We start from the raw sequence: 126,583 nt of genomic DNA on the forward strand, positions 1-126,583 counted from the left end.
GGGCAGCATGTGCATGACGCGAAGCCCCCCTGGGACTCTGAATGAGCTGCACCAGTGCAGGAAAGCGATGCAGAAATGCTGCAGTGTGCCTCTGGCAGCAGGCTCGTGCCCGCACAGCCTGTACGAAACAGCTACGTGCTCTGGTCACGGGAGTCAGCAGTTCCACGCACCAAGCAGGGATTGACTGAAGGTCCCGAGCACGAGCCTCGCAGCATCCCAGGCAGAGGGCAGTCCCTGGGCCAGACAGGCCAGAGCAACACTGCTGAGAAAAGGGAGCTGCAGGCACGGGAAGTGCAGAGCAGAAAGGAGAAACATGCCTGACAAAACGGGAAGAACGCCCCAGCACCCCTCCCCCCCTGCACCTTCCCTGGAGACCAAGACTGAGACTTGATCAACCACAGCGGAAGTCTCTGCTTGCTGTTTTCATACCTTTCACTGCCAGCTGTAGGCACCTGCACCTGCTGCTCTTCCCTCCATCGGCCGTAGTTCCCGTCTAAAAATACGAGCTCTTCTTGAGCTGTTTCAGAGCTAATTTTATTTTATTTTGCTCACGTTTTTCTTTTAGCAGTCTCTTTGGTACACCATGAACACCGTGATGGTCAATGATCATACAGCCTGCGGCCCTGGCCTGGCGCTGCCTGGCAGAGGGGGACATTGCCTGCCTCAGGAAATCCCACGCTGCCTCTGGGAACACCACTGCTGCCCTGCTTCATCTCTAGCGAGAGCAGCCCTGACAGTGCAGCTTTGCTCAGGGTCAGGAGACCCCCGGGCTAGCTCGGCTTGGACCCGCAGTGGCAGGAATTAGCTGAAGTAATGCACGTTGCATTTGTCTTTGCACTGCAGTTGGAAAGACCCTGGTAGATTCCTGTTCTCATTCGCCCTCCTCTGCTTGGGGCGGCACAGGGGCCCAGAGCACCTCTTCCTGGTTCACGCGTGAGGGTGTCGGTCATAGTCCCGAGTCCTCCCCCTCCCAATACGATACTGCAGTCACTCCATTGTCTGCCTTCTTCTGCAGCGGCAGCAGCAGAGCCTGCGTCCTGTGGCCCTGGCCCAGTCCGCAAGGGACAGCTCTGCACCTTCTGCCTTGTCCCCTGGGTCTGCACAGGAGGAGCAAAATCCAGGGAAGCCTCTAAACTGCCCTTGCCATCCCTGTTGTTTTCCTGTCCCTGGGGGCGTCCTACACCGGGAGTTAGTGCCACCCACCGAACCCATGTTAGCAGCACCAACCAGGACACGGGCAGGAGCCCGTGCCAGCCCTGCCACCTGGCAGCCACTGAACCTGCAGCTTGGCAGAGACCTCCTCAAGGGGAAGGGCAGTGCTCCTCTCAGAGTGCCCGCTGTCACGGTGCCAGCTGCAGGCCAGCGGCTACTGTTTTGGCTCTGGGCGTGACCCCCACCCTGCAGGGTTTGCAGCTCTCCAGGGGCAAGGGGAGGGTGTGTTGGAAGCCCTGGAGGAGACAGGCCTGTCAGCAGAGGGTGGGCTCAGCCTCCAGGCACAAGGGCAGAGGGAGCACGGTTAGTTATGCAAGCGCAGGGCAGAGGGAGCCCTTCCGGCCTGGGCAGCGGCTGCGCTGCACTCCGTGACCCCGCTGCGGTGCAGTTGCTAGCGTCACCTTGCACTGGGAGCAGAGGCGCAGCAGGCAAGCGCCGCTATCAGCCACCATCTCATCTCTGATAAGGCAACAGGTAGGGTTTAAACCGTCAGCCGGTGACCTCAGGCTCAGGGAGTGTGCACAGCACTGTGCCTGAGAGGTCTCGTGCATCTCCAGGCGTGCTGGGCGAGAGGGTGTGGGCGGTACGGGCGAGCCTGTTAGATGCAGCAGAAAATGAGCAGGGACCAAAAACAGGAGCTGAGGCAGGGCAGGTTGGATCGCAGCTGCAGCAGCTGCAGAGAGCATAGGCCACTGGGGCTGCAGGAGCTTCCCTGGGCCGTGAGGGCCCCCATCGCAGCCGTTCCCAGCCCCGCGAAGCTGTGGGGGACGGGCTTTGGCAGAAGCAGGGGAGGGAAGAAGCAGCATCTCTGCCTGTTCCTGCCTCCTGGCACACCTGTGCTTGCCTGTTCGTTGCTCCCTCCCCTGCTTGTCTCTCTCTCTCTCACTGGTGTAAACGGGAGTGGCCTGTGCTCCTTCTGCTGCTCGTTCCTAGCCTGGGGTGGGAGCCATGATTCGCTGCCGTGAAGCGAGTGTGAGGTTACTCGCACCTGGCTTGCACACTGCCGGTACGCCAGGGAAGGGGACGGTGCAGCAGTTTCTGTTTCTCACCTCTGCTGTTTGTGTGAAGGGCTGGGGAGCAGAGCTGCACCAAAGCACAGGCTGGTTTGTGGGCTCGCTTACTGGCTCGTGCACGCCCTCTGCTCGAGCTTGGGGCTGCAAAGGTTTCTCCAGCACAGGAGAAAGAAGCCCTTGCCCTTGTGTGGTGCCTTGTGGGGACTGCACAGAGGTTCAGGACCGTTCCTCGCAACCATTTATGCATGGGGAAGCTGAGGCTTTAATACTAGACAAGCCTCTTTGTCTGACTGCTGCACTAAACCAGTCCTAGGCAACATCTGGACTAGGAAGAGACCCTCTGACCCTGTAGCCTGGTCATAAGGCATGATGGGAGAGTGAGACATCTCTTCATGCTCATGGTCTTTGGTTTTTATTCCAGGTTGGCTCCACTGGGTGGAGATGTCTGTTGCTCCTTTGCTGTTAAAGGGCTCATAGCTGGGAACCGCAGGAGGTTTCAGCTTGCTACTTGGATGGACGTTAGCAGGGGAAGGTGCAGTTCTGCTCCAAGGGTGGACAGTGGATGCATCTGGGCTGATCCTGCCTCAGGAAGGGGTTGGACTGCATGTGACCTCTGGGGGTCCCTGCCAGCCCATCTCACCTGTGAGTCTATGACTGGGACTCTAGGACCCTTCCTTTCCCGAGGATTCGCCCAGTGGGATGAGCCCTTAGTACATGTGAGCTCCTGCCTCAGGAAGGGAGACCGGTTCACCGGTTGCTGTAGCTCTCCCATGCGTGCCAGGCATACCCTCTGCGGGAGGGACTGACCTGCTCCTGCCCTCGCACATGCCTGGCAGTCCTCGTGCCACGGAGACGTGCTGTCCCTGCATCATTGCGGCTGAGCCTCGCTTACAGCACGGAGGGCTGTGGAGTCGCGGTGCTAGGGGCCGTCCCCACCAAATGAACGTGCTCTGTGGCACTGCTGCTCCCTGCGCTGCCTGTCTGTGTCTGCCGTGGGCTCTGTGCTAACTACTGGACCTGGGTCAGTAAGATGCAAGGCAGCAAACGCAATCTCACCTGGCTTTCTGCTACTTGGGTAATTTACAGTGACAACGCAGTTTGGAGTACGGCGGGGCAGGGGAAGAGTCGGCACCGGCTGGTGCGAAGGTTTGGGGGCGGGGGGAGCCTGTGATGCAAAGCTTCCCCACCTGGTGCTATGCCTTGAGCCCTGCTTGCTCCCCAGCCAGCCCGGCACTGGGCACGCTGTGCCCATCTCTTTGTTCTGTGGAGGAGTGAACCCAGTTTTGCCCCAGCTAAACTCCAGGCTTGTGGTGCTGCTGCCCAGGCTTTCCACTCGGGGCCAGGTAGGGCTGGGCACAGCAAGTGTCTGCTGAAGGGAAATACCAGGGGAAATGAAACCTGCTCACTCTGGTCAAAAGTCTTCCCGGGATTGTAACCAAAACAGAAATGGCTGTCTTGGTTTTCACAGTTCTGGCTTCTTCTCTTGCCTCTCCTTTCCCCATTTTAAGGAAGAAGGGAATGGAAGGTGAGAGGAAAACCAGACTGACATGGGGTTTTTTTTGAACAGACATGAAAACTAGTGTTTCCCTGAAAAAGCCACTTTTCTTTTAAAACAGAAAGAAGACGAATTTCCGAAATGCTCTACTTAAAAGCAAGGCTGGTACCAAGTCACCTGGGAGGTTCACTGCACAGCACTGTTGTCTGTTAAGTGAGCCCCTCTCCCCTGCGCGTCCAAGACCTGCGGCAGGGCAGGGCAGCCGCACCCCTGCGGACGCAGGACCGGTATTCGAGGCACACGTCCTCCCCAGTTAGTCCCCAGTTGAAGGACTGCTACAGGCCTGTCCTGGGCAGGCTCAGCCCTCTGCGCATGGGAAGGGCCGAATGGAGACAGGCAGGGAGCGCACTGTCCCACTGCTGTAGGAATAGGTCTTTGGTGTGTGGCCAGGCATTCTGGTGCCTTGCCTGGCTGCTTCCGTGACAGTCTGGGGGCTGATTCCCCCAGCCCGGCAGCTTGTGCAGTCCCTGACACCACTACAAAGTCAGAAGAGGGGTTTGCATCCACTCCGGGCTGCTGTAAATGGCTGCACAAGGACAACAGACGCAGGCTTGGCTTTGTTGGCAGTGCAGCAGAGTTCCCGCCCCATGGCACATGAGGGAGAAAGGGTCATTCCTGGCCCCTAGAACGGGAACCACGGGGCCAGCACCCCTTCCAAGAGACCGGCTGCGCCCGCACCCCTGCCCTCAGTGCGTAACCGCATGGCCCTGCTTACAATGCCGCTTCCCACGAATTGGCAGACTGAGCGGTGTTGCGCCTCCTTCCCCGCACAGCCAGCTCTACTGGGTGCTTCAGGCTCTGATTGTGGTGGGTAAACATTTCATCTTGAGACCAACCCAGTGGAAGTGAGGGAAGGGGTGGAGAAGGTTTAAATCCAAGGTCCTTAGCTTCCTGTGCAAGTAGGGCCATGCTGGCTTGGCGATCTACTGCCACCACCCCCATCCTCAGCCCACAGGCCACCTCGTCTCCATTCCAAGCCTGGCTTACCACGTCCGCGCTGTCCATAGAGTAGACAGAGGACCCCATGGTCTCGAAGGCAGTGCGTCTCCTCTCTAGCAGGTTGACAGCCGCTCTGAAAGACCTTTTTTGGGGTGGGGTTAATAATTTAAGGAAGGAGGAGGACCCAGTCCTTACCAACAAAGAGCCTCGCACTGCAGTTTTGCATTGCAAATTAGTACGAAGCACAGAATGACCTATTTGAGCTACAGATTAGTATCTTGTCTTTTCTTTACATAATCTTTAAAGTATAGTTTTGAATAATCAAAGGTTTCTGTAATCTGGTAGCTTTGCTCTGCTACAAAGTATTTCCCTGCACAATGCAAATATCAAAAAGGCTTTTAGCAAGTCAAGATGGAACCCGGAGAGCTCGGGAATGCCTGACGCCAAGGAAGAGTCCAGCCAGAGACTTCAGTGGCATTGGTGATGTGCAAGGCGTTAAGATGTGCACTCGGGGTGAACAAGTGTGCCTTGGTCCCAGAGGTGGGGTTGAGTCATTGCCCTCTGACTCAACATCATTTCAGCTACTTTAACTTTGACTGGCCATTAGCAAACTCCTCAGCTGCCTACTCTTTCTCCCTCTGTTTCTGCTCACTGTCCTGCAAGGTGTCATGCAAGGGTTTTCACTGGAGGACTATTGGCCAAGTGACTGGTGTCACAAAGGGGCTAAGTAATGAAATATGTTGTGGATGTGTCTACAACACTAGCAAAAGAGAGCAATGTGCTGTGTTGTTAGGAGGCCTGCTGCTGATAGTCCGACAGCGTGCAGTCCTTCAGTGGAAGGGCAGTGTCTTTGCAGTTTGCTTGGCAATGCTATAGCTGCAGTGGGAGAGGGTGGGCAGCTCTGGGTTAGAGCCTGAGTGCTAGGACAGAGCAGGGCAGTGCCCTGGCCTGCTGGCTCCCTCTTCCTTCCAAGAAAAAGAAAGAAATCCAGGAAGCGCAGAGAAAAAGTTTGGTCAAGCATAGTCCCCCTCTGCCCCCCAAGTCACAGCAGTGCAGCTGCACTGGACTGTTGTGCTGCAGAGGATGCTTGCGGGGAAGTCATAGCAAGACACTGGGAGCCCCTGTCTAAGCCAGGTGTCCTGTGAGCCTTGCCTATGAGAGGACCTGTTGATGGGAAGCAGGAAGCGGTGCTCAGACACACCCACTCCCCCACCCCAGGGTGGTGCCTCCAGCTCCAGGCTTGTGGCCAGTATTACACAAGTGCCACACAGCTCTGCCTCTTCCTGCCTGCAACAAATGCCTTCACCCAAGACTCTGGCCTCCAGGAATCGGGAAGTAAGGCTGAGCATGCAGGGGAGATGGGGAGGGCAGCCCTTGGGAGGTCTGCCACCATGGGGTGCAGAAGAGTGTCCCTAAGTGCTGGAAGAGCTGGGAGCTAAAGGGACACGTCTTAGCTAACTGTGCACTGGAGGCTGGGCTGTAGAGGCTCTGTGAGGATGCAAGCATGGAGGAAGAAGAGCCCCGGTTGGAGAAGCCAGGTATACCGTGCATTGCAGCTCCAATGATTTAGGCTTTATTCTCAGCTCTGTGCACGGCCTTCTGCAGGTTCCTCTGTCCTCCCTATGCCTCTCTTTCCCCCCTGAGCAAACCAGCGATCATGGTTTTGATAACCTTGATAAAGCACTTGGAAGTCTGCAGTCAAACAGCCATCTCAAAGCCTGTGGTGTTAATTGGAAATGGAGGGCTGAGCACTGGGAACCTGGGGCTGGAAATCTCCCAGAAATGAGAGCTGCGGGGCAGCCTCCCCAGAGGCAGAGCAGAGGCCCCGTCCCAGAGGCACCAAGTAAGCGTTTGTGGCTGTCCTGTGGGCTCAGAGGACAGGATGAGACAGAGCCTACCACACCACCCTCTCTACACTTGTCATGCTTAGGTGGCGGGCTGCTCAGCTACGAATTGTTTAGACCCAGACAGACCCAGACCCCTTGCTGCAACCAGTCTTCTGCAGACGCAGGCGGTGCCTGGCTTCTCCACACAGCCCAGCTGTCAGAACGGTGCTGGGAGGAGATGGCCAGCCAGGAGAGAAGCATGACCTGCAGCCTGACTCCACAAAAAATCCCAGCCTCTTTGGCAGCCAAAAATCCAGACGTGGCACCCAGCTCCACAGGAAACAGAAGTGGCGGGAGTGCACATTGGAGGGAACTGAGGAGCGAGGCATCCTTTCCTGCAAGGCCCTGGCAGGACGGCTCGCTGTGATCACGCCCGAATGTCACCAGGCCCGACGGAGCGAGAGGGCGTTCTGCGCACAGCAGTGAGGGGCAAAGGGGCTGTCACCAGTCCCAAGACCGAGCGCATGCTGCTTGCTGGTCAGCAAAACATGCTCTGCAACCTGCGGGGGAGAGTTCAGGTCGGGTGAGCGATTTGCTGCTGCCAGAGTCCAGGCTCAGTCCAAACCTTCCTTCTGGAAGAGCATGGTGGGGATCTCGGCTGCTTGAACAGGAGCTTTGTCACCCTGGCCAGCTCCCTCTCTCTGGCCTCAGCAAAGGACAGCTATTTATTGAAAGAAAGATGGTATATAAGGTTGGGGCGAGGAGGGGAAGGACAAGGATGCTACCCAACTTTATGTTTAACTCAGCACTGGTATTTCCCCACAAGGTATGAGTTAAAAAGCAGCAAAGCCATTATAGGAGATCTAGTCCTGAAAAACAATGTTGGGTCAAGCAATAATAAATGTATTTGGTTGTATTTTAAATGCAAGAATAAACAAAAGTAGGTCTTTAAGATTAAGATACTCCATTTTTAAAGGGAAAACATTGAGAACTAAGATGAAATAAGACAGTGGTTTTCAACCTTTTTTCATTTGCGGACCCCTAAAAACATTTGAATGGAGGTGCACACTCCTTTGAATTGTAGGGGTGGGTATTCACGTACTTTTGACCATACTCATCTTTTGCAGACCCCCGGGGTTGAAAACCACTGAACAAAGAGAACGAATGAGTGGAATTAGATGGACTAAAGAGCTCAAGGACTTGAATGCAGAAGCGTGGAATTTCTTTACAAGGCAGGTGCAAAAAGTATGGACCTCTTATCCCAGTGGGGAGAAAACCTGGCTCCAGTCCAGCCTCCCAGAAGAGGTATTAGGCACCAAGAGAGAAGCTATAAAGAATGGAAAAAGGGCTGATTGACAAGAAAGCTGTGTCTTAGCTATCAGGAAATGTAAGGATAAAAATAAGAATTGCCAAAAGTCAAGCTGAGTTAGACCTTGCAAAGGAAAGAAATAAAACCACAAAGCAAAAAAAATTTCAGCAAGGAAAAAAATGGAGCTGAAGAAAAGCAAGAGTAGAGCTGCTATGTACAGAGGTTTAGGCAAGTTAAAGATAATCCAAAAATGACATGTACTTGTCTCAGTTTTCATTTAAGCATGTTGCTGTTAGAAATGTTGCTGTTAGTCTAATAGAAATGAAGACATGGAAAGGGAAACTGCCACATTACGGGTGGGAAAGAAAATCAAGGCGCTAAAAGTGCTCGAGTGATGGGGACTAATAATCTCCATCTCTGAATTCTGAAAGAACTAGCCCCTGACATCCCAGGTGTGTCAGCGAGGATGCTACCGAAAGACCTCTGTCAGCAAGGAAGTTAATGTCTCAAGTCTGGGATAGTACTGTGTGACTGGAGAACGACAGATTTAGTACCGGCATTTAGGAAGGGTGGGGGGCGGTGGGGGATAAGGGAAGGGAGGTATCAAGGTCTGACCTCCATAGGATGAAGCTTTCAAACAATGTTTGAGCAAAAGAATAGAAAACATAGATGTAAATGGAAAGTGAATACAATTGAACATAGGTTTGCCAGAGGTTGATTTTGGCAGGGGAGCCTAGTACTTTATTTTTTTGGTAACATAACCAAGGAAACCCAGGAGATCTAATCTATTTGGACCTTAGTAAAGTGTCCGATATGGTGTCACTTAGGAAACTCTTAGCTGAAGCAGAGGAAACAGGGATCTGTAGAAGGACTGTAAGGTAGATGAGGAACTGACTAAAGAGAAGACAACGGGTAGGTTTTGAAAGAGGAGGTCTGGGGCCGGAAGGCCGGTTACTAGTGGAGTTCTGTAAGGATAAGTCCTGGAATCAGTCCTATTTAAAATCCATTATGAGTGACTTCAGCAGAAAATAGTGAAAGTGTGCTAATGGATTTCACTGTCATCCCAAAGTTGCGAGGCAGCTTCAATACAAGTGAACAATATGGGTCAGATAGAAAGAAGTGGAGGAGCTTATGGACTGGAGCAATAGAAATGGGATGACATTTAATAGTAGAGTGCATGGTCATGCACTTAGAGACTAATAACAGGAATGTCTGCTAGAAGCAGGGGCTCATCAGTGGGAAAGGACAGCAGAGGAAAAAGATCTGGGTGTTTAGTTAATCATGGAATGACAGGCACCAATGTGAGACAGTTTGAAAAAGTCAGATGCTATCCTAGACTATCAGAGACCTGAGAAAGCGTACATTGGTACCTGGAAGCCTGTGTCCTTCCCAGCTAGACAGTTAGTTCAATAAAAGATATCACCCACAAAAATTCTTGCCTGGAGAATATATGAGACAAGATATTTGCAGTTGAGCTAGGGACGTACCAGTGTCATCATACAAGACGCACGCGAGACTTCCTTAGAATACCATGCACAATACTTGATCATCCGTTCACTGAAAGATTAATTAAAACTGCAATAGATGCGTAGAAGGGTCACAAGGATGGCCGTGAAACTGGGACTGAGGCCCTGCCAAGTGTGTGTCGGTAGGGGGGGTTCTCTCTGTCGGATACTTTGCTGGTACTATAAGTGGGACAGTGGGCTTGTGGTGTGCAAGACCCCAGGATAACAGGCTTTGTCCCATGGGAAAGCTGAAGCCTGAGTTTGTCTTATTGATCCTGGCACAACAAAAGCTGAGGGAATAGGATTTTGCCCTGTAAATAAGCTAGGGGGTAAACACGGGGAGGGAAAGCGATCTGAAACTCCAGGACAGCGTTGGCTCTGAAACAAACAGGCATGAACTGGCTGTGGATTATTCCAGTTTCTAACTGTTGCAGCACTGAGGTTCTGGAACAGCTTCCCGGTCAGGGCCGCAGGGCTGAAAAATACTGTTAAGGTGGGCACGATTGTTTCATGAAAGGGGTGTTGTGCCATTGCACCTGCAAGAGTAGGGACTGGACGCGTCCTGTCGGGGCTGCGCTCACGCACGTGTAATTCGGATTCTCCACGCTCCTCTTGAAGTGGGAGAGACTGAAACTCGGTGAGAGAACGTGACCTGCCTGGTCACACGGGGCCAGCCCTGCGCCTTCGCCTTCACCTTCTTCCGTCTTCTTTTTGTGCCCGAGTAGGGTGGCACATGGCACCGCAGACAGACCAGCCTCTCCCCAAGCAGGGGGGCCGGCGGCACCGCACCTTGGGAGGAGGGAAACGTTAGGGTGCGAGAGGGAGGGCGCGCAACTGCACGTCCCAAGGCAAGAAGGGCCGGCGGAGGCAGGGGCCGTGGCAGCCCCAGGCACGGGAGCCGCACGGGCCGACGCGGAGCGGAGCGGGTCTCCTGCCGCCGTTGAGCCCCCCGCTGGCAGGGCAGCGCGGCCGGGGCGGCTCCGGGAAGCGCCGGGCGCGGCCCCGCTCCCCACGCAGCCGGCGCCCGAGCGCGCGGCCGGGCCAGGCGCGTCCGCACCGCCCGGGACGGGGTTCCCGCTGCGCGGGCCTCGTGCGGGAAGCGGGCCCGGCCTGCGCCCCCGCCCGCCCGCGGGACGCACCGTGGGAACGGGCCGGGGAGCGGCAGCTGCACGTCCCCGGGGCCTTGGGAAGGCCCGGCCGGTTCCCCCGGGAGCTGCAGGCGCGTGGCGTGCGGAGCACCTGGGCGGGGGCAGCCCCGGGGCCTGTGCACCAAAACAAGAACTGAAAGCGGGAGCGAGACGCATGCAAAGCAGCGCCGGCCACGGCCGGGGGCAGCGGCCAGGCCCGCGCGCTGCCCTGCGCTCCCCGCGCGGCCCGGCCCGGGCCCTCGCTAGCGCCCGGGGACTCGGCGGCTCCCGCTGCCGGGGGGGCCAGGCCGACCCTGCCGGGCCGCGAGCGCCCCTAGCGGACACTGCGGGGCTCGGGCGAGGCGGGGCCGATGCACGTGGCAGCAGGCGGGCTCGCGGCGGCGTGACGTAGCGGCGGGGGCGTGTCGCCGCAGGCTGGCGTAGCGGGGCGGGGCCGGCGGCGTGACGTGACGCGACGTGACGCGCGGGGCGGGGCGGCGGCGCTGAGGGGCGGGGCGGCGGCGCCGGGAGGAAGGAGGAAGCCGCCATCTTGGAGCGTCGAGTCGCCATAACAAGGCACCGAGCGGCGGCGGCCGGAGGATTTTCTACCCGGGCGGGCGGGGCGCGGCCGGCGGCGGTGAGCGGGGCCGGGCGGGCGCGGCGGGCTGCGGCCTCCCCCGCGGGGGCCCGGGCCAGGCTGGGCCGCTCGGGCGCGGCGCTGCGCAAGGACCGGGGCCTGGGCCGGGCCCGGGTGGGGAAGGGGCGGGCGGGAGGCCCCGGCCCGTGTCCGGGCTGCCCGCGGGGACGGCGCCCGGCGGCGGCCCATTGTCTGCGGGCGCCCGGCGCTGCGCAGGCAGCTCCACGGGCGGCGCGGCCCGGCCCGGCCCGGCCCGGCCCGCCCCGCCGGGGGCGCCGAGGCCCGGCAGCGGGAGTGGAGCCGCCGCGCTCCTTTGTCTCCTCGGGATGCGGCGCGTGGGGAGGAGGACGCCGGGCCGGGCCGGGCCGGGCCGGGCCGGGGCTAGGGGAGAAGCGGCCGGGCAGCGCGTGGCGCCAGGGTGCGGCGGCTCGTGCCGCGGCGCGGCCTTTGTTCGCGTCCCTGGTCCGCCGGGCCCTGGTCTCGCGGGGGCGGGGGGCTGCGCGTCTCGCCGCGCTTCTCCCGTGACGGGGCGCGCAGGGCTGCCTGACCGCTCCGGCCCGGCCCGGCCCGGCCCACGCTGCTCCGCAGCTGCCTCCTGCATGGGCGCCCGGTCCCCGCGGGACTGCGCTTGTGTTTGCTTTGCACACGTGAAGTACCTGCAGCTGAAATGTGCAAGGAAGAAATTCTCGCCAGGGCTTAGTCCGCGTGTCTGGCAGAACCACAGTCACTTGCTTTAGTTCACTGCCCAGATCAGCTTTAGTCTGTGCTCTGGAAGACTAATTGGGGAAAATAGATATTTTTTTAAATTTGGAAAATTCGTTTGTGAAATGAGAGATGGCAGAAGATTCAGACAGAGATTTTGCCCTTTTAAGCATGGTTATATTTGAATCTTGTCGGTGGGTTTTTATCGCAGGAAGAAGGCACGTACCTGTCATAAACAGCGTGGGGCGCGCGTTGATCAACAGGTTCCTTCTGTTTACACTGGCTAACTAAAAAGTGCGGCAGTGCAGTGACACCGAACCTGTACAGCTACCCTTGCAGGTCTTGTTTTGAAAAGGTGGTAGCCCTTTAAACCCCTAACTTCATGCTGCAAATTGGGGTCCTTTCATCCCTGTTTATTTAATAAATTCATTTTTTTTCTACCTGCAGGGTGCAAATTGTGGGTGTGTGTTAAGCTACTGCGTTGACTAGCTTACTATCGTTACCTTCCCAATGCTATGCTCCTACGTTTTACATTTGTTTTCTATGTATCCTCTGAGGACACCATGTGTTTGTTCATTTACTGGCATTTTGAAGGTAACAGGAAACTAGTGATCTAAAACAAATGCATCTTATTTCTAATTTGAGGCAGGTACTAAGTTAACCATTAAAAATGTCTTCTAATTCTGAAGTAGAGTAGAGCCAGGAAGCTGGCATTGGATGGTTTGGTGTGAGCAAAGCAGTTTAAGCATGTCTAGTAGCTTATTTGTTTAAACCTAAGCCCTGACTTAACAGGTACCCGGGACATCTGTTTCAAATGATCAGTGCACTCTTCTCCCCCCATTAAGATATTAAATTAGTGATTCAAGCAATGGCGTGACTCCCCAGATCCTCCCAGAAGATAAATTTTGTGGTGGTGTTTTCCTGTCACAAATGATTATATGGTGTTAACCCTTTCTTTTGTTCTTCTTCAAAAGCAGCTTTATTGCAAGATGGGTAAAATAGTTGCATGACTTGAGCCTGTGTTGCAGGATGTCTGTCTGCAAAGCAGTTCACATGCAGTATCATGAAAGCAGTAGGATTGTTATTGTTCTTTTTGTTTTGTTTTTCTCTTTTTTTGTTAAGCAGAATTTCACTAGGTGCCAGTAGATGTTAGTTCTTTGTTCAGTTAGAAATAACAAGGGGAGCACTATTCATTGGTGGCACTTATTTTTCATTTGAAGTACTGTGTACTTGTTCTGGAAGTGCTGTCTCATACCAAAAGTGTGCAGTGTCCTGTCAAATATGGAAATGTGAGTTATTTACACCAAAAGATCTGTGTGTTAATTGTGTGTTTTTACTTCTTTTTCAGATTGAAGTGAGTGATTCAGATATAACTCAACTTTGTTAGAGGGCTTTTTTTAAAAAAGTTGATCCACAGTGCATCAGAGCAAGTTACTACTTACTGTTGAGTGACTTACAGGTGCTTGCCTGCATTGCAATAAAGGACTCATATATTGAGCAAGACTTATTTATCTCTTCGTTTTGGAGAGTCTTATAAACTGTTATTACAGTTTCTGTACTGACTTTCAAAGTTTTGAAGTCTAAAAAGACATCTTTAAAAACAAACATGAGCACGGCGAGAACAGAGAACCCTGTTATAATGGGTCTATCCAGTCAGAATGGGCAGCTGAGAGGCCCTGTAAAACCCAGTGGGGGCCCAGGAGGTGGGGGCACACAAACCCAGCAACAGATGAACCAGCTGAAAAATGCCAACACAATCAATAATGGCACTCAACAGCAAGCACAGAGTATGACCACCACTATTAAGTAAGTATTTACGTAAATGTATGTGGTGTTTTAAACAAGCTGCAGATATTGAGGAAAGTTGTTAGGTTTCTTGTGTTGAAGACTGTTTTTTTTATACTGCTATTAATTTATTATAATGTTGGCAATGTGAACTTTGATTTAAAAAAATGGCAGTATACTTTGTTTTCTAGGTTAGTGCTTTTCTCTGACAACTATCTTTTTAACTTACTGGAACCTCTTAATCATTTTATGTTTGGTTTTTTTTCCTTGAGAGCCTTGGCCTCAAGCAGCACCTTGTTTAAATACTAAGTGAGGCAGGGGGAAGATGGGTATCCATGCACTCCTAGGTCAAGGTACCATGCTGTTGCTGGCGGTTTCAAGGTGATGAAACTTAAAGCCATTTTGTTCTGATAGTTTTAGTCCCTCCCTTTTGTTTAATTTAGAACATTAATTTAACAGATGTTTTTCATTAGATGTTGCAATGTCATGGTTTTAACTGGAGGGAATCCCTCAGCTTTCCTGTGACCCAAACCTTTTTTTTTGTGGCTTTTATAAGGCATAAATTCATGTTGGTCTTCTCAGTTTAATATGGCCTTTTAAATTTAGGTCTGAATAAAACAAACATGGAACGACTGTAGCGTCTAACCTTCACCCCCGAATCAAGAATTTCTGAAACCACTTATGAATTTGGTTGTTGGAAATTGGAGAAGGGAAATGTTGTGAACACAATTTCTGGTTTTTGTTTGGTTTTTTTTTTTCATACGGGCTTGAAATTTACTTTTCCTCTCTCTACTGAAGGAATGAAAATTGTAGAAACTTGTTTTTAACATTTTGAAAATACTTGGAATGGCATTCAGCCATATGACAAAAATGAAGTCCATAAAAATGGCTGAGCTGTTAATTTTTGTTGACGCACTTATATTGTGTTTCAGAAAACTTGAGAAATGTGAGGTTCCGGCTGACTGGACACAGTGAGCTGGAAAGGGGAAGGAAACTTTTCCTTTGTGAAACATCATTGTATAGTTGAACTAATGAATTCTGTGTGTTTTGTCTTTCAAGACAGTACATGCAAGTACTTAGTACTATTGGAAGCAAGGTAAAGGATTATAGCTTGCTAACATTTTCTGATATACCAGTTCATACGATCTCCCTCATCCGTCCAGCAATGAGAATAGCTGTTAAAGAAACCTTTATATATACATATATATACACACACACACACAGGTATTTAAGGCAAAAACTGCTGGTAATGGTGCCAGAATTGACAATGGAGATTCTTGATTACTAAAATTACCTGAGATGTTTGGGTAATTTCTTTTTGACTTTTTTTTAATTATGGTCACTTTTTTGGTGCAGCTTCTGCAGTGCACCATGTAAGTGGATGCTGTTTAGAGAGAAGGTAAGTGTTTTGACTGAGACTTAAATCTACTAACTCAGAAATTTTAATCCTCATCTTGTCATGCTTCTCCTTGCCTTTGGTGAATTGTCTATTCTCTCTGAGCTTCAGTCATCCACAGGGAAAATGTTTGGTTTACAGGAGGCTTTAGGCTGCTTCTTTGAAGATAATACATGCTTTGTAAGTCACCTGTCACGATTATGGACAAAATAATTTAGTATCTTCGTTTATATCTGATGCTTTCTTACTGTAGACCTGGTGATGACTGGAAGAAGACTTTAAAACTCCCTCCAAAGGATCTGAGAATCAAAACTTCGGTAAGGGTGTCTTCTGATATTTACTGTTTGTGTAAGAAATGCTGCAGTGGCAGCTTGTATTATAACAATCACTTTCTGTTGTGTGGTTATTCCAAACTTGAAAAGTTAATAATATGCACTGTTGGTGGCAATTTGCAAATATTCCCTTTCTCTCAACTCTGATTTTTAGCTGGCATGTATTTTTTACATTTCTGTGGTATTGCAGAATAGAATCTGTTCTTGATCATTCCTGGAAAACTGAATAAACGATTTAAGTGCGTGTGCCAAGTAGAGTGCTTGGTCTCCAGTCATCTAATCCCTAATTAGGCATGGTATTGTACTGCACAGACTCTTATGTGAACTCTTATAGTGTAATTACGGGAAGTGGGTGAAGGGCAGAGGTTGACTAGAACCTAACAGGTAATTGGGCTGGTAAGGCACACCAGGTTTTCTGTCCAGCATACAAGGGAGTGATAAGGTTAGTGTAATGACATATGTTGCCTTTTGGATTCCCTACCCTGAATGACTACTTGCCTGTTGATGGGTGGTTTGCCTGGTGGTGGCCTTTCTCGTGTCTTCAGAGTAGGTCTTTACCTGATGCTTCCAGAATCACGGTGAAACACTTGAACTGCTCTGCCATTGTGTCCCTAGAGTGGGTGTTGACTTGTTACCAGGGATCCTGGTTTTTTCTCACTTTAAACTGACAACTGAGGATTCAAAAAAAAAAAAAAAGTAACCCCAAATCTACATTTTTCCATGATTAAAATGAAATGCTACTAATATATATCTATGTATGAGTGGTGTTTCATTTAAAACATGGAAAAATGTGCATTTGGGGTTACTTGTTTTCTTAACTGAAAATTGGGTATTTGTTTGGGGTTTTTTTTGTTTTTTAATCAGAGAAAACTAGGATTCCTGCTTATTACTAAATTAGGGGTTTCTTCCTCCTTGTCTCCATCCTGCGCTTGTTGTTTTTTTAGTTGCTCAGTCAAACCAGTTCATATTGATCTGCTTTTTTTGGTTACTCAGGACGTGACCTCCACAAAAGGAAATGAGTTTGAAGATTACTGTTTGAAACGGGAGTTACTTATGGGAATTTTTGAAATGGGCTGGGAAAAACCATCGCCTATCCAGGTTGGTACAGAGCAGATGATTTCTTGTCTCAGACTTCTAAGTATTGGGCATCTGCAGTGAATCAAAGACTTAAGTCTCTTTGAGTTCTGCTTATCTATATTTGACATGCAGTGCCTTTTTCTTGTATAGATATGAGGGTTTTAATCCCCTGTTCAGTAAATTATTTCAGATATGTAAATAATCCAATGACTTCTTCAGTGTTTTTGTGTGTGGGGAGAAGAGAAGAAACTGCTTAGTGTTGACCCGATCTTCTACTGGCAGTCACTGCAGATATATCTGCAGAGATTCTTCACAAATCATTTAATTTCAAATTTAGTTATATGCTTTATCAGAATCGTCTCGGAACTTCCGGGTCTGTCTGTCTGTCTGTCTGTCTGTCTGTCTGTCTGTCTGTCTGTCACACATGCCTCAATTACTTCCTAGAAAAATGGTTTAACAATATTTGAATATTGGAGTTCATGCAGCTGGTGTTTTTCAGCTTCTTAAGGGACAAACTTATCTGAGGCAATTTGAGCAGTAGCTTATGCTCATATCTTGTATGCAGTCTATCACTTCGTAAATGCTTGGCGCATTTGTGAGATTCTTTTTTTTTTTTTTTTTCTTTTTAATTGTTAAGTGTTCAGCCTTTGAGTCTCGTGTTGCCTCCATAGTTATTTTTCCTTTTCAAACATATCCCTTCTCTTTTCTGTGTGTTTTAATGTTAATCATGAACTTGAATGAATAATGCAAGTATTTTTTTCCCTTACCTTTTTCCTGCTGTAATGGGTGTCCAGAGTTTGGTAGAGATCTTTTATCTCCCTATGGGATTATGTAATTAGCACCTTTTATTGTCTCCTCCTTTGCTATATCTGATGCCTGAGTATTGAACAGGTTAGAATGTTCCTGTGCAGCAGCTGTTCCACGTGCTGTGCTTTATCAGCCAAGGCAAATGGGGTGTTGATTAATGGGATCCTGGGAACAGAGCTCTTTCCACGTGGTGGAAATGGTCTTGCTCGGTCAGCTTTGATATCCATTGTGATGAGGCTACCGGACTTATGCGTATAGCGTATTAAAGCTTAACTGTGTATTTGCAAGTTGGTGTGTCCCTGATGCATGGGAAGCATTAAATCCTGTTTAATTATAGTTGAGGTGGGGGTTTTCCCTTTTTTGTTTGCTATAGTATTGCATTGATTTCTGTCTCTTTTTGCTTTTTAGGAAGAGAGTATTCCCATTGCTTTGTCTGGTAGGGATATCTTGGCTAGAGCAAAAAATGGAACAGGCAAGAGCGGAGCCTACCTCATTCCCTTACTTGAACGGCTAGACTTAAAGAAGGATAATATACAAGGTTTGTTAAGATGGATTTGCATGCAGCTCCATTTGTACAGGAGTCTATACTTACTCATTGTCTGGCTGCCGCGCAGCAGTATAGATGGGATTGGAACATTTGAAAAACAGGTGTCAGTAGAGCTTGATAGCAAGTAGATTTTCACCTAAAATTGATTGAAGGGTCTCATGGCTATCCAGGGAGTATGGACATGTTTCAAATTAAAATTTATGAGGAGATGCATTCAGATGTTTCCAATAGCCAGTATTTTCTCATGAGTGTCTCATGATCCTTACCTATGTCCTAAGAAGCATGAGGCGATGGGCTGAGGATGTAGAAATGGTGACTGACTTGACTTCCAAGTACCACAGTGGAATACTAATTAACTTTCAGTGTTTTAAGTCATCTTTCCTTAATCTTTTTTAAAAGAAGAATATTGATGTAGTTTTCAAGAAAACTTATTAAAGATTTGTATAACATTCTTATAAACTCAGTGAAGTTTACCTTTTAAAAAATAAGGTGCAAATTTCAAGGGCTAGTCATATTGAATGCCTCCGTGCTTTTGTGGAAAGCGATATCTAAAAGATAAAATAGGTCCTTTAAAATTGTGTGCTGAGGACTTGCTTTTATTTTTCAGCAATGGTGATTGTTCCCACCAGAGAACTAGCTCTGCAGGTCAGTCAAATATGTATCCAGGTCAGCAAACACATGGGAGGTGCTAAAGTGATGGCAACAACAGGAGGAACCAATTTGCGTGATGACATAATGAGGCTTGATGATACAGGTTAGGCTGTTTTGGTCTAAAATGAAATTGCTGCTTATTAGCGGTGTAAGGCTAAAACTGCTGGCTTTCAAATATTCTCATGCTCCTAGTAGCTCTCCTCAGGCCGTTTTTGGATTCTGTTTGTCTGTTCAAATGTCTAAAACTTTACTTGTGCAACACTGGTTTAACTGACAATTGTTTTACTTGTATTGTTTGTTCAATCAAAATTCACTTAAGCAATTTGCTCTCTTAACTTACAGTGCATGTGGTGATAGCTACTCCTGGGAGAATTTTGGATCTCATCAAGAAAGGTGTAGCAAAAGTTGAACATGTCCAGATGATAGTACTGGATGAGGCAAGTAGTGCTCCGTTAAATACAATATCTTTCCATGGTGCTTAACAGTGAGTTAAAGTAATATCTCTTCAGGCATGTCTGTTAGGCATAAGTGTCCAGTAAATATTCTGCAGACACACCAAAGGGTACAAGTTAGTCACTTCTGGATGTTCGAGTGAAAGTACTCCTAGAGGAAATGAGTTCAGTATGTGCTTGGTTCTGCATTGGGGAAATTCACTGTTTAATTTGGGTTTAATGTAAAAGGAGATTTTTGGCATTATTTGAATGAATGACTTGTGAATGAAGATCCAGTAAAGAAAAGGCCTTCCCGTTTTACTTGAAACAATTTGGGGCTTAGTATAGTTGGATGCAGAAGAAACTGGTACAGACGGAGTTCCTGATTCATTCTGAGTAAAGAATGGGAAATCTCCACTTTTCATCTCTGTCTGGTATAGTTTATATTGAGTAAGTTTGAAAGCAGGGCAGGGTAAATAGCATTTCTTAGTGCCTTTGTAGTTTAGAAGTAAAGCCACCCATAGAACACTGTATTCAAAGCAAGATTTCTCCACCATAAGGTGGGGGAAATGCTAGATACATGTCCGTTTCTGACTTCAATACTATCGAACCAAACTTTGCTGCACTTGCTTATTTTTTTTTTTCCCTCTTGTTGCAGGCAGATAAGTTGCTGTCTCAAGATTTTGTTCAAATAATGGAAGACATTATTCTCACGCTACCTAAAAACAGGCAGATTTTGCTCTACTCAGCCACTTTCCCTCTTAGTGTACAGAAGTTCATGGTAAGTTGAGATGTTTGGAAATTTAATGCCCTGTTGACCCCTACTTGGGCTTGTAAGTCATGGATGGGTAGAGGTTTCCATTAAGTGCATAGGTAAACATGTGTCCCAATATTAAGAAGAGATTCCATTTGTGTTGCATGAATGATTATTATAAAAGCAACATTCTTTTTGTTCTCGTTAATGTTACTTTGGACACGGATTACTTGCACTGCTTTATGCTACACACAAAACATTGTACAGAGTTAATGCTAATGAGGGTGTCTAATTGAATTTCCAGAAAGTATTCCTGTTTGGCCTGAAGTCTTGGTTTATAGATAATGCTTCATAAAATTCTATAGCAGTGCTTCTCAGCTGTTTCAGACATGTGATGTTCTTCAGAATGTAAGAGCTCTTGGTTTCCATGTGTGTTTTGAGTACAGAAGAACAATACTGTAATTTGCTGTTGCAGAGAACTTGGAAAGTTCACAACAGATGAGAGTACTTTTTTTTTATTTTTTTTTTTTAAATACTATGGATTCCGGTTTGAAATCTCTGGGTTTTTGAATCATGTTTGCATGCTTAGTACTAAGATAGCAGGTACTCTGAATCATGCTTGAAAGCATCTCAAAGCACTCACATGGTGCTGTAGCACCCTGATAGAGCATCACTGTTCTATAGAGTCCATCATGTGTGCATGTGTGCGTGTGCACTAGCACAGGTGTTAGGCTACTTCCTCATTGTTAGGAGTACTTGATGCATCTCAAATGTCAGGATTGCTGATTAGATGACAGTTATTTTGATGAATTGGTTTCTTTTTATTGCCTTAATTTGAACTCTTTATTTCAGAATTCCCATTTGCAGAAACCCTATGAGATTAACCTGATGGAGGAGTTGACTCTGAAGGGAGTTACCCAGTACTATGCCTACGTAACTGAGCGTCAGAAAGTACACTGCCTCAATACATTATTTTCCAGGGTAAGCAGCAGTGCGTTTCGTCAGTACTGGAGCAAGAATCTGAACCACTTATTTCTTCTTGCTTCTTTTTACCTTGATGGGATCCTATGACCCCAGCTGACTTCCTGCCCTTTGGGCGGGGGGCTGGACTCGATGATCTTCCGAGGTCCCTTCCAGCCCTAATGTCTGTGAAATCTATGAAATTCTAAAAGCTAAATTTATAGCTTATGGTGGTAAAGCTGTATTTTTTCTGACAAACGGATCTTAATCATCTAGAAATGAACAGTGGCGTTTCCTACCAGTTTACTTTAACCTGCCGTAGCTTTTAAATGAAGACTACTAATTTTTCCTGAGCATGTATATTTTTTTGCCACTTTATGCTGCACAGTTCTCTATAGTGAGGTGTGTTTTTGCTGTTCTCCACAAAATGCTAGTGGGAGTGGCTTAGCTGAAATGCCAAACATGCATGCTTTGCCCTCTTTGAAAGGGATGCAGTCTGTCCAAACCTCAAAGTGCTGTAAGTAAAATGCATCTGTTCTTAACACACTTTTGTATTCAGCTCCAGATTAACCAGTCAATCATTTTCTGCAACTCTTCTCAACGGGTTGAACTGCTAGCCAAAAAGATCTCCCAGCTGGGTTATTCCTGCTTTTATATCCATGCAAAAATGAGGCAGGTGAGTGAATTTGCTGGTTCTTCCCAGACTTTCAGCTGGGAAGTGTCAGACTGTTGTCACTATTGTTGTGTCCTTTAGCAGAGGGGAAAGTAGTTTTAGAAATTCGTGTCCATGTTTTAAGTACAGGAACTCCAGTCTGGTTTAGGAATACCAAACTAAACTATGATAGGTACATCTTTGGCAATTAGAACGTAGTGTGTGATTCTGTTGATATACAGACATGGAAATAATGATCAGTTCTACCTCTTTTTTAACCTCCAGCCTTTGAGTTTTTCTGCTGCCCATGTCAAGTCTCACTTCTATTTCATCACCCAGCAAATGCCATTTATAGTCTGGGAAAACACTCATAACAATATTATTGTGACATGTATGATTTTTAGTTTATACTTTGACAAATGGAAATAAGAAAAACTCAGAACTTCATGAAACATGCTGCTCACTATGCTGATGAGTAATCTCAGCACTTCTTGGCCTGTAAAAAAAATAAATAAATAAATAAAATAAAACATGATCCTGTTTTTTCTTCCAATATTTAAATTTCAGTAAACATTTAATCAGTTTTTGAAGCTCTGGATTGAATCACTGGCTGCTGCTTTAATTTTTACAGTATAATGCAAGGCATATTTTTTGCATGTTAAAGCTATAATTTATCTATTTTGGCTGGTTCTCTGACTGGTTTCGCAGTGTTGGCAAGATCGCGTTTGTGTTTGTTCAAAAATCAGAAATAAAATGCTGAGAATTTTGACAGAATTTTGCAAAGCATCAAAATAAGCAATACAACCACATCATCACATTGTAGTGAGAATTTAAGTTAGAGGAAAAACTTTGGGTTGTCATGAATCAGTTCGTCTCTAAGCTATACAGTGAATAGTTTTTATTCCAAAAAATAATTTTCTTAAAGACTAGTAGTCAATATATCTAGATAAGAAATGGTTGTGCCACTAACTTTCAGTTGGGAACATGTCATCCTAAAGACCTATGTAGTGAGACCAGATTTTGTCTTTTCTTTGATTCCTTGTATGTTATTTTAAAGCAAACCTGAAAAGCCAGACAGGTTCAGTCTTCCTTAACCATTGACACATTGGTACAGGAACTGACATTGTTAAATTGACAAAACCGGCTTGGATGAACTCTTCAGTTAGTTCAAGCATCTTGCATTTGCTTAGCTTAAGAGTCACTATTAAGCTGATTTAATGTTTATCCACAGAGACTGCTCACTTCTTAAATCTGTACAGTTAAATGCTGTTACCTGAAAGTTAAACCGTACAAAGAAAGACTCTGATAACTTGATTTTTATGAAAGAAAACGCAACAAATGCTTAGTAGTAAAAATTAATGTGTACATTTCCAGGTTTGCGTGTTTTGGTATTCCTACTTTTAGATAAGGAGTTTTGGCTTAAGTGGGGTTTAATTGTGAAATACACACAATAGCTTGGGGGAAAACCTGCTAATATATATATATATATATTTTCTTTATCAGGAGCATCGTAATCGTGTGTTCCACGATTTTCGAAATGGCTTATGCCGCAATCTTGTTTGCACTGGTGAGTGTTGCTTTGTTTTTGTTCATTTCTTTTTTTTTTTCCAATTTCTGAAGGTAACAACGGAAATTGGATCACTTAGCTTACAGTTAACCACAGCAGCCAGCCCAGATGCAGTTTGTCTACTTACATAATCAGTGAAGAAAATATTTGCCTTGGAGGACAGCATTTTCTTCTGTTCCCCCTTCCCCAACTTGCATGCATCATTAATGCAAGCTCTCAAAAAATTCTTGTAACAGCTTACATGATATTTCAGGGAGACAGGTTGAGACTGGCTGAATAAGGACAAATGGTGAATTTTTAAATACTCCTTTTCTGCACAAAATAACAGATGGACTGTTTAAGGTTTTCATGATGGGTGTGTGATTCTGAACTACATACCAATACGTTTGTTACACTAAGCCTTACTAATATTGTGTTGAAGTGATTTACGTAAGAATTTTTGCTATTCGTTTTGGATTTGACATAGGATAACACTTCTAGGAGCTGCTGACAAACATGCTTCTTTCTGCTGTCCTTTTTTGCCACTTCAGTTACATTTTGTAATGTCCTTAAATATGTTGAGTTCTCTGCAGTCTGTGGATGGTTTCACCATAAATTGTTTTTTAAAGGTTGTTAATTAATGGAGTGATCAAGTATCTTAGCAAAATTAACACACATTAATTAAAATAACTTCTAACTAGAGAGGTTGGTGGGTTTGATTTGTGGGGGTTGCACCTAGCAAACTATTGAAAATCAGACCCTTTTTTTTAAACTAAGTTTTTGTTTTTTGTTTTTTCTATAACTTTAATATTTTTGTGTATGAATCCCACAAGGTTCAGTCCTTGGACCAATGTTTTCGCAAGTGACTTGGATGAGGGCGTGGAAAGCACTCTGTCCAAATCTGCAGATGATACCAAATTTATGGAGTAAAGTTAACACACTAGAGGGTAGGGAATGAATCCAGGCAGATCTGGACAGGTTGGAAAAGTGGGCAGAACAGAATAGGATGCAGTTCAACAAGGATAAGTGCAAAGTCCTGCACCTAGGGAGAAGGAATCACCAGCACACTTGCAGGTTGTGGGAGGAGGACCTTCTCAGCAGCACAGCAGCAGAAAGGGATCTCGGAGTCATTGCTGACACCAAGATGAACTTGAGTCGCTGATGTGACGAAGCGATCGGTAAAGCTAACCACACTGTATCGTGCATTAGCAGGTGCATGACAAAGGTCCAGGGAGGTGATACTTCCCCTCTATGCAGCTTTGGTCAGGCTGCAGTTGGAGTACTGTCCAGTTTTGGGCACCACGCTTCCAGAGACCTCCTTGAGAGGGTTCAGAGGAGGGCCACTTGTATGGTTAGGGGCCTACAGGCAAAGCCCTGTGAGGAGAGCTTGAGGGCCCTGGATCTTTTCAGCCTCTTCCTTGGGGGATGGGGGACAGCAAGGAATAGGAGATGCTCTGGTTACCAGGGCACCCCTTGGAGTAACTAGGAACAGCGGTCACAAACTGATGGAGAGCAGATTCAGGTTAGACATCAGGAAAAACTTCTTTACGGTGAGGGGTTCCAGAATCTGGAATGGGCTTCCAAGAGAGGTGGTGGTCTCCTCTACCTCGGGGGGTCTTTAAGAGGAGGCCAGCGCTCTTTCCTGCCCACGGCAGGGGGTCGGACTTGATCTGCTACAGTCTCTTCCGACCCAAACATCTATGAATCTAGGAATATTGATGAAAGTTTAGTTGAAAACCTTAATACTCACTTGCTGGTGTATCAGGAGTAAGTTTATGTAAAATGTCCTTTCTTAAGTGGCAAATGATTAGATTAAGTAGTGTCATCTTTAATCTTTTGCTTTAAATAAGCATTTAGAGATAAGACCATGCAGTGTCAAATAACTGCATGCAGCCTTTTACTTTCGCTGTACAACTTCAGTGTTGACAATACTGTTTGCTGATCAGTGTTTTGGTTTAAGAATATTAACCTTTCAGCTCTTGAATGCAACAGAAGTAGAACAGAATGATTGAATAAGGTAAAAAAAAAAAAAAAAAAAAATTATTTAATCCTTCTGCCTCTATGGGTTAAACTACTTCATCTTTAAGGAAGAGTTGGGGCTTGAAACTGATACTTAGAATTGTCCAGATATAGGAAATGGCTGTGGTGTTGGTTTCTGTTCCTGATGGGGGACCTTCCAAAATGAGATGTAGAGAGTCAGTCTTCTGTTGGTTCTTAACAATGTTTTTCCACATCCAGAAGTAGTGAAAAGACTTGACCAAGCTAAGTTTACAATAGACCATGGTCACAGGAGACATTTGCCATCTAGTTTTTCAAGTACACAAACCATGTTAAAGGAGATCTTATGTTTCAGCTAATATGGAAATGTCTTTCAGATCTGTTTACCCGAGGTATTGATATCCAAGCTGTGAATGTGGTGATAAACTTTGATTTTCCAAAGCTGGCAGAGACTTATCTCCATCGTATTGGCAGATCAGGTAAGGGGAAGGGGTCACTGTTTAGGAATGGCATGTAAAGAAACACGATTAACTACTGTTGGAGTCATTTCTACCTTTTTTTTTTTTTTTTTTTTTGAGCTTTGTGAACCTCATCTGTAAACTGAAATTGCTAGAAATGAGTAGATTTTCATAAAGTAAAACATTGTTATGCAGCTCTTATTCAGTGGGCAGGGGGCAACAAAGTAGATATTCTGTTTTTTAAAGTATCGTGTTGGTGCATACAACAAAACCGGATTGAATGCCTGCGTTCCTGAAAGGTACCCAGAAACAGGGATTTGGCTTATTTGATTGAAATGTGCTCTTTTCTCTCAAAACCAGGGGCAATTTTCAGTAGCAGTTTTAGGAAAACTGTACTTGAATAGGTTGTCTCTGAGTGCATTTTAAGTTCGTGTGTGTGTCCAGATGTCTTGGCATGAATGAATTTGAGTCATTCTTAACCAAGACAACTCAAGACCCAATCTTTTCTAACTTAACGTTTAAGTTGCTAATTTTATTGGGGCTGGGGTGGGGGAAAGAGGGAAGAGTAGGAAAAATGTGGATTTTGCATTAGATGCCCATTGTAGTATAGTTTTAAACCAGTAGTGCTCAACCTCTTTTGCCTTGCGGGCCAGATGAATGATGCCCAGGTGCTCTCAAGGCTGGATCTGGCCAGTGGGAGGGGGTAAGGGAAGCCTGGCCCTGATCTAGCCATCCTGGGGAAAAGAGGTTTGGCCCAGCCTCAGTCTTGCTGTACGGGGTTTGGGAATTTGACAAAGTGGGAGAGGAGTGGGAATATTAATTGCTGCTGCTTCCATGCTGCCAAACTTTCTGACCTGCAGGGAGTCCCGTGGGCTGGATATCACAATTCTGTGGACCAGACCTGGCCCATGGGCCTGGGGTTGAACATCGCTGGTTTAAACTGATGATTGTATTCAGTCACTCAACTTAAATTTACTCTCGGCTGTACGTGGAGCAAGAGTCTGAAAGGAGACAGTTCCACTGGGTAGCCTTTATTGTTTTTGGATGTCTTGGAGTTTTTGTCTCTCTTTAAAGTAGTATAAAAATGCAACAATACCAGGGCGTGTGAAACTCAAAACTGCAAATGTACTTGAGGGTTTGGATTTACTAACTGGTGTAAAACTTCTGTTTATTATTGCTGTGTTTATGATCTGTAGTCCAGTCACTCGGCAGCCTGTGGGCTCTAGGAGTAAACCTTTCACTACTTCTTTCTGTGAAGGTCGCTTTGGTCACCTTGGCCTGGCCATCAATTTGATCACCTACGATGATCGCTTCAACCTGAAAAGTATTGAGGAGCAATTGGGGACTGAAATCAAGCCCATCCCAAGCAACATTGATAAGAGCCTGTATGTGGCAGAGTACCACAGTGAACCTGTAGAAGATGAGAAACCTTAACCACGTGCGTATATTACTTTTCGAGTACTGAATTGGGGTGAGTAAAAAGGATGGAAGCAGGCAGGAGTTCGCTGGGTCAGTTCTGCCTTTTGTACCTTAGTGCTCTTTCCCCTTCATTATTTTGTTGGATCTTCTTAACTCTGTATGGTGAGCTCTTGAGCCCTGGAGTAAGTAAGGGGAAAACTTAAGGGTGGCAGAGTTTGACCTAGTGGCATAACTTTGAACTTGGAAATCAGGAAGGTGCTATGATAAAATGGAAGAATGAGGTGCTTTTTGTTCAGTGGATCAGCTCATTAATAGGTAAGCACTGTGTATGTGGGAGTTAAAAACAGAAAGTGGCCTTTTCCCCATGCTTCTTGCTTGGCAGTTGCTGACTTGTGTGTTTTACAAGATAAGAATTTTCCATGGTCACAAGGAACACCTTGAATAAGGCAGTGATATAAACAGGGCTGTCTGTGGGATTTTGGACTCATTGCCATTTGTTTATGCAGGAGTCCAGAGGCTCCAATCAAGGTTAAGGCACCATAGTGTGTTGATCTCTGTACAGATCTTCAGTAAGATAAATGCCTAATGTGCATTAAGGCAGTATTGTGGATGAAATGGGAGAAAGGAGGGTGTAAAAAGCTGGGTTTTTTTTAAATTGGCTATTGGGTCTCATTACTGGTTCCTATCAACTTGTAAAGTAGCTCTTCCCACCTGTGTCACAGTTGGGTTTTTTTTGGGGGGGAGGGGGGTGTTTTGCTTTCTTTACTAACTTACAGGTGCTATGCAGAGGTGAGTCACGAGGAGAAGGCTGTGGCTTTGTGGATCAGTTCAGGGAGGTGTTTGCTTAGCCATTTCTGCATTTTTTTTTTTTTTTTTCTTTCCATTTATCCTTGAGGGAGAAAGTGAGAGGTGGACACTGGACATGGCTGCCCTCCTAAGCAGAGGTTGAGAGAGAGCCTTGTGCCAAGCGACTACCAAACAGCAGAGCTGAAGGGATAGCCTCACATGTGAGGACAACACTCCTTGCAGAGAGAGATCTTTATAGCTGTAGTTTTGATGGGTTTCTGAGGAAGTAATGCTTATTTCAGAGGCAAAAGCAGAGGAAGCTGTGGTAGTCCATGTAGGAGATGGACAACCTGACCTTAGTGTTTCAGCCGCATTATGAAAGAAGATTTGGGCACTATTTGAAGTGCCCAAAGCAAGGGAGAGGGAGGAGGCAAAGATACTCAGGGTAGTAATGTGTGACAGTTCTAGTGGCAATAAGAGAGAGGGGAGCATTTGAGGGAAGATTTCAGCTTGGGTTTGTAGCACCAGCTACAACCTAAGCACTTGAATGGTTCAAGTGAGCAGACTTCTGCTCCGAGGTGGATAAGATGCCCTCTCTGCTCTGTTCCAGGGGCATTTGATGAACCCCTGCTCCCCACGAATCAGAGCTAAGAGTGTGTGACTTGTCTGTAATCCACCTGCTGCCCACTTGGGGTCTCTCTTTTCAACAAAAGAAATATGGAGGGCTTTGGTCTCCTGCTTAGGCTGCAGCCTTTCCAGTAACAAGTGTTTTTGAGTAACACCACCCCCCGTTTAGAAATCTGATGTTCCTAGGTTACAACTTGGCAACATGCGCTTCCAAGGCCTGTGCGCTCTTGATTCCTTTCCCTTACTTGTGGTACTGTCCCCCTTTTTATGATGGAAAAGCAAGGATAGAATGCAGAATGAAAGTAGACCTTGTTTCTGGGAGCAAGCCCAAGAATATTTATTAGCAGAAGAATGTTATCAGGGTCTGAAATAACTTGTAACTTATTTATTCTTGAAAACGCTTAGGGGTGAAACTTTTATGTGAATTAAAAGATTTCATCACTTGCTTCCCCTCTGAAACTGAGGGGGGGAATCTGGTCAGAGGCCAAGCTCACATGTAGTCACTATCCAGCTGGCTGAGCTGTCCTTGAAGGACAGTCAGATGCATCATGATAGCTTTAACAAGATTTATTGTGTAAGAACTAATTTTAAAAAGGTTTTCAGAATGCCCCTATAGGGGTGAGTGCTAGAACTGTCATTTTGCTGTTGTGTGTAGTGTGACATTCAAATACCATATGGGAATGAGAGGACGGAGTGCTTTTAAAAATGAAAAATTAAAATCTGTTTTTGAAGCACAGTTAAATTAGCCAAATTTGGTTTTCTTTTCTTTTAAAGAGCAAGTTTGCCTTTCCATACATTAAGTTGCTGCCTGCATTTCCTGCATATCATCCAGCAAGAGTGGCAATTTCCTGTTATGTCTGTTAGTTTGGAGATGCATAGCTTTATTTAGCATTATGCATTAATTGTGATGTCCTTGACATCTTTTAACACAAACTCAGGTGCTCAAAGTAGCTAGATGTTTAAGGTTACTTTGTGAAAACTGGATTGATCAGAAGTACTGTTAGAATACTGAATCCCTTTATTTTCTTCTGTTTTGAATACAACTTGGAGAAACTAACTGTGGGTTCCTTGTTCTTTTAGGCTTTGATTACAGATGCCAGAAGCTGAAGCCCTTTGATCCGGATCTGTGACACATCATTTCTTTGGGGATATCCTTCTCTTCATGGGTTTTTCTTCACCTTTTCTTTTTGGGACTAAGAAGACTAAAGAGCTCAGCCTTTTTTTTCATTTTTTAAAAATTTGGCAGCAAGGAAAAAAGACAAAAGAAGGAATATCTTTTTTTTTTTGGTTTTTTTCCCCACTTGTTTGCACTGTGTGCTGATTGAACATTAGTTGCACTAACTGCTGGTTTTAATTTTTTTTTTTCCTTTGGGTGGGAGGGACAGCAAAGGAAGAAGAGAAACCCTGAAAAGAGAAGAATCTTGATGAACACAAGCTTGTCTATGATTTTCAAATTCTCCCAACAGCTGACTGAGTGCATTTCAACTTCTCCCTGGTTACTCATCTGTTTTTAAGCTAAAGAGCTTGTTACTTATTCGTGCAAAGTGCCTTATGCTATGAGACCATTCAGAATATCACCTTTCCGATGCAGCCCAAGGAATCAACAGCTATTTTTTTTGTTTCAGGTCAAAGTCCCCAACCCCTTCCCCTTCCTTTTCCCCACAGTACTAAAGGCAGGACTAGGAGGTGAAAGTTATTAGTAATGTTTTTGTTTAACTCTTTTGTTGTTGTTTTTTTTTTTACTTGGAGGAGTTGATATGCAACTGCAGTTCACCCATACTGTAAATACATGTATTTAAAAAAAAAACCAACTAAAAATCTGGGCTGATTAGGTGCAACATCATAGCTCCAGAAGGAAAGAGCAGCCTGTCATCTTTGCAGGAGCCATATGAAAAGCCCTTATGCTCTAGCAGAACACTAAAGACTGGTTTCTAAGTCTTCATTAGTAGTTACAGCACTTGATATGTAGACTTGTTTCAGAGCCATGGCCCTCTTTCCTCTGGTGCAATGTGTCCCATAGAAAATCGGATGTGTATACTTGTACAAACTTTGTAAATACGTTGTTTTTTTTCTGTCTTGGGTTCATATATAACTTTTTTCTTTTTTGATGAAGGTTGCTGGGGTTAAAGGAATTAGATTGATTATGAGAGCAGCTAAAAATGAGAGGGGCTCAGTTTTCTGCAACACTAAACATTGAAAAGTGCTCTGACTCTGAAGGGCAGACCTCTACAAGTTACCCCTGTGAGGGTGGGTTTGCTCTGGTGCTTGCAACACTGTCCTATACTGCTTTCTTGGAAGAGATTACTTCTGGGGTTGAAAAGCCTCAAAGTCTGTAGCTCAACCTGTTTGAGATGCTCTTCGATTTCCCCCTTAGAAACTTCAGGAACTTTACCAAGCTCTGAAGGGGGCAAAGACCTGTGTTCCACCATGGCACGAGGGAAATCCTGCAGGTATCAGTGTTGTTGAGCAATACGTATAAGGCATGGATTTAGGTTTAAAAGAAACTATAAAAGAAATACTTGCATAAACTGACAGTTCCGGAGCTCTATGGGATTGATTCACCTCCTACAGCATTGTGCATACTCTGCCCAAAACAACCTTACATAGACTCTCGAGCAGGTAAGGGCAAACCCCTTCTAACTTGTGAACGTCGAAGCTGCAGAAAGCTGCTTGACACTTTCTATGTTTTGGCACGAATTGCTGTCTGTCATTTTGCATTGTATATTGCTGGAAAATGCTTTATGGTTAAGTAGTGTTGCTTTAAATTGTGCCCCTCCCAACATGCTTGATGTTTGGCCTGATCTACAGGCAAAAGGAGTGAGACAAATCAAAACCAGTAAACTTTTTTTTTTTTTTATTCCCTTTTCTCTTGTTCAACAACAGTTTTGCTAGGAGGCACCTGGAAGAAGGTGGTCCCTTTTTGCTCAGTCACACATTGTGTATACAAATGCTGCACTCACACCATGCTTGCTTACCTGGATAATTAATCAACTTAATTTCTCCCCAGTTTGACTTTTTATAAAAAGTGAAATTGTTTGGAAAAATATAGCAAATTCTTGAGTATCAGAAATAGGCCCAGGTGCCTCCTGGCAACAGCTTTCTCAAGGTGGAAAGACTTTTTGTTTTTTTTGTTTCGTTTTGTTACTTTTTTCGTCTACAGTGACTCCATAATAGTAGCAAAAGCTGCACTAAAGTACAAACTCAAGAGCTTGGTCACAGGCACTCTGTGATCCACATAACTGCATCCAACTGGCAGGTACTAAATGTAAACAAGTAATTTTGGGGTGCTTTTTGGGGGTGGGGGGAGGGAATTTGTGGGTGGTAATGTTGACCAAAAGTAAAATCTTGCTCTTGTACTGCAGCCAGTTTGTTTGTTTTTTTGTTCTGTTTTTTTTTTTTCCAATGAGACAAAGAGGGATCATTTTAGTGCAACAAAGATGAAAATGTGTAAATAAGTTTTGTATCCTGTGACGGGGCATGCACATATAACAAGAAAAGGATAGCCATGCTGAGTCAAGTGCGTGCTCTGCTTGGGTTTGTGGCAGATCAGCCTGGTGCCATGCTTTGGTCCCTCTTGAAGCACAGAAATTTTTAAAATGAAAAGTATTACTTTAAACGTGGCCTCTGATTGAGGATTGGCACTTAGCTAGACTGTTGGGGGCACCATTCTAAAGTGGCTTCTTCTCAAGAAAAGAAGCGGTCTGATTCTGGTGCCAGTAGGCTATCTCTAGATGTATACGATCTTGCAAAAGGAAAGATGCTCCAACTGACTAGGTTAATCCTAGTCTTTTTTTTTTTTTTTTTTTCTTCCCCCCCTTAAGTAATATATAAAATTAGACTTCCTTGGATTTCTTCTGGCTTACTCTTACAGATTACATGACAGACTTCATGTTTATCCATTGAATTGGAACAAGTCTCTGCTTTTGGTAATAAGCCCAACATCATAACATTTGCTCTGGCAGTGGTGATGCTCTTAATGGGCTGTTGAGCATTTTGCATACCTTTTTATTAAAAAAAATTCCTTCTAGGAGCCTAAAAGGTTAATGTCCCCCTGCAAAACTAATACATTTATCTTCCAGTAGACATGGAGACATGCAGTTCTTAAGCCATTTGAAATATGACTAAAATATCTAGATGGGTTTTTCAACATACATTGTCCAGATGCACAGCGGTAGCTGGAGGGTTTTCCCCAAGGGGAGTGGGGTGGGTTGGTCTCAAATATTTTAATTTTCAGAATGAGATGGGAGCATCTTTCCTTCACCTTTTGCTTTGTGTCTATGTGGGTAAGAACTTGAAAGCTTGACACAGAAATTGCAAACATGTTTGTATCGAACCATCTCATTCTGTTTAACTTTGTTCTTTGTTTTAGTGTGGGGAGGGGGAGGGTGTCTGCACCAAGGATTTAGAAATGCTTCCCTTGCTTATATTCCATCAGTGATTGACACAGTGCAGGGATGAAGAGACCATCAATTTGCCTGTATTTTTAAAGTACACAGACTTTTTTTTGCCAGGAGTCCAGTTCCATTGGAATCATCTTTTGTTGGCCATGGACTTGCTAATATTGCTGGTGCCAAGGAGCTTATTGATTCATGGGAACAGAGTGAGCTGTGTCCTTGAATAGTGTTGCTGCCACTAACACTCTTGGTTTGGACCAATGTAACCAAATGGTTTGTACTGCCATGACCCTTTCAGTCCAATTGTAAACCAGATTTTCTCTGTACAATTAACATGTGGTCTCTGGAGTGAAGAGTGCATGTCAGACAGCTGAGGAAGGAGAGGTGGCAGGAGTTTGCCGAGCTTTGTTCCCTCCACTTCTTTCTTTTGTTTTTAGCCTGGAGTATTCTCCTACTGGAAGCATTGTTAAATTCTAGGGTAGACAAAACTGAGGGAGGGCTGGGTTGTGGGGTGGTGGGGAGGGATAGGTTTATTAAGATACAGGCTTCCTGTATTTTAACCATTAATTGTTGGGAAAGGGTGTTTGGAGAAATATAGGCAATATTCCCTTTATTGAAAGAAACTGGAACTTTTTCAAGCAAAAACAAAACAAAACACATTTTTTGTTTTGTAATTCAAATGAGGCTTTATAAACCATTAGTCCCTAGTTAAAGGGGCTATATTCCACTGATAACAAGTGAACATGGACTAGAATTTGGAAACATTCAGGGGAGGGAGGGGGAAAAATTGGCTTTCTGTTTAATTGGCAATTGGCAAACTGTCCAGTGCAGCTCAGTTTTTGTTGAGAAAGTTTATCTCTGTATGTACTTATATGTGATGGAAGGCTGTGACTATGTGAGAGTTTTCACTGAGTTCATAAGAGTATAAGAAAGATGAATGGTAAAATCCTGATTTTGTTAATAAAGCTCACTGGAACACCAGAATGGTGTGGATGTCTGTCTTCTAACAGGCTTTTTGTGGTACTGAGTAAAAGGTTGGTTCTTTCCTCCTCCTATTCAAGACTTGCGCATTTGCTGCAACCCTGAGCCATGTCAGTGCTTCAAAGTGGCCTAAGAAAGAAGCAGTAATTTTAAACACATGTCAAAAGGTCCTTACGAGCACAACAGTAACATTGCAGCTGCAGCAAACAACAGCAAACACCCTCTGGAAGAGAGGTTTTGTCTTGTTGGGAGGGCTACCCAGTGCTTGTGCTAACTTCAGCTGAAGCTGCTAGATGGTCTGTGCAGTCCATCTTGCGTGAGTTGTATTAGTGTTTCTTCATTTCAGATTTCAATTGGCCCGGAAGTTAACAATGCCTTGCATTATACAAACTTTTCAGTTATCCTCTGGAAAAAGAAATTAAACAGTGACACGTTAACTTACTACAGAAAGACAGTAGCGCAATCTTTGTCTGTTATAAAGAACTCTGAAAGGTCACAGCAGATAGAAATCCACAGCATTAAAAGCATTCTCTTTGAAATCTCTAGGTTTATCTTGTAAATCACGTTTGCACACCCAGGAGTCCTGACAATGTGGCACCCTTGATAGGGTCTCAAGGCACCCCAGAGTGCCATGATGGAGAAACACTGCCCTATGAAGATCTGGGTTTCTGGTCATCTGAAGTCAAAAGGAAAACGTGTGTTCTGTGTATTTTGTATGGAGTTTTGCTCTTACCAGGATTGCTCTGACCACTAGGCCTGAGATTGCTTAGGCTGTTATAATACATCAAAATTTAAGTACGTTAACTGCTGCTTGAGGGGAAAAAATTACAGATCACTGCCTGCAACACCTTTTCTCAACTGGAGGACAAGCATGATCTTCGCACAGTGCCTGCATATACTATATACTGCCCTGACGAATTGATGATCACGCTTGCGGACACCAGATGGATTTCAACCTGTAACTGGATAACAAACTAGCGAACTTTGCACCTCCTTTCAGCCCTGTGTGCTGTGTTTACCACGGTGACCACTATAGCAACAGAGTAGGGGGGTTGAGTAGCGTAACTTTACTAGCCAGTTTGTGGACTATATTAATAAATTTGCTCTTACAGGGATTTTAGTTGGGGATATTTATGCATTTCACGAAAATGATCAATCGGGGGCTGGCAATGCTTTTGGGCAGTGTCAAAAACACAACCTTGACCTGTAAGATGTTGGTGTGCTCTATGTGACACTGGTCAGGCTGCAGCTGGAGTACTGTGTCCAGTTCTGGGGTCCACACTTCAGGAGGGATTTGGCCAACCTGGAGAGGGTCCAGAGGAGGCCACTCACATGGTCAGGGGTCAGCAGGGCAGGCCCTACGAGGAGAGGCGACGGGACCTGAACCTGTTCATCCTCCACAAGAGAAGGCCGAGGGGGGATCTAGTGGCCATTTACGAACTAGTCAGAGGGGAGCAGCAGGCATTGGGGGAGTCCCTGTTCCCCCGAGCACTACCAGAAGTGACTAGAACTACCGGTCCCAAGCTGGCAGAGGGTAGATTCAGACTAGACATCAGGAGGTGATACTTCACAGTCAGAGCGGCTAGGACCTGGAACCAACTTCCAAGAGAAGTGGTGCTGGCTCCTACCCTGGGGGTCTTCAAAAGGAGGCTGGATGAACACCTTGCTGGGGTCATTTGACCCCAGTACTTTTTCCTGCCATGGCAGGGGGTTGGACTTGCTGATCTGCTCAGGTCCCTTCTGACCCGACCAACTATGAAACTATAGGTTGCATTGGGTCATGTAAAATAACTCCCCGAGTTAAAAAAATCGTAAAAATCAGTGCAGCGGATCTAAAGAAACATCTGCTATTGAAATGCAGTTACCCAACCCCAGACTTCTGTGGCAGTAACAGAAGAGAAGCAGTGTCTGTGTGTAGGGAAGTAGCATTAAGTATACAAGGTCTGTTCTGTCATTGAAATACACTAGTGCTGCAATGAGCTTAAAATCCAATTACAAATGAAGGAAGTTAGGGGAATGGAGAGGCATTGCTGGGAAATAACCAATACGGAGGGCATTTTAAAAGGATGGGTTCAGTGGGTGGGAAGCTTCAGCAATGGAGTCTGTATTGGCAGAATTAAAGCCTAGGGTGGGTGGTTGGGGAACACAAACTGCCGTGTAATGGGACTTGGCAGGACTGATGAAGATTTTCATAGGGTTCCTGGTGTACCTCCAGGCCAGGCTTTGGTGGGGAAACCTGTCTGCAGACCCTGGGCTCAGGTGAAGGAGAAAGTTGGTCTTCTGGGTTGGTGAGGTGGCTGCTTTCCCCTTCCTAAAGGCAGCACGCTCTAAACGAAGCTGCCTGTGGGATGAGCTCTTGCACCAGGTGGCTGCAGCTTGTCCACAGACACTGTGGGGAAGTGCAGGAGACGGGGGGAATGAGCGCTTCCTGCCGCCCTGCGCTGGGTGGAACTCGCAGGCTGCCCAGGCAGATTGTCTGGAGCTTATTGTGCGGCTCCTAAGGTCTGTGGCTGATCTTCGTGGGGGTACCTAGAGTCCACCAGGCTTCCCCTCCCATTTCCTCCCTGCTCTTCTCCTGGGGCAAGGTGCAGCATTGGTAAGGTGCCACACGCGGGCTGAAGCCTCTCCCTCAAGCTGTCCTGATTCTATAGTCCCTGATGTCTGAGGATGCCACTGTCCTGGCTGAGATCTCTCGTCTCGAGAAGAGGTGCTGTGCATGCACCCAGGGCTGGAACTGCTAATGAGGACTATGATTGGGCTGTCTGTGAGGATTAAAGCCACTGCCAACTTCCTTTGCTAGGAACCGTTGAAACTGCCACACCCCGTGAAGGCAGCAAAGCACTTGTACAGTGTGCGCGCCGGGTCTGACCCCGGGTCGCTTTCGTCGCTCTGCACGCGGGCTGTGGCCAGCAGCCCGGGCAGGCCGGATAGGAGAGGGCGGGCGCTGAGCTAGAATTAGGCACAGACACGTAACGGTTGATTTTAAGATTATTTTACTGACACCGAGATGGTCGCGGTGCAGGCTGAGAACTTGCTTGAGTTGCGGTTACAACAGAAAACACGAACACACGTGGAGGTTGCAAGGCTCCGCGCAGACAGAACACGAACATACGTGGAGGTTGCAAGGCTCCACGCAGACAAACTCCGCATGTCCAGGACAAGCGCGCATAAAACTCATCGTTACGTCTTATAGTAGGCTCCGTTCGAAGACGGGAAGAGGTGGGCGGTGGATCAGGCCACCAAACTCCTCTGAGCGACACGCAGGGTTTCTATTACCCTGCCGCGCACGCCCAGAGTCCCCACGAGATGGATGCGGAGTCCTCTTCGGCTTGGGCGGAAACTGCTCAAGCCTCTTATACGGCTAGCAGGCCAATCGCTAGCCGCCACGTGTGAATAATTTAGCACTAGCCAATTGCGGGGCACAAATTTGCATACAACGAGCGGGAACTCTGCACCGTGCATTTCTGTGTTGCAAAGGAAATGCACCCTGCAAAGACCGCTGCAAAGTGGCGGGAACACTCCTTTGCACGCGGGTTCTCTGTGCAGCAGAACTCCTCCGTGCAATGAAGCTGTATACCCACGGGGATAATTCTTAGTGCCGAAGCGCGCACAGAAAAAAATCAGACTTTTGGGTCATGACATCCCCCCTTGCTGAAGGCACAATAGAATTATACTTCAAACCTATCATCCGGGTTATTAACAGCTCTCTCAATGGTTCACGAAACTAAACAAGCAAAAACAAAATCAGTCAACAATAAAAGTTCGTCCTCAAGGGATCGAATCAAATAATAGCCGGCACACACACATACACATAAAATTACATTCATAACAAAAAACTGAACGATCATGACTTCGGTGGGCGTCATGGTGGAATCGCGCGTCAGGCCTTCGTTCCTCTCGGTGATGTTGTCCCTCTCGGGGCCTCTCTCCACCACGCACTCCGAATCCCAGATCTGTAAAAGAACTCTCTTAAAATGGTTATTCAATACTATCTATAAAATCACACAGGACCGCACGATAATGCACTCAATTAAACTTATCAGTACTATTAAATACAAATACATAAACACGATTTTATACTGGACAGCGCTCTTCTCTTTTCCGACTCAGCAACTCAACGAAATCGTCGATGAGTCATCATCGCCTTCTTCTAAATAGTGAAAACCTAACTCGTAGGCTAGCTGCCATTGTCCCGCGTCTCCTAAAATCCGAAGCTGTCTCTTATTAAGTCCAGAGCGCTGCAGGAGGAATCCAAACACGTATCTCTCCTCCTGTGTTCTCTGGCGTAATACTGGATGCTCGGATTCGCGGTGTTTCGTGTTCTGAGCCTCAGTCGGGCGTTGACACTCCCGATCATTGGATAGTCTTGGCTCCATTAGGACGCGCAGTCTTGACAACTGATGAAGGAGACTACTCACTGGATGATCGACCAGTGGGTTCAGCACAATTCGCAAAACCACGATGTTTCTTTGCCCGTAAACTTTAAGGCAACTATCTATGCTGTCGAGGGTCACTGGAACGGTTCCAGGGTCTCGCAGGTGACGATGAGGCCACGGTCGCATTCGCTGGAGCGGTGTTAGTCCCAGCGTGCATTCTCTTGGGTTCCAGGCGCAATACGAAACTCCGATGATCGCCAGTACAAGCTGTTCTGCACCGGTGTGCTCTGGTCGGCCGTCGTGCCATGCGTGGGCCTTCTGTTCGATCACTCCTGCCACAAGCGCTGGAATCGGAATAGGCCAATGGACGCTAAACGCCACCATGTCGATGTCGGTGACATGTCCTCTACTCCATGAAGCTTGTCTCACCAAGAAGCTTGCTTCTTCCTGGTCCAGGAGGTCGGACCCAAGCTCCACGACTAGACGTCCCAACCACACAGCCAGAGTTTCTTCGGATCAGATCCTGGATTCCCTACACAAATTCTGCAGTTCGGCTCTGGAACGAGCGTAATAGGTGGTAGCATGAACTGCACTCTGCGGAGCGATGACTGGGCTGCTCGATGCTGCAGGCTGATCAGTTTCTTCGCGAGTTGTCCTTGCTGTTGCTGTTGCTGTCGGAGCTGTGGTCATTGTTACAGTGGGAGTCGTTGCTGTCTCAGGCGGGAGGGGCGGATGCACTCCTCCGCTCGACTCCCCCTCCCTTCGGCGGAGGGGCATGGTCGGCGGAACCGACGCTGCGTCGCTGGGCGGAGTCACCGGCCGAACCCTCGCGGGCTCTCCCGAAGCTCCATCCCTCACTTCCGGCTCCTCCACGCGGTCTTCCCTCTGCTCGGCGCCATCTTGTCGGGGCTTCTCAAGATCCCTTTTCTCAGCCGCTTCTCCGACCGCTCGAACGGCCATATGCAGCTGGGTCTTTAAGCTTAAAGTTTCGCTCATTAAATCAGCCATAGTTTGAAAGGTTGCATTTAGTTTTCCCCCCTTGTCGCACCGTAGGACCACTCTCTCATTTACGGCGCGGTCCTCCGTCTCCGGGTCTTCGCAGAGCTCGGACGGGTGATCTCGACCCCTCAGTCTAGGCACCACCATACACAGGGGAAAACCAGCCGATTGGCATCGTCTCTCCCATCTCTCGGGCACACCGTGAGCAACGGACACACTCCCGGGTGGGGGTCGGGCTTACTGCGCTCGCTGGATCGACTTCGGCAAGGGTCACAGCATCAAGGGGCCTGTACAGGACCCGCTTATCGCCCATGATACACCTGAACGCCGTGGGGTGAAGATATACTTCTTTCCCTTCTAGGGCTCCGACTTCTGGAGTTGCCTCTTCTCCCCTTAACGAAAGGTGTCCACGGACACATCTCCGGCCCGTTCCGCCCGCCTGGTGGTACGCGAGGTGCGCCTCCAGTTCTGCGACACTTGCTACGCTGCGTCTCCCACTTCTCCAAGGGCAGTTCTCAACTAATTCTAACTCTAGCGAGCCCTCTCCCGATCCCATCGGCATGTGCCGCGGTGATCCTGATCCCATCCTCGTCACCATGTGCGCGCCGGGTCTGACCCCGGGTCGCTTTCGTCGCTCTGCACGCGGGCTGTGGCCAGCAGCCAGGGCAGGCCGGGTCGGAGAGGGCGGGCGCTGAGCTAGAATTAGGCACAGACACGTAACGGTTGATTTTAAGATTGTTTTACTTACACCGAGATGGTCGCGGTGCAGGCTGAGAACTTGCTTGAGTTGCGGTTACAACAGAAAACACGAACATACGTGGAGGTTGCAAGGCTCCACGCAGACAAACTCCGCATGTCCAGGACAAGCGCGCATAAAACTCATCGTTACGTCTTATAGTAGGCTCCGTTCGAAGACGGGAAGAGGTGGGCGGTGGATCAGGCCACCAAACTCCTCTGAGCGACACGCAGGGTTTCTATTACCCTGCCGCGCACGCCCAGAGTCCCCACGAGATGGATGCGGAGTCCTCTTTGGGTTGGGCAGAAACTGCTCAAGCCTCTTATACGGCTAGCAGGCCAATCGCTAGCCGCCACGTGGGAATAATTTAGCACTAGCCAATTGCGGGGCACGAATTTGCATACGACGAGCGGGAACTCTGCACCATGCATTTCTGTGTTGCAAAGGAAATGCACCCTGCAAAGACCGCTGCAAAGTGGCGGGAACACTTCCCTGCACGCGGGTTCTCTGCGCAGCAGAACTCCTCCGTGCAATGAAGCTGTATACCCACGGGGATAATTCGAGTGCTGAAGCACACACAAAAAAAATCAGACCTTTGGGTCATGACATACAGCACACAATTTATCTCAGACTTTGCTTCCTGGACTTTGTTCTGCTAGATTGTTAAAGCATTTCCCTGTGAACTCCATACCTCAGGAGCCAGTCACCATCTAGCACTCCTCCTGAGCAGTGTAGCTGGTGCTGCCAGGATGCTGGGGACAGTCTGGCGCTTCCTTGTGGGCATCTCCATTTCTGTACTAGGATGGCAGAGGCTGGGCTGTGGCCTCCCACCTCCCTGTGACAGGTAACTGTTGTGCAAGCAAGCTACTCCATGGGCACCAGTGGGTCTTCCGGTGACAGATCTCGGGGCCCAGGGCTGTCGGTTGTTTTTTGTCTGTAACATATCCTAGCATCTCCTGTACAAGTTGCAGCTGTTGGGGGCACATCACTGCCTGGTGCAAGGGGCTGGACCTGATGATCTTCTGAGGTCCCTTCCAGCCTTGCAATCTATGACTCTATGGAGCGTGAGGGGAGCAGCCAGTGAAGCCTGTGTGTAGTCCAGAAGTTTTCCTTCTCTCTGAGCCCACTCTCAGCTGCTACAGTCTCTAGAGCTATGCATGCCTAACCCCTCAGCCTTCCTCCCCAAGGTCCTACCCTGGCTCAGAGGATGTGCAACTGTCGGAGCTGGATGTGGTGAGAGCCTTTCCCTTGTATTTGGGCAGAAATCTCTGCAGGCATAGTTGGAGGACAAGGATCACCACCCCGAGCTTATTCATATGGGTGACGGGGGCTTCGTCATGACTTGCTACCAAGTGGTAGCTGCATGTTCCCCTGGGAATCATGAGATTTCTTCTGAGTTTGAGAGGAACTGAGGTGCCGCTTGGAATTCAGAGGGTATGTTTGCATTGCGTGGATGGAGAGGAGCTTCAGCAGAGCTGTGCTGTGGTTAGTCATTGACTCTCATGGGAACTGCTTGCCAGCAATTAAGTGGAGTCCTGTTGGTGATCCCTTGAAGAGAGAGTGCTTGGCTTTGCAGAGTCTATGGCAGCTTGTCTCCAAGAGCTACCATCTGTTCTCACTCTGTCTGTGCTCTGCTCCACCAGGTCTGTGTCCCTGGCAGACTTGCAGCTTCCTCTGCTGTTTGTTTTGGAGAAACGAATGGTAACTTCACAGCAGATGCAGGCATTGGCAGGGTGCCACCCTGGTGGACCTTGACCTTCTTTACTGACATTAATCGGGCTTCAGGCTGGCGCTGTTGTTTTTGTTGCAGGGCCGGGATGGTGTCCGATAGTGTAGCAGGGCTGGGCTGTGTGGGTCTTTCCTGTCAGAGCTGATGCTCAGCAGGTGCTCTCAGATGTGCTACGCAGTTGTGTGACGTGGCTGTAACATGCCATGGTCTCATGTGCACAGGAGACGGTCTCGATACATTCTGGTGTGCACATGGACCCTCGAGGACAGTCTGAACACAGCAGTTGAAGGACTATTTAAAGTCCTGCCATGGAAAAATCAGTGGGTTCTGGATCCGGGTTGATGCCCAGGCAGGTTGCGCTTTCTTATATCAGTGCACTTACACCCCAGTGCACGCATGCACTGACAGTGCAGCCCACCTGTTCCCCCTGCAGCATGCCTGGGCCCTGACCCAGACCATGCTTAAGGTCTGCAGGTCACTGTCCATGCTGATGAACTGTCTGTTGCAGTGCATATAGCAGGCTGTGTACAGAATGTGACCAGGAAGGTCTGAGTCTCACTTAGCCTGTTTTTCTGTCTTTTTGCAGCAAGATTTACTGCACTGGAGACCTCCTGAAGCAGGTTCAGCTGGCCAGGCTCTTCCCTGATGCAAAGCACTTTGTTGACATGCCCCTGCGGAAGCCAGCAGGTCAGCACAAGCGGCATGGCTCAGGCTGCAGAGCTGCGCTGCTTCCTTTGCTCCCAGACACACACCTGCAGTCTAATCGTTCCAGTCCTGGGCTGCAGTCGCTGCCAGCCTGGTCTGTGCCTGTCCCACAGTAGTCGTGGGCCACGAGTGGGAGTCTTGGCACTGTGCTGTGGCAGTGCAGTGGTGTGTACCGCACTGGGAGAATTGCCACAATACTTTGGTCCTGGCAGGGGTTGCTGCAGCCTCTTCTCTCTTCTCAGATGTGGTGCTGGCAGAATTTCAGCAGCTGATGGCCAAAGCGCAGAAGGGCATTGTGTCCAGGACGGAGCTGCAGCAGTTTGTGACTTTGTCCTTTGATGATCCAGGGAAGGAGTTTGAGCAATGGGAGCCTCAAGACTGGAAAAGCAGGTGTGCAGTGAACCCAGCCAGATCCCTCTTAGTGTGAGCCTGGCACGAGGAGTCCTGGGGAGTTCTTTCCTGCCGCATTCTCTTTGCCTTCCAGGCCCCAGATACTAAACAAGATTTCTGACCAGAAGCTCCGGGCATGGGCGTCGGAGCTGAACAGCAAGTGGAAATCCCTGGGGAGAAAGGTAGTTGGGGTGGAAAGCCCACTCCCACTGGGCAGACATGCCGCAGGCCAGCTGTAGGGTGCAAGGAGCGGTCGTGGGGCCTGGGAACCAGCCTGGCTTGTCTCTTTCTCAGATCAAGGTTGCTGTAGAAGCCCAGCCAGAGCTTTACTCCCTGATCTATGTGCCAAAGCCCCTGATGGTGCCTGGCGGCCGGTTCATAGAGTATTACTACTGGTGAGTCCCAGCTGGGCAGAGACTGCGTCTCACACTGTTCTCAGTTGCATCACTGCCAGCCCTCTGGTCTCGCCCTAATCAGGCTGAGCTGGTGAATATGTTGTGTGTGTCGTCCCCCACCCCGCCAATTCCCCCTGCACTGCAGGGGCTATTCGAGGCCTCCCTCTTGGGGCTGGGGCTGCTGTATGCAAGGCTGAGCTTTGTCTCCAAGCCCAGACCACCTGTGGAGGCTCACTCCCCTTGTGCTGCAGGGATTCTTACTGGGTCATCGAGGGGCTGCTGCTATGTGACATGCCTGCCACGGCCAAAGGGATGATTCAGAACTTCCTCTACCTGGTGGACCGGTGAGAGCTTGCAGAGTGGGGACACCAAGTGCCTGGCTGCCTTAGGCCATCACGTCTGTGGGGGCCACAGCTTCCCATCTAAGAGACACGAGGGAGTCGGCCCCTGCTCCAGCTGTGTCCCGTCCCTTCCGGCATAAGCTCTGAGGGGGTGGAAGACAAGGGAGGGATCTCTCCAGTCTGCTGGCTTTGGCCCTGTGCCAGCACCGGGGCTGGGGTGAAGCTGCCCCAGCGCGTGGTGGGTAGGGTGGTTTGCTGCAAGCCTGCCCTGCCGTGGAGCTGTGACATGGCTTGTCCCAATGGGCAGGTACGGGCACATCCCCAACGGAGGGCGGGTCTATTACCTGCGCCGGAGCCAGCCCCCCTTCCTCGCGCTGATGATGGACGCCTACCTTGCTCGCACCAATGACACGGCCTTTCTCAGGTGGGCATGAGGTCCTGCTGGGCACACTGGCCCGGTGTCCCTGGTGGCAGGGCAGGCTGGGGACCCTCCACATATGCCAGGCACCTGCCTCCTGGCCTCTTTCGTGTGCCAAGTCCTTGAGTGTGCTTCTCTGCCTTGCAGCACAAGTGGGTCCCAGGGGCTGCAGAAGACACGGGTCTGTTCCCTGGTAGCCTGAGGCAATGCAGCCTCCACGGCTGGTGGCCTGGGGAGCTCCGCTGTAAAAGGGAGTGTGGGGCTGCGACCAGTGCACAGATGGTGGGGGCAGGGTGGCTGTGCTGCTGGAGCCCAGCCTGGTTAGTCGGCTTGGCTGGCACTGGGGGGATGCTGACAGGCCTCCTCTGGCCCCCAGGGAGAACATCCACCTGCTAGAAGTGGAATACGAGTTCTGGCGGCGCAATCGCAGTGTGACCATCACCGTGGGGGGCACAGATCACACTCTTAACCGCTACAATGTCCAGGTTGGGGAGCCCAGGTAACAGCCTAGAGGCACTGCCCGAGCAAGCGATGGGCGAAGGAGCGAGACTCCTGGGTTCTAGATCAGCTCTGCCATGACTTGGCTGTGGCCTTGTACCCCAGGGCCCTATCCTCTCCCCTTGTTGCAGGGGCTGCTGCCAGCACTGGGCTTGGCAGACACCAAGTCTGTTCTAGGGCCCCTTCCCTGCCTCCTGAACGTTGGCGCGGGGGTTCAGCTCTGCTTTGCTCCTCAAAAGGCAGTGTCTGGCTGGGTACTCTTCCCCACCACCGGGCAACATAAGCCACTGCAGCAGAGTGCTGTGGCTGCAGCAAAGGCCTTGTGGTCACTTGTTACGCAGTGAGCCTTGCTTGAGATTCTGAGGGCTACTGATCAGGTGCTCCAGGAAGTCCCTCCAGCCCAGCCCAGCCGCATGGCTGCTTGGCAAGGTGCTGACCTGGAGAAGATGTGGAGGGGGACAGCGTCCCCGGACTTGTGTTGCTGTTGGTATCTGGCCTGGTTGCTGCCCTGCAATGCTGGCAGCTGGACCCCGTGGCTCCCTCAGTGGTAGTGATGCTGGCAGAATTTGCCCTGCTTCCTCAGCTCCGGGCTCCCTTGCGGGGTGTGGAGAGGCCTGGTCCTTGCTGGCACAGCATGCCTGGTGGTGGCCAAGGCTGCTGCTGCTTGGAGCAAAGGAACGGCAAACATCTTGATGGACCTGGTGTGTTCCCCCCCTCCCCCTCCTGTCCTCCTTTCCTTGCAGACCAGAGTCCTACAGTCAAGACTGGGAGCTGGCAGCTGGCTTGAGTGACGGTGAGGTCTCTGCATCACAGCATTGTCCCCAGCATCAGCAACCCGCCCTGCTCCTTGCTGGCTGCACCCCATGTGCAAGGAAGCAGAGCCACTGGTTGGGGCTGGGCACTGGGAATGGCCTCTGTGAAGGAATCGCTTTTTCTGCATAATAGGATGTGCTGCTGGCCCTGAATGTTCTGGCCATCAACAGCCCTGGGCTCGGCTGGGCGAGATGATGGCCATCACTGCCACTCGGGTGCTGCTTTGCTGGGTTCAGTGTGATTCCCCAGGCCCTTCTTCCACCTGCACTCCAGAGGGTTGCTTGGGTGGGGGACCCTGCCTCCACCTGGCTGCTGTCCTTCATACCCATCTGATGCACATGCCTTGGCACCTGTGTTCACCCTTGCAGGGCATGCCCTGGCTAGGCACCAGCCCTGCTGCCAGAGGGGTCCTAAAGTGATTTTTTGGTGCTTGCAGCTGCCAGGCAGGAGCTCTGGGCAGAGCTGAAGTCTGCAGCAGAATCAGGCTGGGACTTCTCTTCACGCTGGTTCCAAACCACCACGCACACTGGGACACTGGGGGACACGAAAGCCAGCACTGTGGTGCCGGTGGACCTGAACGCCGTGCTGTGCAAGACAGAGCGCCTGCTGGTAGACTTCCACAGGCGGCTGGGTAAGGCACTGCTCTGGGAGCAGGGCTACCCCTCCGCGGCAGGGACACCCCCACTCTTGGAGCATGAACTTGTCTCCTGCACCGTAACTGCTGCCCTTGCAGTTGGTGCCCATGGCAGCACAGCATATTGGCATCTCTCTGCACTAGCAGAAGGCATCCAGCTGCACTCTGCCCTGGGTAAAGCCCAGGTGTGGTCCCTTTGCTGCTCTGTTGAGCTGAAGGGGAAACAAGTGCTGTTGGGATGTGACCTGCTCCAGGCCCTGACTCTTCCTGGATAAGGGGCTGCAGCAGACAGGGTATGAACTCGGGCACATCCCTACTGCCTCTCCTGTGTCCCAGCTCGAAGCTTTATGCCTACAGCCCAAGTCTGCCAGGAGAGGGTAGTCCTGGGCTACAAGTTTGCCCTGTGCTCAGATCTGTGCCCCGCTGTTCTGGGCCTTCTCTCTGAGGATGTCCTGCCAGCCCATTGCAAAGCAGCGGCTGTTGTGGGTGCTGCCACAGGCTGCTAGGGCTCCACAAATAGCTGCGCTTGCTCTCGCCCCCCAAGGCAACAGCTCCAAGGCTGCTCAGTTCCAGGCTGCACTGGAGCGCCGGCTTCAGGCTGTGCAAGCTGTCCTGTGGGATGAGGCGGCTGGAACGTGGCTGGACTTCAACCTCCTGACAAAGCAGCTGAACCCAGCCTTCTACCCCTCCAACCTGGTGCCCTTGTGGGCCGAGTGCTTTGTGGATGAGGCTGTGGTGGGGAAAGTGTTGCGCTATCTGCAGGTGAGCCACACTCCAGAGCACGAGGACATGGCCTGTGCGCCAGCAGAAGGGGATCAGCCTCCACTGCTCTTGCATGTGGGGATGCCCCTTGTGTGGGCCAGCACCATGTACCTTCCTGCTAAGTAACTCGTGTGATGCTTGGGGAGCTGGGCGGCCGTGTCCTCAGCTGGGACGGGGGGCGCTCCTTGGGGAGGCTCAGCGCTGCTGCAGCCCTGCCTTGTGCTGGAGCTGGGTGCGCCCGTCTTCCACATGGGCAGGGGCCTCCCACCCTGTGGTGACGGGCCGTGTCCCCCCAGGCAGCTGGAGGTGGTGGCTGGGGCAAGCTTGCTGTGCTCAGTGCACTCGCTGCATTTACAGGGCAGCACAGCACTGTCCTACAAGAACGGGCTCCCGACATCTCTAGCCAAGACAGGGCAGCAGTGGGACATGCCCAACGCCTGGCCCCCACTGCAGCACATGGTGATTGCCGGTAAGAGAGTGACTTGTGGTGTGTGGACGGGTCTGCTGAACCTGGCAGCACGGTGCTGTGTTGTCTCACCCCTCTTCCTTGCACTGTGTGGCCCCAGTCACGTACCAGTGCTGCCGGCTCCACCCAGCCTCAGCCTCAGCGGGACCACGCAGGTGCCACTGGGCAGCAATCAGTGTGTGCCCGGTCCCAGCTGCATTGCCTGAGCATGCCGAGTCCCAGGCACCTGGTGGCAGCTGGCAAGGGAAGGGGAAGACCTCTCAGCCAAGTTTGCGGTACTGCTGCTCGGCTGGGGCAGACTCTGCCGCTTGCCTGGGTGCAGCTGGTTGGAAAAGCCTGCGAGCAAGGACCCCCCCTGGCCTTCGCCCCAGTCCTCCAGCTCTTGCCAGCGCCAAAGGCCACGGCCTGCGGCCCTGATCGGGCTGTGGCGGGGTGAGGGGCAAGCAGCGCAAGCCTGGCTGCAGCCCCAGCCGCTGGAGGGGCCCCGGGCCCGGGCCGGTCGCGGGCAGGGCTCGACTGCTCCTGCCCCTGCCGCAGGTTTGGCGAAGTCCAACTCCTCGAGCGCACGAGAAACGGCCTTTGCCCTGGCCCAGAACTGGACCCGGACCACCTTCAGCCTCTACCGCAAGTACCAGGCCATGTTCGAGAAGGTAAGGCGGCGGCCCCCCGCCCGGCGCGGCGCGGCGCTGGCGCTCAGCCCGACCCCGGCGGCGGGCCCGAGGGGCGGGGGGGGGTGCCGCTTTCCCTGGCGCCGGAGGGCCCGAGGGGCGGGCGTCTGGCTCTGCCCCGGGCCGACCTCCGCGTCCCCCCGCAGTACAGCCTGGACGGCGAGGGCAGGCCGGGCACCGGCGGCGAGTACCAGGTGCAGGTGAGTATGTGGGCTGCGCCGCCTCCGCGGGGGCCGCCGGGCCGGGCCGGGCGCCCCAGCACAGGAGCTCCGCCCGCCCGCCTGACGCCCCCGTCCCCGCAGGAGGGCTTCGGCTGGACCAACGGCGTCGCGCTGCAGCTGCTCGACCTGTTCGGGGACCGCCTGGAGGCGCCCGCCTCCGCCGCCGCGCCCCGCGCCGCGCCCCGGCTGGTGGCAGCCGCGCTGCTCGTGCTGGCGGCGGCGCGCGGGTAGACGACAATAAACGCGGTGCGCTACCTCTGTGTGTGCGTGTGTGCGCGCGCGCGCGCGGTCTATCGTGCGCCAGGGGGTCGAGGCGGGCGGGCGGGGGGGGGGGGGCGCTCCGCGCATGCGCGCTGCCGCGGGGAGAGGAGACGCGCACGCAAGCCCAGCCCAGGTGACGGGGAGGAACTGTGGCGGTCACGTGCCGGGAGGCGACCGCGGTCACGTGACTCCGCGGGCCGCCGCGCGCCAAGATGGCGGCTTACCTGCAGTGGCGGCGCTTCGTCTTTTTTGAGCGCGAGGCGGTGAAGGAGCCGCCCGGGCCCGACGGTGGCGGGAAGCCCCTGGCGCTGCCCCCGGGCCTCGCGGTCTGCGACTCGGGCCGCGGCAGCCTCGTCTTCGGCGATATCCTTGGTGGGGCTGGGCGGGCGGCCCCTGCTGGGAAAGCGCTCGCAGCGCTCGAGGGTCACCAGCTCCCGGCAGCAGCGGGCTCCGCGCGGCGGTCTCGGCCCGTGTCCCCGGGGCGCTTCATCCCGGCCTTAGGGGTGCGGTGCCCGGCCTGGCGCTGGGCTGTCAGGCAGGGGCTCGGGCTCGAGTGAGGCGCCGCTCCACTGTGCGCCCGGCCGCCGCTAGCCCTCGCCTCTGGGGCGTGTAGCAGCCAGTCTCCGGTTGCCCCCCGGGCATGCTGCGCCGCTGGCGAGAAATGGGGACAATGTCCGAGCTGCTGCCAGTCACGACAGCGCGAGGAAGGGCGCAGTTGGGTGAGGTGTGGTAGCACCCGGTTGTAATGGAAGCACCTTGACTAGCATCCACATATGGAAGGTCAGATCTGGTTCTTGTCACGTTCCCTTCAACTTAGCAGCTTCCAGGCTTATAAACTGCGAGTCACACACCTGTACCAGATGAAGCAGCACAGTATTTTGGCGTCTGTTGGTGAAGACGAAGAAGGTATTAATCCCTTGGTAAGTCAAATGACAGAGGGGAGGGGAGCTGCTATACCTGCCTTTCTTAGGAAGAGTTCCTGGAGCTTCCTTGTTTAAAAGACTGCATGGTAAATCCTGGGCCTGTTAGCCTGGGAGAAAAAAAGAGGTTTTAATCCAAACATATTGTAACGCTTTCTCCTCGTATCCCAACTCTGTCCACAGGTTAAAGTCTGGAACCTGGAGAAGCGAGATGGTGGGAATCCACTTTGCACAAGAATTTTTCCTGCAATACCAGGGAACAAACCCACAGTTGTATCCTGCTTAACTGTCCACGAGAATCTTAATTTCATGGCTATTGGTAAGTGAAAATCACCCCTCTCCTAAGGGTGCACAAACAGCTCCCAAATGTTTTGGGTTTTTTTACCTTCGTGTGGTAAATTAGTAGGAGTTAAATTATAACTGAAGGGGCTTTAGAGAAATTTGAGTTCTCTTCAGCTAAAACAGAAACGTGTTCAGGAAATCTGTTCAGGAAAAACGTTTTTCAGTTTTCCGTTGTAATAGTTCTCCTTGGCTGCTTTTAAATGTTCCCACGGAATATTTGCAGGGCAAATATGAGAGAACAAAAGAGATAAGGGCCTGGTGCTCTTCATGGGGAAATTCTTGGACTGAAGTCTTTGAGTTTCTATGCAAACACAGGAGAGTACTCATGAAAGAATGCATAGCACTAGGTCCTTTAATGGAAGCTGAATTAAGTGCAAAAACGTGAACACCTTAAATAGTATTAAAAACATATTAAATAGTCTTCCACTGTTTTTTCCAGCTCTGTCTGTTTCACTCACTTGCTTCAAGATGAGTTGAACTATATCTAATCCATTCTAATGGACATTTGTCTAACCGGTTCTTAGAAGCCTGTGATGATGGAGTGATCCTAACTTTTCTACGTAATCTTTTCCATTTCTTGCCTTTCTTATGTGTAGAAAGCAATTTCTAGTCTAAATATTTATTTCTTACTGCAGTGTGTGTTGGTGCTAGTCCCAGCTCAAGTGGGTGAGGAGATCACTTCATAATCTTCCTCTTGGCAGTGGCTTCTAACGTTTTTTGCTTTAAATTCAGACCCTTGGACTTCTAGCGAGGTGGTGTTAACAACACAACTTAAAATACTTATTTTAATCAGTAATTTTTGAGTAGGTGGTTTCTATTTATATTATATTGCTGTGTTCATCAGAACTTACATACTTTTGAGGGGTTTGATTTTAAACAATGGTTAAATAAAACTGGTTCTACTGAACTAGGCATCCATTCTAGCAAAGCAAAACAAAAGGGGAGTAAAGAAAGAAAAACAGTCCATAAAGGGAAGTGTATGCAGGGGTTCTGAGGGTCCTGGAAATGGCAACTGCGCTTTTTCCACACAGCAAGACTTTTTTTGAGAATCAGGAGACATCAATAAACAGATTCACTTGGGGTTTACACAGGGTAGGAGTGTGGTATTCAGTTAATTGAAATAAGATCCCAGGCTCACCCGTTTCTAATATCTAGCTGCGATGGGAACCAAGGAATATTCAGCTACCTGGAACTGCCTTATGTTCTCACTAGTGAATGTACTGAAAGTGCCATGAATACAAATAGTTGAGTCCAAGGGTGTCAAACATGTTGCCTCCGGGTTGGATCTGGCCCACAGAACCATTCCACATGGACCAGCGGTGGTCTGGGGGCAGGCCTGCTGCAGAATTCAGGGTCCCAGGACCCTGATGAACTTAAGGTGCCATCTGAATGTGGGTCTGTGTTGCTGCCTGGCACTGGGGCAGTGCTGTCACCTGCAGTTGCTCATGGCCTGTGGATCCAGTCCAGATCTGGCCCAGAGTGTTTGACACCTCTGGTTGGTCAATTTTCTTCAACAGGTTTTGCAGATGGGAGCGTAGTGCTTACAAAAGGGGACATCACACGGGATCGACACAGTAAGACCCAGATCTTGCATGAAGGCAGTTACCCAGTTACTGGCCTTGCCTTCAGACAGTCTGGCAAAACCACACATCTCTTTGTTGTAACCACTGAGAACATCCAGGTAAGGCGTGAGTTTGAGAAAACTGTAACGGGCGCCAGGGTGTGGCTCACTGGCTGCATTGGGTCCTGAGTCTGCATCTTGCCTGTGTCCCTACAGTGCTACACATTGTCTGTGAAGGATTATCCTCGTCTGGAGCTGGACACTCATGGTTGTGGCTTGCGCTGCTCTACCCTCAGTGACCCTTCTCAGGATCTCCAGTTCATTGTGGCAGGGAATGAATGTGTCTATCTGTACCAGCCAGATGAGCGGGGTCCCTGCTTTGCTTTTGAGGGGCAGAAGTTGATCGTTCACTGGTATCGGGGATACCTCATCATTGTTTCCAAGGACCCAAAGTGCTCTCCAAAGTAGGGCTCCTGGAGTAGACAAGTGCATTTAATGTATTCAGTGTAAAACTACTATTCCTTTTAACTCCCATTGTGCTTTGTTATGTTAGGTTGTCTACTTACATTATTGTGCAGTCTTGGTATTAGAACCTAATAAAGGCTCCTATGAATCCATCTGAACTTGCAGAAGCCATTGGAGGATGGTGGGGTAGCAGCATGCAGTAGCATCCAGATCCAGCAGGATTTGTTTGCTTCTTTCTATAACTGATACTGATTTTCCTAATAAAACATAGATTCATAGATTGTGTAGTTGGAGGGGACCCCGAAGGATCATCGTGTAGAATAAGAATTGAATACTTCCATAGTGGTGGAGTTGTTCAGAGCTTTGCCTAAAAGCTCCATTTATGAGTTAAACATCAAGAAGAATCTTGCATGCCTGCTGAGGACATCTCAGTTCTGGGTGTGTTAAGATGGTGCTATTGATAACTAGATGTCGAAATCCAGGAGACTGTACCTTACACTCTCTCTGTCTTCCTTCTGTTCTCCAGATCTGAGTTTGCTGGGAGTGATCCACAGAGTTCAGACAAGCAAATCTTGAACATCTATGACCTGTATAACAAATTCATCGCCTACAGCTCAATCTTTGATGATGTGGTTGATGTATTAGCTGAGTGGGGGTCTCTCTACGTGTTGACCAGAGATGGGAAAATCCATGCACTGCAAGAGAAGGATACACAAACCAAACTTGAGGCAGGCAACTCTGCATTGTTTGTTTTACAATTTTTAGTCTGTATTTTATCTCTGATTGTAAAGACTCATTAGATGAGGTATTGGGTTAACTTGTTATGTAGTACTAATCTACTGATAGCTTCTTTGTATAACTGAGGGGTTGCAGGCCTCTCTCAGTGCTGCTTACTGCCTGTAAAAGACTTTGACTAGTATTAAACAGAAACAGCTTGCTTTCTGAATACTACAGTGACATCTCTCTGCTGAGGAACATAGCAAATTAAATGTCACTGTCCAGAATGGAGATAGCATTCACCCTGTTCCATTTGAAAGGTTGAATGTACTTATGTGACTTTCAGATTCTGCAGATCTAATCTTTCACTTAAATATTGAAAAGTCCAGCTGCATGGGTTGTGAGAGAAGCCTTTTGAATCTGAATAGAGTATAAACCAATGCATCTTGTGAGTGTTCTGTGTACTGAGGGGAATGTATCATCCTAGTTATCTATTTTGGCCTGTCGGCTATAAGAAAATGAAATCTGGTTCCTGTCACTGAGTACATTTGTGACACCTTGGTCCATATAGCTGACCTCTTTAGTTTTTGAACGCTGAGCGGGGCTGAGGAATCAGCTTGAGGTTGAGTATGAAAGGAAAGCACAGCAGCTGTGGTGAAATGGAGCATACAAGTGATCTGATGAGGAGAGTGCCTTAATGAGACATGGTCTAGAAGTAGGTAGCCTGGTCAGGAGGTCATTTCCCTGCAATCTCATATGCCAGGTTTCTGTTTTGTGAAGTGTTGTTACCAGAACAGCGGTGGTTGACCCAAGTCTACCTCCTCTAGTCTATCCCTGCGAGACTCCTATTTTTCGTTCCCTGAGTACATCCTTCCCACCTTCGAGGCTCATCTTCTGTCTGTGTTTCTCTTGTTCTCGCTCTGTGTTTTGTGACTGAGAAGTCCAAGCTGCTTAAGTCTCAGGAGAAGATTTGTGGGGTGGCATTTTTTTCCTCTGTCTTTTGAGTTGAAGGCTGGTAAACAGTATATCTGCTTTGGGAGGAGGGAGGAAGCCACAGTTGTCCAAATCTTGTTCTTTCACGTTCCCCAGATGCTGTTCAAAAAAAACTTGTTTGAGATGGCGATTAACCTGGCCAAGAGTCACCATTTGGACAGTGATGGCTTATCAGAGATTTTCAGGCAGTATGGAGATCATCTGTACAACAAAGGGAACCATGATGGAGCTATTCAGCAGTATATCCGGTAGGCAGAGGCTATGCTGAGCAAAGGAAAGCAAATAGCGTATGCATGATCTGCAGGTATCTTTCGTTTGTCTAAACCCAGAGTCAGACTTAATGTAAGGAGTTCCTATGATGATGAGGGAGTTAATGTTGCAGAGTTCAACATTTACAGCATAAACACAGGAGAGGGGCCTAAGCATTACTCAGTGAAGATCTTTGCTATTCTGACTGCAACTGAATAGGAGTCAAGATGTTAAGGAACAGGATATAGACTTAAACCTGAACATGTTCTAATGCCACTGTATAAACAGATGTTTATCACTGTCTGGAATTCTGTATGCAGTAGTAGTAATCCCATCTCAAATAGGGCACGGCACAAATAGAGGAGGCTTACGGAAAGAGGACAGAAATGATCGAGGGCCAGGAAAACGTTTTCAATGAAGTGGGAGTGAGGAGATTTGGGACCACTTCCTTAGAAAGAAGAAAGCAAGAACCAATATGATAAAGGCGATTAATACCATGGAGTAGGTAGCTCAGAAGCTTCTGTTGTCCCAGACCATGAAAATGGAGAGAAGGAGAGGGCAGCATTTAGTGAAATAGAAAGGTAACAAAATCAAACCTGATAAAAGGATGTACTTTTGTTCACACAGTGTAATTGAGACTCCTTAACACGGGATGCCTTTAGATGTCAACAACTGAGTAAGATTCAAAGAAGTGGATGTCCATATGGATAGGAATTCAAGGAGGTGATGACTAATAAAAGCAATAAAATGTGGGAAGGTTTGAAAGCTCATGTTTTAGGAGTTAAACCTTTCCCTGATTCCTTGGGATTAGAAGTGCCTTGCAGGAGAGTCACATTATCCCAGTTCTGTATACAAATGTTGAAGGGATTCTTGTATCTTTTCTCTTGAGGTTTGAGTCTGGTTCCTGTTAGAGAGAGGGCATGACTAGACAGACCTTGAGTCTGGTTGGTTGTTAATATTTCCTTGGGAAATGCTTAGAAGTTGCTATCCTTGAAATATTTGCTTTAAATGTGACCTTTGTTTCCCCCATATATATCAGGGCTTATAAAATTGTATTAGGAACTTTTATGGTGGGGCCCAGAGTAACTTTCTGCATTTCATAAAGTGTCATTTTAGCTATGGACAGAATCTCCTGTCTGTTGTCTGCTCTACGTAAGAAAGCACTTTTGTCTCTGGATGCACAGGTGCTGGTTGAGTGCTGATCTTCCTGCTTGTGGGTTGATTCTCCTCTTGCTGGTTTACTTTGCCATACAAACCTTTCTCCTGTAATTTCTTCTTTCCTTTAAGCACCATTGGGAAACTAGAGCCATCTTACGTCATCCGGAAGTTCCTGGATGCACAGCGCATCCACAACCTGACAGCCTACTTGCAGACGCTCCATCTGCAGTCCTTGGCCAATGCAGACCACACCACATTGCTGCTGAACTGCTACACCAAGCTCAAAGACAGTTCCAAATTGGAAGAGTTCATCAAGGTAATGGGGAAAGGCAAAACATTTGTGCAAATTATGAGGTCACCATGGGGACTAGCAAAGGGGTAATAGTAACATAGACTGATTTGTACTGGTAGCTTTGCCTATGCAAGTATAGCAGAATAGCTCCCTTGACATTGTTATGTGCTTATCTCCAAGGGCCTAGCACCATTACATATTTACCAGACTTGCAGTTTTAAAGCTTTGTGTATGGGAGACTGCAATATTCCTACTGTGATTAATCCTTAAAAATCTTGGCAGAGTGTAGCTGGAACACAGGCCACGTATAGCTTCAATCTTCATCTTGCATGAAAGGTGTTAATGATTACTGGCAGGTTTATAGATTCGTAGATGTTACGGTCGGAAGGGACCTCAATAGATCATCGAGTCTGACCCCCTGCACGGGCAGGAAAGAGTGCTGGGTTCAGCTGACCCCAGCCAGATGCCCATCTAACCTCCTCTTGAAGACCCCCAGGGTTGGGGAGAGCACCACTTCCCTTGGGGAGCCCATTCCAGATTTTGCCACTCTAACTGTGAAGAAGTTCCTCCTAATGTCCAGTCTAAATCTGCTCTCTGCTAGTTTATGGCCATTATTTCGTGTGACCCCCGGGGGCGCCTTGGTGAATAAATACTCACCAATTCCCTTCTGTGCCCCCGTGATGAACTTATAGGCAGCCACAAGGTCGCCTCTCAGCCTTCTCTTGCAGAGGCTGAAGAGGTCCAGGTGCCCTAGTCTCTCCTCGTAGGGCTTGGCCTGCAAGCCATTAACCATATGAGTGGCCCTTCTCTGGACCCTCTCCAGGTTATCCACATCCCTCTTGAAGTGCAGCGCCCAAAACTGCATGCAGTATTCCAACTGCGGTCTGACCAGCGCCCGATAGAGGGGAAGTATCACCTCCTTGGTTCTGTTTGTCATGCATCTGCTGATGCATGATAAAGTGCAGTTAGCTTTTCTGATGACTTGGTCATACTGATGACTCATGTTCATCTTGTAGTCCACTAGGACTCCAAGATCCCTTTCTGCTTCTGTGCTACTGAGCAGGTCACTTCCTAGGCAGTAGGTGTGTTGGACAATTTTCCCTAGGTGCAGCACTTTGCATTTCTCCTTGTTAAATTGCATTCTATTTTTTTCTGCCCATTTGTCCAACCTGTCTAGGTATGCCTGTAGTTGTTCCCTGCCCTTTGGTGTGTCCACTTCACCCCACAGTTTTGTATCATCCACAGACTTGGACAGAGTACACTTCACTCCCTCGTCCAAGTCACTGATGAAGACATTGAAGAGTATCGGTCCAAGGACCGAGCCCTGTGGGACCCCACTGCCCACGTCCTTCCAGGTCGTTACCGATCCATCCACCACCGCTCTCTGGGTACGACCCTCTAGCCAGTTTGCCACCCACCGGACTGTGTAATCATCCAAGTCACAGCCTCTTAACTTGTTCACCAGTATGGGGTGGGATGCTGTATTGAAGGCCTTCCTGAAGTCTAAGTAAACAATGTCAACCCCTCCTCCTGTGTCCAGGTGTTTTGTAACCTGGTCATAAAAAGAGACTAGATCAGTTAGGCATCATCTACCTGCTGCGAACCCGTGCTGGTTTCCCTTCAGCATAATTTTTCTGCTGGGCTCTCGCATATATGAGCCTTAATAATCTTTTCAAAGACTTTGCCAAGGATGGAGGTGAGACTGACTGGCTTATAGTTGCCTGGGTCCTCCTTCCTCCCCTTCTTGAAAATAGGGACCACATTTGGCCCTTTTCCAGTCCTTTGGGACCTGGCCCGTGCGCCACGAGTGCTCAAATATTCTTGCCAGTGGCTGTGCAATGACATCAGCCAGTGCCTTCAGTACCCTCGGATGGAGCTCATCCGGTCCTTCCAAGTGACTGTGCAACATCTCAGGGTCAACGCTTGGTAGTCTAGCACCCTGCTGTTGCCTCTCTACAATCCCATTGTGAGGCTTGTCTTGCCCCTGGTTTAGAAGCACTGAGGCAAAGAACTCATTGAGGACTTTAGCCTTGTCCCCCCGTCTGTCACCAACTGCTTTTGCCCAGTCAGTAGTGGTCCTACCTATTCCGCCCTGGGCCTTCCTTTTGCTCCCTATATATCTGAAAAACAATTTTTTGTTATCCTTAACTTTGGATGCCATCCTCAGCTCCATGGTAGCTTTGGCCTTTCTACCTGCCTCCCTACAACTGCAAGCTGAGGAGGTATACTCCTCTTTAGTAATCTGTCCCTGTTTCCACTGCTTATATGTCTCCCTTTTTGCCCTTAGGCTGCTCTGGATTTCTCTGGTCAGCAAGTGTTCAGGCATGTAAACCAGTCTTTCTGTAGCAACAGTGTTGAGGTTCTTTGCTTGTCAGCCTGTCACACCCACTGCCCTGCATTTCTTCCTTATAGACTAGTGAGAGTGAAGTTCACTTTGATGTGGAGACAGCAATCAAGGTGCTCCGTCAAGCAGGTTACTACTCCCATGCTGTGTACCTGGCAGAAAAGCATGCGCACCATGAATGGTACCTCAAAATCCAGCTGGAGGATATCAAGGTGAGGGGATACCATGATCTGTTTCTTTCTGGGTCTTCTGTGTGGTATGAAACCCCTTCTCTTTTATAATGGATCCTCTTCCATTTGGTGTTGGTGTGTAAGGTACTCGGGGAACAGTTGTGGTGCCACTACACAGAGCTGCTGTGGTTGTGTACTGTTCAGATCTCTCTGATTCACATGAAAGAGTGTTAATAGAGAAGTTAGAGGTGCCTTTGGTGCTCCTTAAGAGAAGGGGGAGGATCTTGAGCAGCATGTGACCAAGGATTGAAATGGACATAACCTAAGGCAGCAGTTCTCAGACTCTTGAGTTGTCTCCCTGTATTTGTTGGCTGTATTGCTGTGCTCCCCCTATTATTCCATGTTATGGGTAATAGAAAATGAGTACTTGGTGAGTACAAATGCACTGTAAGAGAGAGGCTCATATGTTTTCTGTTTATCTCCCTTTATACAATATTTTACCTTCCCATTTCTTCCTCCCTATGTACCCTCTAGAAATGTTACTGCATAACATCAGAGGTGTGTATATCCTAGTGTGAGAAATACTGATGTAAAATCTAGTGTTAGCACCGTTGTATCCAGGATCAGTGTCACTCATCTAGATGCAATCCTCTGATCCCAGAGATGGGCAAAGCAATGATAGGCAAAGTTCTCATTTGGTTTAAAAGGTATTTATGGCATTTTTAAAGGAGCTTTTCAAGTGCTGCCTGTAGGGCAGATAGGTCTGACCTTTTTACTTGGAGGATGGAAGTGGCTCCTGGTTTGCCTGATCAGCTGCTTCTTGCAGAATTACCAGGAGGCCTTGCGTTACATTGGCAAGCTGCCCTATGACCAGGCAGAGAGCAATATGAAGCGGTATGGCAAAATCCTCATGCACCATGTCCCCAATGAGACCACAGAACTCTTGAAGATCCTGTGCACAGATTACCGGCCATCAGGAGACTGTGAAGGGCCTGGGATGCTGGAGGTGAAAAAGGTAGGGTACACTTGAGAGAAGCAACTCTTGTGTTGCTTTTTTCACTGATGATTTTTACACTTAAATGCGGTAGAAAATGTTGGGGCAGTGTGAGGTTTCTTGTCCTGGATAGAATACAGGTAGTATTGGAGGCTTAACCTGGGAGGGGGCAAGGGTGTGGTTATTTGTGGTATTGGACAGGACTGAGAATTCCCACCACGGTGACTTGAAAGGGGTTCCTAGGATTTGGCATGCAGTGGTTTGAATGTTCAGGGTCCGGATGTGTACTGCTTGTCAAGAAAGAGGCAGATCTCTGAGATTAGCTAAGATCACTCTGTAGAAGGTGGGAAGTGTATACTTGAGACTGGAGAGCATGTGAAAATTTCCTTCTGGCTTGCTTTAAGGCTAATTCTGAGGAGTTCATTCCAATATTTGCAAACAACTCTCGGGAGCTGAAGGCTTTTCTGGAGCACATGACAGAAGTGCAGTACGACTCTTCCCAAGGTGTCTATGACACGCTGCTGGAACTCCGGCTCCAGAACTGGGCACATGAACGGGATCCACAGGTCAGACCTCCTTTGTTCTTGCACCTAGAAAGTGCTTTCCAGCCCAGGCTCTCTGCTTGTATGTTGCTAGTCCGGGAGCTTTCTGTGCATTGTTAGCTTGGTTATGACCCCGGCTTGATACGCTAGACAGAAAAATGGCCAGGCCAGGCCAGTCCCTCCCATCTTTTATGCCCCATTGAAACAAAACTATTACTGCTTCATTCCTTTGGGGGTCTCGCTCATTGTAGCTTTTGGAAACTACAATCCCATGGGCAAGTGCCTTATCTCGCAGATCTCCACCCTCTCTGTCCTGTGCTGAAAGCTGTTTTTCCACAGGCAATTGCTGCAGTATCAAATCAAAGCAGAATTCCTCCTGTCCACTAGGGTAGGAGAGGAGCTTCTATGCCAGGGGCAGGCAAAACGCAGCCCGTGGGCCAGATGCGGCCCGCCAGGCCGTTCTATCCGGCCCGTGGGGCCCCTAAAATATTTAGAAAATTAATATTCATCTGCCCCTGGCTGCCTCTCATGTGGCCCTCGATGGCTTGCCAAAACTCAGTAAGCAGCCCACCGCCCAAAATAATTGCCCACCCCTGTTCTATGCCATGAGATGGTGGTGGGTAATTATTTTGGCTCGAAGACCACTTAGTGAGTTTTGACCTGTCGAGGGCCATGCACACACAATCTTTTAGAAGATGTCATTGTAACATATTATAGATAGAAAAGCAAATCTTATACTAAAAATCAAATGTATAGTATATCATTTAATTCAAAAAATATTTTTTCCTGATTTATGTGCATTTGAGCAGTGCATATAAAGGCAATTGCATAATAGCTCAAAAGAAAGTTTTATGCTTTTATATTGTGTATAGGGCGTGAGGTATGTGAGCTGCTGCCTGTACAATAGGTCCTAGGAGCTTGCTGGGGGTTGGGGAAGAAGGAAGGGCAGGGGTGCATGCAGCAGAACACGCCTGGCAGTGTGGTGCAGGTGCGAGCGTCCCCCCTTGCCTGCCCCAGCAACGCTCTGCATAGGGCTAAGCCCTGCCCAGGGCGGCCTCTGCTGGGTTCCTGCCCTTGTCTGGCCAGAGTGCACAGCTTTCTGGCAGTGTTACTCCTGGTGCAGTCCCAGCCCTCCAGCTACTACTCTGCTCCTCCCCTCCCCCTGCTCATCCTCTTCCTGCTGCCTGCTCCAGGTAGGGTTGGGGAGCTGCAGCCGAGTGGTTCCTGCCCCACTGTGCAGACCTCCAGCTCCCAGCTGCCTTCCACCCACCCTGCTGCCTGCAGGTGGCTGCTCATCACTCGGGGTGTTTGAGTGGGTGGAAGGCAGCTGGGAGCTGGAGCCCAGCACACTGGAGCAGGAGCTGCCCAGCTGCAACTTACCTCTCACTCTCCCCAGCCATGCAGCAGGGGTAGGAAGAAGAGGAGCCATGGGAGTTGAGGGGGAGCCAAGCAGTAGCCAGGCAGCTGCATCTGTGCTGGGAACAGCTGCGGGCTGGATCCAATTAACTGGCAGGCACCTGTCCACAGGACAGATCCAGTCAGTTGGGCCAGATTTGGCCTGTGGGCCTTAATGTGTCCGTTCCTGCCATAACAGCTGTTAGGGGTAGGTGTCTGGTCTCTGGGGCAAAATCTTTGTCTCGTGAGACTTAGTGTTGTGGTTGGTTTTGTGCCTAGATCAAAGAGAAACTTCACAGTGAAGCCATCACCTTACTGAAGAGCGGAAGGTTCAGAGATGTCTTTGATAAAGCCTTGGTCTTATGTCAGATGCACAACTTCAAGGATGGAGTCCTCTACCTCTATGAACAGGGCAAACTGTGAGTGCTACTTCCCATCCCCATCTCAACGCCCCCAGTGACTTGGCTACAGACCTTTCTGCTCTCCAAGGGTAAAGGTCCTCTGGGAGTTTCAAACGGGATCCTACCTCAGGTGACAGATTTACATGGATCCATACTGTTTTAGAAGGGCGGTGTTAAGTATAGTAGGAGGGGCTGGTTCTCTTTGGTTGGCATTAGTGCAGGAGGGATTATGTGGTTGCTACTATAGGGACACCAGGCTGTAGTACAAGGGAAAAGTGGATTGACTAACTAACTTACCTTTCCCTTCAGTTTTCAACAGATCATGCATTATCACATGCAGAATGAGCAGTACAGGAAGGTGATTGAGGTATGTGAGCTGTATGGAGACCAAGAGGCATGCCTCTGGGAACAGGCTCTCAGCTATTTTGCCCGGAAGGAGGAGAACTGCAAGGAATACATCACAGCAGTGCTGAAACACATAGAAAACAAGAACCTCATGCCTCCACTGCTTGGTAATGACCAAACCTACCACAAGAGAACAGGGATGGAGCATACTCCCTTTAGACTGAGGGCTTGAGCAGAAGTATACTAGCTGAGGACATAGTTGATCTCATACTCATGCAGCTAGAGACCATGCAAAGGCGTAGCTAGTTCCCTCGTATCCTGTACCGAAGGGTAAAAGAGTAGAGGGTAATAATATACTTCCTTGATTTAAAGACAGGAACTTTGAAATAAGTCTCACAACCCATCTGTGAGGTGACTGAGCCTTATTCCTGTCCTCCAGTGGGAAGTCAAAAGCACAGAAGTGAATTGTCCGAAGACCCAGAGTGAGTTGGCAAAGATGGAATAAAATCCAGATTTCCTTACTGCCAGGTCCCCTGCCCTAGTCACCCAGACGTGATCCCTGCCACCTCTTTATGGTTAGTATCTCCTACCAGATGTTCCAAAGCTTAACTTTTTTCATTACATCAAGAGGTTGGCAGTATAGTAAAACCATCACCCTGGCCTTTATGTGGCATTTTTGAGTAGAGCAGTGTCTTTTTTGCAAATCCCTGTCTGTTTTTGTACCCACTTGTTGGTTATCCTAGTTGTGCAGACTCTGGCTCACAACTCCACAGCCACGCTATCTGTGATTAAGGATTATCTGATCAACAAGCTGCAGAAGCAGTCTCGTCAGATTGAGCAGGATGAGCAGAGGATTCAGAAGTACCGTGAAGAAACCACAAAGATCCGCCAGGAGATTGAAGAGCTCAAAACAAGGTTGGACCTGAGGGTTTCTTGTCTTGTAATAGGATGTCTAGTTCTGCACATTTAAGAAAAAACATTTTCTGTCTTTTACTACCCTTTTGCTCCCATTGTCTCAGTCCCAAGATCTTCCAGAAGACAAAATGCAGCATCTGTACAGGTGCCCTGGAGCTGCCGTCTGTCCACTTCCTGTGTGGCCATTCCTTCCATCAGCACTGCTTTGAGAGCTACTCCGAGAGCGATTCTGAGTGTCCCACCTGCATGCCGGAAAACCGCAAAGTCATGGACATGATTCGAGCCCAAGAGCAGAAGAGAGACCTACACGATCAGTTTCAGCATCAGGTAGAGATGTCACCATCGCTGTCTTCCCTTTGTGCTTGCTAGGTTTTAAATAGCTGTGGGTTAATAGCACAGGAGTTCAGGCTTCTGCGTGTTGTCTGTGGCACCTGTTGGGAACAGAAGGCAAGCTGCTTTGCAAACAGGGTCATGTTGACTCCAGGTAATAGAGCACGGGGAGCTGAGTGATCTGTTTCTAAGATGACTTTTATCCACAAAGACTCCTTTTGTGGTCTCAAAATGGAAGTGGAGATAATCTTTCAAGTACCATACCTAGAGCAGCTGTTCAACAGTGCACAGGAACACTGCACAGTGGCTTAGGCTGTCAGATGGCGGTGTACTTCAGGGAGGAAAAGGATGTTGGTCACAGTGGAATTGGCTCAGAAAAGGATCTTTCCTCAGCCCGGGGTTGAAAAGAATGACTTTAGCATGCAGAGCTGGCATGTTCTAATGAACACATTGGAAAATTGTGGGTCAGGCAACATACACCCTTACAGGAGCCAAGCTGGTCAGGTTGAAAGCCCAGCATTCAGCTTGGTGCGTTTACCCATAGATTCTGTTCCTCTCCTAAAGTAACATGATAATGTGAACAGCCTTAAGGGGTGAATATCAGTTTTTACAAAACCTTAGTGTAGCTGGGCACTGACAGGAAGGTCCCAGGATGATAACAGCCCTGCTTTGCTTGTACGTGACCCAGCTGAGCTGTCTGTCTTCTGAATGCGGCAGGGCGGGTAGGAATGCTTTTGGATGCAGGATTCAGCCCCCTGTTAATCAGATGTCTTTGTTCCCAATAGCTTAAGTGCTCTAATGATGGCTTCTCCGTTGTTGCTGACTACTTCGGTCGTGGAGTTTTCAACAAGCTCACCCTCATCACAGACCTGCCGCCAGGCAAATCTGCTACGACTATTGATGCTGGTTTACAGAGGGAACTCCTCATCCATACGAAACGCAGCACCTAGAGTCTGCTCCCACGTCCGACACCACCCTGCTGGGTCCTTCTAGCGTGCCACGTGTATCTTGAAGGACTCGGCTGTTGCGTCTTGATTTCTTTAATTCCTTCAATGACTTGTGAACCTGCCAGGGAGGGAACTGACTGGAGATAACCTAAGAGGAAGACGGAAGCTACTGTGTTGTTAGAATATATAAAAAAATAAACCCCACTTCGGGCAAGGGTTTGAGCCCAGGTCAGGATGCATTAGCCTCAGCTTGCCTCACACCCTGCCCCTCTCGCGCCCACCCCAGTGCGTTGGTACAGGGTCGAGTCCTGCTGCAGGTGTCGGTGGGAGCAGGGGCAGTGGTGCTGCCAGAGCCCGGCTGCAGCACGGGCCACACCAGGAGGCTTCACCCAGAGGCGCTGGGGGTGGCTTTTGGCGCTTAGGTTGCAGCGGCTTTGTCCCCCTCTTGTCCCCATGGGAGCCCGGCCCGTTCCCGCGCGGCCTGTTTGCCTGGGCCGTGCCCGGCGCCGCCGCGCCAGGGGAAGCGCGGGGGCGGGGGGGGGGCCCTGTGTGCCTGCGCGGAGGTCGCAATCTGGGCCCAGCCCCCCAGCGCTGTGTCGGCGTCACGACCTGGAAGTGACGTACCGGAAGCGGGTGCTGAGGCGGCCGGGTGGGATGGTGGACGGCACTGGCTTCGGCTCCGGTCCGCGGGGCGCGCGGGAGCCGCCATGTCCGCCACGGTGAGTCTCGCCAGGGCCGCCGCGCCAGCTCCCGGGTCCCCGAGCTCCGCCCGGGGCAGCGCCGCCCGCGCCCTCTTCCCCCGAGTGCCCTGCGCGTCGCGGTCCTGTGACGTCACGCCGCGCGCGCCTGCGCCGGACCGAGCCGCCGAGACCCCCCGGGAGACCCGGGGGCCGCAGTCCCGCCCCGGTGTACGCGGGGTGGCCCCGCCGGGGCTTGGTGCGGCCCGCGGCGCCTCCCGGCAGCCGGACGGACCGGGCGCTTGCTTTACTGGTGGCGGCGCCATCGCGGCTCTGGGCGCCGGGCTGCAGCTCTCGCACGCTCGCAACTGCCGGATCAATTGTTTTGTGTCTTAAAGTTCAACAGCTTTAAAGCTGGGTTCAGACGGATTCCACTTCATTAGGAATCCCGGGGCGCTTGCCATTTCTGAGGTATTCGCGGTGCCTGCCTAGTCCTTTGAAACCAGAAGGTGGTTTCTCTGCAGAGATGAAGTTCACCTTTGCCTTTCCCACCTGGCAGTTCGTGGCGTTCTTGGGAAGAAGTTTCTGCTTCACAGTCGAACAGGAAGGATGTTGGTTTTGGGGAGGCGGCGCCAGTGAGGGTGGAGCTTGCCGTCCTAACAACCATAGGTGTCCCGGCAAGGAGTGCACAGGAGGGGATCAGGGTACCGAAGTATTTACGTACAGCGGTGCTGAGGAGTCAGTCTGCGCAGAGCAGGATCGATGCATTCGCTGACAGCAAAGTGTGTCAGTAAAGTTAATTTATAAATGTTGTGGAATACCACGTGCCGTGGAGGCAGACGTGTTCCTTTCGTATGAGTGAAGCGCCCCAAATCGTAAGAGAGAAAGGAGTTGGGGTGCGTAAGGATGCACGTGAACTTTCCTTCATAGATTTGATCAACTACATGCTACGTTTCTGGATGTGATGCTCGTATTTGACTTCGCTTCTCATGGTGTTACTAGCCTGGAAGATAACGTGCAGTTGTGTCCTTACTCAAATCAGCATCACACGCAGTTAACGTTGCCTTGGACTTTACTGAGCCAGCTATAAAAAGGAAAACTTTTGTGCATTTGGTAATCTGTTAACATAAAGCCCAATTCAGAATCCTAGGTTACGGTAGTAGTCAAAGGAGTTCATAAATGCTAGACATTGGAATGACATTAAAGCTTTTAAGATTCATTTTTGAGAACATTAGTTATTTTATTAATAATGACTATGATATTGCTATTGGGCAATGCTAACAATTTTCAGGTGGGTCGATACAACTACAGAGTTTTTCCAATTGATTTAGTGCAGTACTTTTTCCTCAGAGAATGCTGTGACGGTAGCTGCTCTGGCTTAATTCCCTTCCCCGAAGAGCTGGCAACCTCCACTGATCCCACCCCCTTTCTTGCTGTGATGGCCATTCCCTCCCAATCTCCTAATGCAACACATACTATAGCTGCCTCCCATTTCTTATCTCTGTGCCCAGGTTAGATTAGGAGGGTCTGAGTCACAAACAGAATGTCCCCTTCCTTTAGTGCATGTTCTGGCACACGTTGTGCTAAGCAGCAGGAGCAACAGCTTCCCTTTTCTTCTGATTTAAGTAGCATCTGCTTCTTATATAACTAAACAGACTTTGGAGTGAATTCCTTAGGCATGGAAAATTGTACATCAAGGAACAGCCAGGTAAAGAAGTGGATATTGCATTCCAGACTCGTGTTGTTCATGATAATTATAGTCAGTGTGTCTACTCTGAATTTTTTTTGGGGGGGGGGTCATTTCACAATCCAAGCTTAAAAATTTAACCATCTTTTCTTTCCTGAGTTTGTGCAGGATGGGGTCTTGAACAAGGGGACTAGCACTTCCCACTAGAAAAAAGTCCCAATTAAGTTGTCAGAAGTTTGGGAGTCTGCAGTGTTTGTCTTAATTAAAAGATAGTGTTGAAAACATGTCAAGCAGGACAGGTGAGAAGCTAAACGGGGGCTATAATTTTCTATTTATGCCAGGCGCGGAATGTATTGGTTTTAGCTGTTAATTCACTGTAACTTAAAGGTCTGATAGCTAAGATGTCAGCGAGTATGCAGAGAAAAATTAATCTTTGTACATTTTGAAGACAAACCTTTTTGTATAAGGATGAAATGTGTTTTCTTAATGAATGAGCCTTAATTATGGGATATCTATTTAAGAGGAACTGAATGTAAAGTTTATGATGCCCAGTCCTGCAAACTGGACTCACTGTGGAAGTCAGTATATGAACCAAAATGGGACTGCCAGTTTACACTAAAGTTGACAGTGTTTGCTGACTTATACTCTTGTCCTGAGTCTGCTGAATGACTGACTGCCTTCTGTGAAATGCTGGACACTTTTCAGCTCTAGCTGGAGATGATGCTTTTTGGAAGCTTATTCTTTAATAGATTTACATGTTAGATATTTTGTTCGGCTTAGGAAGAGGTGGCTGCCAGCCTGAGGGCAAACTTAATTGCTCTGGTAGGCAGAATGAGCTGTGAGGTGCCACAAACATTTGTAAAGAAAAACCTGGGGACCTATGAATTCAGGGACCCATTTTAATTTTACAAATAAATGTAATGCATTTTGCAGGACGGAAATGGCCTGAAAGACAGAATTATCCGAGTGGGCACCAGGAAGAGCCAGGTAAGTTTCTGTTGTTCTAACTTCTGTCCTGGCATGACGGTACTGTTGAGTCTCTTTTCAACAGGAAATATTGTGCTACTTAAAACCTTGCTGCTGTATTCCTTAAAGTAGAAAACGTCGGTGGCACATTTCAGTTTTAAAAAGCCTTTGTGCAGTACTTACGTAGGTGTATATCCAGGAAACAGTGCGTTTCAAGCATGCTGCATACAAGGCACAGTGCAGGACTTGGGGTCCCTCCAGTAGTGTTTGATGGGGGCTATTCAGAGAGATCTGTCACTTCTAAGGTGGTGTCTCAGTTTAAGTACAAACTTCATGCAACTAAGGGGCTGGATGGACATACTCATCAGAAGCGTTAAAAGGAGGGTGTGGGTGTGCCTCAGCTGGGAGGTTCAGACTCTTACCTGCATGATCTTGTAGTGATGCAGATCACCACAAGCGCTTTACCATGACGCTGAACAACTCAGGGTTACAGTTGTAGTGGCTTTGCTGTGCTCTTAGCACTACAGAGTCATGCGGATGTAACTGGGATACCCTAGCAGCTTACGTTGGTATCCTTTGATAGTGATACGGTCATTACCTCTGTCTGTGCCTTAGCAAATTATTTTTCAGAGATGCTGAGCCCTTCTGACACATAAATGCAGCTAGTGAAGTTCTAGGTCTGTGCTTAGGAACCCTAAAATAACGTGCAGTCTTACATGTTGTTCTTGATTTATTTGAGCCTCTGTTTTCTTCTTTGTCAATTTGGACAGTAATGTAAATCAGTAATTTGTGAAACCCCACACCCCAAGCATTAGTAAAGCATCTTTGGGTTCTTGAATTAAATGCAAAGCTGTTATTCGGAAATAAATGTAGTTGTTTGTGTTTATGCAGATTAATTTTTTTCCCCTGTAGTGTAACCCAAAGCACCCAAGTTCCCTCCTGAAAGCAGCCCTAGAATTCAGTAATTACGAGTTTGCTGAAGGATGAGCTCCTGGGGTTAGGACTGCATTCTGTCAGCAGTTAGTGCTTGCGGTCCCCTCGAGAGGAGAGGTAGGGGGAGATCCCCTTATGTCCGAGTTGTCGCACATGGTTGAGGCTGAGGATGAGAAGCTTGTCCCATGGTTGCCTGGCCTGGATCAGCTATTTGAATAAATGGAACCTTAGTCCCTTGGCTGTCAAGTGGCATGTTTGAGTGTCAGATTAGGGGAGAAATTTAAGTAATGGGCATCTGACTACCTTTCTGGTTTAGCTGAAACAAAAATTCTTTCTGTCTGTATTTTGCTGCAAGTGAGGATCAGGTATCTTTGATATGGAGGCAAACTTTATGCTGCTTGGACCCTCACAAGGGCCTGGTGGTGGCGGGTATAGTGAGATACAGTGAGTGTGTCTTGCTATCTTAACTGCAGCTGGTAGGAGCAGGTTTGCAAAGAGAGATAAATTTCCTTTGCGTTTTTGTTCTGAGATAACGTTGCTCACCCTGGCAGTTAGCAGTAGGAACATCTCTTTACTTTGAGGGAAGCTAGAGGATGAGGCACATTAGTTTTGGTGAAAGAAACATTGCTTTCTCTGATGGCAATGAGTCGCAGATCCCTGTGTCCCAGATTATTAAGAATTGCCAGTGATGAGACTTTGCACATCTCTGTGACTCACTTGGGAATCTGGCAGCATTTTACAAGAGGGGAAAGGTGGTCAGGCTTATTTCACATGTGGGAAAACTAAGGTGCAGAAAGCAAAGTAACTTGCCCACAGCCAAACTGTGAATTGGTAGCAGAGAGATTAGCATGCAGGAGGTCTGGCTCTTCTCTGTAGCTGTGACCTCTAGAATACGCTGCCTCCTTCCAGCTGAGGTTTGGTGGAAGGTTTCTTTAGGTTTTGCTTGGGTAGCATAGTTGCTGTGGACTGTTTAACGTGGGAGTATCAAACACAGGCTGGATCTAGCCCATGGAACCCTGCGTAGTTCATAATGCTGCCTCCATGTCTGATCAGACCCATGCAAGGCACATTACACACACATGGCACAGAGCTTATCTGCTGGATAGACTGGGCCCACAGACCCTCTCCCCTTCCCCTGCCAAGCATGTCTGGTCCCGTGGCTGTTCCATGGCACAAGATCGCTGCGTGTGGCTCGGATGTTGGAGTGGCCGGAATAGGCATTGCGTGTGGCATGGTCTGGCTGGAGCACTACCTGCACTGCATGCTGGACTGCGCTGCATGGGGCTGCACACTACACGTGACAGTCTCTCTAACCAGCCTGGGACCTGTGCTGTGTGTGTGCTTGCAGACACTGGGGCTGGGGGAGTTCGACACCTCTGGTTTAACTTGACCCTTCTGTCAGAATGCAAGGTGAAGGTCACCTCATCTGATCTGGTCTTTGCATTTTTTTTACTGCTTCTAACCTCTGGCCTGCTCTGTCTGTTGCACTCAGCTGTTGTTTTTCCCCATGTGCAAGAGTGAGCTTGGCTCGTGTCAAGCCCAAGCAGCTCCCATGTTTGGAAACAGCTTCTTTGTTTCATTAGATTATTTCTACAAGAAGTGGGAAATTCTGGCCCCTTCTCAGTTCCATAGCAGCACTAACGTTCTGCACTAGGCAAAGCACAGGAGGACTTAGGTTGTCAGTGAACTGGGAGTCAACAAGCTATTTTGTGTGCCTTTGTATAGCCTTGAGACCAGGGGTGCCCAGCCTGCAGGCTTTGTTCCCTAGCACTGTCCAAAATAGTCTGACTCGACTTTCAGTGTAAGCAAGAAAATCTCTGTGCTTCCCTAATGCCATTCACCCAAGCATGGCCCTGGGTAGATTCATCCTTACAGCTTGCCCAGTTGTAGGTAAGTATTTGTCTCTGTCTCTGCCTCACTTAGCATTGTACGTAGAGTTTTGCCTTCTGTTTAACTGCAGCTGGCTCGGATTCAGACTGACAGTGTGGTCGAGATGCTCTGCAAGCAATACCCTGGCCTTCACTTTGAGATAGGTAAGTGTTCAGGTGCTCCTCAGAGACAGGGAGTGGGTAGGGCGAATGGGGTATAAGCAGAATGACAGTTTCTGTATCTGATAAGGAACCGTTGTCGGTTCCTAGTTATGATCATGGAACTAGGCAGAGGCTGCTCATATGTGATGAGGAAGGAGCCTAGAATCTAGGAACTGCTCTGATGCTGACCATGCCTTGCAGACGGCATTGCTGTTACTCTTAGAGAATTCTGTGGGTCTGCTTGCATTCAGGCATGTGTCACCTAGGCACTGTCCTGTCTCGTACTGGTACGAAATGTTGTTCATCTGCAAATTCAAACCTGAGGAGCGGGCAGGAAGCGCTAGAGGCCAGTCCGTCACTGTTGAGCAGGTGCTAGCTTCCAACTGCTTGGGATCAGCAGCAAGGCCAGATAAGGGGCACAAAGCCATGCGCTTCATTAACAATGGAATTATCTCACTTCAGCCTCATCTGCTCAGATGTACCTATCAACATCTACCACGTCTGGTTTATTTTCCTTTTGTATCCTTGGGTATAAAGCACACGAGTGGGAGGCCTGATCTTTACTACTGCTCAGTGCACAATATTTCCAATACTTAACTTTGTTCATTCCCACTTGGATCCTGTTTTAATACCTGCACTAGAGTGGAAGAGTTTGGCACTCTCTGCTGAATGTTGTGCAGGGACTCCCAGAGACCAGGCCTGTGTGAATTTCCATACTTCTGCCCTTAACAAGAATTATGCACCTCTCTCTTTGAATAGTTGCCATGTCAACAACTGGAGATAAGATTCTGGACACGGCTCTTTCCAAGGTAAGTGGCCTCTTCCTCCTTTGTACCAAGAGTGACTGCATTTGATAAGGCTGTGGTGGGTCCCTAATGTGCTTTGTGTTCTTCCATCTCCATTTAGATCGGGGAGAAGAGTCTTTTTACCAAAGAGCTGGAAAATGCACTAGAAAGAAACGAGTAAGAGCCCAGCCCTTTTCTTGCTTCCCCCAGGCCTGGAAAAGGTCTGGGCAAATCATATGGCTTCTTTGCATTTCCTCTCTGCATCTGAAATCCAGACAAGCATGTGTATTCCTGTGGTCTCTTTATAATTCAAATAATTTTTAGAACATGTGGAAAGTGGGACAGGCCTGTGAAAGGTCCTGTCTCCTTCTGTGCTGTTGCCTCAGCTACCCTCAGCTGTGGGAGGAACTCATCCTGACAAATCCCCATCTCCTTCCCAGGCAGTAGGAGGATTTGTTGGGACAGTGATGTTCATGCTTTCCAAGCCAGCACTATTTTCTAAAGTATCTGTATCATGTACCCTGTGTATATTGCTGGTTGCCACACACACTTTGCATCTAGGACTTTCTACAGGAGTATGTGATTTGTTGTTAACAATAAGCAGTCCCTAAAACATCCCTTCTTGCTAATTTTATTCACTAACAACAGTGCAAAGGAATCTGAACAGGTGGTTGCATCCCTTCCTGCAGTGACCTATTTCTGTAGGAAAGTGAAGTTCAGATGCAGAATGTAGCTCAGGGAGACTTCTGCTTTTTACCTCTTATTCCAGATAAGCTGAGAGGGGTACATGCAGCTGGAGGAATATAATTGAAATTGGACTAAAATTCAAGATTCCCTTTTAGGTTGTTGGCATTGGTCCAGTCCAACTCCCATTAACGTTAGTGAAAAGCATCCCATAGAATTCAGGTGCCTACAGCTGACCCTTTCACTGGTTGCTCTTTTGGAGGTATGGCATTTTAGCATGGGATAACTGTCTATCAGATGTTAGTTCTTTAACTTTAGAGTGTGTAATTCCATTGAGATGAGGCATTAACAAATGAATAGGTGCCTTTGTAATGTGTTTGGGCTTCTCCAGCTCTCCTCCTGAATACACATTGCAAATATTTATGATGCAGCCTCTCCCTGGGGAAGATATCCCAATTTTACAGACAGGAAACCTGGGGTAGAGAGAGATGACCTGCCCCAGACTGAATACTGAATCAGTAGAAGAACTAGGCACAGTATCCAGGAGTCCTTTTATCATACTTTTCCTCTAAAACAAAGCCCTATGTGGAATTTAATGGGTCAGTCATCTGCAAGCATTTGCAGGTGTCCCGTGGCTCATTCTCCACCTCTGTGCTTTAACTTGTCTTCTTGGATGATTTTTAGAGTTGACCTGGTGGTTCACTCCTTGAAGGACCTGCCAACATCGCTTCCCCCTGGCTTTACTATTGGTGCCATCTGCAAGTAAGTGTGGGTTGAGATGCCTGAGTTCCTGTAGACTTCTTTATTCTCTGCCTTTAAATGTAAAGGGGCAAACTCCCAACAAAGAAGGCATTGGTGCTGTAAGAACTGTTCCTAGTGGGTCTGGCCGTTACCAGTAACACCGTCAAGGGGGTCAGTCAGGTTTGCTTCCTTCTGTTCCTTCCTCGATGCCCTGGCATTGTCAGATTACAGCCATCATGAGTCTCTGGAAGGAGAGTGGCTGCATTTATGGCTAACAGCCCTCTCTGAGAAACTGGGTGGTGCAAGCAGTTGGCAGTGCGATAGGAAACCTTTCACACTAAATCACCAGTTTGAATCTAGTTCATTCCAGTAGCCCCTGAAATTATTCTAGTAAGATGTCTCTGGCATGCTGTATAATGAGCGTACTGGATCTTGCTCCAGTCCTCACTGGATAGGTCCATTATTGTTTAATTCACCACCCTTCTTCTTGACGTGGGAATGGGTGCATTGAGAAGGGTGTGTCAGGACTCGGAGCTATTGAGAGCCAGTTATGCTGTCTAATCAAGGGGTCATAGCAGGCGGTGCGGAGTGGGGGCCATTTGCCTTTTGGTAGACTGCACACCGGATGAATGGAGAAGAAGCAGAGTTGCAGTCAGCATCTTTGTCATGTCTGCATTTGCAGGGATTTAAAATGGAGAAGGGAAAAAGTGCTTGTTGTTTCTGAAAATAATGAAACTTGGTGGAGACAAGTTCACCACAGAGTAGAACTGTCTCAGTTTTGTAGCCTCCTACTAAATAATGTCGTGTCTATACTGTTTTTTCTTTCCAGAAGGGAAAACCCACATGATGCTGTTGTGTTTCATCCTAAGAGCTGTGGGAAAACACTCAATGCCCTCCCTGACAAGAGGTAAGTGGAGGGAATGAATGAGTTCTCCAAATGAATTCCTGGCACTTTCTATTTTCAAAGTTCTGTGAGGGCTGGGACGAAAGGCACAAAGCACAGCCCAGGGGCCCACTACAGCTGTGATCTAGCTCAGGGTTGTCCAGCTGGTAGTCTGCGGGCCTCATGTAGCCCTTGAGGGTTTAATCTGCAGGCCCAGGTCTGGGTGTTGTGTTGTGTCTCTTCCCCCCCCCCCCCCCAATTGCTCTCCAGCTGCTGCCACCAGAATCTCCAGGCTTCCTCTCTAGCTTTTGCTGCCTGCTTCTACCTGCATGGTAAAATATAAAAAGTGAATATCCATAAATCAGTAAAGTATACCTGATCATGCAGGGGCCAGGCCAGGCTTGCTGGGAGTTTGCCCCTGTACTTATCATGCAGGGCCAGGATGGTTTTGTCACGAGTTTGATGCCTGATACCTTGCTGGGACCTGGGCAGAATGAGTGGCTGTTGGCACTAGGCTCCTGGGCTCTGCCCCTCCAACCCTCACTCTCAACACAACCCTAGTAGCATGGCCCTCAGCTCCTGCAGCGGAAATGGAAATATTTTTGTGTCAGTTTGAAAGCATCAGGTAAAATCAACTTTCATCCATGTTTATCAGTAAGAACTGAGTGCTGCCAAACCTAAGTATGATGCATGGATGCTGGCGCAGGGTTATGGGGGGGCTGTGTGCTATATGGCAAGCAGCTGGGGGAGGGGAGTGCAGCCCACAGTGTGGCTGGAGGAAGCCTGTGGCCCCTGGCCATTCAGAAGTTGGCCAACCCTGATCTAGCTCATTGCAGTTCAGAGGCTTGCAGCAGGGATCAGGTTGGCCCAGTGTTCTTGAGCCCCACACCACAACTGACTTCTCTATTAGTCTTTTGGGTTCTCCCCTTGGGTTCACCCATTGCAACCTTATAGTAGCAACAGTTACCAAGAGTTGATTTTTTTAAATCTGTGCTCCCTGGCTGACACTGAGATTAGCTAGTGCTGTTGTGTTATGGCCTGGTGGTCCAGGGAATATGCAGGGAGCAAGATTTGTTTTGAGGACAAGTTCCAGAAAAAAATATTTCCTTTTTAGCATCGTCTCTTTAGAAATTACAGGATTATTTTTTCTCTCAGACATTTTAGGTAACTGCTATCATGAAACAGTGAAATTCAATTCTAAAAAACTGTAACGAGGCAAGAATTTTTATGGTTGAGATCTGTTATTGAACCAGCTGCATGTTTGGGATAGATTTAGGAATGCTTTTAGGTATCAAGCTACTCTTCCTTGGGTAATTCTATCCCAACCATGCAGTTGGTCCAGTTAAGGATCTAAGAGAGTTCCTGGACCATTGTGGCTACATCACTTCAAGACTACCAAAAAAAAGGTGTAATGTTTTTTGTAACTATTAGTGTTAGGTAAGTGTAAATGTAAATGATATTTAAGACCAAACAGTTCTTTTCCTTAGTTTTCATCTCAAAATTCCAAGGTCAGCATATACAGTTACAAAATAAATAAAAATAAAGAAAGAAAACACACACAGCAAATGCAAAAGACAAAAGTTAGTTTTTTAAATGTAGGTATGCTAAGTAGGCAGCCGGACAGCTCTTCATGCATTTTGCTGTTTACTTTTGGAAATGCCTGGAATCACAGCAGATGGCCAGTAGGAGAAGCCTTTCTGTGCCGCTGGTTGGGTACTTCCTCAGCACAAAGTAACTTCTACAGCCTCACGTGGCTGTGTGGGAGGGAAAGGAGGCTGAAAGAGCTCAGGAGAGAGCAGCAGTTCAGGAAGTGCCAACTTCTAAATGGAATGTGTGTATCCTGACTCCTGCAGCACTGTGGGTTAAGGAGCCCTTGCAAACAGATGACACTATGATGCACTAACAAGATAGGTACTGCCTATACAAGGATATTCGTGACTGCTTCCTGGAATATTTGACAAGTTTTGATTGTAGTCAGATAATAGGTGATCAGTTGACAACATCTGCATTCTTAAGACAGCAGCTCACTGAGGATTCACAGGTCAGTGGTTCAGAGGTTGGCCGTCTAGCACAAGTTGGGTTGTTTGATTGCATCTCATATTAGTGAGGCCGTGTGTCAAAGCTCTCCCAAGTAATTTTTCCTTCTGCCGAGGAATATGAATGATAGGCAGGTTCCCAGATCCATCTGCCTGAATTTAAAGACCTGCAAAACCTGTGTCCTTGGAAGCTCTTATATTGTTTTTAGTTGGAAGTGAGTGAATGAGTCTAATACCATTTCACTGTGGTTCTTGTTTTATCTGTAGTGTCATTGGAACCAGTTCACTTCGGCGTGCAGCACAGCTCAAAAGGAGCTTTCCTCAGCTGGAATTCAGGGATATTGTATCCTTTTCTTATGGAGCGCTTTTTGATTCCACTATCCAGTGCAATCCAATATTCCACACTGCTCTCGTAAGCTATTAGGGGAAAGTTGTCTGGTCTCTCCTGGCTCATTCTACCAGTGTCTCTTTTACTGAGACTACAAGGAAGGGGCTCAATGGTGATCCAGCTTTTAAGAGGACAGATATCATATTAGGAGCTGGCTTCAAAAAATGAATGAAGTATTCATTTCACAGACCTTCAGAGTTTCTTGAAAAGCATACTGCAGCTTGCTGCTCTTTCTGAGCCTTTAGAGTGCCCGTTGTCTTCTTCCCCACATCTAGCCATAGGTTTCTGTTAACTGGTCAGGCCACAGCTAGAGTACTGCATCCAATTCTGGGTGCTGCAGTTTAAGAAGGATGTGAACAACCTTGAGAGGGTCCAGAGGAGGGCCACTTTTATGGTTAGAGGCCTGCAGGGAAGGCCTTATGAGGAAAGGCTGAGGGACCTGGACCTTTTCAGCCTCTGCAAGAGAAGGCTATGGGGGGATCCTGTGGCAGGACACAAATTTACCAGGGGAGGGGCGGCACGCAGGGACTAAGAGATGCTGTTTACCAGAGCACCCCTTGGAATCGCCAGAAATAATGGCCACAAACTGGTAGAGAGTAGATTTAGGTTGGACATCAGGAAGAACTTCACAGTTAGGGTTGCCAGAATCTGGAACGGGCTTCCAAGGGAGGTTCTGCTCTGCCCTACCTTTGGGGTCTTCAAGAGGAGACTGGACAAGCACCTGGCTGGTCACATGACCCCAGCACTTTTTCCTGCCACTGGCAGGAGGTCGGACTCAATGATCCATTGAGGTCCCTTCTGACCCTAGCATCTATGAAACTTGCTGCTGTCTTGGGTGTGGATGATCTTGGTGGGTTTCCCTGCTGCTACTTCTGTGGGAGTTTCTGCCTCTTCATGAGGTTCTCTGCTTAGCCCTGTGCCATGGGGGGAGGCGGGAGAGGGTTGATGTGCTCCTGCTGCCACGGGACTGGACGGGACATGAGTGCAGCTTGCTCCCTGCAGGGACAAGGGAGCAGTATGAAGGATAGACAGCTGTTTGTAGTGACTCCAGTAGCAGTCTCTGGTGGCCAGAGAGGAGAACTGCAAGCAAAGGCACTGCTTTGGAGGTAGCGCTCAGGCCTGTTTCTGTTCTTTCTTAACCCTTCCTACAGAGAGGGAATTTAAACACCCGCTTAAAAAAGCTGGATGAGAAGGAGGATTTCAGTGCTATAATCCTTGCTGCAGCTGGACTGAGGAGGATGGGCTGGGAGAATCGTATTGGTCAGGTAAGGAGAAGAGCAACAAGGGGTAGAGTCGCCTCCGGACCGGTAACTTTTTGTGCTTTGGACCTCTTCTCTGCCCCATTATGGATGAGCATGGAATCTGCTGGGTCCATTGCTAGATGATTGTGCGATTGGATTGCAGTCAAATGAGAATTCCATTCCTTCCTTCTTCCAAGCATGCACCCCACATTTAGTTTTTTATAGCGCAATGAAGACATACTTGCTTATCAGATATTCTTAGAATGCTTCACAGAGCCCTTTAGAAGTGTGTGTGTGTGTGTGTAACAATTACTGATGAGTATCCCATCTCAGTGAGTTAGATGCTGTTACGCCTACTGTGTAAATGGGGAGCCAGCATACTGCACTTGCATTTTGTTATGAAAAGCATTTCAGTCTCATCCTACACTCTGCTCTTTAGCTTTTTTTTTTTTAACTGAAAAAATACATCATCTTATAGTTACCATGTTAATTAGTCCTGGTGTTGATTTCCTCCAGATTCTAAACCCTGAGGATTGTCTGTATGCTGTTGGCCAGGTAGGTTGCGATTTCTTTGTCCTAAGCCTTGCTGCATATTAAAAACCAGCAGTGATTTGATACAATATTTGAGTAGTTGATTATTGTACAACAACCAAACACTTTAATTTAACATGGACGTCATTTCAAGAAAGCCTTTGACCTAGTTTCCTATGATGTCCTCATGGTTGAGTTGGGGAACTGTGGCCTGGATCATCTTATGGTCTGATGGCTAGGTAACTGACTATGGGGTCGGACCCAAAGATTACTAGGTGATGGGAGCAAATCAGTGTGGCGCAGGGTGACCAGTGGAGTCCCTCAGGGCTTGGTACTTGGGCTGGTACTCTTTAACATCTTCATTTAAAGATCTAGATTCAGGAGTCAGATGCGAACTGGCCAAGTTCGCAGAGGATACCAAATTATCGGGGAGGGCGGTCACACTGCAGGACAGACTGGGGATACAGGCTGATTTGGACATGCTGTTAAGGTGGGCCGACCAAAACCTGATGGCTTTCAATGTAGAGAAATGTCAGGTGCTGCACCTCGGTAGGAAGAACCTTCAACATACTTACAGGCTCAGCAGTGCTACGCTTGCTGGCACCATGACCGGAAGGGGCTTGGAGTCTTGACTGACCCCAAGATGAATATGAGCCACCAGTGCGATGCTGTGGCTGGCAAGCAAACCAAACTCTGGCGTGCGTCCACCGATGCATCTTGAGCAAAACCAGGGAAGTCATCCTCCCACTTGACTTGGCCTTGGTGAGACTGCAGCTGGAGTACTGTGTCCAGTATTGGGCCCCCCACTTCAGGAGGGATGTGAAGAAGCTTGAGAGTCTAGAAGAGAGCCAGTTGTATGATCCAAGGCCTGGAGGGAAGGCCGTACGAGGAGAGGCTGAGGGACTTGGGACCCTTCGGTCTGGAAACGAGAAGGCTCAGGAGGGACTTGGTGGCACTCTACAATTATATAAGAGGGGTACATCGGAACCCGGGAGAACAGCTGTTCACCAGAGCCCCCCAAGGGATAACAAGGCCTAATGGCCATAAACTGCAGGAAGGCCGATTTAGACTAGACATAAGAAAAAAGTTCTTTATGGTGCGAATGTCTACGGTCTGGAACAAACTCCCTGCAGTGGTAGTGTAAGCACCTACTCTGGACTCTTTCAAAAAACACGTGGATGTATTTCTTGCTGGGGTCACTTGATCCCAGCTGACTTCCTGCCTATGGCGGCAGGACTGGACTAAGTGATCTCCTGAGGTCCCTTCCAGCCCCTAAGGTCTATGAAACCTATAATTGTGTCTTCAGATTGCAAGAAGGTACTATGATACTTTTTACCACCTCAGACTGCTGGTTTATGTCCAAGTAGCATTTTGGAAGTACTCTGGTTCTTACTTAAAGCCTAACAAATTTGACCCCATGCCAAACCATTCTTCCTTTGAGGTGGTCCATTAGGGGTTTAGTAATATAGAGCATTATACATGTACTATGGGGAGGAGCTGGGGGGGCACTTTAATTGGAGTGGCTCTGAGAGCTGCTGTAATTAAAGCACCCAGGCTGTCGCAGGTTATCAGCATCCCCATGCTGAAAAATGGCTGTGGGGGCATTTTAACTAAAGCTCATTCAATTGTAATTACATTGTGTTGGAGCAGTGAGCTTTAGTTTAAGCGCCCCTGCCGCCGTTTTTTAGCACAGGGACGCTGATAGCACGAGACACTGGAGTCTGCTGGAGCGCAGCAATTACCGTGCTCCAGCAAGCTCTATTAATCGAGTCTGTTCCGCTGCACTGTATGTGTATAGGCGCCCATAGTCACTGTCCCTGGTTTGGAACGGTCATCCTACAACCACTTGCCTAGTAGGGGGCACTTGTTACTATGCCCTCACCTTCATTTATAAAAATAGTTCAAATTCAGTATTTTTACTGCAGATGTTTGGGGAATGTGGTGACTTCTCCAGCCTTTGTATAACTGTAATGGTGTGTAGCTGTGTATATAGCATTGGGGTTACCATTGTGGCGTAGGAGAAAATGGTGTCATTGTGCAGGCCACTTACTTTCAGCCAGTTGGCTAAGATCAGGCCTGATCTGTGCTTGTGGCCAGCTCCAGATCCTCTCTCTGGCAGTGAATTCAGTTTCTCTTTATTTCCTTATTAAAACGCTTGTTGCTAAACCACTGGATTTAATGTTTCATGAGTAATGCAGAAGAGAGATGCACAATGACAGAGGACAATGTTTTTTTCCTTCAGGGTGCCTTAGCAATAGAAGTTCGAGCCAAAGACCAAGAGATACTGGATATGGTATCTGCCCTGCATGATGGGGAGACAGTGCTGTGCTGCATTGCTGAGAGAGCCTTTATGAAACATCTGGTAGGTTTAATACCTGTTCTCATCCTCTGGAAAGCAGTAACTACTATTGTATTAGAACTGAACTGAAATAACTGTATTGGGAGCCTACTGGATTTCCTTGGCACAGCCTCCAAACAGATTATTGTCAAATATTTCTCAGTGGATATGTGCATGTATAGAGGTTCTGAGGGAAGGGTGACAGTTGGCTCGGGCTTCTCCAAGCCACTTCCTACTGGTGTGTAACCGATTGTTTGTTGCGTTTTATTTTAAGGAGGGGGGATGTAGCGTCCCTGTCGCAGTCAGCACCCTACTGAAAGACTCCCAGGTGAGAAGGACTTAATGTATGTAGATTTCTTCAGTGACACCGATCTGTTTTAGTCAGCGTTGTATACGACTGAGGAACATATCTACCTATTATAGCTATATGTATAGTAGGATTTCTAGTCCCAGAACACAGACCTGTTATCCTTTGGGAGGATGGGAATATAAGATTTCAAGTTATTGAGATGGCAAGCTAAAAACGAAGCATCTGAGGGCCCTGCTGGCCCTGCACATGGGGACTGAATGCCTGATCCAGCATACAAGGCCTGGAATTTTGGCAGCAGGGGTGTGGTGCCTGCCTCAAATTTCCAGGCTTGTGGGAAGTCCCGTAGGCCGGGGGTTGAGCATCCCTGGTGTAAGAGATGCAAGCTAGCAGAAACGATTTGCGCAGAAGCGTGTAGGGATTTCATACAAAACAGTTTCTCAGAACTAAGTTTCTTCCCATAATGTCCAAAGACTGGAGTCTGTGTTTTTGAAAAAGGATATACTTTGGTTTGTTAACAGTTGCTAATTACCTCTTCCTATGTTTCCCTCAGTTGTATTTGACAGGAGCTGTCTACAGCTTGGATGGTTCAGATAGCCTGAGAGAAACTATGCAGACCAGTGTTAATTACCCACAGCAGGTAAATAAATGCTGTTTGGTTTTAAGGCTCAAACCAAGTCAGAGGATAAAACAAAAGCAGCCCCTTTGTAGTTTTCCTGTTTGTCTTTTAGTCTCACCTTCAGGATACTGGGGTGGAGCTTTTGGAACATGGAAGCTGCACTCCCACTGTGCCCTGCTCTTCACTATTCATTGTCTTCCCTTTCTAGAATGAAGATGGACCCAATGATGATGTGCAGCACGTTGGTATCACAGCCAAGAACATTCCTCATCGTGCTCAAGAGGCTGCAGAGAAGCTAGGTACCGAACTAGCCAGCTTGCTGCTGAGCAAGGGAGCCAAGCACATCCTCAATGTGGCAAGGCAACTCAATGATGCCCGCTAAGCCCACCCATTAGTAGCGCTCATGGGCATGATTCCTGCAATCTTGTTGGGAGGTTTGATGGATAAATGAGGGACTAAGCCTCTGTGGCTCCTGAGTAATCACCCATTGAGTTGCAAAGTCGTAGGTCAGACTTCAAATAATAAACTAGTTCCTGTAGGGGTCCGGATTCCTGTTGATAAGACTTAATTGTATTAGTGTTTCTCCTACTCAGACTCTTTTTTGGGAAGTCTTATTTCAACAGCTTAATTTTGTCCTAGAAAATTTACCAAAAAGCTTGAAAACTGTCATTTTAAAATACAATAATAAATAACTGAACACAATCTTAAGTCAAGGACAGCACTGTTAAAAGGCTGAAAGGAGCTAGGGAAGGCTCCATGACCAGCTGAAGTTTGTGTGCATTCTCTTTGGGCCCAGTCTTGGAGCCGTTCAGTAATTGGCAAAAAAGCTCAAAGGGAAAGAAGTCTTCACCTTTAACATGAAGAATTCGTGTTGCTTTCACTCAGAGAATTTAATGAGTGAAACTTGAGAGATTTTGATTATTGACTTAACTGCAACAGGCACCAATTTAATTGTATTTGAAAACCATTTGGTAACCTGTTGCCAGATAGAATCAGTCAGTCAGGAACGGGGCACGTTTATGTTGAAGTTCAACATCAGGAAGTTAGCTTCTAAATTAAAAGTCAGTAGAAAGTTTAGACTTGAGAATACACACAAGTTGAACTTTACTAATCTTTCCAGATTTAGTTGCCAGTTCCTTCTATAAAGACCACAGATGGGACTGTACTTTCCACTGGTGAGTCTGCATCTGCTCCAGAACGCACCAGTGCCTTCTAGAAACATTTACATTGCATTGTACAGGAATCCTGCTCTGCAAGTGAAAGTTAATTGTTTACATCTGTGCAATATCCACTGAATGTAACAACCACTGAATAGCCTAAAAAAGTTCTAATTTATGTTCATTTAAGATGCCTTTCCTCAGAAGGAGGGTTGACATTTACACTGTTTCTAGCCAAGTGGTAGGTCCAAATAAACCCTTCACATGATGAATGCTTTCTGTCTGGAAACTGCTTGAGCTATGTGCAAATCAGAAAACAAACTACAAGGACAACTAAAGCATATACAAAATGGGAGTTTAATCAACCAGTAGGGCAAGCCTCTATATACAAAGAACACACTCTGTACTGTTTTCAGGTAACAGAAGAATATAAGAAGAAGCTTGGAATGGTGATAAGTGCTATACAAATTAAGGGAGAAGCTGAATGTGAGGCTTATCCTGGATTCTCTTTAGAGCAGAACAAGTTTGACTTCCTTGCCTAAATCCAATCAATAGAAACAGATAAGCCCAGGAAATCCTGTAAGATGATCCTTATTACACTGAAAACTGCTATATGAGTGGCTTTGTTTTTTTAGCAGGCTGCTTCTTCACTGTACGCTGTTAGAGAAGAGAATATCTGACATCTGCCACGTGCAGAGGTGAAGCCTGGAGTTTGGCTGCAGTCAGTCTAATGGGGGCTGTTCTGCCAATGGAGCCTGTAGCCATACCTAGAATTTGCTCCGGCTGGGGGACGCGGGAACAGTGAGGCTCCTGGGTACCGCATCTTTGTCATAGAGGACAAATGTTGCTCACTGCAGAAATTGAGCTAGGCTTAGAGATGTTTTCCAGCTGGCCACTCAAGACAAAGGCTCCTGGGGGGTGTGAGCTTTCTTCTTGGCAACATGAACAGACAAAGGAAAGCAAGTTGTGGGCGTTTTTCACGGCAGTCGCGGCCCCGACCCCGAGCCGACAGCACCCCGTGGTCCGGGCGCTCAGTGCTGGCCTGTGGCCGCGGGCAGAGCGATTCCTTTCCGCCCTCCCGCCGCCTGGGGCGGTCGCAAGCGGCTGCAGCGCGGCCCCGAAACCTGCTTTGAGCAAAGCTTTTGCGCCAAGCTCCGGCGACGTTACCACGCGTCGCGGCCCCGCCGAACCGCGCGTAACGGGGCAGGTCCCCCCGCGGATCCGCAGCTCTTTCTCCGGCCGGGTGGGTGGCCCTGAAAAGGGCCGTTGTGGGGGGTGAGGAGCGGGAGCGCTAGTACTCCTGCGACTGCTGGGCGCCGCTCTTCTTGCCGGCCTTGGCCGGGCCGCCGCCCGCCTTCTTGGGCAGCAGCACGGCCTGGATGTTGGGCAGCACGCCGCCCTGCGCGATGGTGACGCCGCCCAGCAGCTTGTTGAGCTCCTCGTCGTTGCGCACGGCCAGCTGCAGGTGCCGCGGGATGATGCGCGTCTTCTTGTTGTCGCGCGCCGCGTTGCCCGCCAGCTCCAGGATTTCTGCCGTCAGGTACTCCAGCACGGCCGCCAGGTAGACGGGCGCGCCGGCGCCCACGCGCTCCGCGTAGTGCCCGCGCCGCAGCAGGCGGTGCACGCGGCCCACGGGGAATTGCAGCCCCGCGCGCGACGAGCGCGACTTGGCTTTGGCGCGGGCCTTGCCGCCGCTCTTGCCGCGGCCGGACATGGCGCCTGCGGGCGTCACCGAGCCAGGCTCCGGCGCAGACTGGGTCCAGCTGCGCTGCGCGCTCCCTTGTAGACTCCGCTCCGCCGCCGCTCTCGCCCCATTGGCCGACGCGGCCGCCCGCGCTGCGATTGGCCGCGCAGAATGGGCGCGCTGGCTTATTGGGCACCGTTGAGATCCGGCCGGGCTCTCATTGGCTGCTTCTGTGAGCCAATGGCAAAGCAGGGCGCCAAATTCAAACCGCGAAGAGCGCACGGCCATTTCCGCTTTAGCGGCCGGCGCGGCAAGCCCCTCCTCTCCCCGCCCCGCGGCCGCCTCAGGGTGAGTGTCTGGCGCGGCCCCGCGCGGGGCGGCTCCCCCCGCGAGCCGGCTCGGAGCCCGCGGCGTTGGGGCCTGGTTTGGGTGCACGAAGCGCCGCCCCTGCTCCTTCGGGGCCCGGTGCCTGGCGCTCCCGCCCGCTCGAGCAGGCAGGGCTCCTTGCTGGAGCTGCGCTTCTCCAGCAGGAGGGCCCCCGAGCACCCCGGGTAGTTCTGCCCTCCCCTCCCCTCGGGGAACCGTTTCTCGCCAACGCTGTGCTCGTGCTTTGGGCAGGGCAGCGGACCCTGCCCGGCTCAGGAGCGGTTGATAGCCCGTGTCCTATAGCCCGCATTAGCTCGAGTATCCAGGAGCCTCGGCTGGCCCAGGGCTCAGCGGGCGCACGCTGTGGTGACACTGCCCAGCCCCCGGGAGACGCACGGCTTATGCACAACACGGGAAAGGAGGCCGTGAAAGCTGGGGGAAAAGTCCCCCGAGATTTATTTTCATTTTAAACGGACCGTGGTAGCCTGAGGCTATAATCACTCCTTATAATTCAGTTCAAGTCATAAGGACAGTACAACAGGGATGTTAACACTGGTGTCCTAAATAAAGTCCGATTGAGTGAGTCGGTTCCCGTACAGTTTTATTTCACTTCAGTTGTTCTAATGCTTTGTCATTTGAATGACATTATTTTCCCTGTATAAATAATAACTGTAAAGCACCGTCGTGCTGAAAAAAGTGCAATGTGAAAATGAATTATTTGAACGAAGGGAAAACCATTAGGACCAGGGGGTCTGATGGCTGCTAATGCACAAATAGGCGGAAGGTGTTTTTTGTTTTTATAATTGATGAGACATGTGAAAGTGTGGGTATTTTGGTGCTAGAGGTGCCATGGGTCATAGAGCAATGTAGGTTAGGGAAACTGCATGACCCTTCAGCAGGAAAAAATGTCAGCAACAATGAAAAGTGGGAGAACAGATGCTGCAATAGAAATGACCATTCTCTATAAGAGGGTGTCATAGCAATGTATAATTGATATCGTTTAATTGTGTTTCAACATTTTATCCCTGTGGCAGAGAGGAATGGGAAGCTATTCTGTAGTCAGATTACACGACCTGAATATCTTGTTTCTGAGTTGTAGATAGGCTGAAAAGTGGATTATTCCGTATCTGTGGCAGAAAGATGAAACTGGAGAGGACTGTCCGGTATGTAGAGTTCAGAAGAGATTGCAGGCATTGTTGCAGGTTTATCCTTTGCATATTTCAGGCAAAACAATGTATTTCACAAGATGAAAGGAACTATGGCTGATCCTCCTCTACCTCTACCCCATCATCTTGGCCAGAAGACTCAGATCATACTTATGTCTTTGCACATGCAGGTTAGTCCCACTCATTAGGAGGTCTAGGAAGTAATGATGCTTATATAACTTTAACAGCAGAATCTGTCAAATTCCTGCTGTTTCCAACCAAGGAGGAAACAAACAAACAAAAAAAATTAGATTTGTGTCCCAGAGTCTTTCCTAGCATCTGGAAGGCAGTCCTGAGATGTCCAGGGCCAACACAGGACCATTTCAGCCATCTGGATCAGAACCAGAGAAAATAAGGGACTGATTAAGAGGAGCTGGCACTTCCCTTTCTCCTGACATCTGTCAGACATCGTAGAATAAGCGCACTAGCTGGTATCTGATCAGAAATGCAATTGTGCTTCCCAGAACCTAGAAAGAAGAAAAAAAAATTGCAATGGTGAGTTGACTGCCACTTGGACAGTGCCTAGCCCTCTGGAAAGCATTTGGGACTTAAGCACGTGGTCTGCCTAAGCGAGACAACTTAATTAGAAATGGTGCTATTTGTATGTGTGTGGAGGGGGGCATGATGGGTGATGAGAGTTCCTTGCAGTGCTCTTTAGAGAGGATCTTTGTAATGGAGTCACAGAGGGGAGAGGATAGCCTGTGTGCATACATACAGAGTTGGAATAGGCAACAGAGATGCTTGTCAGGTCTTTACCATTTCATGCAGAGGTGGGGAGCAACCCAGGAAGTAGAGGAATGGAAAGGGAGACATGAGACATAAGACAAAGCTAGGGGGAATTCAAATGTCCCTTAAACCAGAATATTCTGCTTTGAATGTGCTATCTATTAGAATAGGGCAGTCCAACTTCTGGACCCTGGGGGCACCACAGATCCCTATGGGCTGCATGCAGCATGGGCAGCTCAGCTCCTCTCCCTCCAGCCGCACAGGCAGCCCAGGCCATTCTACACAGCTCTCTCTGCCCAGCCCCCGGGAGTGAAGGCAAGACACAAGCTGGAGGGGAAAGAGGGAGAGCTCAGAGATCCTGACCATAGCAGCAGGAGTGATTTGGGGGGTTGGGAGAGGATGGGGGACAGCAGGGGGAAGAGAAGCCTGCATGCAACCTGTGGGACATCAGTTGGACAGCCCTGTATTAGGGAGCAGGCTTTTCTATCCAAAAGACCATTTGCCTGACCTGGATGAGTAGCAGCAGGATGGTGAGTGTTTGCTCTGGGGTTGGTCCAATGAGCTTTATAACAAAGTTAATGATAGTCATGTTGTTGCATTCTGTGTATTCTCCATCTTCATCCACTCCCCGTCTTACATCTACAATGCGCAAGCTCTCTGATACCTGGGAAAGAAATTTAACCACCACTTAACTGGATGAAATAGATATTTGCTAGTTAGGGTCTGGTAGGGATGTGATAAAAATTTCTTCCATACATCCTAGTCAGTGATCTCTTCTACTGTTCCAGTCCTGGGGTTTGATTCAAGGGAACAGATCTAGGGACAGGTTTAAATCAGGCCTTATGCAGCTAAGCTTCATTTTGGAGGGATTCTAATAAATGTGAGCATCAAGCATTGGGGTCAGACTACAAGAGGCCTGTTTTGGTTTGGTTTTTTTTACTAAAGTTCTATGTTGTTCGGAGGAAATGACTCAGGCTAAACAAAGGTATTATCCTTCTTCAGATCACAGCGGCTGACTGACCTTCAGAATGCATGCTCCCAGGGTTGAGAGACTCTTGGTTTTAAATTTGAAGTAGCTCATTTCCAGTTTCCCTGTAGCAGGATTTAACCTGAAAGGAACAGCAAAATGCACTTCAATCATACCAAAAGAGACAACTGAATCCCTGCATAAAGCAGAGATAGGAGTGGTCTAAAAGGAGGTGGTGCCGAAAGTGGGAGTAATTCTATGAATGTGACAGTCCTGACAGTGCAGCAGCCCGAGCCCATCACATGGGGCAGAAATGGGAGAAACCTTTTTGTTACTACTTTACAGAAGCTTGTATGGATCAAAAAGCAAGGTAGAACATGCATGGTGTAGGTAGGGACTATCTATGCTGCAAAAACTGCCAGAAGACTGCATTAGAACAGCCTCTCAGCTAAGCAGCCACAGTTCAACCTCACCCATGTGGTTGGGAAAATAAAAATGTGAACTAGTTAGCAACTCGAGTTACAGCTCCAGCTTTGCAGGACTGTAAAATTATTTCTTAATGAGGCTAGAAAGAAACCCACATGCCATGACTCAACCGTATTAGGCGAGAGCTGTATTTAATTCAACTTGATAGGTAACCTAAGCTTTTTGATGGTATAAAATTGGAGTACAGTTCTGCTAGCGTTCATCAGGGCACTAGTTTGTACCCTCTGAGAATCAGGTAGCTATACATTGAGCAATTTGGGCTTTTATGCTAGGCATTCAGCTGGAGAGTTGTTTGCCAGACTGCTTTGACAGGGCAGCAACTTGTTCCTTGACATTCAACTTTTTGCCATACAAAAAGGTGTTTTCATTTTTTCAAAATTAAAGTGTGAACGTTGCAGAAAACAGCAACCATAAAATCACAAGATTTATTCAATTTATGGCTATGCTGTTCCCGACCACAAGGAAAGGTAGTAATTACCAAATAAAATTCTCCACAGCTCTGGTATCTTTCTCAATCCTAGTTGGTGAATAAGGGCTACATCTCCATTTTCACTCCCTCCCCCAACCACAGACTACATTATGTCCATTAATACCCTCCAAAGATTCCACCGAGACTATTCCACCTGCGTCAGCCCTAGCACCAAGCCAGAACCAAACTGCCTCACAGGTACTGTCACATTACTTCTTACTCTCAGTCACTTACATGCTTCTTACCTGGGCAGCCGATGTCGGGGGCAAGGAATGATGTGAAACAGCTGAGGTAGTGAATACAGGAAGTTGAGCACTTGTGGGAGGAAGAAGAGCAGCATTGTCTTGCTGAAGTGCCCAAGGATCCCTACCACAGCAAAGGTCATTCCAGCAAAATAGCAGAATGTGTCCCCCACAAAAACACGGGACGGGTACCTGCAAGCCACAAAGAAAGTGTGAGGATGGGGTGCAGCATGAGATAAAAATCAATGACAGACAAAGATGATGTTCCCAGTCACGTGGGGGATTTCAAATATGATATGTATATGTTAGACAGATTTTAGTAGGCAGGGGACTTGTTCTAATGAGAAACCTTTCTCCTGTTAAGAGTGCAAGGACAGATTGTCTATGATCGATGAAAGGCACAGGCTTGGGAGTCTGAAGTCTTCTTCTGAATTATGGGGCACTTGCTGGAGAGAGATTGGGACACAAAGGAGTTAAGCGATCTGCCCAAGGGCATACGAGGCATCAGTTGCAGGACACGATACCCTAAGTAGAACTCCTAACTCCCGTCCTATGCATTCATTAGAGACAGCTTCCTATTCATCATTGATCTCTCGTACACTCTGCTTACTCAGAATGGCATGAGAAATACCAATTTGAGTCTCAGACTACAGGGAATAGTCATGCTATAAATACCGTTATGTCTTTAAGCTTCCTCTGTTTGCTTCTTTATGATAGGAGCCTCAAAAAGACACTCCCATTCATCTTTAAGTCTAACAGGAACACCCAAACCTTTGCCAAGCCTGGCATGACTCTACAAGTTGTGGTTACAGGAGGAATAATTTTAATCTTTGTGACCTCTGTAAATGCTTTTAAGAGTTTCCCAATTCTACGTTAAACTCTTTATTTTGGCAAATATTTCTATGTCCATTTTTCCTGCTCACGCCTACCAAATATACTCCCATGAGAGTTTGCTAGGAGTACTGTTGTCATAAACTATTCTACTGACACTAACTGGATTAGTACCTGGCAAGTCAAGGAGCAAGATGACTGCAGCCCCAGCTGGACTGACTGTAGTCCAGTCTAAGAGTTTCCAGCTGTCTATTTGGCGGACCTATAGTGCTGCTGATGAAGTAATTATACGTACTAATGTAAAGAGTGTTTCTATTATTACCTTAGCATGGGAGATCATTACAAGCTCAGGCACATCTGTATACCGCTTTTAGCTGCCTCACAGAATGTGAACAGAACCTTGTTACTGTTGCAACTGCAGTTTCTCTGGGCAAATCTTACCATCTTGGTATCCTGTTCTAAGTCACTCTGCCACGAGCAGGAAATGCACATACATTGCAACTGCGATTATACAATAAATCTCTGCATTGCAATCCCAGAATATGCCTGTATTCAGCAAGGATCACCTTGAATATTGACTCTATTGCAGTGGTTTTCACAGTGTGTTCCTAGGAACTCTGGAGTTCTACGACAGGCCATTCCGGGTTCTGCAAAGAGCTTGTGATTAAGGGCTGAGAAGGCGAGAAGCCAGTGTGCCGACACTGGGACCAGGTTGCCTGGCTCCGTGTCAAGTCTTTAGGATAGGGGTAAGGGTTCCACAGCAGAAGGCGATATGAAAGGGTTCTGTGACGTAAAGGCGTTTGAAAACCATTGCTCTATTGCAGTGGTTCTCAACCTAATTAGATGCAAGGCATCTCCTGGAAAATGCCACTCATTTTTGAGTACAGAAAAATAAGAGCAATTCTGCTGCTGCAAAGAACCCAAAAACCCAAAGCAGGTCAGAATATTTTTGACACTGTGAATTCCTATTTTAAATTTCTGGGTTTACCTGTGAACCATGTTTGCATACCTAACCATGCTAACATTACATGGCCCCTGCAGCACCCTTGAAAGGATCTTAAGGCACCCTGGTTGAGAATTACTGCTCTGTTGCATAAAGTCATTCCAATCCAAAAGTAACCAAGACTGTCCTTTGCAGATCTCAGCTTTGTCCCAGAGGACATCTACATCTCCACAGTCTGTATCCACTGCTGGCAGCTGTGGGATTGGTTCTCAGAGCAACATCTGTCCTCCAAGCCAAAGGTGTAGGGGCAGGAATCTTTATGAAGCTCTTAAATACATGTTTCTTCCTTCCAGGCTCTTACCAGTTGTGATAAAGCAGCCCCAGAGTGGTGAAAAAAAAGGGAATCATGAAGTAGAGAGAAAAAATATGATCATCCTGATAATCTCCTGTGGAAAAGGGACAGAACAAATTAGTAATAATCAGGGATCCAGAGGAAGTCTTGGAATCAGTGCATGGATCTAACTACGTTAGGTTTGTATACATTGCCTGTCAATAGAATCCAAGGCCCCCTTTCCCTTCTTTTTAGTCTACCTTTACAATCCTACAGGTCTTCCAATACATCAACTTCTTCCATGTTTGGGGCAATTTCTTCCATGGGTTTTTGCGCCCCCAAAAGACACAAATCCTTTCCTTACCATTTAATTCAACGATGTTGAAAATGATGATGGAGGCAGCAATCACCAAAGACTGTCCCGCCTCAAGCCCATTAATTCCAGCAAGAATGTTGATGGCATTGGTGCAAAAGACTGCGAGCATGCCCATGTACACATAATACAGGATACCTGCAATCACAGACAGAACCAAGGAACTTCACATCCAAGTTTTAACAAGATGTACATTCAATGTAATGCCAAGCAAACATTTTACTTTTATCTTCTGTCTTGTGAGCTCAGCACATTTCACAATAGTTAAAGAAACATCTTCCTTACACACACATGCACACTTTTACATTTGTAGAAAGTGAAGCAGAGCAGAAATTCCAAGACTAGTCAAGGGCAGAGCTGAGAGTGGAATCAAAGTCTCCAGATAACTACTTTTGTGCTTTGAGCTATTTGCTGTTCTCACCTGAACATCATTAGCACGTGGAACTCATTGGACTTAGGGTCTCACCGTGTTAAGATGTTTGGAGTGTATCTGGACAAAGCAAACCAAATTCTAAATTACTGCATTAATTGGGGACCTATCAGTAAAGCTCTCCACTGCTGGAATCTACTGTCTCAGCCAATGGTTCTATCGGGACAATCCCTTGTGGAGGAAGGCGGCAACAGATTACAAGTTGCTAGCTGCCACCCTCACAACTTCCACGCTCAAAGATGATGGCTTCCGGTGCTCTATCACTCACCCAGGTCCAAGTGCAGACCCAGCAGTACCCGGAAGGGCTTTGGCACCACAATTGTCGTGTTCCCAAAGTTGGTGAAGTAAACCATTAGGAGAGGAAGGGAGGCCATGGTGGGAAGTAGCAGCTTGTGTCGCCAACGCAGGTTCAAAACGTCATCCGCGAAGCCCAGGAAAATCATACAGCAGATGGCAAGCAGGGAACCGATGAGCTCCACAAACTTGAGTGGAGAGAGGACAGCACAATGGTTATTACAGATACATCAGCCACCAACCCTCCTGCTCAGATGCCAAATGAAGATGTGTTTGTCTTTGACATGGGATACTTTTGAGGACCCAGCCAAACACAAGTGTGTGTTAACTATTCCCATCAGGGTGCTGAACCAAACAGGCTTTGTTGAGCACTGTGAAGAAAATCACTCACCTCATGGTAAGGAAATACCTTGCATTGCTCCTCTACAAAACAGCTCAGGAAGGGCACAGGAATGAAGCAGAAAAGGATGATCAAAAACACTGCTCCACTGATCACACCTTGGGATTCAGGGCTGAAATAGGCAAATGGGGTAAAAAAAACCATACATTGATTCTTACAGAGCACTAACTTCTTGAAAGCTAGCCTGGCATGCCAGCAGTGCTGTTACATTTTCACTGCTTCTCCACTACTGGATTCATCAGCAGTACTTGGCTAACTGCAATCATCTGGATGCAACACTTCTGACAGTTGGCAGCCACATTGTAAAACATCAACGCATCCTGCAACAGCTCAGAATGAAGGGCAGCCTCCAGCCAACAGGGCAGTTTCCTGTTCCACGGCATTTAGTATTTGCGGAACAGTCTCTCAGTGATTGGCATATAGGTTCTCCTGGTAAATCTGCCAATGTCCAGGTTGCTGCTTGTCCCAAACATCTAAAATGGTCAGGAGAACAAATAAGATTCCAGAAGCTTGTAATGGATTATAAATAGCTGACTAGAAATCCAGATTCCAGCTGTCTGAAACTCTGGCAACATTTAGAACCACAAGTGGTTGTGGTTCTAAGCCAGTTGACTAATGAGTAATCAAATGTGGCCGCAAAGGGTTTTGTTACAAAAGGACGTGCCTCTCCAAAGTTCAGTTCCCACTAAAAATGGGAACAATAATCGTTACCACAGATTATGGGGTGTTGGTTCTAGCCATGTTGGTCTAAGGACATAGGCAGACAAGGTTCTTTGGGTCAATGTGCTAATCTTTATTAGACCATCTAAACAGTTGGAAACGTTCTTTCCAAGCTTTCAGGCACAAATACATTTTCACTCCTCATCTGCAAAGATCATTCACACAAGATCATCTCTCCTCAAGACATGATTTAACCTTTAATTGAAAAGTAGCTTATGCTTACAAGTGAATGTCTTTGACTTCTGAATAAAAACCCATAAACTTGCTCTCTAGTTATGTGAGATTGACCTACATTTCAGCCCTTTATAGCCTTGACTTCATAATATTTTTATGCATTCAATAAAAATTCCGTTTTACTTTAGTATTTTGGATTTCTTCGGTTATTTGATTCTCCTGTGGGGCTTTGCAAGAACAACTGGGAATTTATCCAAGTATTTATCATGGGGGCTTGCTTTTCTAGGTAGGGTTAGGCGACAACCGGAGCAGGGCAGCACGGCTCACACCCGCGCCTGGGGGACAGCGACAGGAGGAGATGCCCTCGGCCCTGCCCCGCGGGCCTTGTTACTCACACGGGCTGCCTGGAGGTTTTGTTCAGGTCGAGGCCGAAGAGCTTGGCCGCGATGAAGTGGTCCTTGAAGGCGGGGATCAGCGTCACGGTGGCCGCCAGCCCCAGCAGCGAGCCGCACACGTTGATCAGCAGCGGGATCGCGGGCAGCCCCATCTCGGCCGCCCGAGGCTCCCGCGGGGCCGGGCTGTCGCCGCCGCCGCCGCGTCCCGTCCGGTCCCGTCCGCGCGCTTCCGGCGGGCGCTGCCGGGCGCCTCACCCGGCTCGGGCGGCCGCCATGCTTGGTGCTGGCCGGGAGGCGCGGCCCGCCGGCGGGGCTAGGCCGCCGCCACGCCCGTGCTCGGGGCCCGGCAGCGCACGTCGAGGCGGAGGCGGAGCTGCCCGGGGTCGGGCTGGCCGCTGGCGGCGAGGGCCGCGGCCGCGGGGACCCGGCGGCGCCCGGTGCCCGCAACAGCCATGGCCGGCCTGGCGTCACGGACACGTCACGACCGCCGTCCTGCGGACACGTCACGGCCGCCGGGTCGCGCGCACACGTGGCGTCACGGACACGTCACGACCGCCGTCCTGCGGACACGTCACGGCCGCCGGAGTCGCCCGCTGCTGAGGCAGCTGCGAGCGCTAGGCCCGCGCGCGTCGGGGCAGAAGGGCCCGCCCTGGCCCCGGCGTGGCAGAGGCTGCCGTGGCGGCGCCGTGCCCAGACCGGGAAGAGTCGGGCGGACTCCGTGGCGCGCCGAGGCATCGGCCGCACGGCAGGAGAGCGTGCGGGGCAGCTCCGGGCCCGCCTTTGGTCCGTGCCGTGGCCCCTAAGCGGGAGAAGCAGCGGGCTCCTGGGCCCCAGGATTGCGGCCGCGGTGCCGGCAGTCGGCCACGTTACACGCGTCAGGGGACGGAGGGGGCGGCAGCCGCGCGACCGAGCGGAGCCCAAGCGCGGCTGCTGAACCGCGCACTCGTGTCATGCCCAGATCCGGGCGCTCAGCTACACTAGGCCCCTTCGTGTTTGCTGCACATGGCGCCGGGTCACCCCCGGATGTCATTTCATCCGAGCCACGCAGCTCCCGCTGCAGATCAACGCCTCGGGGAAGCGGGTACTGCTGCGTTCCGCTGCACCGCCCGGTCGCTGGGACCTGGGCAGGACGCTCCGCTGCTCCTGCGGCCCCCGCTATCAAGTGGCCAAAGCTACTAACTTAGCCCGATACGGCACCTGGATTTGTGGACGAGACAAGTGATGTCAACGTTATCCTGAATGCTCATGCTCAATAAGGACAGTTATTATAGCTCTAATAAATGTAGTAGCTTAGCCTTCAAGACACTCGGCAGTCGAGTGATTTATTCCTTGAGGGAGAAAAGATGGCAATGACGTCTACTCAATTACGTCACATTTATGTTCCTAAAATGTGTTTCTGGAAGCAAGGAAGTGCCCCAGCAGCAGGTGACAGGGGAGTGTTTGGCAGAGGGCTGTGATGGTTGTTCTGATCTCAGTCCCGGTCCTGAGGTGGGAGTGAAGGACTGCCCTTCCCCAGGTCAGGCGGTCGCTCCGTCTCCCCTGGCAGAGGGTGGAGGTGACATCCGTGGATTCCACCATTTCAGGCCTAGGAAGCTCTGATTCCACACGCTCCCTCGCTAGTGGTGCCGCTCTCCCCCAAGATCTGTCCAGTCCATTTTTGGACCCTGGCTAAACTGCCAGCTTCCACGACATCTTGTGGCCATGAGTTCCGCATTTCACATGCTGCGTGGGAAAACTTCCTTTTGTTAGTTTTAAACTTAGTACCTTCTAGTTTCATGCTCTGACCCAGCCCCTGTAGTGTGCGAGGGAGCGAACACGTCCCTCTGCCCTGCTCTTCCCCGTTCAGTGTTGCGGGCCCTTATCACGTCTCCTCGAACCGGAGCTAACGTGGCCCTCCAGTCTGCCTGTGCGGAAGCCGCCGCCGCAGGCACTGATCATCCTGGTCGCCGCCCCGCGTCCCTCCGGGAGCGCGGAGACCAGGCCTGCGCACCGCGCCGGCTTCCTTGCGCTTCCAGCTTCCTTCCTAATCCTTCCTCGTGTTGTGCTGCCTTGTTGGATGGCTGTTGACCGGGTGTTTTTAGCGAAACGTCTGCTCAGCTGGTCTAATAAAGGATAGAACCGTGCCTACCTAGATACTTATGGTGGCGTTTCGTTTTAATCATGGGGAAGCGTGGATTTGCGGGATGTAATCAGAGATTTTGGATTTTTTTTACACGAGCGAATTTGTGCGTTTTAAAGAGAGAAAACCGGGCCTCCGGGAGGGAGGGAGGGAAGGAAGGAAGGAAGGACGGCCGGCCGGGCAGAGCGGAGCGGAACCCGGCCGGCTGTGACGAGACGAGAGGCCGGCCCGGGCCCTGAGCCGCGGTCCCGACGTGGCTGCCCCCCGGGCTGTGTCCCGGCGCGGAGCCACCTCCGCGACTCGGACCGGGCGGCGGCGGCGCCTTTAAGGCCGGAGCGGGCGGGGCAGTCACGTCACTGTTGCTGTCAGCCGCCCCCCCCACCCCGCGCTGCGCGCGCAGCCCGGCTCGCCCGGCCCGCTGCACAGAGCCGGCTGCTGGGCCGCGCGTGCGTCCGGCGGGGCCGGGCCGGGCCGGGTCGGGTCGGGCTGCCCGGCGATGCCCCGCGGCGCCCCGTGAGCCGCCATGGCGCTGGAGCTGGAGCTGGGCTGGGCGGCGCTGGTGCTGCTCTTCGCTGCCTCGCTGCTCACCGTGTCGGGCTGGCTGCTGCAGTGCGGCCGCGGCGCCTGGGCCGGGCGGGCCGCGCCGGGCGCCGCCGTGAGGGGCTGCCTGCGCCGCCTGCGGCTGGGGCTGGGGCTGCGGGCGGCCCCCGGGCACGACGCCGCCGGCGCCCGGGCGCTGCTGGCCGCGCTCTTCGCCTTCCGCGCCTTCCGCCACAGCTGGCAGCGCGCCTGGCTGCGCGCCCTCAACGAGCAGGCCTGCCGCCGCGGGGTAAGGCGCCGGGGGCGCGGGGCTCCTCGGGGCCCCCGGCCGCGCCCGCAGGGAGAGGGGCCGGCCGGGGCGGGCGGGAGACAGCGGGTGCGCTCAAAATAATGCGCCCTTCCACCCCCCCCCCCCGTGTTAAAGTGAGAGGAGGAAATGGGTCTGAAAGGTGTGCGTGCGCAGAGGGCTCGGGCTCGTGCTCGTGCTCGGCCACGACTGTGCCCAGCAGGAAAGCCCCAGGCTGTGGCTGGGCGGCACAAGTCCATCCTGATCACCAGGTTCTCCTGCCCTAGAGGCTCACGTGCGCTTTTACGGTGGGGTCCCTACGTAAAGCAGGTAACTTTCCAGCATGTTCCTGCAGTTAACAGCTTCACTCGAGGCAAGCCCCAGGTGATGAACGCACTGCGATGATGAGATGCCCAAAGCGGACCTTGCGGGAAGGCCTAGCACATCAGGCAGAGAGAGAAACACCAGTCTTGCAACCATGCCTTGTTTACACAGTGCTGTGCAATGCCGTTCCACTATCTGTAGGGAAACACTTCTCTAGCAGTGAACAAACTGTTGAATTGCAACACTTAGGAAGTGTGTGTGAAGAAGATGGTGAAATGAAAGGTAAACTGGAAAACATGCTTGGCATTTTAAATTTATATATAAAATATGCCAGAGCTACACAAAAGTGGCACCTGTTTTCCTGGAGGAAACATCATGGGGAGTAATTTAAATGACTATCCTACAGGCAGTTAAACTACAGAGAGGATTACTTTGGCACTTTTTACACTTTGGCCAAATGAGCTGAGGTTTAACAAGCTTGACAAGTAGAAGTAGGGCTGATCTTGCATTAAATAACCAAGTTGTGCGAATTGGCATTTGACTCTGGGTATCACTCATCCCAGCTACACAAGCGATCATCAAACTGTGGGCTGGGGGGGTTGTTGTTCAAGCCCCACCTTTTTCCTCCCCCACTGTCTCTCCTTTGCCACTGCTTTCCTCACGGGAGCAGTGGTGGGGAAGGGTGCAAATTTAAGACCACCTTCCAATAATTAAATTCTGGACGTGGAAGACTATAACCAATTTATAAATGTTTCCATGTCCATAATCTAATTATTGAGGGGCTGTCTTAAATATCAGGTCTTTCTGGATTCAGGTAAATACAGTAATTTGGAAGGTGTTTTACTTGTATGAGGAAGCTGGAATGGCAGACATGATAATGCTAAAGTGCCACTCCTGTCACTGGTTTTTCCCCCGGCACCCTAGTAACTGACCTTGGACCTGCACTTCTTCTCCTGTGCTATCATGCTTTATCCCAGCCCTTTAGCTGTTATACCTTCCATGGCCTCCTAACCATTGAAAGGGAAACTTGTACTTTCCTTGTGGGTGTAGGCCCACAGTGACTGTATAGCCAATTAGCTTGCCTCAGGCACTCCGACTCCTTCACATTTTGAACTCGGAGAGGGCAATCCATATTGGCAAGTAGAAGCGAAGCAGTGGCAGGGAAGATACTGTCGTCTTGGTCTTGAATGGACTTAAGAGTAGTTAGAGGGTGAAGACCTGTCCCTTGCACTGTGGGCAGGCTGACCCTGGCAAAAGTCTACACATGCCTCCAAATGCGAGGGTCTCGGCTGTGCAATGTGTGGCAATGGGGGATTGCCTTCGGACTTGCCCCCTAGCTTGGTCCTTCACTGTTTTGGCTAGGGGCAAGTGCGACTATGGGGCATCTGAACTCTAAGCTCTTTGGCCTTGGGGCTTGCGTAGATGAGGCCTGCCATGTATTTGGGAGTATATAAAGCCCAAGACTGTGTCTGAGAGTTAAGATACTTGCCAGTGGTAGTGTCACACAGATTTGAATGACTGAGTTCTGCTCAGTTGAAATTTAGAATTCCTTTTGGAACTGGTTTGGCCCTGAAAATGGGAGGGAGGGGGAGGGGAGGGGAAGGGGGGTGCGGAAGGAAAATCCAAAGCAGTTACTTGCAGTGGCTGGCTTGGGCCTCGAATTGCCTGTTCACTTTTCTTGTCTGGCTTATTTTAAGGTCAGATGCGTTTCTGGTTGTCCTTTGTATGAAACTCCCTAATCTCAGTGGCATTCAAGAGACAAGTGGGGAAAACAGCCCCTCAGTTGTAAACTGGAAAGATGGAAGCGCACCAACCTCATTAAGGAGTGCTTCTGCAAATGTAGCTGGATTCTTTTGTATGTTAAAAGTTGGGATTAAACCTGCTTTTGATTTGATGACAACGGTGTGCCTGTCAATCAAATAACTGCCATGTACAGTTTGAATTTTCAAGTAAGAGTGTTCATTACTTTATTCGGCTTTAGAAAGGAGAAATTGTCTTAAATTCGTTCGGTGTGTCATGAAGTTTTGGGGCCCCTCTACTGTGAGCTACAAACAGTAAGTTAAAAACTTACTATAGAGTGAGTTTTAGTTCTCTAAGGTGGCTTAATTAGTAGTTCACCAAAACTGGGGAAAAAAGCCTTATTGTCCAAGTGAATATTTATGTAATGTGTAGCTACTGAAAAGCAGGCTTGTGCTTAGGTGCCATTATTGTCTATGCTGTTGGAGTGATGGTTCAGGGAAAATGAGAGCAGCACAATTTGTGTACTTAGCTTTTATTGGATGAACTTCATAGTTGGGGGAACATGTCAGACAAACTTTGGGGCACAAAATTCCTCAGGTTAATTAATAAAGCCAGTCCAGTCAAAGATATCAAACTACCTGCATGTTTTGTTCTGTTGCCCATGGCAAGTGAAAATTCTCTTGTTTAAACAAGCAACAACAAACAAAATCACCATTGTCTTTTGGCACACCTTGGTAACATTTTCAATCTAAAATGAATAGCCGGCATCCTATACTGGCAATGATATTTTCGTAGTTAAGTGCAATTTGTACTGTGTGAAAGGAGGAGATCTTCACAGGTACTTTAAGGCTTGGTTATATGTAAAACTGAATAATAGGATCAGGTGCAAAACTTGAACAGTTTTATGGAGAAGATGGGCTTTCACCAAGCATTTGTTACTTTGACAAAAGTAGGGATATCCATGAAAAGTGTCTGTTCACCTGGAGTTGATCCTGTTCTCTAAAAGCAATTGCTGCTGTTGCTGAGTCTTGTTAGTGTCTTAATATTTATCATAACGTATGTGCACACAATGATTAATAGAGAAAACAGGGAGTCTTCCATTTGAAAAAGGAAAGTCACATCTTTTGTTGGAAGAATTTGACCAGCTCTCCCCTTTTTTGAATGCTTTAGGAGACTAGTCTAAGCTTGCCAGTTTTAACATAACATTGCAGTGTGCTTTCCATCCACACCTGGAACCTAGCTGAGCCAGGGGAAAGAGCTCTGGCCCCCACAGTGAAGTTATTCCCGCAAGGCCCTGGTGTGGCATCTCACAATGGCAGATGCAGTTAGAGGGAAGCTTGCATTATTGGTTGTGCCTTATCTGGTCTGAAGTTAAAATAGCTGATGATATGATTGTTAGAAAACAATTTTTGAATAACCTGGATGACCTACTCGTCTTCTACCTACTTTGTGCTGAGTTGTATAGAATCCCATGTAGCTCTTCTTGTCTGTAAGTCAGTTTTTCTCAGTAACTTACAGGTCACTGGAACGTCTTTCTGCTGTCTGCATTCTTTAAGATGAGTTCTGTGTTCTGATATTGCTGCAGGTTAGGTAGAACCCCCCCCCACTCAAATATCCATTAAACATAGCTGTATTTCTGGGTCCAAAAACCTTGACTCAGCCTCTTCCCTAGCTAAATAGATCTCTCCTATCATTATACTGGCTGGTCCTTACATTGCCCCACCCAGTAAACTGAGAACAAGAATGGGAGGGGCAGGCTAATGAAATTTCTAGCAGGTAGATTTAGATGCTGCTCTATATACGGCATATGTATAACTTGTAGAATTCTCTGTTGATTGTAATGTCTTGGTCACATTGCATGGCTGTGTGTAAACAGGGTGAGATTACTGATGATAGAAGTCAAAACCTTTATAGAGATACTGGTGAAGATAAACAAGAAATCATTTGCTTTAAGATGTCAGGTGATCAAGTCTCTCTCCCCTGCTGCTCGCCCAATGTAAAGCCCCATGCAGTTGGTCAGATTCATTACTGTCTCTCAGCTGAATTACATGGTCCCTTTTTACAGGTGCGTACTATTTCTTAAATAGTACTATTTCTGAATGCCAAAATGATTCTTAAAAGGGAGAGCTGGTCAAATTTGTGAAGCTTGCTACAAATGCAGATTTGGAGTATGCTGCTTTCTTCACTGTGTGTGTACGGTGGAGGAACTTGCAAAATACGGGCGTTACAAAAGGAAGAACTTGGAAAGGAGAGTTACGAGGAAGGTGGTGAAGTAGAATAATAAGGCATCCATGGTGCAGGGAATAGTGTAGAAAAAGACACGGTGGAGGGAACAGTAGATGGAGTAGTGTTGCTGATAGAGGTGCATAAGTCAATGTGCTTTATAGCAACAGCTTCATGAGCATTCTCTGGGATGCTTCCCAAAAGTAGCCTAGGGTGACTGGCAATGCTTCTTCCTTCATGTCCTTTGCAATGAGCTATTCAGCAGAATTCACAGACTTGCTGGAATCTGACAGGGCTGCACCAGGAGCACTTATGTTGTGGCCTTGAACTTGTGACCTCTGGGCTGTCAACCATGTGCCTTAGTGCCTATACCACCCCAGCCCACTGATAATGGTCACTAGTCTCAAATCTCTCCTCTCTGCTCCAGAAAAAAGAATATTAGATTCACTCCACCATCTGCTCCAAGCAAAAATATTAGCCCATGGCACAGCAGAAATCCATCTCTTTCCCTTCCGAGCATACATACTCATAGCTCAGCACCGGTTCCAACTATTGCTTTATACATCTGTTAACCAACAGTGCCTCGGTGCCATAAAGGGAAAGGAGAACATTTGTGATCAGTATCTTGCTTGAGGCAGTTATGTCCAACAGAAAGCCCTCTACTTTCATCTTTCCTCCCCCAAATAAGTTTTTGCAAATATAAATTTGCCGTGGCCTTAGATTTTACGGGTGGATTGGGCATGGGTAGTGTTGCATCAGTCTAAGACAGGCATCCTTATAAAAGCACAAAGCAAATGGCATTAACTCTCCTCTTGTTGACTCGGAGGTGGTTAATGTGCACTGGGCTTTAGAAACCTCCCTCCCTTGTCCGAGGATGTGGTGGAGGAAGCTTGGTTTGCTGCTCTCCACGTTGCACCTCTTGGGGGTAAACAAAGGATGAGGCTCCACAGCCTGTCAAAGAAAGGGAACTTTGTGATGGCTTTGGCAGACATAAGGGACTTCGTGATGTTGAGAAGCAGAAGCTGAGAGGCCTTCCTCCACATCCTGTTATGTGAGAGTGCATGTGGGAAGGGCTGTTTGGGTCTAATCTAGACTGCTGCTAGATTCAAATGATGGAACATCTTGCATGGTACCAAAAATGCTTGCCTGTGTTCCAAGGCAAAGCATATCTGCTGCTGATTGCCCTCCTAGCGGGAGCCATGGAGATCATGAGAGGGAAGGAAGCACATGTAGCTAAATCTGGCTCTGTGCTGCTCTGTCCAGTGGGACCTGGTGGGTAGAATCGGGACCTATGTATGGAGTTGGATAAGACCTGACACAGTGAATTTTTAAAGACCTGCTTAAATTTTCTTGCATAGGAAGGAAAAGTCCTCTAGTCCACTAGCGAAATCCAGACTGCAGAGCCTTGACATCCAGCCAGCGAGGCTTTCCCTGAGTTGGGATATTAGGCAGCAAGGACATTATTTCTCAAGCTGCATGCAGCTGGGTTGGGGCTGGGTCACGTTCCCTCCCTTGTAGGTCTAGGTTGGGGCTGGGCCATGCCCCTCGAGCTGACACAGCTGGATCAGAGCTGGGCTGCTCCCTGCCCCCCCTTCCCTCCTCACCAGAGGCTGGATCAGGCTGTGTTGTGCCCACGCCAGGCACCAGATTGGTCCCACTGGCAGGATCTGGCCCTCAGGGACGGGACGTGGGCCATCCAGCCTGTAGGGGTGCAGGGAGCAGTGGTAGGGTACAGAAGCTTTGCTGTTGTTCATCTGATGCCCCCTCTCCTTGTAGAACATGCTTGGCTGTCACTGGTTCTGTGTCTGTATGCCGATTCCTTTACAGTAGGGCTGTACAGCTTCTAAGTCCCTGGGGCTCATGTATTGCCCAGGCCATACCAGGAGAGCCATGGGCCACTGGGCCAAGTGGTATGTGGGCTCCCCTTCACTACATCTCCTGACGTGGTGCTTCACTGCGTGGGTTGCCTCCAAAGCACTGGGTTGCCTCCTCCCCTTCTTGCTGTCCCATGCAGGCATGATTCCCTTCTCCCACCTACCCTTCCTGTGTAGCCGCAGGTTTCCCCTCTCCTCGCCTTGCCTGGAGTCACCCTCTCTCTTGGCTTCCTGCAGTATGCCCTGATGCTCTTAGGATGGGGACCTTGGAGAATTTGGCTGCTGTTGTAGCTGGATTGATGGAGGGGAACAGTGCTGGGCTGAGAAATTATCCCCTCGTGGGCCACATGTGGCCCCATGGGCTGGCAGTTGGACAGTCCTGCCTTAGAGTTTAAGTCCTCATCCTGGAACTTGTTTCCAGTGTTTGCATGTGGGGGTAAAATTGAATTTCTAATAACCTTTCTTTTAGTGACAAACTTCCTTATTTCTAAACCCAAATCCTTGTCCACAATGAGAAGAGACTTAAGAGTTTCAGCAGCTCAAAAAAAAATCCTTTGAATTTCTGAGTGCCAAAATGGGAAGGAAGTGAGGAAGTAGCTGCATGCGACTAAACACTGATTAAAACCTTTAGAACATGATTGATTTTTTTTTTAATTTGCTGTTTTTAATCCAAGCGACTTGATGAGGTTCACTGTCTTTAAGGGGAGACTTTTGGATAACACTGTGCTGTCTCGGAGCCAGCATGGGATCAGAATACACGTGCCCCTAGGCTTCCATCTGGACTGCATCCCTCACGTGCTATGGGAAGTTGAGCAAATAATTTAATTTCTTCAATGTCTCTCTCCTTTTTGTTAATGAGGACATGGTAGCAGCTTATTACCTCATGGGTCTGCTGAGAAGCATCAAATATGTGGAAGATGTAAATGTATCAGCCGCCTCTAGCATGTTCCTGCTGCGTGTGTTCCACCCCCCCACACAGTGTAATATGGTGGCAGTGGGATAGAAGTCTGTTTGTGCTCCCCTTTCTTGCAGAATTTCAACTTTTTTCAGCAGTTGGCAAGATGAGAATCCAGTGTATATGACTGATACCCGTTGTGATATGTTAAGGTTGAGGGCATGGGAAGAGATTAATATGACAGCTGTTGTTCTGTAGTTCTTATACCTTTCCAGTTAAGATGGACACATGCAAGACTAAAATTCAAAAAAGTAAATGCCAGTTTTCCCCAAATTTGTTAATAAGCAACAGCCCAGGGCTGAGCAGTTTGCCCTATGCCTTGTCTTTGCCATCAGTAAATGTAGTTGTTGCAAAGAGCGGGTTTCGATGAGTCAGAATGTATTACTCAGCTATGTGTTGCTGTTTTTTCCTTTAATTGCATTAGGCCTGATGGCAGTTCCATCAGAGAGAAATTTTATAAGGAGCTTTTTACTCCCCCTGCAATCCATACCAACTTCAAACTTTAGTCTTGCATCTGATAGGCAAGAGTGATTGGAGTCTGAGCCTGTTCTCATTACAGATGATAGCCATATAGCAAGACCACCCCTCCTGTTCTCCTTTCTAGGCCCCAAGAGGACTCGGAGATTTCAGCTAGAGGCGAAAATCCTAATGTTCTTCTGGATAGTTATTTTTAGCTGCTTTTTTTTACTGCTATCAGAGTTTTTCCCTTTTAGCAGTGCCTGCTGAAGAACCATAATGTGTGTGTGTGTCTATGAAAAACTAGAATTTGACAGTGGAATTACTGCAGAAAGGGCAGTACAGTAGCTGTGTATATTTTATAAGTGCATTGAACGGTCGGGACACTAGAGGATCCATCTTGGCTATGTGGTGCTTGTTAAGTGGGTTTGATCAACAGTGAGGCATTCAGGCTAAGAAAACTGGCAGTAGGAGGAAAACGTCCCCACTGGTCCTTGTTTAGTTGCATAGCTTTCCTTCTCCTTTGATTTTAACTCTTAGTATTGATGTAACTTCAGTTTTCAAAGGCTGTTTACTAATCCTCCTCCAACGTTACTGCAAGGAAATAGTCTATTATTTTCAGCTTGTAGACTTGGAAATGGGCAAGAAGGAGTGACTTGCTAGCCATCAGTAACGGAGGCAGAATTATAGCTTAAGTGTTAGTGAATTCCTGTCTTGTGTTCATTCTATAAGGCTGTTCCTGTGCAAGCGATCAGTCTTGGTTTTTAGCACCACTGTCTGTACAACTTTTCTTCACTCTTAATGAATTTCACAAGTATAACTGAGGCCTGGATGTTCAGGCCAGGCTATGTGCACCTCTCTGTTTTGCAAAATGTGATGAGCATGAGAAGGTAGAAGACTAACCATACAGAATCAGACTTGCAATCCATCTACACTAGTATCTTGCTTTAGGTGCCAGCTAGCGTGAGATGCCTCCAAGAAAGATCTGGGGAACCCTTTGACAGGCAAACAGGGGAAGAGGGGGCTGGAATAAGCTGCTCTCTAAATATCTTGGTCTAGCCCATAACACCCAGAGATTTGTCTTTGGTCCTGACTGCTCTGTTCAACAGCTGCTTCTCATTTTGCTTCTGAATTTTGCGTGTCTGTTTTGGCTCTCTCTCTGTACTTGGGTTCCAGGACAAGAAGAAGAGAAGTTCATTATCTACATGTCTACAGTTTTCTGTTGTGGTTTGTGCTACCCTTCCCAGTGCTAAAGGCTGTCTGGCACTTGTCATGAGGAAGCTCTGTTTTTAGTTGTTGAAACTTTTATTATGCTCCCCCACCCTCCTTTGCCACTTCCTTCTCCACCTCAGGTGTGCAGGGCTGAGGGTGAGCTTGCGGCATACGGTGCAGTGGGGAATGGGGGGCACGGGTCTAAGGTGTGCCGTGTAGCAGTGGTGGAGGGGTTTGTGGGCCCACACAGCAGGTTGGGGGCGGGTTTTATGGGGTGTGCGGTCGGAGCCTGCCCTGGTGTGGCCCGCAGGGCATGCAGCCCCCAGCTGTTTGGAAGCTGGACAGCCTTGGCTTAGGCAACCCGTTCTCACTTCCATCTCCCTGCTCGGCAAAGCCTTAACTACCAGCCAGACTTCTGGGGAAAAAGGGGTTGCAGGTCTGGTTTCACTCTGCAGAGAGAAAAGAAGGTAGAAGCAAGAGAAGCATTTACAAAAGAAATGTGTTTTGTTCAGTGTCGAGTGCTGGCAATAAGAAATGCTCATCGTTAGATTAAAAAACTGGGGAATTGTATTTCAAAATGAAAGTTTGACTTGACATTTCTGGGCATCATAGCTCCACGAAGAAAAAACGACACCAGCAGTTTTCATCTGCCTTCAACACCGGCTGCTTCCTGCTGGGAATTCACAGCAGGCACAAGCAAAGAACAGAAGGGATGGTCTTGTGCATGCTTTTTGATGCACTTTGCCATGCGAGAGGCTCGGGGTGGGGGAGGTACATAGGAGCTCAAATATCACTGTCTGAAAGGTGTTAGGTTTGGTAATATCATAGCTGAGGCCAAGTTACTAGGACTTTGGATTTCCTTTAACCTGCTGTCACCAGATTTGTGCTCAGTTTTGGAATCCTTCAGGCTCCATTCAGATTACCACAGGCTGGTAATGCCATAAGCAGACCATGAAAGGTTTACCTTTCAGTGGTTTGGAATATCTCTGCTGCTCTGTTAGCTCTGTACTCGTATGCGAGTTCCCTAAAAGAGCTCTGGAGGCCTCTTGTTGGAATTACTGATCTGTTTGAAACCTGCTTTGCTCTTGCTTAGGAACTAACTGGAGTCTCTTGCCCTAGAGTTCAGTGCAAATCACATTTGAAGAGAGTTCTCATCTACCACCAACCGCAAATATAAGCCACGTGACCTGTGTAGACCAGTCGGACCACAGCATGGTAAGGCTCTGCATCTTCGATCTCGCTATGATCTCTTTCCGTTTACCTGCTAGTCTGCGTTACCAAGATTGCCTTGCACTATAGGACTGGCCCAGAGCTGCAGTCAGGCATGAGCTGTGAGGGGATCCACTTGGGACTGGAATAGCTATGGTGGTTCCTGCAGGTCATGACTGAGGCATGGCAGCAGAGCTGAGCTCTCTCTCAAGTTAGGAGTGAGAGGCAGTGATAGAGCCGAGTTGTAGAAGTCTACATGGGGCTTGCTCTTGGCACTAGTCGTTGCCCTGGATAGTACTGTTGGCTTTTTATGTCAGGATCCTACAATCAAAAGCAAAATGGATCTTGTGAGCTAATGTAGCCTTACTGAACCCTTGCTGTGGCTTAAGAAGCAAATTCGTGAGGTTGCTATGGTTCATGTGTTGGCCCAGTGTTTGTATGCCCACGACTTGTGCATTTGTTCATGGAGACGGCCTCCTTTCTTCTGTCTAGGTGTTGCACTGCCATCTGTCAGCTGATGCTGTGAAGTTCCCAGTTTCTGTTGCCCAGCAGTCCCCAGCAGCTGTTTCCATGGATACCTATCAAGTCACTTTGGATTTGCTGCAGGCTCAGGTAACCTATGCACTAAAAGTGGAATTTGATGTTTTCCACTTGCACTGATAAGCTGTTTAGCTCCTGATGATCCTTGTTCCTTAATAAATAATAAGAATTCATATCTCTTGACTTTTTTTTTTATCATTCCTTCCAGGGATCCACCTTTTAATACTAATAAGTTTTATTTTTAGAAACAATAACTTCAGTAGCTTTCCACCAGAGTATTTGCTTACTTCTGAGATAGGACAGGGTTTAGATTTCTTTTGAAGAAAGAACTGAGGCAAGAGATGCTTGGTCCTGGGCAAGGACCGTTATACCTGAAAGAGACCTGGGCCCCATCACAGGCATATGTCCTATAATCCCTTTCACAAATGGATCAAGTCCCCTCTTGAAACTACTAAAGTATCTGTCCCCCTCTTCCCTTTTACCTGTTCCAGTTGGAAGAGTATCCCAGAACCTTGCTGCTGTAAGGGTTAGAAATGTTCTCACTGTCAGCCTAAACTTACTTATGGCTAGTGGGTACCAACAGTGTCCTTCTGTTAAACTAGTTGTTTTCTTTCTTTGGCTATGCACACATTTTGATTTGGAGATGGCAGGGATAAATTGCAGACATACATTTGCTTCTACATGGTAGAAATAAAGTGACCGCCCGAGGATCAGGGGTGTTGGTTATAGCCGTGTTGGTCTAAGGACATAGGCAGACAAGTTTCTTTGGGTAAATGTGATTATCTTTTATTAGACCAAATAAATAGTTGGAAAATTTTACAACTATTTAATTGGTCTAATAAAAGATACCACACTTACCCAAAGAACCTTCTCACCCTGGGATCAGGAACTTGTGCTTGTCTTCTCATGAATGAGTCTGCATTCCCATGTTGCACGAAAGGTGCCCAACCTGCAAGTCAGTACTGAAAACGGTTAGAAGGTAATTTCTTTCTCCTTTACTGTTACATGCACCATTTCATTGTCATCAGTTGTAGAGGTAATTAAGAGCCAAATCCTGAAATCCAGCCCTGGTGACATCTTCCTGGGGAAAAAGAATCTCTCTCCAGGCCTGGGGAAGCCACTGGATCCTCACGGTGCACAGCAGAAGCTGAGAGAGGGAGAATGGCCTATAAATCTGTGTTGGAATTGACTGGTTGACTGGGCTGAACAGATGTCTGGATTAACAGTGAATGTAGTCTTCACTGTGTCACCCTCTGGACTGTCTGATGATCAGTTCTTAAGAACATAAGAAGTGCCAGGCTGGGTCAGACCAATAGTCCATCTAGCCCAGTTTCCTGTCTTTGACAGTTGCAGACGTGGATGCTATAGAGGCAGAGCATTGAACCGAGTATCTCTAGAGTGATCTCTCCCTTATTCAATACTCTCCCTGGCATCCACTATTTTTTGGGTTAAAGATACTAGAGGAAACATCTCCAACCCTTCTGTTCAAGGGGCTGAAGTGCCATAGTATAATGTTATGCTCTTGTTGGTCTCTGTACGCTATAGAAACGTGAGGAATCCTGGCTAGCTGCTGGAAACCTTTATACCACGTGGCAGGCTCTGTCGGCGGTAGATGCGAGTGCGAGTGTGTGCATTTGTAGGAGTTGTTGTTGTTGTGGGCTCTTACTTCTCTGGGCTATTATGGGTACCAAGGTGAAGCACAATAAGCAAACTGTATTGCATTGATACCAGTCATAGCTTTTTTTTTTTTTTTTTTGGTCTTGCTTTCTTAGTCCTACTGCAAAGCTTGGTTACGCTGGGTCCTGCTGGTAACTAAATCCCACTTCTGTCCATCTTCTTTGATTTGTATCCTGCCTTTCCCAACAAAGGCATAGGGTGGCTTACAAGAAGAAAACAATGAATTAACAACAGGGGAGTGACAAGAGGACCTAAGGAGCTTACCATGTCTCAGCCTGGTTTTGTTTGGCGAATGCCTGCCCAAATAGGAAGCTCTTCTGAGAGATGCTTGGGCTCAGGCTCCGGCAAGCCTCCAGGTGGAGGGTGTGCCAGAACCGAGAGGGGCAGTTGTAGAGAGTGCCCTTGCACACACTTGCACCAAACAGACTGGGTATATTGATGGCACTTGTAGGAAGTTGCTCTTGGCTAACTTAAGGGATTGCAGTGAGGTGTAAGGGAGACCCTGGGTAGTAGAGCCCAGATTATTTGGGGCCTGTTAGGTCAAAATCAGAACCTTAAATTGTGCCTGGAAAGCTACTGGGAGACCATGCAGACTCCGGAATTATATGCTTCTGGCAACCCACTCCTGTCAGAAGATGGGCCACCATGTCCTGCCATAGCTGCAGCTTCCAGACAGAGCAACACACCTAATATTAATTTTATGCGCTCCTAATTATCTCGTTTGGCCTGCTCCAGGTGGAGATCCGTTTGGAAGAGATACAAAATGAGGGCCTGGTGGTGTCATGGATGTTCCAAGACAGACCAGACTTGAACTTATCAGTTCTTCCACGATTTCAGTCTCGTGAAGTGAGTAAACTGAGGATGGGGTGGATTGAGATGGGAAGGTTGGGGTGGCTGGAACCCAATATCGGCTGTAACTTGGAGAAAGGAGTTGTGTATGTTTTTATGACCTTAAGCTAACAGTGGTGTATCTTCACTGAATCTGTAAATGGTAATGTAGGTAAGGTTTCAGTAGCTTCTGCTGTTTTACTGAGCTCTAAGCAAGGCAGTTGGATGATGAGACAAAAAAACTATAAGGTACTCCTCACTTAACGACCTACCTATTTAACGACCGCGCAGACTTATGACCAGATCTCCGAGCAGTCGGTACTCCGAGCAGGTAGGTCGTTAAGTGAGGAGTACCTGTATTGTGGAAACGGTGCGCCGCAGGTTCAGCACGGCGGGGCGGATGGCTCCCGTGCTCGTGGCCCGGGCGGGGCAGGGCGCACGGAGCGGCTTCCTCGCCGGGGCCGGGGCAGCTCCGCCGGCTCCCACCTGCCTGCAGGCGCGAGGGCGGCAGGGCGGAGGTCCCGGAGTGGCCCCGGGGCCGGGATGCATGCACGCCCGCCCGCTGGAAGGCGCTGGCCCGGAGCGCAAGGGCAGGGCGGGCTCTTGCTCCGCCGATGCCGTTAGGGCCTGCCCGCCCCAGCCCGGGGCCTCGCGGGGGCCAGGGCAGCAGCAGCGCCCGGCGCCCCGCTCCAGAGGAGGCAGCCCCCTCCCCGGCCGTGCCAGTGCACGCCGGAGCACTGGCACAGCCCAGCCCAGCCAGTACCCAGTGCCCCCGCGGAAGGCTTGACACCCCCAGCCCAGGTCACAGCAGCCGGGGGAGCGATGCCCCCGGCCCCACGCGACAACAGCCGGCAGGGCGCAGAGCAGCCCCGCGCGCGGGTCTGGAGGGTGGGTTTAAGGGCGGTGGTTAGTTCTGCCTGCCGGGGCCGAGCTTCCCTCCTGCTCCCTGGTGCCAGCTCCTTCCCTCTCCCAGCATCCTCTTCCCACCAGCCCTGGCTTCAGGGCTGGTGGGAAGAGGAACGGAACCCGGCCGTTAAGTGAGGAGTACCTGTATCTGTGTTACACAGGTACTCGCATAACTGCTTTCAGTGCTGGATCTGAGGTTGGGAGAGTTTTTGGACAAAAAGCTAACACAGGCAGCCCACCGTGTTAATAACTTAGTGAATGGAACTTGGGCACATTTTTGTCTCCACAGCTTGGTCCCTCCAATCTCACATGTCTTATTTGTGCCTTGTATCTGTGCTGAGAAGCCTGCTGTCCCCTGGCTTGTTCTTTCTGTGTTGCTGTAGGAATCTAGCTGTCTTCTACTACGTGAAGCAGGATAGTCATTGGTTGTCTTGCATGGCTGTGACAAGTCTTCTCCCATCACACTTTGGGGTGAATGCAGATCACCGGGGGAGCGGGGAGAAATGTTAGGACTTGCCTGTGACCCACTAGCTCTGAAGCCTCTGATGGGTTACCATATGCTGTATACATAGTCAGCGTTGCCAGGTGGCTTTCCTTTTCCAGGAGGGATAAAGGGAATGCAAAATAGACGATGGATTTTTCAGGGTTATGTGACCCTGTCTTAGATGAGCTGAGGTCACTTTGGCATAAGTTCAGGACTGCATACTTTGCTCTAATACAGAATGTTTCATTCTCCAAATCTTTCATTTGTTTCTTCTTGGTTTGCTGGACAAAAGAATGATGGGAAAGTGGATCTATCTACTATCAAGGATCTTATTGAGGACTCCATTCTCAGCACGCAGCCTGCCATGATGGTGAATCTGAAGGCATGTACTGTTGGTGGCAATATGGTAAGATTTTCCCAACTTTTAACCTGATGAGGCACTGGAATTCAATCCATGTGAGATGGCTGAGGTGGAGAGCAAGACTAGAATTGAACAGGATTAGATATACCTGTGTGAAATGCCTGTTGCCATATAACCAAGGGTGCAAATGCATGTGGCCTTCAATTCATGATGGCAGATGGACAGTCAAAGGTGTATCAGCACTGGATGTTGATCACTTCTTTTGGGTTTTTTGTTTTTGTTTCTTTTTAGGTGGGGGAAAATGTATGGGCTATGAGTCTTGTCTAGCCTTGCAATTCCTCTGTTCATCTCTGTGTGCTTGCAGATGTTAGTTAGACAGTTTGCACAGAAGTCCAATCCTATAGTGGTCAGATTCGGGAGAGTGCAAAGCAGACCCTAGAGATGCATAATATTTATTGTGCTGTTTGTGTGCATATCTCATTCCACTTCCTCTCCTGCAGCCAATGCTTGTTCTCTACTGTTTGCTTTTTTACTTCACTACAGACCTCTTAATCCAGAGGGGACTAACCTTTTTGGCAGGCATGCTACAAATTAGCCGAGCACCCTTCCAAAATGCCACTCTGATCCCCTTTCTCTTGCTGCTCTGCTTTCTGCTCCCTGCCCGTCTGCCATGTGCCACACAGAGACTGCTTGTGTCACAGGTTGGCCATCTCAGTCTTAAACAGTAATGCTCAGGTAGTCACTGGCCTGTAAACCCTTTCATACATTAATAGGCTTTGGATCATTTCAGCTTAATGAGCAGCTTTTCTGCATCACTCATGCCTGTTGTCATTAATGGTAACTTGGGGAGATGCTAGGATTCATGCCATACCTTTCAGTTGCGTTCTGCTGAGTTGAGTCCATTCTCCTTCCTCTTAATCAGTGTTGTCCTTTTCCTTTCTCCTCTCTGAGCTGCAGTGACTCCTTCCCCTGACCTGTTGTCTCAGAGGTGCAAGGAATGACAATAGGTTATGACGCTCCTTGTTCTTCCTCAGATGTCCAATGCTAAGCTGTCTCGGGAACCCTCCTCAAACATGGCAAGCCCAGTGATGCACAAGCTGCTACTCCGGAACCCACGAGCACTCAGCTTGGGCCATGAGGAGAAGCAAGGTGGGAACAGAGAAACCAGTTTACCTGCTGGGTATAAGTGTAGGGTTTCAGAGGATGGGGAGAGACTCCTCTTTGTCACTAGAGCTAGACACACATGCACGTTAATGCAAGACGTTGATGATTTGCTCTGTCAGGTTTAGTTATTTTCTTCCTTTGATCTGATCTCTCTATCCCATGCCAGGAAGTGGGGACTTTTGCTTTGTGGCAGAGCTAGACAGTCCTTTGCAGCAGAAATGGACAAAGCCTGTGAGAGCCAGCAGTGCCAGTGCAGGAGCAGAGGTGGAATGGAATGAGGAGCTTGCACTGTAAGGAAATGGTATTTTGTTCTTGGGTTCTTTAATTTTTTTTTCCTTAAAATGTGGGAGTGATGAAGACAAACCTGCTAGATCTCTAGAATTCACTAGACTGGCATGTTGCTAAGGGAAATAGCCAACAGGTAAACTCCACTATATTGAGACAGGTTTGTATTTTCTACGTGTCAGTCTGTCCCATCCATTCCTATGATTGACTCCAATGCAGCTGTTAAAATGCACCCCAGTTTTTGGATATGCAGAACTTCTCCATGTCTTCTTCTGCCCTAGTTTCCCTACAACTATGCATTTAGATCCTGACCTCCAAAAATTACTGTGTTGTACAAGCTCCACTCCCCTCTTCCTCCCACCATCTCCACCTCCCCACAGATTGACTGCAGCTCTGTAAGTCCACTGTACTGGGAGCTTGAGTCCCTCATCCCCTGTTCCCCTCTCCCATTTACAACCACCCTGAAATGGAATCTAGGACACGTGTGGCGATGATTTAGCAATAGGGTTGGCAGGAGGGGAGGAGAGGAATGTGGGAGAACTAGAAAGAAGCCTTTCAGCATGTGCCTAATCCAGTGCTTCTATCTTGGCAGGGATCTGGGGCCACAGAGCAAAGAGTTAAAGCTCCAGGTATTGAGGATCAGCAGTGGGGGTGAAAGTAAGTACGGGACCCACAGGGAAGAACCGTGGAGTTGAATAGGCTTTCCCAGTGTCACTAATGGCCCCCTGAAATTCTTATAAGGGTTACGGTCATGGAGTCCTCCTGGGAGGGCAGGGAGACCTGAGCTGCTCTGTTTTAGTTTGTGGATCTCGTACCTTACTGAAATGCTATGTGGGTTATAAACTCTGGAAAAGATACTTCACTGGGGTTTAGATGTAGTGAAAGCTCTGACAGTTTTCAGATGTGACCTCTGCCAGCTGGGTTGTGGGGCAGATGTTTTCCTTACTAATTTCTCTGATACCTGGAAGTTGCCCATGACATAGCATTCTGGTTGCAAATAAAGAAGACTGAAGAAGGGCCGTGTTCTGGAGGGAGGTGAGTGTGATGCAGTGCTGCCAGGCTTCTGCCCAGCTGCTCAAGGCTTCATTCCTGAGTGCAAGACCCGAGCCTGAGGGAACCTGCGGAACTTATCTCCAGAACTGGGGGTGCGCAGTTCATTCATGGCTCAAGCACACACAGAATGGTCCCATTGACTCCTCCAGTGATGGGAGACAGCCTGCTGCAGCTGTAGGGCTGTTCCTTGTTGGAGCAGGAAGTTGAATCCCCAGAGATTAAAAAGGAGGTTTTGGAGGCATCTGGCTTATGCTTGTTCTCCCTGTCACAGATCTGCTGCTTGGACATGCCATAGTCTTCCTTAACCTCCTTAGCAAGCAGCCTTCTGGGAAGCAGGCCTTTTCACTGACCCCAGGTGTGGGACATTCATTGGCACCTGCTGCTACCCTTACGTTGGAGGTAAGCTTATGGCTTAGGAAGGTCTGTGGAGTGCCTACCCTAGAAGAGTTGCAAGAGGTGAACCTCCTTGTAAGGAGGTGGAATTTGGGTTGTGGCATAGGAAGCTCTAGTGGCAGTAACAGCATTGCTAGAGGTGAAAATGTCTTAGTTTCTAGGGGGCACTGCTCTTTCCTGTGCTCCTGAGCCTCCTGTAAGAACCATATATTTGCTTAAATCCAATACAAGATTTTTGGTTTGTTTTCACCCCCCCCCCTTCCCGCCCCCCCCCCCCCCAAATCAATATTGTGGGGGGGTGGGTCTTAGATTTGAGTAAAAGTTAAGGGCAGACGGCTGCTCTGGCTCTGGTTCTGATTCTGACCCTGATCCAGGTTTGCTTTGGGCTTAGAGCCACAGTCACAGGTGCTGCCACTGCTGTGTATGCTTAGGTGCAGCTCTGGTGCTGCTCTGGCCTGGCAGTGAAGGCGGTGGCAACCCTAGCTCCAAATCTGTCTCAGGGCCAAGGCCTGGGCTGCAGCTGCTGCTCCCCACCTTGGTGTGGTCTAGAGTCCTGAATTGAGGGTAAACGATGTGGGGCAGACAGCAGGGGGGAATGAGGGGCTCAGGCATTATGAGGTGGGGAGGGCAGGTAGCAGGGGCACAGGCACATGACAGGGGAATGGGGTAGGTTGGGAGGCAGGGGGCAGGTATGGGGAGACAACCCTCCACTAATTAGATTCTATACATGGTAAATTATAACAACATTATTAATTTCCATGTGTAGAGTCTAATTACTTGAGGGGTGTGTGTGTGTGTGTTGGGGGGGGGGGGGGGGGGTTAAAGTCAAAGTTACCTTGGATTTGGGATTTGGATTTGGGTAAATATGGAGGAAAATATGTTCCTCCTAAAGGAGGAACAATGATCAGTGCTGGCTGCCTGGTCTTTGTGACTGGAGACCTCTGTCTTCCTGGCCTGATGGACACACTGGGCCGGTGTTGCCTCTTAAACAGTGATGCTAGGTAGGCCTTCAGCACTTGGGTCTAGGACCCCCCTGCTCACTCGGGGTAGATGTAGAAAGTGCAGGATTAGCAGAAGCTGCTTCTGTGACTAAGGTTGAGGAAGAAAATCATGCTGCTCCTGGGGATGGCCAGTAAAAAGTGTCACTCAGTATGCATCTTCATTACTACACCATGTCAAGCCCAACCTCTGAAGATCTCAGTAGGATTTTCTTTTGTTATTACTTATGAGGGGCCTGTGCATCCCAGCCAATGCCTTTGTACCTGGGCGGAGGTCAGAGGGTGGCTCACCATGACTCCTTTGTATCCTCTTCTCCTTGAAGTTTTTCTACCAAGAGTCCCCTGCATCCTTGAGTACCCAGCATACTGCATCACTCCGCACCAGCATCACCCCCACCAAGAAGATTGAGATGGATCGTACCATCATGCCTGATGGCACTATTGTGACCACTGTCACCACCATTCAGTCCAGGCCCAAAGTGGACGGCAAGCTGGGTAAGGTCTGATTAGTATGCAGCTCTTAGACACATTGCTGGTATCTGTAGTGAGAGAATAAAGCAGCTTTTAATTTCACCAGGCTTAGTCTTAGAGCATGTGGTTAGCTTCTGTAGCTGTCAAATGTAGCAGTCCTTGCATATGTGCTCGTCATATAGATAATGAGAAGGGTGCCTGCAGCCTGTGGTGTGGGAAAGGGATTATTGGCACTGGGCGATGCTGCTGTTCTGTTGTTGGCATCATGCTGTGACTGGGAAAGTACACTTGGCACCCAGGGCCTCTGCTTCTGCCAATTCTTGCTCTGCTACTGGCTTCCTGTATGACTCTGGGGAAATCAGTTTGTCTGTCTGCTTCCATTTCCTCATCTCTGAAGTAAGGCTGATGCTGAACTGTGGTGTTCCTCATGTCAGCGTTGTGCACTAAGTACTGTCATGTGCTGACTAGAACCAAATGCTTTCCATCTTGGCTTGGTAGCATTCCCTAGCTTCAGTTCCAGGTGGGAACACTGACACATATTGCACAGGACTGTGTAGGAGACCAGTGTGCAATGTGACCGGTGTCTGGGATGCTACATGACTTGCTCCATGTTTGATGGAGATCTAGAAGGTTCCCCACTTTTACGCACTGCTGGGTGGAAAGGCTTTGATGGGCCCAGTGCCAAAGACTTGCCTGTAATGGGCAAAGTTTGTGCTTCAAAGGCAGGCAACTTCAGGTAGGTCCTGTCCCTCCTACTGCTGACTTTGTGCATTTCTTTCTTGGGTCTAGATTCACCTTCAAGATCTCCATCCAAAGTCGAGGTGACGGAGAAGAAGACAACGGTGCTTTCAGAGAGCAGCTGTCCCAGCAACACCTCACCCAGCAGCAGCCGTATGTCCTTTGATACCTGAGACCTTCCTTAGTAGCAAGAAGCTCCACCTCCAGTAGCAAAATATAAGTCATTCTCTTGGCTGTTTTCTGTCCACTATCAGAGAAGGTCACTCAATTAACATGGTCCTTTGTAGAAGGCAGGGTAGATTTGCACGTTACAGACAAACCAAAGTGTGTGCATGTGTGTAAATACACGCACACAGAGCACAAGGCTTTAATGGGCTGAAGCTCACTTTATCTAATTTTGTGTGTACACATGCATATGTGTATGTTGTCTCTGTGTGGTTAGTTTATAGGGTGCTAATCTACTTGGCTAATTACTTGACTTGAAGCTAACATGGCTAACTGTCTCTCTGCTTACCATCCTTTGCTTCAAACAATACTTCAAGATACTGGGGGAGGGGCGGGGAGGAAGATGGTGAGGATGGAGTAGTTAACTTTGTTGTCAACTCCTAAGTTCCTTGTTGCCGATCTGGCATATCCTTAAGGTATCTCACCCTGGAGGGCTTCACAAATTCTGTATTGGTGAGTTGCTTCTGAGCCCTTGGCTAGAACATATTCCGTTAAGCAGGGCATGATGGAAATTAGTTGGGAGTTCAGGACCAGAATTGAAACTGACATCCATGTGCACCTGAAACTGCCTGAAATGAGATACTGTCCAAATAAAATGATCAAAATTGGAATCTTGCCAGGAAGTTAGCATTACAAACCTAATTTATAAATGTGGCAACATTATTAATGCTTGCAAGTGGCTTGAGACTGTGGCTTTAAATCTCCATTCACTTACTGACTTCTCCAAGACATTCTGCTTTTGGGTCAGTAGAGTTATTTCAGCAAAGAACTACACCCCACCCTTATCTGGATCCATGTTAAAAGAAGTTGTGGTCTGCAAGTGATTTGTCTGCTCAGGGATGCCTTTTTTGTGAATAGGGGAGAGTCATATGTCCAATGGCTTGGATCCTGTGGCAGAGACAGCGATCAGGCAGTTGACGGAAACAAACAACAAATCTGTCAAGAAAACCCCGACTAAACGCAGCACATTGATTATATCAGGAGTTTCCAAGGTAACTAGTAGTTTGGGAGCTCTGCTGAAAAACTGCCTGATGACTGTGTATAATGACATGTTCCGTCCCGCAGAGACCCTCAGGTCTAGGACACGTGTAAAGGAATCTCCTTAAGAGTCTGAAGTCTCCCCCAAAAGCATCCTAAGCCTCATAAGTTGCAAATGATTTTTGCTCTCAAGGGGCAGTTTAACCATTTGAGGCGCAACCTTCAGTCTTGTCCCAAAACAGACTTCTTGTCCTCCAGCTCAGAGACTCAGCAAGAAAACATCTGTGTTGTCTGAAAACAGGAAGGGGAAGAGGTAGCCACATGAGAGGAAAGTTGTAAATGTGACTTTAATAAATGGGTTCCTTGTTTGACCTTTAAATCCCCTTCAGGTACCAATTGCTCAGGATGAAATGGCACTTTCTCTTGGCTATGCTGCATCTATGGAGGCAACAGTGCATGGGGACTCTGTGGTGTCTGGCACTTCTGAGCAGATGCAGACCTCCGCTGAGCCATCCCAGTTGCTCGAAGCATCCTTCTCAGGACAAAGGTCCAGTCAGGAGCTGGATGAAACAACACGATCGGACATTTCTGAAAGACCGTCCGTGGAAGATGTTGAGTCTGAAACTGGCTCCACTGGAGCCCTTGAGACCAGGAGCTTAAAGGACCACAAAGGTGAGGACCAGTGTTGCTTGGAACATGAGCCAGTCAGCCTTACAGACCTGAGTCTAGGGTGATGGTCACGTCTCGTGGCTGAGTAAGTGTCCGCTTGTGCAGTGGGTGATAGTAACTTCATTCCTTATGTGTTTTGCTAATCTACAAGATGATGTGCTTTAGGGAACATGTTTGTGATTACTTCTGGAAGATATGTCAAAGCAGTCGCTTTCTAGCGAACAGCCAACCTGTGTTAGCAGCACAAATTGCAGGAATGGGACTTGGACTGGAGTGTTCTCTCAAGTAGGTGCGCAAATAAAAGGAGCAAGCAAGTTGCAGTGTCAAATACAAGGCAAATGTGAAGTCAGTTTTAAGACTTATTTTACCAAGTGTCCAATATCATAACTGCAAAAAGCAATGGGGCAGCTGATGGAGACCTTGCGACAGAGCTTTTGTGAATTAAAGAGTTGGGAGTTGGTGAAACTACTAATTGTGTGATGCAAGATAGTAATGTAGTTTGCCTAATGAAACAAAACATGTCTGTGTAGGTGAAATACTTACTGATGGAGAGATGCAATAGTCTATAAATGGCATGTTGGATTTTTTTGTTTTTGAGGTCTAGAGTCAGAATGAAGTCAGCCTCGTGCTGCCTGGAAACGCAAGTGCAGATATAAAAAAAATATAAGTTTATTGATAACATATATTTTATATATATAGCGGGGGGTTTGTTTTTTTGATTGTCCCAAGCCAAATCAATTCCAAATCCATGAGTCATTCAAGAACCATATGTGACCTTACTACCAGCAAACATCCTCCACCCCCACCTGGGGCTTCAGATGCTTCCAAATCATTTGGCAGGCATCCTATGTGCAGGACCAAGCTCAGAGGCTTGGGGTTCAGATGCCCCCAAGTTCTGCTCACCCTCAGCCATATGGCCACAGGAGTAAGCTAGAGAGGAGTCTCCCATTTTGATGAAGTGGGCCAAGATCTTCCCATGGGAAATGAACATAGGAGGTTAACTACATGTTACCTCCACGGGTACTACCCCGTGTCAGAAAAGCGGTTATCCTGAGCGACTAGAAAAAACGCCTTAGCGGTCGTGGTATTTCTGCTGCCAGGTAAGTATGGAAATGCAAGTGCATATCCCTGTGCTAGCTTCAAAACTGTAAGTGGTAGTGCTTCCAGTTACAGAGCTAGTTGGGAGTGGGGCGTTCATAGGGCGGTGTATTTAGGGTGGTTATTGGTCCTGTTTTATTCTGGACTATCCTGTTTTAAACCTTTTGTCTCCTCTTGGCTTCTGAATGAGGAATGGATGGCAAAAGTCCTGTTTTTCAGTTGGTGGCAATTATACATGTTAATATTATTTGCCCTCGCAATTCTGTGGGCTGTGCACAGCCAGGAGGAGCAGGGTCCTAGCCAGCCAGGGTGGCTCCACCTCTTGCTGCTGGTTGGCTAAGGTGGCAGCCCCACCCCTCATTGCTGATTGGCAGCGAGGCCTGCCTGTCACCAAAGAGATGTCCTTAATTCTGGGGATGCTAACTGTACTGCACAATATACCCTAAGGCAGGGGCTTTCAACCTGTTTTGGTTGAGGTACCCCCAGCGGCCAGCCCAGAAGCAGGGAGTCGCCTGGCCGGTGGACAAGTGGGTGGTGGGGGCAGGGGAGGGGTTCCTCATTGGCAGGTGGAGGGGGCGGGGGGGATCCACTGCAGCAAAACAAGACGCTGCGGTGGCAAAATCAGAAGTGCTGCCGGCGAAACTGGAAGTGCCCCCAGCTTCTCTGCTGCACTGCCACGTGCACCCTGGGGGCTTCCCAAGTACCAGTTGAGAACCCTGCCCTAAGTCGTCCTGAGGTCATAATTTGCTCAGGAGTATCATGACAGGCAGAAGAGCAATGGGATGAAACTAAAGAAGGGAACTTCAGCCGAGTGTTGGGAAAAGGATTTTTTGTAACGGAAAGGAAGGGGTCTTGTTTGTTCCCAGTGGGAGCAGATGTATGGCTCAGCATGACATGGTGGTCCGTGCCAAAGAGGGGGGTTTGTGGCCTTGACCAAGGAAGCAGAGATGGTGTGAAAAGCTAGGAAGGAAATGGGATATTAAATTATTGAGATCTAGCCAAACATCCCTGCCTCCCGTGCCATTCCTTGGTGGAAGGTACCAGTAGTACCATCCATAGAGTTCAGACTGGAAACGAAACGGTAGTACTTTCCTTAGCTCCATACATGAGCCAAGGTCTTACTTCCAGCAGATTGTGTGGCAGCTCAGAATATAAGTGTGTACTCAGCTGGGGTCTCTTAGGCTAAATGAGGTTCAAATAATTCATAAACAGGACTTGATTTAATGAATAAGCCATAGACATGCCAAAAGCCCCTGCCTGCAATCCTAAAGAAATCAGATTTCATTAACTGCCCCCCCCCCCCCCACAAACAAAAAAAGTACCCGTAATTGTGAAGGAAAATTTGAACATGTGATATAATAGTGACTGTAATGAAATCTGCCTCAGTCTGCAGATAACTTTCAGCAGACCCCAGTGTTTTACTTTGGTTTAACTTTTTTTGTAAGTGTCTGAGGTGACTCTGGGTTTTTGGAATAAAAGCCAAGGAAAAGAACTGTTCAGTCTTGCATATTATTCATGTCTATACTTATCTAACATTTGATAGTCATAAAAATTAATTGGAACTTTTTAGAATTTAATATTGCTGTTTTATGATGATAGTTAACTTTGTTTTACAATTGACGTAAGCACTTAAACTCTCTTCACTGTTCCAGTAAAGTAACGCTTAAAGTATATGACCATTTTCAGACCAGTCAGTTGACCGAGGTGGTTGTTTTCTTTGTTTGTTCGCTTGTTTTTTGACGGGTTAAATACCCAGCCTAAAACCTAGTGGAGTAGAAAGAATTGGGGAAGAAGGAGTTCCTTAGGGATGGTGAGGCCTTGCACTGTGGGAAGCTCTAGAATTCGGAGAGTATGTGCCTGGGTATGTTGTTAGGCTGTGACGCCAGGAAGGAAACATGGTCTGGTGGCTGGAGTTTGGGCTTGGAGTTGGCTTTATTCCCAGCTTTGCCATTGACTTGTGTGTTCCCTTTCTGCAGTCAGCTTTCTTCGAAGTGGTACCAAACTCATCTTCCGGAGGAAGAACAAACAGAAGGAAGCTGGTCTGAGCCAATCGCATGATGACCTCTCCAATGCCAGCACCAGCTCTGCTGCTAGGAAGAAAGCGGGGAGTTTTTCTCGCCGTCTCATTAAGCGTTTCTCTTTCAAGTCTAAATCAAAACCCAAAGCCAATGGCGGCACAACAGCAATGGGTGAGAACTGAGGGAAGTATGAGCCAGTCTGAAGGACTGCATGGGATCCTCTCTTTTGATCCATCTTTCCCACCCCTGGTGTGAGTGATCACAGTCCTTCCACCCTCCAGTGAAGAGAGACGTCCCCTGCCCTGGTGCTTTCTCTTGGTTGGGGAGAAGAGTGTTCTGAACCCAGAGTTAAGGCTGATGAGCTACCTGGGTTCTGTCTCCTCTGGACATCCGAAACCATCTTCCTCTTGCAGGAACACAGGGGCATGCTAAACAGTCTGACAGTTTGAGACGCTGTTGAAATAACTCCACATTCTTGTGGTGGCAACATGCCTCTGACTTCTTCAGACAGTTTGCTGTAAAGGGAAATACCCTGAAGATGACTGCTTTTGTGCTAAAAAATCAAGAACTAAGGGGGTTAACTATCTGCAGAAGAGACTCCTTTTCATAACTTTGAGGATAAAGAGGTTCAACTGTGGCTGATGATGAACCCTACACTTGCAATATTTATGACCTGACTGAGATGGGACAGTTCAGTGTCTCTGCTTGGTGGAAAGTTTCAAGGGGAGGAGTTAGACTTCCATAATCCAGTTGCACTCTTTGAACTGTGACTTTCGGAGAGAAGTTTGGGAAAATGTCTTTAACTGAAAGGGTTTCTAACAGAAGAGGGAAACTAACCATGAAAGAAACTGTCTGCAGGGTTCTTTGAAAAATCATGTCATAGCCACAGTAGTTGCTCTCCTGTTGCTGGGCTTACCTCAGGTCTGTGATATCATGGAATGCTGAATTGATCCATAGATGTGCACTAACATGGTGTCTGCTGCATTTGTGTGGACCAACAGGTGTTCGTTGTATGAGTGGGCTGTCTCTTACCTAGGAAGACGGTGGCTGGGAGGGGTGCCCCAAGGAAAGCGTTGTGTGGTTGTAAAGAATGCAGGAGCGTGGCCCTGTGCAGTTGCCATGTTCCCCAGGTTCTCTACAGCAAAGACCAGCAGCATGCTCAGAAGGGTGAGGTGTGAGGTAGATGGTTATTTTACCTCTAAATCTATTGCAGCAAGAAGAGTTGGGGCTTATTTCTTTTCTGTGAGAGCGAGTTATTTCCTGTTTTGTAACAAGGAACCTGATGTATTGGCTCTTTCTCCAGCAGTTGTGACTCTTGCTACTCTGCTGTATACAAGTTGAGGTAATGGTGCTGAGAGTCAGAAACCCCAAAACTGGGTAGTCATCTGGGGAAACTTTCTGGCATGAATGTCCAGGCCAAATCTAAACAGATCTTTAGGAGGCCAGGAGTGTCTTCTGGGATGAATGATTTGATTAGAAGCTTCTGTTCTTCTGCAGGATGTAGAAACAGGGAGACACCAAAGTAGGCTATGCTGGGGGTAGGATTACTAGAGGCATTGAGGAAGACCAGGTTGCCTGGGATTGGTCTAGAATTCCCCACCCCCACCCCATCATCTTTACAAGAGGGCAACTGACCTGGGATAGGAACTGCTCTGGAATGGGAACGCTGGAATCGGGCCTGTTCCTATGCCATTCAAAAGAGCAGTTACTGGGTTTTGTAAGAATTGCAGAGGAACTTCCACCATAGGAAAAAATCTTACAATAGAAATGGTCATCACAGCACATCAGAAGCAATACGTACGAACATACAACCAAGAATTTGAGGCCTTTGCTAATATTTCTGGACAACAGGAGTGTAACAGATATCCACAATTAATGGAGCTGTGACTGAAAGGGGATGAGTGGGGCACCTAGGGGAGAGATGTTCTTCCATATGGCCCCACTGACCCTAGCTGACATGGGACTATGCATGCATAGTAAATAACTGATCAAGCTGGCTGGGCAGTAGCTCCTTTCCTTCAGCCTTTGGTCCAGAGTTGTCAGTTCAATTTTACCACCTTTTTTGTTCTCCCTTCTGTTTTTTGCCAGGCCATTGCGCTTCGGCCTATTGTACTCTGATCCCTTCCCCATACGCTACAGGGCTGCAGCTCGTTCTTGTCTGTCACAGAACTAAGATTTCCTTGATGACAAATTTTGAAAGACTAACAACTAAGCGCAAGCCACCTCCATTGCAGGACATTTCACTGCCACAGCTTGTCCACTATGGCCTCAAAACTGTAAGGGGGTGCCTCTCCCCATGCCACTTCACACTTCTCTTTTAACACTCTCATTCCACCCTTCTCCCTGCCGACCTGGGAACAGGCTGTGGGGGTTTTGGATCAAACTTATATCGCGGTCTGTGCACCAATTCCAACAGAGGTTTGATAACAGACAGGCGAAACCTTCCTCTGGCCATTGAGGACAATTTCCCATGATAAAATAAGATATCTGAGAATAGGTTAGACACAAGAGTCTGACCTGCAAGGGCCTCAGAGAGGTGCAAACGAGCAACTGTCTAACTTGCAGCCAAAGTTTTCCACGAAACCAACAAGTGGCGGAGGGCGGTGACCGGCAGGCGGACGAAGTGGCTGGCTGCGGAGACGCCAGTGCCCCCGAGTGCCGCGAGACCCCCGGCCCCGGGCTCGTCTTCCGCCCGCCCGCCAAACTGTGGGTGGGCGGCGGGAGCAGGGGTCGAGCAAGGGGCTGGCAACGGCCGGAGCGGGACACCCAGGGGCGCCGGGGCTCTCCTGCCGCCGCGCCCACGATCTCCTTTTGTTCAAGGCGGTTTGCCGGCCCCGGAGCAGGTCCGTCCGTCCCCCCACCCCCCAGCGCGCAGAGCTCAGGCGGGAGCGGAGGCACCTGATCCGCAAGACGCGGGCTCCAGGCCACACGATCGGCGTTTCCTCGGCCTTTGAAGCCGGCTGCTCCGCGCAGGGTGAAGCGCAGGGAGGGCGTGGGCACGTCGGCGAACCCACCGCCGCTCGGTGCTGTCCTGTGGCGATAGATAGCTACCGTGTAGGAAAGGAATGGCCTCAGTGCCGCCCTCCTGTGGCGCGCGCCGCCTTGCAGCCAGGAGAGAAGGGCGGCGAAGTCGGGAAAGGGTCGGGCCCGGCGGCGTGTTCCGCTCGGGGTTTCGCGGCTGGGGATCCTGGCACGTCAAAAAATGGGCCCAGTGCCCCGGGCCGGAGCTTCGCACTGGGCACGGCAGCCAGGAAATTCAGCCGGAGAAATCCAACCAGGCCCGGTGCTGCCGTGCCGTGCCGTGCCGTGCCGTGCCGTGCCGCACAGCGGCATTGGAGCCGGGCGACAAGGGCCGAAACGGAGCAAGCAGGTCGGTGCCGCCGGGCCGTGGGTCTTCGAGCACGTTGCAGCCGGGCGGGAAAGGCGGAGAGCGCGGAGGAAAGAAGTCCTCGCTCGCTCGCTCGCTCGCTCGGGGCGTCCCCAGAGCAGTGAGCGCGGCCGGGACACACACACGAGTCACGGACATTCATTCCGGGCCGGGATCGGAGGCGCGCCTTTTCATTGGCCAACTTGAGACGTGAGGCGATTGGGTGGAGTGGCCGCATGGGCGGGGTTAGCGTCGCCCCGCCCTTCCTCGCTCTCATTGGCTCTTGCCAGGAAGGGGCGGGTCCAAGGCACCCCGCCCCCGTCGCAGTCTGATTGGCTGCCGGGCCACGGTGGGGGTGTGCAGGCTTCTGTGCGCCGATTGGCCCAAGTCGGATCCTCAGCGGCCCCGGTCGGCTCGTTGTGTCTCCTGTTCCGGACCCGCTGCGCCTGGAGCCCACGTCCCGGTGCAGCCCCGCACACCCGGGCGGGGCCGGAGAGCTGCGGCAGCATGTTCTGGCGACGTGCGGGTGGTGCGGGACGCCGCGTTCCCAGGGCGCGGGGCCTGTCGGGCTCTGGTCTGCGGTGGGGGTTGCAGCGTGAAGCTGTTTGATTGTCCCGGGGCCCCTTTTCTCTCCGCCTGCCGCCTGGGCAGCCTCCCTGTCACCTCCATGTGATTTTCTCGGCCTTGAAACCCCGCCTGCTCCGCGCAGGGAGGGCGGCACGGGGCCGGCTTCGTTCCGGGTCGCTTTCTCCGGGCTCCAAGCCCCGCTCCAGCCCCAGGCGGGCGGCGCCGAGCCGGCTGGGGTGCCCGCCCGGGTCTCCCCGCCGCAATGCCCGGCGCGGCCACAGGAGGGCGGCTCTGAGCAGGGAGTGGTCTCCTCCTGCGTATGAAGGCAAACCCGGCTCAGAGCCACCCTCCTGTGGCCGCACCGGGCATTGCGGAGGGGAGACCCCCCCCTCTTGTGTGTGTGTGTGGGGGGGCTGGGCTGTTCTTTCCGTCACGTGGGACCAGGCACGCGGGGTTACTGCCCTCCTTCTTGGGGGCAGGCACTCTGTTCCCTGCCCGAGTCCCTGGCACAGGCCTGCGCAGGGCGCGGGGACCGGCGGGGAGCAGCGGGGAGGGCGCGGGGAGACTCCCGTGCTGGCGTGGAGAGAGCTGGAAGAATGCAAACTCACACATTTCAATAAACACGGTCTCGAACCAGAAAAGAATCCCCAGAACCAATCTCTTCTCACTTGGAAAACAGTGTGATGCTGTGTGGGACTGTGGTGAGTGTTTTGGGAGGACAGTTGTGCTGATTATCGGAGGCCAGTTGGGAACTTTTGGGGGGAAAAGAGATTTCTGTGGGCAACTTGATTGTTGCTTTTGTCCCCCAACTTCTCCTGCAAGTGCCTGTGGCGACATGGTGATACTTGTGTGGAAAGCGGTGCGGCGAGCCGCGGAACGAGGCCGGCTCCGTGCCGCCCTCCCTGCGCGGCAGCCACCCTGCGCGGAGCAGCCGGGCTTTAAAGGCAGAGAAAAGAAAACCCTGCCCTGTGCTAGTGCCCTACGATTCAACACGAGGTTTCCAGAGCAGAGAGGAGGGCAGAGAGAGGGACAGCGGCTCGGGGCGCCGCGCCTCCAGCTCGGGCAGGCGGGAGGTCAAGGCAGACAGAGAAGAAGAACACAAGTTTCGCTCGCTGGCTCGGGGGTCACTCGGGCAGGGCCGGCGGGCGGGGCAGGCGGCGTCGCGCCGCGCCGCTCGGGCCGGACACGCGAGTCACGGACATGGCTTCAGGGCCGGGGAGCGCAGCGGGGCCGGGATCGGAGGCTCGTGTTCCCATTGGTTCCTGTCAGGAGAGCGGCGATTGGCTGCTTTTGGGGGTAGGGTCCGTGCCGCTCCGCCCTGCTTCGCTCTGATTGGCCTCTGTCTGAGGAGGCGGGTCCAGGAGCTCGCCCTTCTTGCTCGGATTGGGATTGGCTGTGGGGGATGGGGGTGTCGGCACTCCTTTGTGTGCCGATTGGTCCAGCTCCGATCCCCGGCGGCGACGTTCGGCCGCTTGTCTCTGCGGCCGGCGCGTGCCCCGAGCAGGGTGGGAGCCGGGGGCCGCAGCGTGAGCGTGAGCGCGGCGAGGGGCAAGCACGCCTCCCGCGCGGGGCTGTGACAGGGATGTGTGCGTGTGCGTGCAGAATACACCCCATAACCAACGTAGCCATCCTACTAGTGTCTGTCTGTGGCCGTCCATCTCCCCAACAGGGAAATGGATGGAGGTGTTCACACAGCAGTACGTCTGCATATTGCTAGATATTAATGGCTGGATTTCAACACATCCCCTAGGTACGGTGTGCGGCCCTGGACAGTACTGGGGCGGGGGGCGGGGGCGTGAACAAGAACACGCTGCTGTCGGGGCCGCCGTGCTGCGCTTCCCCCGGTGCCGCAGCCGGGGCTTGAAGGCAGAGAACAGGAGAGCGCGCTCGGTGCTGCCCCGCGGTGGCTGAGGCCGGGCACTGCAGCGGGGAGGGGCGGGCGGCTCCTGAGCACGGCTCAGTGCTGCTCTCCTGTGGGCACGCCGCGCACTGCAGCTGTTGCCGGCCCGGACACGGCGGAGGGAGGCAGCGGTGCCGCGAGCGGCTTTGTGCGCGGTGCCACCGCCCGGCCGCTCCTCCGCCGCTCGCCCCGCGCCTGCGCCGTGTCGCCGCTCCCTCCCTCCCCCCCGCCCGCCCGCCCGCCGAGGCGCCAGGCCCAGCCCGGTCTCGTGCCACGGCGGGGGTCGCGGGGGGGGCGTCGTCTGCACCGGGGCCGGCGAGCGGGGCTGTGCGGGCACGTGGGCGGGCTCGTGGCGGTTGTGGGGGGTGAGTGTCATAGATTTCATAGACATTCGGGCTGGAAGGGACCCCGGAAGATCATCGAGTCCAGCCCCCTGCCCAAAGGAAGGGCAGGAAGTCGGCTGGGGTCATAGGATCCCAGCAAGATGAGCATCCAGTTTCACCTTGAAGGTGTTCAATGAAGGCGCTTGAACCACCTCCGGTGGCAGGCTGTTCCAGACCTTGGGGGCTCGGACAGTAAAGAAATTCTTCCTTATGTCCAGCCTGAAACGGTCTTGTAGTAGTTTATGACCGTTCGACCTAGTCGTCATCCCTTGGGGCGCTCTGGGGAACAAACGTTCCCCCAGATACTGGTGGTCACCCCTGATAGACTTGTAGGCGGCCACCAGATCACCCCTGAGCCTGCGCTTTTCCAGGCTAAAGAGCCCCATAGCTCTCAGCCTGTCGTCGCAGGGTCTGCTTCCCTGAGCTCTGATCGTGCGCGTGGCTCTCCTCTGGATTCTCTCAAGCTTCTCCACATCCTTTTTGAATTGTGGAGCCCAAAACTGGACGCAGTACTCCAGCTGCGGCCTCACTAGGGCCGAGTACAGGGGGAGAATGATGTCGCAGGATTTGCTTGAGAAGCATCTA

At 49.1% G+C, this 126,583-nt stretch overlaps 7 protein-coding genes and 2 long non-coding RNA genes across 11 annotated transcripts; 5 read left to right on the forward strand and 4 right to left on the reverse strand.

Annotated features, from left to right (window-relative positions):
- The first annotated feature begins 11,015 nt into the window (after positions 1-11,015).
- On the forward strand, positions 11,016-33,429 carry DDX6 (DEAD-box helicase 6). The gene is made up of 14 exons (XM_059719482.1): positions 11,016-11,123; positions 13,174-13,631; positions 15,260-15,323; positions 16,332-16,436; positions 17,631-17,760; positions 18,377-18,523; positions 18,763-18,861; positions 19,514-19,632; positions 20,458-20,586; positions 21,125-21,241; positions 22,721-22,784; positions 25,139-25,240; positions 26,478-26,657; positions 29,132-33,429. The coding sequence occupies exons 2-13, from the start codon at positions 13,432-13,434 to the stop codon at positions 26,651-26,653; spliced, it is 1,452 nt and encodes a 483-aa protein (XP_059575465.1). The 5' UTR covers positions 11,016-11,123; positions 13,174-13,431; the 3' UTR covers positions 26,654-26,657; positions 29,132-33,429.
- A 2,973-nt stretch (positions 33,430-36,402) lies between these two features.
- On the reverse strand, positions 36,403-40,261 carry LOC132246642 (uncharacterized). The gene is made up of 2 exons (XR_009458032.1): positions 39,550-40,261; positions 36,403-37,379 (listed from the first exon to the last, which is right to left on the reverse strand). It is a non-coding gene; the product is annotated as an uncharacterized LOC132246642 (long non-coding RNA).
- Positions 40,250-47,831, forward strand: TREH (trehalase). The gene is made up of 15 exons (XM_059719997.1): positions 40,250-40,381; positions 41,853-41,953; positions 42,214-42,361; positions 42,456-42,543; positions 42,656-42,756; positions 43,008-43,100; positions 43,405-43,521; positions 43,892-44,014; positions 44,757-44,806; positions 45,263-45,457; positions 46,005-46,222; positions 46,580-46,691; positions 47,226-47,338; positions 47,503-47,556; positions 47,659-47,831. Exons 1-15 carry the CDS (start codon positions 40,287-40,289, stop codon positions 47,806-47,808), a joined length of 1,758 nt encoding a protein of 585 aa, XP_059575980.1. The 5' UTR covers positions 40,250-40,286; the 3' UTR covers positions 47,809-47,831.
- Positions 47,832-48,020: 189 nt separating this feature from the next.
- VPS11 (VPS11 core subunit of CORVET and HOPS complexes) lies at positions 48,021-63,153 on the forward strand. Its single transcript, XM_014593434.3, has 16 exons — positions 48,021-48,201; positions 48,610-48,758; positions 48,942-49,077; positions 50,618-50,781; positions 50,878-51,125; positions 51,653-51,854; positions 52,933-53,084; positions 54,373-54,559; positions 56,948-57,091; positions 57,876-58,064; positions 58,448-58,609; positions 60,260-60,399; positions 60,691-60,893; positions 61,470-61,641; positions 61,746-61,968; positions 62,757-63,153. Exons 1-16 carry the CDS (start codon positions 48,051-48,053, stop codon positions 62,919-62,921), a joined length of 2,787 nt encoding a protein of 928 aa, XP_014448920.1. The 5' UTR covers positions 48,021-48,050; the 3' UTR covers positions 62,922-63,153.
- Positions 61,846-62,758, reverse strand: LOC132246643 (uncharacterized). Its single transcript, XR_009458033.1, has 2 exons — positions 62,588-62,758; positions 61,846-62,072 (listed from the first exon to the last, which is right to left on the reverse strand). It is a non-coding gene; the product is annotated as an uncharacterized LOC132246643 (long non-coding RNA).
- Positions 63,154-63,528: 375 nt separating the features above from the next.
- HMBS (hydroxymethylbilane synthase) lies at positions 63,529-81,193 on the forward strand. Of its 2 annotated transcripts, none has more exons than XM_006266835.4 (14): positions 63,529-63,637; positions 66,216-66,269; positions 69,142-69,214; positions 69,971-70,020; positions 70,118-70,173; positions 71,365-71,442; positions 72,251-72,328; positions 74,608-74,683; positions 75,880-75,993; positions 76,486-76,524; positions 78,743-78,862; positions 79,113-79,166; positions 79,699-79,785; positions 79,973-81,193. In XM_006266835.4, exons 1-14 carry the CDS (start codon positions 63,626-63,628, stop codon positions 80,144-80,146), a joined length of 1,065 nt encoding a protein of 354 aa, XP_006266897.1. In that variant the 5' UTR covers positions 63,529-63,625; the 3' UTR covers positions 80,147-81,193. The 2 variants fall into 2 exon arrangements, with proteins under 2 accessions (XP_006266897.1, XP_006266896.1); XM_006266834.4 differs by lacking the exon at positions 63,529-63,637 and adding an exon at positions 64,085-65,303.
- A 66-nt stretch (positions 81,194-81,259) lies between these two features.
- LOC102565600 (histone H2A) lies at positions 81,260-82,694 on the reverse strand. The gene has a single exon (XM_006266833.4). The coding sequence runs from the start codon at positions 82,633-82,635 to the stop codon at positions 82,213-82,215; it is 423 nt and encodes a 140-aa protein (XP_006266895.3). The 5' UTR covers positions 82,636-82,694; the 3' UTR covers positions 81,260-82,212.
- Positions 82,695-83,393: 699 nt separating this feature from the next.
- DPAGT1 (dolichyl-phosphate N-acetylglucosaminephosphotransferase 1) lies at positions 83,394-92,384 on the reverse strand. Of its 2 annotated transcripts, none has more exons than XM_059719998.1 (9): positions 91,958-92,384; positions 90,678-90,780; positions 90,243-90,456; positions 89,536-89,682; positions 89,202-89,286; positions 87,070-87,258; positions 85,924-86,011; positions 85,411-85,566; positions 83,394-84,643 (listed from the first exon to the last, which is right to left on the reverse strand). In XM_059719998.1, exons 1-9 carry the CDS (start codon positions 92,107-92,109, stop codon positions 84,578-84,580), a joined length of 1,200 nt encoding a protein of 399 aa, XP_059575981.1. In that variant the 5' UTR covers positions 92,110-92,384; the 3' UTR covers positions 83,394-84,577. The 2 variants fall into 2 exon arrangements, with proteins under 2 accessions (XP_059575981.1, XP_006266894.1); XM_006266832.4 differs by having other exon boundaries at positions 90,660-90,780; positions 91,958-92,383.
- A 2,127-nt stretch (positions 92,385-94,511) lies between these two features.
- Positions 94,512-120,749, forward strand: C2CD2L (C2CD2 like). Its single transcript, XM_059719887.1, has 14 exons — positions 94,512-94,905; positions 104,806-104,901; positions 105,388-105,507; positions 107,848-107,958; positions 109,623-109,736; positions 110,726-110,840; positions 111,022-111,145; positions 111,733-111,797; positions 112,465-112,592; positions 113,908-114,079; positions 114,845-114,946; positions 115,877-116,010; positions 116,386-116,668; positions 119,740-120,749. Exons 1-14 carry the CDS (start codon positions 94,600-94,602, stop codon positions 119,961-119,963), a joined length of 2,094 nt encoding a protein of 697 aa, XP_059575870.1. The 5' UTR covers positions 94,512-94,599; the 3' UTR covers positions 119,964-120,749.
- The last annotated feature ends 5,834 nt before the right edge of the window (positions 120,750-126,583 follow it).

This window comes from Alligator mississippiensis, chromosome 16 (genome assembly GCF_030867095.1).
Source record: "Alligator mississippiensis isolate rAllMis1 chromosome 16, rAllMis1, whole genome shotgun sequence".
NCBI classification, from domain to species: Eukaryota; Metazoa; Chordata; order Crocodylia; family Alligatoridae; genus Alligator; species Alligator mississippiensis.

What these genes read in the sequence shown, in the direction of transcription:
- VPS11 (XM_014593434.3), top strand. Translation starts at nt 48,051, where the DNA reads ATGGCGGCTTACCTGCAGTGGCGGCGCTTCGTCTTTTTTGAGCGCGAG. An exon ending in TCTTAATTTCATGGCTATTG is followed by an intron (nt 49,078 to 50,617) that starts GTAAGTGAAAAT and finishes TTTCTTCAACAG; the next exon opens with GTTTTGCAGATGGGAGCGTA. An exon ending in CTCTATGAACAGGGCAAACT is followed by an intron (nt 60,400 to 60,690) that starts GTGAGTGCTACT and finishes CTTTCCCTTCAG; the next exon opens with TTTTCAACAGATCATGCATT.
- DDX6 (XM_059719482.1), top strand. Translation starts at nt 13,432, where the DNA reads ATGAGCACGGCGAGAACAGAGAACCCTGTTATAATGGGTCTATCCAGT. An exon ending in AGTATGACCACCACTATTAA is followed by an intron (nt 13,632 to 15,259) that starts GTAAGTATTTAC and finishes TTCTTACTGTAG; the next exon opens with ACCTGGTGATGACTGGAAGA. An exon ending in CCGCAATCTTGTTTGCACTG is followed by an intron (nt 22,785 to 25,138) that starts GTGAGTGTTGCT and finishes AATGTCTTTCAG; the next exon opens with ATCTGTTTACCCGAGGTATT.
- LOC102565600 (XM_006266833.4), bottom strand. Translation starts at nt 82,635, where the DNA reads ATGTCCGGCCGCGGCAAGAGCGGCGGCAAGGCCCGCGCCAAAGCCAAG.
- HMBS (XM_006266834.4), top strand. Translation starts at nt 65,274, where the DNA reads ATGGAAAATTGTACATCAAGGAACAGCCAG. An exon ending in AATGCACTAGAAAGAAACGA is followed by an intron (nt 70,174 to 71,364) that starts GTAAGAGCCCAG and finishes GATGATTTTTAG; the next exon opens with AGTTGACCTGGTGGTTCACT. An exon ending in GAGCCTTTATGAAACATCTG is followed by an intron (nt 78,863 to 79,112) that starts GTAGGTTTAATA and finishes TTTTATTTTAAG; the next exon opens with GAGGGGGGATGTAGCGTCCC.
- C2CD2L (XM_059719887.1), top strand. Translation starts at nt 94,600, where the DNA reads ATGGCGCTGGAGCTGGAGCTGGGCTGGGCGGCGCTGGTGCTGCTCTTC. An exon ending in ACCAGTCGGACCACAGCATG is followed by an intron (nt 104,902 to 105,387) that starts GTAAGGCTCTGC and finishes TCTTCTGTCTAG; the next exon opens with GTGTTGCACTGCCATCTGTC. An exon ending in CACGATTTCAGTCTCGTGAA is followed by an intron (nt 107,959 to 109,622) that starts GTGAGTAAACTG and finishes GCTGGACAAAAG; the next exon opens with AATGATGGGAAAGTGGATCT.
- DPAGT1 (XM_006266832.4), bottom strand. Translation starts at nt 92,109, where the DNA reads ATGGGGCTGCCCGCGATCCCGCTGCTGATCAACGTGTGCGGCTCGCTG. An exon ending in AGGTATTTCCTTACCATGAG is followed by an intron (nt 90,457 to 90,659) that starts GTGAGTGATTTT and finishes TCTCCACTCAAG; the next exon opens with TTTGTGGAGCTCATCGGTTC. An exon ending in CAACATCGTTGAATTAAATG is followed by an intron (nt 89,287 to 89,535) that starts GTAAGGAAAGGA and finishes CCTTTTCCACAG; the next exon opens with GAGATTATCAGGATGATCAT.
- TREH (XM_059719997.1), top strand. Translation starts at nt 40,287, where the DNA reads ATGCTGGGGACAGTCTGGCGCTTCCTTGTGGGCATCTCCATTTCTGTA. An exon ending in AATGACACGGCCTTTCTCAG is followed by an intron (nt 43,522 to 43,891) that starts GTGGGCATGAGG and finishes TCTGGCCCCCAG; the next exon opens with GGAGAACATCCACCTGCTAG. An exon ending in ACCAGGCCATGTTCGAGAAG is followed by an intron (nt 47,339 to 47,502) that starts GTAAGGCGGCGG and finishes GTCCCCCCGCAG; the next exon opens with TACAGCCTGGACGGCGAGGG.